This window comes from Notolabrus celidotus, chromosome 2 (genome assembly GCF_009762535.1).
Source record: "Notolabrus celidotus isolate fNotCel1 chromosome 2, fNotCel1.pri, whole genome shotgun sequence".
Taxonomy (NCBI): Eukaryota; Metazoa; Chordata; class Actinopteri; order Labriformes; family Labridae; genus Notolabrus; species Notolabrus celidotus.
Window position 1 is genome coordinate 37,207,555 of NC_048273.1, and position 124,604 is coordinate 37,332,158.

At 39.6% G+C, this 124,604-nt stretch overlaps 6 protein-coding genes across 9 annotated transcripts; 4 read left to right on the plus strand and 2 right to left on the minus strand.

Moving 5' to 3' along the window:
* The first annotated feature begins 14,943 nt into the window (after positions 1-14,943).
* Positions 14,944-26,260, plus strand: atp1b1a (ATPase Na+/K+ transporting subunit beta 1a). Of its 3 annotated transcripts, none has more exons than XM_034701263.1 (7): positions 14,944-15,335; positions 15,865-16,208; positions 20,315-20,443; positions 21,727-21,882; positions 22,118-22,302; positions 24,686-24,769; positions 24,901-26,260. In XM_034701263.1, exons 2-7 carry the CDS (start codon positions 16,115-16,117, stop codon positions 25,156-25,158), a joined length of 906 nt encoding a protein of 301 aa, XP_034557154.1. In that variant the 5' UTR covers positions 14,944-15,335; positions 15,865-16,114; the 3' UTR covers positions 25,159-26,260. The 3 variants fall into 3 exon arrangements, with proteins under 3 accessions (XP_034557154.1, XP_034557137.1, XP_034557145.1); XM_034701246.1 differs by lacking the exon at positions 14,944-15,335 and adding an exon at positions 15,566-15,685; XM_034701254.1 differs by lacking the exon at positions 14,944-15,335 and adding an exon at positions 15,592-15,693.
* On the minus strand, positions 26,191-78,167 carry nme7 (NME/NM23 family member 7). Its single transcript, XM_034701237.1, has 12 exons — positions 78,037-78,167; positions 73,605-73,706; positions 70,096-70,262; positions 68,368-68,478; positions 66,838-66,888; positions 66,427-66,634; positions 66,204-66,309; positions 56,004-56,068; positions 55,412-55,480; positions 55,077-55,178; positions 26,875-26,982; positions 26,191-26,332 (listed from the first exon to the last, which is right to left on the minus strand). Exons 1-12 carry the CDS (start codon positions 78,046-78,048, stop codon positions 26,300-26,302), a joined length of 1,134 nt encoding a protein of 377 aa, XP_034557128.1. The 5' UTR covers positions 78,049-78,167; the 3' UTR covers positions 26,191-26,299.
* Positions 78,168-78,814: 647 nt separating this feature from the next.
* On the plus strand, positions 78,815-89,034 carry zgc:172121 (uncharacterized protein LOC337599 homolog). The gene is made up of 8 exons (XM_034710363.1): positions 78,815-79,086; positions 82,470-82,537; positions 84,613-84,785; positions 84,882-84,985; positions 85,204-85,365; positions 85,442-85,647; positions 88,576-88,655; positions 88,732-89,034. Exons 1-8 carry the CDS (start codon positions 78,982-78,984, stop codon positions 88,818-88,820), a joined length of 987 nt encoding a protein of 328 aa, XP_034566254.1. The 5' UTR covers positions 78,815-78,981; the 3' UTR covers positions 88,821-89,034.
* Positions 89,035-92,079: 3,045 nt separating this feature from the next.
* Positions 92,080-112,091, minus strand: LOC117831590 (basic immunoglobulin-like variable motif-containing protein). The gene is made up of 11 exons (XM_034710351.1): positions 111,737-112,091; positions 101,677-102,233; positions 99,795-99,924; positions 99,605-99,700; positions 99,420-99,524; positions 99,236-99,330; positions 97,744-97,876; positions 97,280-97,363; positions 97,099-97,195; positions 96,701-97,001; positions 92,080-92,811 (listed from the first exon to the last, which is right to left on the minus strand). The coding sequence occupies exons 2-10, from the start codon at positions 102,161-102,163 to the stop codon at positions 96,705-96,707; spliced, it is 1,524 nt and encodes a 507-aa protein (XP_034566242.1). The 5' UTR covers positions 102,164-102,233; positions 111,737-112,091; the 3' UTR covers positions 92,080-92,811; positions 96,701-96,704.
* On the plus strand, positions 105,465-114,304 carry si:ch211-201h21.5 (uncharacterized protein LOC555526 homolog). 2 transcript variants are annotated; one of them, XM_034710375.1, is made up of 7 exons: positions 105,465-105,656; positions 105,760-105,874; positions 109,280-109,468; positions 111,230-111,412; positions 111,795-111,906; positions 111,977-112,113; positions 113,502-114,304. In XM_034710375.1, exons 3-7 carry the CDS (start codon positions 109,286-109,288, stop codon positions 113,865-113,867), a joined length of 981 nt encoding a protein of 326 aa, XP_034566266.1. In that variant the 5' UTR covers positions 105,465-105,656; positions 105,760-105,874; positions 109,280-109,285; the 3' UTR covers positions 113,868-114,304. The 2 variants fall into 2 exon arrangements, with proteins under 2 accessions (XP_034566266.1, XP_034566273.1); XM_034710382.1 differs by lacking the exons at positions 105,465-105,656; positions 105,760-105,874 and adding an exon at positions 106,164-106,272.
* An 8,871-nt stretch (positions 114,305-123,175) lies between these two features.
* Positions 123,176-124,270, plus strand: LOC117826523 (myosin-2 heavy chain-like). The gene is made up of 2 exons (XM_034702639.1): positions 123,176-123,192; positions 123,233-124,270. Exon 2 carries the CDS (start codon positions 123,276-123,278, stop codon positions 124,146-124,148), a length of 873 nt encoding a protein of 290 aa, XP_034558530.1. The 5' UTR covers positions 123,176-123,192; positions 123,233-123,275; the 3' UTR covers positions 124,149-124,270.
* The last annotated feature ends 334 nt before the right edge of the window (positions 124,271-124,604 follow it).

Genomic DNA, 124,604 nt, shown 5'->3' on the forward strand with positions numbered 1-124,604 from the left:
TTGTTTACTAATTGTGATTCTAAACGATCATCAGATCCAACATTTACTCTCTTACAGGGATTCATCGTGCTCTTGAATTTGTATTACACTTGTTAACTTATGAGACTTTACTAACCAGGCTACCAATCCTCCACTCAAAGAACAACCTTCAGGCTGAACTACACAAGTCTTTATAATGTTTGTTGTACTATTATTAGAGTCTAAAGACGTCTGTCCTTCACAAGATTCAACATTTAGGAGAATCTTCATCTTTCACCTTCTTGACATCGTCACGGTGAGTGACGGCTGGCCTCAGTCATGAGGGGTAAACTTGCTTTACAGATAAGTGGTAATGTCTGTTGTAACAAATATTGATATTTAATCACTAATCCCTGAATATAAGATGGATTGAAGTGTTGAAGGTAGTTAGCCTAGGTTACCAACAGAACCTAGGCAGATAATGTTTCTGTGCATTTCACATTGCAGGCAAAGTTTTACAGGGGCGTGAATATCCCGCCTTGAAACTGCATTCACAGTTAAACCTCTGCAAATGATCCAGAACGCAGCAGCACGTCTGGTCTTCAACCAGCCTAAGACAGCTCATGTCACTCCCCTGCTCATTTCGCTACACTGGCTTCCAGTTGCAGCTCGCATCAGATACAAAACTCTAATCATGACTTACAAAGCAGTCACCAAAACCGCTCCAGTTTACCTGGAACCCCTCATACAGGTCTACTGCCCTTCTCGCCCGCTATGCTCAGCCTCTGAAAAGCGCCTAGTGCTTCCAGCACACAAGGCCTCAAAATCAAAATCCCTAGCTGGACTCTTCTCTTCTGTTGCTCCTAAATGGTGGAATGAATTGGTCAACTCCATTCGATCTGCAGAGTCCCTCTCTACTTTCAAAAGACAGCTAAAGACCCAGCTCTTTAGGAAGCACTATGCACTTAGCTAGACTGTTCTCCACTGTTGTCCCCAGTGGCAGATCATGTCGTCCAGCTACAGTTGACTCACACTTTCCTGCTCTACTCTGGGAATCTGTGTTCAGCTCTTGAGTGACCCAGCACTTGGTACTTTGGTCATTATTGTGGTGATGTTAATTGTTGATGATGATAATGGAAGGTCTTAAATTGTTTGGTTGCTTCATTGTAGATGTTCCTTATTTTGAAAAAAATTAATAAAAATGTATCCTTACTTATTTTTGTGCATTGCCTTTACACTGCTTGGCAGTACCTGCACCCAAATGGACTTGAAGCTCTTTGTTACTCTTACTGATCTTGTTTCCTCTTGTCTAGATCTTTGCTTGTGTTGTTCTTGTTCTCGTATGTACATCGCTTTGGATAAAAGCGTCTGCTAAATGACATTGTAACATTGTAACATTGTAACAAATGGCAGTATGTAAGTGTCGCCTTAGAGGAGGTAATGTCGCCTTCAAATAGAACTCATAAAGTCATGAGGTTGTGTTGTTGTGTCGAGTACAGTAAAGGCTTGGCGTTCAAGATTTAAATAATTAACACCGTTGTGAGACAGTGGCAACATGTACGCCATGTTACATGATGAATTTAAGCTAACATTAGGAAAAGATGTGACCGCTAAAAATATCTAAATGTGAATAAAACTGGATTCCATGGGCTTCACCTTTTATGAAAACATCACTAGGCTCTTCTCATAAAGTCGGTTAACACCGGCACCATAACAGAGGCAGGGGAAGGAAGGTGGGGGTGTGTAGCATCAAAGCCGGCAGGGCAAAACAGCGCTGTGTGTATGTGCATGTCTGTCTTTGTGTGTGAGTGGAGTTTCCACCGTTTGCCTCTTGAGCTTCCAAAATGCCATTAAGTGATGTGAAATCAGGCACTGAGACACCAATACTATGTAGTTGTGGGGTGCAATGTGTAAGAACAAAGGTGTAGTGGTGCCTGGAATTTGTCATGGTGCTGGTGCAGAGTTGCAGTGTGGAAGAGACTAATGTCAAGCTTCATTCCTCATCCACAATCTCAAGATTAATGTCCTGTCTGCAACTTTCTACAAAAGTCTGATTGTGGGTTCACAAATCCAAGCACACCATCTCGCTCCCAGAAGTCCCAGCCTCAAGTAGACTTGTGACCTCAGCACTAAATGATCTGTGTTCTCTGTGTGCCCGTTAAAAAGCCATCAGCTGTTGTCTGATGATAAAATGCTTCTGGAAGCCAACTTTTCCAGAAGATCTGTTGTATCTGGAGGAAAAGGAAAAACATGACTTCTGTGTTCACTGTGCTGCAGACGGGCTTGTTCGTTGAACTGAGATTTATAAAAAGGGTTTGTTGAGTATTCTGTTTCCTGTATTGTACAATTAACTGCTGTCTCTAATTTACTGGGATATCTCTACAAACGGGCTGAGCATCTGTAATCGAATCTGCAGCAGAGAGGAGTGTGATCATAAATCATACAGTGGAGTGGAAAATGTGCTAAGTGACACTGACTCTGCTAATGCTGTATTGTTTTTCAGCCCCTGATGTGATTCAAATGAGCGTGACAAGAATCAGACCGCAGAGGCTTTTTCACTCATCACTTTATTTACTCTCCTTTACATCATGTTAGCTCCACAAGGCCATAGTAGGTCATTAAAACCAGAGTACCACTGAGTATCGTAAAATACGGAGTATCATTGCTCCTGATGATCCCCAGTTTAATTTTAACTCTCACGGCCTGTGACCTTTTAGAAATCCTGCTCATTCTGGTTCAATTACAAACTCTTTTTCCGTTCCCAAATTACACACCCACACACTGCACAATCATTTCTTCACTGTGTCTGCAGAACTGGGTCAGTGAGTGCTGACAAACACTGAGTTATGGAGCTGCATGTTAACATAGTTACTACACTACAGCTGCTGAAGGTGAGTCTTACCAGGGCTGCACAATGGCTGCAAATGTATTGTTATTGCAATATCAGCAGTGCACAACGAACACATCAGAGCAGCCTGAATTTAATGTGGTTCTCAGGAAATTATCGAATGTATACAATCAATACTTTCTCACTCAACATATGTACATATAATGACTTTAATGGAGCCATTGATATACTGTAATGGCCATGCTTTTACACCCCTTTGCAAAACAGTGCTCTTTGCATGTGTGTGAGGGACATGTCAGAAACATGGTGTTGTGTAAAGCCCAAAGAATGCCAAAAAACTATGAGTTAAAGCGAATGTGTGTGACTGGTCTAATTCTGCGTTGTGTTGTATAATTATGATGCTGTGACACCAAGATTCTGCACCTCCGTTTTATTTTGGCACAAAAGACAAACAGACCTCCATGTGAGGCACAGCCTGCTCCAGCTCCTACACAGACAAAACCACAGTATCACATCCCATGCACGTAAATAAGCACAGCCTTGCAAGCACGTAAGCTAGCTCTCTAAACATTTAAAAAATAAAAGTCTTTTTATTTGAATTAACTCAGATTACCAAAAGATAGTAAAACCATCCATCTTCCTCCGCTTATCCGGGTTGCGGGGGCAGCAGTCTCAGCAGGGAAACCCAGACACACCTCTCCCCGGCCACTTCCACCAGCTCTTCTGGGAGGATACTGAGGCGTTCCCAGGCCAGCTGAGAGATATAATCTCCCCAGTGTGTCCTGGGCCTTCCCCGTGGCCTCCTCCCAGACGGACACGCCCGAAACACCTCTCCAGGGAGACGTCCGGGAGGCATCCTGACCAGATGCCCAAACCACCTCATCAGACTCCTCTAGATGCGGAGGAGCAGTGGCTCTACTTTGGGCCTCTCCCGGATGTCTGAGCTCCTGACCCTCTCTCGAAGGCTGAGCCCAGACACTCTGTGGAGAAAGCTCATTTCGGCCGCTTGTGTTCGTGATCTTATTCTTTCGGTCACTACCCACAGCTCGTGACCATAGGTGAGGGCTGGAACGTAGATTGACCGGTAAATTGAGAGCTTTGCCTTCTGGCTCAGCTCTCTCTTTTCACCGGCAGCCTAGTGTCTGTAGTTTGGGGTATGGACACATCCGCCTCCAGTGGTGACTTTTGGTCTTAACTTAAGCACATGACAAGGTTTATTTACTTAACGCCCCGATCTGTCTGTCAATCTCGCACTCCTTCTTCCCCTCATTCGTGAACAAGACCCAGAGATACTTAAACTCCTCCGCTTAGGGTAAAGACTCTCTTCACACTCAGCTGCAAACCGTCCCATTGCAAGCTGGAGGTCACTGTTCCATGAAGCCAATAGGACCACATCATCTGGATTCCCATTGCCACTTGGCTGCGCCTACAATTTCTGTCCATAAAAGTTCTGAACAGAACCGGTGACAAAGGGCAGTCTTGGCGGAGTCCAAACCTAACTGGAAACAAATTGGATTTACTGCCAGCAATGCAAACCAAACTCTGGCTCCAACAATACAGAGACTGAATGGCCTGTAGCAACAGGCCATCCACTCCATATTCCCGGAGCACCCCCCAAAGGATAGTAAAACACATAATGAAATTTTGGGGAACGAAAGTATACACAAAACAATTTAATAAATAATAAGATATTGATAATAACTTAGGCTAAACAATAGACACCCACTTCTACCACAGGAAAACATATAGAGGGGAGAGGGGAGGGGGCAAAACAAATATATAGATTAACCACAGAAGAAGAAATTCACAGGAAGGAGCGGCCGCACATCAACACACAACATTTACAAAGTTCCGAGATCCTACAAGTAGTTAAACGATTGACAGGTATTTATTGTGCATATGTATTGTGCAATTATATAAAGAAAGAGGTAACACTTTATATTAACTACACACTTTTAAGCATTAGTTAAGCATTAATTAAGCATTTATTAATACTTAACTCATCATCTGTAAAGCATTGTTCATACATTAATACTCATTTATATATCATGTACAAACACAGTTATAAATGTTTTATTATTCATGAATATGACTATCTATAATGTGTTAACTAACTCTTTGTTCATACTTTATAAATGATGGATTCACCAATTACAAATGAGCTATTATGGTCATTATAAACAAGTTATTAACACATTTACAGGTTATGATTCTAACATTTAGTAAGGGTTAGTGAACACCTTATTACATAACAAATTATGATTAATCAAGCTAATAAGGTGCTGCTGGTCTTAAATCTCATTAATGAATTCTTTGTAAAGCATAAAAAGTCCTCACTTTAGATCAGCTCACAAAACACAAAACCATAATTAATCATAATTTGCTATGTAATAAGGTGTTCACTAACCCTCACTAAATGTCAGAATCATAACCTGTAAATGTGTTTATAACTGGTTTATAATGATCATAATAGCTCATTTGTATTTGGTGAATCCATAATTTATAAAGTTTGAACAAAGAGTTAGTTAACACATTATAGAGAGTCATATTCATGAATAATAAAACATTTATAACTGTGTTTTTACATGATATATAAATGAGTATTAATGTATGAACAATGCTTTACAGATGATGAGTTAAGTATTAATTAATGCTTAACTAATGCTTAAAAGTGTGTAGTTAATACAAAGTGTTACCAAGAAAGGAACTGAAATACACAGGAACAACATCTGACCCTGTTACATATGCACTCTTTAATATCTGTTTATCTACCCCATGTTGTCTTATTAACATAACAGGGTTGAACAATGTTTTATTATATATCTTTATATATGTTTTCATTTTTTGGAAGCTTAGTGTCAGAGTCACCGGTAGAGGGAGGACCCCTGGACAGGATCGAACAAGAATGGATCTCCTGAAAAGTGCAAATGCAGTCACATTGACCAGTATCACTGGACGTCTGTGAGTAATCAAAGTTATCTCAGAATAACTGCACACCATATTGACACTGCAAGGACATCTGTTTTTCACAGAATAAGCACTCTGAAGCTGTCTCTTATGTCTGAGTCGTGGTTTCAGACCACACTAGTGCAGCAGTGTGGCATTTATTTTAAAAATACATTTAAAAGTCAATTTCATCCTGTTCATTTATTTCCCCAATGGCCTTAAAACTGTTTTTAAAATTAAAGTAACGAAAAATAATAACACAAAATAATAACTTCAAAGTTATCAAGTTGCTAAAGGGCAGATCTGTTTACCAATTATTGTTTTTAAACAAAGTTTATTTAGGAATTTTTCCAATACAACATTAATTGTTTACAGTGATGACATATACTGATTAATAGAAATCCCCCACCACCCCCAACCATGGTAACATTTAGAGGGAATACAACTTAGTATCAGAACATTATAAATAAATAAATAAATAAATAATAATAATAATAATAATAATAATAATAATAATAATAATAATAATAATAATAATAATAATAAAATCAATAATACAAAGAACAATAAATACATTTAAATAAATACATAAAATAAAATGTATAAAACAGTACACCATTATCTAGGGCATAAACAAGGACCGAAACACACAAAAGAGGGGAGCAGCACCATGAACCAAAGGGGCATCTCAAGGGTCCTTCCAGTTTGTTGTTTGTTTACCAATTTGATTGAAAATGTAGCCCTTCCTCTGGTCTTTATGCTAAGCTAAGCTAACATCCTGATGTTTTTATAATTAGTTTGGAGACCAGCAGGATGTCAGGGTAAACATTATATTTGTAACATGAGAGTTTGATGTGAGGCGGTTGGGTCACTCTATTAAAAGGAAACAGCAGAATGGAGATGTTACTGTCAGCACATTCAGACAGCCTCAACATTAACACTTCCTTATCACTCAATCACATGCCACCCAGCCAACCAATCAGAGTCCAGGATGAGCCAAGAACAAGAAGAAGAACAAGCTCCAGATAAAAAAAAAACAATCAATATGTCTTGGTCAAACCACATCAACTAACTTCAACAAACTTGTATGTAAATAGCTCACTATACAAATAATACCAACACATTTCAACCTTAACTAAAACACATGAAGTTACCCAAACTTTCCTGTCAAATCTGACATATCATCAAATTATGCTGAAACATGACAACTCTGTGTTCTAATCCCTCAACCACTAGCCTGGTGTTTTAGGAAAACTTCAATCAACAACTTTTTCTTTCAACCAACCTGGTTAAATATGCAAAATATGATTTACTATATTATATACAACAAATGTTTTGACCAATTACAGAATGGTTGCAACTATATAAGAGAGAAAGTACAGTGGAGCTGGATTGGAAAATAATGTGACGTGCAGTTTATTGATTTATCCATCTAAGTCAGACAACTGCTCTCCCATTTACGCTGCAGGGCACGCTCTCTATCTGCACGCACCACACCAAATATGGCTCACTTCCTGCTGTGCCCCGTCCCTCTGTGACGACTTTTGTGCACCCTCTGTGTTGTTAAAGCATACATTTTGCACAGAGAGGATCTTAGTTCTGATGATGATGATGATGATGATGATGATGATGATGATGATGATGATGATGATGATGATGTATCTCTGTGCCGAGAAGTTAGCGTCTCACGTTCTATTGGACTGTGCTGCACCAGCTTTCTCTAACGCCTTTATTTTTTAAGCTCCTTCAATACAGGGTACATTTCTGCGTGCACCTGAAAATGCTCCTCTTTGGTCAGTTCTTGGATGTTATTGAAACCAACAGTGTTCTGTTGAAGATCCTGCGCACAGTATGATGGCGTGGTATGGCCTGCTTATTCACCTGTGGCACAGCTTAAAGGGGAGGACTGCACACTGGGCGAGGGCTGATAAACACATGTAAAGGTCAAACCCTCCGGCCTCAGAGGGTCCATGTGTTGTTCGGGGACTTAAAAAGGAAAGGATGTGGAGAAGCCTCTCGGAATAATCCTTAAAATAAGAAACTTGCATCAACTTTTCCAGGCACAACCAAAACCATGAGGTGTGTCAAGACCGGTAACAAAGAGATGCTTGTGTGTGAATGCAGCACGGGAAAGGGGGAGAGTCAACCCGGGTCAATGAGGACAGAATTAGCCTTCTCCCTCTAAGTGTTGCTCCACGTAGGACAAACTTGAAACTGTTTTCAAACCGTCACTTTATTAGCATTTGCTTTATTTGAAGTTTCAATACCTCTATGGTTTAAATCAGCACGAGGTGTTCAACGGGTCTTTTGTTATCCTGAGACTGAGAGCAGTTTCAGTCAGGGCCAACATTTTCAGACTTTTTGATGATTGCCATCTTGTGTGTCAGCCAGACACGAACGCCACTCTGAACAGAAAGCCATTAGTTTCTGTTGGGTTTCTCTCACAGTGCAGATATTGTATTGGACAGCACGGCTCAAATTTACAGATATTCCCATCTTAGAAATCACAGCTCAATCAAAGACAAGCTCTTTCTCACACCTTACTCTCCAGGCAGCTGACGTTCAATCGTTCTCCTTTCTTTAAAGTAAAAAGGAGAGTGTAAGAAAGTGTTGATCAGAGCAAAGAAGGAAAAACATATATATATATATATATATATATATATATATATATATATATATCTGCTTGATTTACATTCCTGTCACAGTGAGAGATCACTGCAGATGACATCACATCCTCTATCTACTTTTATTAATTGTTTTTTTTACTAAACATTTAATTGTCTACGTCAGAAACGACATGTACATAAATATGAACAGGCATTTTTCAACACAGGAACACATGGCTGTTACCACAGGGTGTCCCCGCCTCCTGAAATCTGATTGGCCAACTGTTGGCCATCTGCCCAGTCCAATGGCAGAGCTTAGCTAAAATAAAATTATTGAGCTCTGTTGCAAAGGTCTGCCAGTCGTTCTTTATAGCAGTTTAAATAAAGAACAATTTCATGTAACTCCTGGAGATAAATCTTCATGTTGAGTCTTTAAATGAACCCTGGTAAAAATAGCTATTTGTTGCCACTCTGTGCCATAAATAAATAAATAAAGAATACATACACACAGGAATATAACACCTGTAGGATTGTGTTATGTTATTGAGACAAGGTAAAGTATATTTTTTTTAGCAGTTTTCATCAAAAAAGTAAATTAAAACTGCTTCACACAAAGCGTTAAAAACATGACAAATTGCAGAAAAACAATTAAAAAGGAGGAATTTGTTTAAAATCATTAAGGATATGTCCTGAGGATATGCTACATTCAAATTCATGCTAGTTTTCCATGACTACCAACCCTAGCTTTAAGTAAAGTACAAAAATAGTACATTTGTGAATTGACGCTAAATAAATAAAGTTTGATTGACATTAAAATCCAGGATAAGTTGTACTGGTATGTAAAACGCAGTCTATTTTCTGCAGCCTACCAGAGGGAAAAATGTTTAACTGTGTTCCTGCATGTAGGCTTCTACAGCATTCAGCAATGTGCAGTTTATATGCAGAAGTGTAGCTCTTTCTAGTTCCATCTCTTGCTAGCAACCTGTAGGGTTGTTGAGCTCAGCCTAGCGTCTGTAGTTTGTGGTATGGACACATCCACCTCCAGTGGTGACTTTTTGTCTTCACTTAAGCACATGACAAGGTTTATTTACTTAATAGTGTCGTGTCTTAACAGCCCGTGATGTGCAGATGTAGAATGAGCCTCGTGACACTGGCCAGCTTGAATAGTAATTCGATTTATTACAATCAAACAGCATCAGCATCAGTAACAAGCTTCGCGACTGCTTGGAGGACGACCGGGCCAGATGAAGTCGCCTCTCTTCTGTCTCCACGTTCTGACTTAAATACTATGAAGGTGCACTCAAATTAGAATGAGGGTGACCTCAGAACATGCACATATATGGACTCTTCAATACGAGTTTAACGTTAGCTGCTATTTGACTCCATTTCTGAAAACCTTGTTCTGACAATGGTCAAGTTGGTCAAAGATGCCAACTGTCAGAGTCAATTATATTTTTTGTCTAGGTCAAAGGTGATCTTTTTTAGGCCCTCCCTAGAGACTTCTGGGGCCATTCTACAATAACTCATTCTTGTGGGCCCCTGAAATTATTTTAAACAACACAGACTAGCAACATATACTTAATCTTATGTGGTTGAATATCAGATACTTCAATAGTATACCACCATTTCCCAAAATGCATGATAGTGACCTGATGGGGGACAAATGCTTGTCAAAAAATGGCGCTACTAGCATGGTCTGCCTCGCTTTGCGCACCGTCTTCTGGGTCAAGTACCGTGACGCAATAGAATACCTCTCTCTGCATTTTTAACTGGTCAACTGGTTAAACAGGACACAGCCCATTTCTAGATAGAAAATATTTTTCAAAGTGCAGCTTATACTCCAAATTTTATGGTGACTTAACCATTTTAAAATGATTTACTAAGTAACTTGTTAAAATGCAGCTTTAACAGGTGAGACTTCAGACTGGATTTAAAGAGAATTTTAATGGAAAATTAAATTTTCTGGGAGTTTGTTCCTATTGAATGGAGTGTAAAAACTAGACGCTGCTTCTTGAATAAAGATGACGAGTGGAAACAGAAAAGTAAATATAAGATATTCTGAAAAATCTGAATAGAATCTGTATTTGTATTAAATCTGAGTCATTAATCCATTAAAACATTAAACAACTCTGCATTAAGCTTTTACAGACAATTTTAGCTTCTTTGAGCTTGTTGTTTTGGATTTCCAAACTTTCAAATGTGTTATATCTAAACAAAGCATGCACCATTTCTAGCACAACACCAAAGAGTCCTTGACTAACATCACCTGCTCTGTAAAACAGCTGCTGGAAGTGTAGACAGGCTAATGTTTGCTGACAAACTGGTCACATTAATTTTATGGGGGGAAATATGTTGGTAGTGTGTTTATAAATAGAGCCAACTCAAACAACTAAATCTTTGTTGCAGCGATCACCAATGCCAACAGATTTACAGTGTCACAGCATACGCTTCATTATCTTCACTGTTTGGTGGAAAGTGGTCATAAAGCGGCAGCGGTCTCACCTCAGTCTGTTTCTGCTCTTTACTGTCGAAATATTAAAAACATGTTGAATATTATCATACAGTTTAAGTCTGGTATTTGTAAACAGTGAAATTCAATGAAGGGAACATTATCAACAACCAGCCATTTGCTGCTGTCTCTGTGTCCTAACTGATCTTAACTCATCTGTCAGACTCTACCTTGCATTTCATAATCCTATTAGAAAGAAGACAGTTTGCTCTGGTGAACCAGCGTCAGTGTAAAGTGTGAAAGCAGGAAATTACTATCCTACCTCTGAATACTAACCCAGCTAGCATTACGGCCTTGATCACTAGATCGCCAGAATCTACCTCTTTTCTTCTCCTTTTTTTGCACATTTCCATCAGGGGGAAGATGGGAAATAATCTCACAAGGATACTAGTCATGGTCTTGTAAATAGAGACCCTGCAGTGTTTCCAAAAACTTGAGCCTGTGAATAAAATGTCTTTGTATGTTGGAGGGTATCCGACCCATACAGCCGTGTCCTTTTTATCTTCCACATTATGGCAGGCATTATGGAAGAGAAAAGAGGGGGCATTACATGGCAGCCTTTGTGGAAGGTAATTCTCTTTCTCCATGAGCGTTTCTTCTGCTCCTATATTATACAGGCAGAAATGACCCCATCATGTCGATGATAAACAAGCAGCTATTTCCATTTATTGTACCTTCTCGCAGCTGTAAAAATCCTGCAAAATGGGACTTTTGAGGGAAATGTGGCCTGCTGTTGTTTTTCCCAGGAAAATGTGGCATGATTAACATAAATCCTTCTTTCTTCCTTTCTTTCTTATCAGGCCGAAGAAGATTGTTTTGAGCCGAGGTGTTTTTGCTCAGCCTCAGTATGTGTCCACCGTGCTGTCAAAGAGCCAGTCCAGGAGGCCATCCTCCCTCTGGCCAGCATGCATAGACACACTATTGTTGATGAGCTCAAGTCCAGCTCACTGACCACATTCCAGGTCCAGTCCACAACCTGTCTCAGAATGCTGCACCTCCTGGTAATCTTGGCAAACCCTTGATCTATGTAAACAGTGTGCTGCTATGTTATCACTGCAGAATCAATGGTCTCGCAAAGGAGTGTATTACATTATTTACTTAAAATGGTGTGAAAACAGACAAGCACATAGCACTGGCTGTAGCACTCAGGAAAGACCTGAATACTGATAACTCAGATGAAAGAAACAAGTTTGGTGTACACCATTTGGAAGTGCACCCATTTGAGAGTAAAAGAGGAATTTAGACCACAGGCTTTTGTGTAATTTAAGAGAATCTGGCTTGCATCCTATTTTTCTGAGCTTGAGTTCCATATATTTCACTAAAATGTCTGTCTTTTGTTACTAAAAAAAGAGCTATGACAGTAATTTGAATGTAATGTTTTTGCCTCACAGCATACATTAGTGCTCATGGTGACAGCTGGCACTTTCATATACTTCAGATAACAGATACTGTTGCTGTTCCTTCAGCAGCATGCATAAACATAGAACACTTCTTATGAGCTGGAGGACTTACACACATTTATTACATTTACGAGCATCATATCAATGCAAAACATGTGAGAAATAAAGGCTGCTGTGTTTTGAAAACAATATATTTATGTGACAGTATAAAGTAAAGTATTTAACAGCTACCCTGTTATGACATTGCACAATTCATGAGTAATCAATGACTCAGCTTTATACCTATTTTTCACTTCATAACTTTTGAGTTCTGAAAACTTTAAAATAAAAGCTGCAGGAAGATGATTAGCACTTACTAAGCCTGTGACTAACTGATATTATAATACTGTCAACATGGCAGCATATTTTGTTCTTTGTCTTCAATACACTTGAAGCAGCTTTACAGAATCACTTCTCCCTCATTGCCATGGATTGACTCGTCTTTGTGATAACAAGAATGGAAATTAGTATCTCACACTTTGATTTGTATCTTATGTGAAATAACGAATCTTATACAAGGTGAAATGTTCATTAATAAACATGGTCTGCAGTGGTAAGTACCTCATGTGTGTGCAACGGTGGAGTCATCCTCTGACTTCTCAGCACTCAGTGTCATCATTTCGTGACTCATGACCAAGTGACACTGAGCCAGAACACCAGACTGCATTTCATCCCTTGTCTTTGACTACTGAATATATGTACCGTTTATTAATCTATATTTATTAAACTACTGATTGTTTTAAAGCAAATACAAATGTTTTAATTATTCAAAAGGCCCAGGTTTTATAATGGAGCATCATAGCATTTCTGCTATGTAGATAATTGTTAAGTTTGTCTCAGAGTAAAACTTTGACTTAATGAAGTTACCACACAGTAAAATGTAAAGGGCATTAGTATTATCCCTGATAAGCTGTGTTAAAAAAATGTGATAGCACTCAACAACCACAACATTAGCCATATGTGTAGTGTTTATCAGAACATCAGAAGAAGCTATATGCCAATTAAATTAATGTTTTCTGTTTCTTTTTCCTTTGTCAACTGAGGTTACAAGGTCCATCTGTCTATTGGTGAAGTATGGAGAACACCAAAATGTAAAGATTTTGATGCTAGAAGTGCAAAACTCATTCTTTAACTACTAACATGAACATTTCCAAAATATGTGACATTCCTGTGTTATTTTTGTTCTTTTATTTTATAAAGTACACAACAGAAAGGCAACATTTAAACCTTCTTAGCTTGAATATTAAAGGACTAAACAAAAGATTATTGTTTAAAGTACTGACAGATAAATGACACAGATCATCCACTTCAGAACTTCTTTGTGGACCAGAGAAACAGCAGCAGTGGATGGCTCATCTCTGCGCTGCAGGACTGAGAGATACAGAAAGTCAATGATTTCTGCAGACATTAGGCTTCAGAACTCTCGAGCCAATGGGAGATGAGCTGATGACACCTGAATTACTACTCTATTCTATTCTATTCTATTCTATTCTATTCTATTCTAAAAAAAAAAATGAAATATGTTTCAAAAAAAGTTACAAGCCAAATGCAACACAACCCAAATAGTAGTATATAAATATACATATATATATATATAGATTTTTTTTAACTTTATTTTTCAAGTGTGTTACACCAATGTGACATACAACATGGCAATGCCCCTGTACACAACAATTACAACGTAAACCACCTAAAAAAATTTTTTAAAAAGTAACAAGACAGAAAATTTACAGAAAAACAGATTAAAGTTTTGTACCAACAATTATACACAAAAACAAGATCCTTAAACTTTTCATTATACTCTAGATAAAGAGATAAGTTCAAGAAAAAAAAGAAAACATGGGTACAAAAACTAATTAAAATGTATATGTAACTTAAAGCTGGGGTTGGTAGTCAGATTTAGATCCACTTTTTGTTATACTGGTTAAAATGATCTTTATGTCCTGACGGTAATCAATACATAATGTGTTCTTAAAATAGAGGTAAAAAAAAGCTGCTATCTACAGCCGGAGTAAACCTGGGAAAACACCAACCAATCCCTGCCATCAGGTGCCAAATGTTGAAACCAATCAAATCCCGTCCTGCCGTTCTGCCCGCCTCCTGTAGAGCGTACATTTCATGTTTGTTTGTGTTTTTAACTTTCACTATGAGAATGTTTTGGTGTTTTCTTACCGCTGAGTGAGACATGAGTTGGCGTAGTGCAAAACACAAACCATGTGCTGAGGACCGGTTTTGAATCAGTCATGATCATATGGTCGTGAATCAGCTGCGCTCGTGCATGTGAGCGGGGGCGTCGTTTTGGAGGAGCTCCAAGGAGAGGGGGGGAGGGGTTAGACGGAGTCCTGAGGAAATGCTACATTCAAATTCATGCTAGTTTTCCGTGACTACCAACCCAAGCTTTAAGTTCTGCCTCTGACATGGCATTTTTAGGATTTTGGGGTGGCCAAACAGATTTTAAGGGTGGTCATGGCCACCCCTGGCCACCTCCTGGGAACACCCCTGTATAGTTTAAATTGTGAGCTTATTTGCTTATTTTCAGCCTGTGAATTTTCTCCTTTTTAGTGTTTAAAAAGTTAAATACAATTATTTTAAACACTGCTACAGTGGATGTCAAAAGTGTGAAACACTTTTCTTTTTATGCTAGGCTAAAAAGACAGTCTTGGCACTTTTTTTTTAAGTTATATTTTTGGGGAATTTTTGCCTTTATTGGATAGGAAAGCTGGAGAGAGACAGGAAATATGGGGAGTAGAGAGTGGGGAAGACATGCAGGAAATGGTCAACCGGCTGGGAGTTGAGCCGGCTACCTCTGCAACGAGAACTGTAGCTTCTATACGAAGGGCGCTTAGACTGCTAGGACACCAGCGCCCCATAGTCTTGGCACTTTTGTGTTATCTTTTTAGCCTAGCATAAAAGGAATGCTAATTGAAAAAGAAAAGTATTTCACAGTTTCGACATCCATTGTAGCAGTGTTTAAAACAATTGTAGCAGTGTTTAAAACAATTGTATTTAACTTTTTAAAGGTCACACTGGTAAGTCTGCTAAATGACATTGTAATCTGTGTAGTGTACTGAATAAGCTAGGTTGTGTGCTAAAGGTTATTGGCACATGTAGTAAATCATAATCTGCATCTCTTAGGGGAGAATTAGCTCATCCACCTTTAAACTATACATCAATACAACACTTTAAGAAGGATCTGTGGTCGGTTTTCGCCCATTTTGTCAATAAATGACAACTTATTGAACATTTAAGTTGTGCTTTTCAACATTTTCAGAGAAAGGGGATGTAGACGACACTTGTTGCCATGGAGTCATTTAGACCGTAACTGTTCATTTAGAGCGTAACTGTTGAAGGGTTTCTCCAGAGGGACCCACACCTCTCTGTATGTCTGTATGTTCCTTAGTCTGTTAGCCTGTCTGTATGTTCCTTGGTCTGTTAGCCTGTCTGTATGTTCACTAGTCTGTTAGCCTGTCTGTATGTTCATTAGTCTGTTAGTCTGTATGTCTGTATGTCTGTATGTTCATTAGTCTGTAACCCCCCCTTCTCTTTCCTCTTACGCAGAAGGCAGCGGCTGGTTGTGATTTGTCGGCCGGGGCCCTCCTCCTCTTCGGGGGGTAACTGGTGACGGAGTCGGCGGGCGGAGCCGGTTTCCCTGAGAGATAAATTGTGTTCGGTACAATTGGTGGAGTCGGGTACGAAACTGTCCTTTCGCTTCTCCTGTGAGGGACAGTTCACAGCTACAGCTTCACCCAAACAAAAGCGTTAAAAACACCACAGATAAACCGAGGAAAGGGATTTAACCGGAGAGAACATGTCTGGAAATAAAGACAGTGACGGAGGATGGAGGACGTTTGTGTGGAACTCAGAGAAGAAGGAGTTTCTTGGACGAACAGGCAGCAGTTGGTGTAAGTACTGAACAATGTGCTCCTTTCCTCTTCACATGACTAACTAACACGGTTAAATACATAAAACACGACGGGTTAATGTTAATAATGTGGAATAATTTCATTAGAGTGGTCACGGTGAAGCTGAAAATGAGGAAACAGTCTCTGTGGAGATTTTTCTGTTTTTCGCTCTCATTTCCTGACTGTTACAAACAGCACCTGTTAGAGCTCTGCGTCGTGACTTCGCTCTTCAATGGAGGCTGTAATGTTAGAAGTTGGTCTTATAATCTGAATTAACTCATCTATTTCAAACAACAGCGGCTTATATCTCCGAGTTAGACTCATACACATGCTACAGGTCGAATTCAGTCCAAAGAAAGCTTATTATATAAAAGACAAAATCAATTAACTGGCACTATAATGGTTTTTCCACCCTTCTGTATCAGCAGCCACCGTTAACTCTCATTCTTCATGTTAAATCACCAGGAACACAAGGCACTGTGATTATTTAAGGCGTAGCCCCACATTGAGCCATTCATTAATAAACGTCCTTTATGAAAAGGTCACCCTGAAGGACAGTCTGTGGTGGGCCAGGACTTCACACTGGACCACTACATACTGGAAGTGGATTTCCCACCACCTCTTTTCAGTCACCGAGCTGTGTCAGAAAAATAAGAGGACGTTTTATTCCTCTCACTAATTACCTGCAGAGCTAATCCCAGGCTCATGGGAGAACATGGGGGCTTCAGGGAGGGTACCCAATGGTGGCATGGGCCCCCTTGGAATCAGCTTGGCCACCCTAAAATCTTTCACTCTGATTGGCTGAAATCTTGTTCTTCTGGTTTTATGCCAAAATCAACTATTTGCCTTGTGTAGCAACAGGCTGCAGATTTTCTACTGCTGTTTTTATCTCAAATTTATATTCAATAGAATTTACGGGACAGTCTGACCTTGTAAGAAAATAGACGTTAAACAATATAACATTAGATCGCACCATCTTATCGGTTGTAGATTTTGGCAGATATTGTCACTTTTTAGTATCTATTGATGCCAATATGATGCAGGTTATATCTCCTTATTAAATACACATCTTAAGACAGATGTGTAGGAGAGGAAACAATCCATCAACAAGTGCTGGCAATAAATTATTGGCATGTTTTCGAAATGTTGCCCCATCTTTAAATTCAAGTATCACTAACAGGGACTGACAGTTTTAAGAGTCCGTGAAGGATTGGGGTGAATAAGTGTTCTCTGTGTGTTAGTGTGCACACATACTCCCCCCTAGCACCCGGGTTGGGGCCCCCCAGAACAAAAAGCGTGGGCACGCCCCTGCTCGTGAATGAGCACAGACCTGGGTGTGCTCCACAACCCCAAGATTATAGGATCTAATCGTTTTACCAATACTTTAAGACGAGGGAATGTTCTCCTAATACGTCCAGCAGTGGATGCTGCTTTAATTGGATAAGTGGATGCTATTATACAGCTCCCTTTAAGCTCAGTAAACCTTTCTACTCTCCTCCCGTGTGCCGGGTTCGTCCTGCAGACACAACATGGTGCTGGGAGCAGATCACGACTCGCATGTCTCATGGGCCGCCCCTCTCTCCATCAAGGAGAAAGAAAGAGAGGAGACATTGGTCGGTTTTCCGGGGCCAGATTAAAGAGCTCATTCCTGAAAAGATTAACAAAAGCTGAAATGGGCTGAGGAAAGGGTGACTGAAAATCCCAGTCATGTCTGCATTAAAGCCAGTTTTTACTGAACTTGCAGCTACTTTGGGTGTAAATGTGTTTTACAGCATGTTAAGTGTAATAAAATAAAGTAGTAGGGTCAGTTTTGTAAGCATCTCCTACGTGCTTCCTGTTGCTCTCCGTCGTGAGGGAGTGATGTCGCACTAACTAAAGGAGAGCAACAGGTAGCCCCTCAGTGTAGAAACCATCCTCTCACTAACAAATGCTCCTTTATAATGAAACAGGGCGGTGTTTGAAAGGAAGCATTCGTCTTCACATCTTAAATATGAGACGAGGGAAATGTGGAGTTTGAGTTTCGGCGTGTGTCTGTGCTCGTCTGGTGTCAGTAAAAAAGTACCGCAGAGCCGCTTCAAGCTTCAACACAAACGTCAGGGAAGTGAGGAGACATCAGTGAGGTGTGAATGTGTGACGGCTCTTCACAACATGCTGCAGCAGTCTGGTGGGGGAGGTGCTCTTTCTCTCTCTCTCCCTCTCTCTCCCTCTCTCTCTCTCCATTCAAACTCTGCCTTTCACCAGCAGCAGGCCTGTCTCTGTGCTATTTACATTTCTGGGCAACAGTTGTCAGGACCTGGCATTTCTCTGGCTACGGAAACAGGCCAGAGTATTTACATCCCCCCTCTTGCACTCACACAATTTATGCTCACTCTTTCCTAGACATTGATTGTAATTAGACGTGTAGTCGCTCTTTTTAAGCTCTGTGGGGCCAAGAAATGTGGACACTTGAGTGGAAAGTCACAGGGACACAACAGACTCACAAAGGGGTGACATCCGCCTGAGAGAAAAACACAAACATGCACAGTTTGGTTCAGGTTGGGACATATTTAAATTTTCGGATGTCTTTAAAGAAATCACAGTAGCAGGATTGTAATCCTACACATCAGCGAGAGTGTCCGGCTTCAGCTCCCCTCTCAACAGGTGCATCGCACAGACGTGACATCTTTGCATAGCTGCTCATTAGGGGAAAAGTTGCCTAGTAACAAGTCTGTTTCAGAAAACTGTGTCCTCATACTTGAAGGCTGCGGTCCTTCACGTTTCACGGTGATGTCTGCATGGAACACACGTAGGGAGGCTGAAAACTCTCGGTATCAGAGCGACACAAGACGCAGGGATGGGCAGGCCAAGTGAGCTGCAGACTTCTCCTTCTGTAGTCTGTTAGAGGAGATAAGGCGCCAGGGTTGAACCTGTTATTAACTCGCCTAACTGGTTACTCCGCGGCTGATTTGGACATGCATGCAACTGGCAGCTTGGAGACATTTTGGGAAGGTGCCACAGCAACAGTGAATACATCAAGAGCGGGCGTACTGGCGAGGATAATGAGCTGGCGGTGTGTTCAGGGACCTGAAAATCAGAAACAGCGTGATGCCAGATGATAGAGGAAGAAGACAGCATCTCATAACGCACACAAAAACAATAATGAATATGAAAGAAGAAGAAGAAGAAGCTCTCCTCATCAATCCATAAAGATGTTTGTATGATCAATATTTGAAGAACTCGTAGGGGTGCATGATAATCAGAGGAGCTGCTTTAGAGTAAACACCAGGATGGAACTCGAACCCTGGAGTTCAGCTGTCATTCGAGCTTTCTTTGTGAGATGCAAATCAAAGTTTTTTTCCTCATGGTGTTCCTGGAGTATGAATACACTGATGTATAACGAGAGTCAGACCGGACCCGGGAGTCCACATTCAAGTTTTAAGAGGAAAGGAGGAGAACAAGTTATGCAAATCTGAAGTTTCTGTCCACATGTGCATGAATAAAAGCAAAGAGGGTCAGAGTGAAACCGCATTGTGAGTGTTTTCATGAGCAACCTGTTGGTAGTGAGTGACCACCGGGGCGGGTGGGCCAGCGGGGGAAGGGTCCGTGTGGGAGGAGGCTGCCTGGCTGACAGGAACCACCAGTGACTCATGCTGCTGAACTGTAACCGCGGCCCCCCTGCTGTTGCGTAATTGGAGTGAATTTCAAATTGGGTGGGAGAAGAAAAAACTGATGATTGTTGTAAAATGGCTTCCATGATGAGAAAACAAAAGAATCACAGTCTGTGGAGAGGATCTATTGAATGTAGTTTTCCTGGCTCCCGGGTGGTTTTCCATTCAGGTTCTGTCGTTAGAAGTGAACCGTCTGGAAATATAAGAGAGATAACATAACGCTCCAATCAGGAAGTGAGGAGTTCTGAGTGTTTCCCTTCATTTCCAAAGACCTCACCTTTTTATTTACTTATCAAAACATGTCAACAAGAACTCTGATCTTTGAACTGTTTAGTTTCTTTCTGCTCTCACTGATTTATTTATTGATCACTAAATGCAACTCTTTTCATTCTCCGTCTGATAAAGTGTGAACCCTGGATCTCTGATCTAAACTCTGATCTCCTTCTTCTCTCCCTGCAGTTAAGATCCTCTTGTTCTACGTGATATTCTACGGGTGCTTGGCTGGGATTTTCGTCGGGACCATTCAGGCGCTGCTGCTCACATTAAGCAACTACAAGCCCACCTATCAGGACAGAGTCGCCCCTCCAGGTAAACACACCCCTCTTCTTCTTCTGCTGCTGTAGGACTTGCTCATGCATTGATGTCTGTGTGTGTGTGTGTGTGTGTGTGTGTGTCTCATGTATTTGACTGTTGGGGTGTGCCTTTAAGCCGCGTCTCTCTGACCTTAGATAGGTTCAGCCATTTTGTCCTTCACTGCTCTGAGCCAGTCAATGTTTCCCCCCTCAGGCTCCAGGGGAACTGTTGTAGTAGCTCCCACTGTGTTTAAACTATGCACTGTGGATGTGTCACAGCCGACCTGTTTACATACACATGAATGTATGAATGTGTGGCAGCTACAGTTTGTAGGAAAAGAGAGATTTGTCTCAGCTCAGAGGCCTCTAAGCTGGTTCCAGTGGGAAAAAAATTCTAATCTTATGAAAGCATCAGACGGTGCCACGGTCACCCTGCCTGGGTTTCGAAATTTCCTGCAAAGCTTTGAGACGGCGCAGATTTGAAGTGCCTGGCCTCGTCTTGTTGTGCCAGTACTTGTTTGCACAGCACACGCTCTCTAGCCTCGGCGGTATTTTTAGCAGCTATTGTAAACGACCGGCTTGGCGTACACGGGTTACATTTAGCAGCCTGTTTTTCAGTCAGACGTCCACCACTGTGTACGATCAAACAGTCAGCCTGGCAAGAGGAAGAAGTGTGCAGCGCTTTGAGCTGAAGTGAGTTTCCAGTAGTGGCAAGATAAAGGAAGCAGGGAGTAGTTACATGTTTTTTTTTCAGAGCTGGAGCCCGCCTCTCACTCTGGGGCTAAAAGTTTCCATTGTGAGAGAGACACACGTGAGAGTGCATGGGTGGGGGCAGGGGGTTGGTTAACTTTCACAAGCCACCACTGAAATTCAAATGACTGCATGCTTCTTCTCTGTCGCTGGAGCACAAATGCCTCGAGTGTCGCTCAGAAGTACGGCACGGGTTAAACAGATCCAGCAGTGAGGCCGAGAAAAGGTTCATAAAATGTCATGTTTCCTTTTCGCGCCTCTTACCCACCTCACTCTCTTCATGCCACGCCTCACTGAGGCCTTGTGCACAACGTCTGTGGAAAATTACTGCTGTGAAGAGCTGACAGAGACCATCAGAGGAAATCCCCAAGACCCTACATTGTGTGTTGCCCTCAGATAATAGAACAGAGAAGAGATCACATGATGTTCAGAGCAGCCTCTGTCAGGCATTCCTCTTCACAACCGAAGAGCACATTTACATTTCTCCTTCAAATGTTAGTGCAGTGCTGGAAACACTGTTTTCCTAACAGCTCGTTTTGTGTTTTCCAGGTCTATCACACACCCCTCGCTCAGAAAAATCTGAAATAGCCTTCACTAAGTCCGACCCAAAGAGCTATGAGAAGTATATCTCCAGCATGAAGGCCTTCCTGGAGGTGTATAAGGATGAGAGGCAGACCGATCAGTCTAAATTTGAAGACTGTGGAGGCAAGTATCAGCCAATAATGCTCAGTGGATGATTTCAACAAGACAAAGGTTAAATAGTTTAATATCCTCTTACTGATCCCTGATGGATGTTAAACTGTTTAATCTTTGTCTTGTTGAAATCATTGACACTTTAAAGTTAGATTCTGAAATATCCCACTCCCCCTAATTTGGTGTCAATATCAGTGTATTCAGCCGTGTTTGAAGCTGTAATGTGTCCTCTTTGTGCCGCTCACAGGCTTTCCTCAGTCATACAGGGACCGTGGACTTCTGGAAAGCGAGCAGGGCCAGAGGAAAGCGTGCCGTTTCAGCAGCAAACTGCTGGAAGACTGCGCAGGGGACAACGATGAAACATACGGCTTCAAGGACGGGAAGCCTTGCATCATCGTCAAGCTCAACAGGATCGTCAACTACAGACCAAAGGTAGGTTTACTGCACGTTCACGACGTTCTAGCTCGTTATCGTCACACTCACACTGATAAAGGCACACTTATCAAACTCTTAAATGTAGTTAATGAAGCAGGCAGGTTCAAAACTTCAAGAAGGAAGGTGTCAGCAGGGACGATGGACATTCTTTGAAAAGGTTGACTTTGATATCTAATATTACTCATTGATCCAATCATAAATCATGAATCATGAACGGAACGATCCCTTTGTCTGATTTATTGAGTTCTAATAAAGGAGATACTGCCTCATAAAATAAGCAGCACAAAAACAACACAGATGTCTTAAACCAGCCTCTTTCAGAAGCTTACAGTGAAAGAAAACGATATGCCAACTTTCTTTGATAACTTGTGAAAATGTCAGATCTTTTCAGAGGCAAAAATGTCAAATATTTGCTGGTTCGAGCTTCTAAGATATAAAGATTTGCTGCTTGTTTCATCACAACATAAGAAGTCTCTGTGGTTGTGACTTCTGGTCAGAAGAAATGTCATTTTTAAGTCACTGTCGGCTCAAGGGAACTCCAAAGAGATCTTTTTTAACTACGATATGAGGGATAAATTAAGGGACTGAATAAAAATGCAGATAAATTGGTGCTGTGTAGATTTCTTCAGGTTTGATATCATTTGAAAGCAGCTAATGCACAATACATTCAGATTAACTATGGAGTCATTATTCAGCAACTTATACAACCATCAAATGCAAACTAAACCTCAAACTTAATAGGAAACTGAAAGTCATTTTAAACCTCACTGTGAATCAACATGATCAAGATAAGATATATTTTAATTTTAAACAGCTCTGATAGAAATATTAACTTCTGTACATCCAGTCAGTGTTGTTAGAGCTCGGTCTGTAGTCTGCGTCTCGTCTTGGCGGCAGCAGTGAGTGTCTGTAGGGACTTGGCTGGGAACTGAAGGGTCACCCGTTCCAGTCTCTTAGGAACAAAGTATGGGAGTTGGGACTAGGGTTGCAAAGGGGTGGAAAATTTCCGGTAAATTTCCGGAAAGTTTCCAGTAAATTTCCATTGGAAGTTAAGCTGAGGAATTTTGGAAAGATTCCAAATTGGAAACTTTCCATGGGAATTATGGGAATTAATGGGAATTTATGGGAATTGAGGGTAACCCAACCGATTCAAAAATTTACAGAAATGCAATCCCAACAAAGTCCCATTCAAAATGTTAAATGAAAAGAGCCGCTCTCCCTCCAACAAAGTCCCATTCAACATGCAGATAAAAAAGCATCTTCCCTCAAGCTTCTCAAGCCTAGCTTCTGCAGGATTCTAGAAATCATCTGTGCTTCATGTGATGGAGGAATGCACAGTGCATGTAGGGGGCGTGGTTTCAATAGCTCTGCAGTAAGCAGTGTGCTATGTGCATGGGATTGAGGAATAGCATAGATTCAACTGTACTTGATGAAATCTGGTTGTTTCAGTCAGGATTATGCTCAAATATATATTCCCCAACTATATTTAAGTTCCCTATTAAGAGCCAACCTTCAGTTTAGTACATTCCTGGTTTATTCACATTTATTCCAATAAATTCACGTTTATTCCCATGGAAAGTTTCCAACTTAGAAAATGTATGGAATTTTGCAACCCTAATTGGGACCATAGACATTATATATAATGGACAAATGGACAGCGTTGCTCCGCCTTTTCGCACTGTAAGGTTTTGAAGCCAAAATGTCCCGTTCCAGAACGCTGACCTCTTGTAAATTTTCTGCAGACAGTCTGCACAGTAGAGAATGTGTGTTTCCACGGTAACACCCTACAGCGTAGCGTCCCGAGGTCCTACGAAGTTTCTCTAACCCTCTAATAACTAACGAAGAAGAAACTTTTCAGAAAAAAGAGGCCTTGAACACGAAACAGTCAAATACTAACTACATATCACCACAGCATATGGATGTGAGAAAAATTCGTACCACGTGCATTTATTTTTTAAAGTTTGACTGCTCCCCCATTCAAATGAATGGGGAGATGGAGTTTTTGACCTATACTGCAGCCAGCCACCAGGGGGAGCAGGTTTTGTGGCAGCCTCACTTCGAGCCCAACAAGATGACGTCCATTTTATATACAGTCTATGGTTGGGACTGGCTGCTGGAGAGGTGACAGTTTACTCACAAGTCCCTTGAGCAAGGCATCACACTGTGACTGCTTGGGGCGCTGGTTCATGTGCAGCCCCCTCACTCTGACATCTCTGTATTAGTGCATGTTAATAGGATCGTGTGTGGAGCTCGTTCAACAACAGAGTGATAAATGTTGGATGTATCCTCTGCGCTGCAGGCTAGAAGCTCATGGCTACATGAAGTCTGCAGAAACCTAATGATGAAGTTGTTCATTAGTCTTTCTCTTTGTCTCTTTCAGGCTCCCTCCAACAATCAGTCACTTCCAGATGCTCTGCAGGGAAAAGTATCAAACAATCTGATCCCCATCCACTGCAAAAATAAGGTACGTTTGCCGAAAGAAAGCCTTGTCGAGTTTCTCATTTCATAACACCATTACACCATCTGATTTCTTCTGCGGTGTTAATGCTGAGTGAAGGTTGGGTTTTAATTTGCTTCCACCCGCTGTCTTTGCAGAGAGAGGAGGACGCAGAGAAGATTGGCGAGATCAAGTACTTTGGCATGGGCCCAGGCTTCCCTCTCCAGTACTACCCGTACTACGGCAAGCTGCTGCACCCTCAGTACCTGCAGCCTCTCGTGGCCATCCAGTTCACCAACCTCACCTTCAACGAGGAGCTCCGCATCGAGTGCAAAGTCTACGGAGCAAACATCCAGTACAGCGAGAAAGACCGCTACCAAGGACGCTTTGACGTTAAGTTCACTATCAAATCGTGACCTCAGCCGTGACGCGCACTACTCTTCATTTTGACACAAATCAAATGTAGAGAGAAATAAAAGAGTTCAGATAAACACCACTAGTCTTTGAACATTCATAATATACAGGACCTACACTTAATCTGTGTGCTTTACACTAGCTTTTTCTGTGTGTTTGTCAAGGGTTAGAATGTAAAATACAAGAGTAGCAATAGCAAATATTTATTCTACTGTACATGAAAATATTCCTTGAGCCATGGGATGTGTTCATCTATTACTGTAAAACTGCAATTCCACTACTGACGTGTAGCGAGCTGTGTTTCTGTCCCCAAAATACTTCATCCTGATGTGGTCTCTATATATTTTTGGAGTGTCCAGTGCTGTAGTCGAGTCCTGTTGTAACTTCTCCTGTCTTATGTCAGCTTTAGTGGTCCAAGGTGTGTGTGCTCCGTGTCTGTGTGCAGGTGTGTGTTACTTTATGTGAGTGCGTGGAGTGTGTGTTAATGTGCTACGACTAACTGAAATACTAGCATGGTACTCTGAACCTTTACGGCCCATGTTGAGTAAATGACTGCGCTCCATGGAACTTTTTGTTTTCTGTTTCTCTATCCGAGTTGTGGAAGGGTACATTCGTTCACCTTTTCTTTGTTGTTCACCGTAGCTGTAGGATTTGGTTTAATGGCATTTCTGTTTGATGCATCTGTTCATTCTTAACTCGTAGTGTAGAGCTTTGTGGGTCCAGCCTAGAGGACTGTCACCTCCATGGAAACAGTGGCAACTCAGTGCTTTCAAATCTGTTTGTGCTGGAGACATCACATGACGTGATGCTACTTACTATTGAATGTTTTAGCCATTTTCATGGTGGAAGAATTTTATATTTATGCAGTTGTACATTTTGTTTTCAAAGTTTAATGTAATGAATCCAATACCAAAGTCGCTGGTCAAAAAGAGTTAGAGAATATCAGAAGCAATGCAGTATCCCGTGTAATAAGATGTTTAGTTGGTGTGAAAAATACTTAATTCAATGTTGAAGATCAAAACACTTGTCAGGAGTCTGCTCTTGTCACTTTATTTAATCTGCATAAGGCTGAAACAATAAACAGAAACATGAGACAACTGTGAAGTCTTTGTGTGTGCAGCAACATCTTTTCTTTCTTTGCGTTCACCCGTCCAGAATCTTGAAGAAGTACTGCACCTGTGGACGAGAGATCAGTGGGAATCAGATCAAAGTATCTGCCTGTCCTCTCTGATTTCAGAAGAATGGCATTGTGAAAGTTCACAGTGTGAGTTCTCCTCAGCACAAGCCCTTTATTAGCCGCCGTGTCCCAGTCTTGGGAAAATGGCAGCTCAGTCAGTCACAGGCTAATGTTTAACAAGGAGCCATTTGTCCGGCCAACAGATCAGGAGTTTTCCTGAACAATGACGCTCGATGGGTCAGACCCACTCCCAGCAAAACAATGGTTTTGTTTCAAATTCCTCTGCCCTTCTTGTTCTCCTGAAAACCCAGTGTGAGCTAAGGTTTGCCTCGGCCCACGGAGCGGAGTCATGAGACTCGACTAAAGCCCCGGCTTCACAGAGTCGGGGGTTTTGTTCTTGGCTGAGTGTAAGGTGGTTATTTATGCATGGGGAGGAGGACAATGAGGAAACCTATTGGTAGGATCAGAGGAGACACACAGATGAATTCATGTGTTGTACGAACATGGAGGGAACAGTGTGTGAGTGGCGTGCAGCACCCACCTCCAGAACCCCGTCTTCAGGGAGGTCCGTACAGTGGACCGCGTTCTTCACTTTATCTTTGCCGTACAGAGCTCGCAGCGTGTTTGGACGGAGGTGCCGGGAAATCTCCTGTTGATTAAAAACATCTTATCATCTTTAAAGTCAGTATCATTAAAAAACAACATCAAACACACTCTGCCCCAAATCCTGAGTCCTGCCAGAAACTGAACATCCTGTTCTGTTGTGTTACTGAGACAAAGTGATTACGCTGCATTTGGACATGTGACAGTGAGGGAAGTGACACACTTTGCAAACTCTCATGAGTCACTGAGGGCTGGGATATTTGAACATTTCTTAATATTTACATGTCAGTTTAAGAAACATTATTGCATACACTCCTGCTTTAATCCTGCAACAGGTTCTGATACTTCTGCTGATGTTTCACTTCAAGGTTTCTAAGTTCAGATCAGATTGATGTTCGGCTTTAAAACAGAAAGAAGAACATTTTAAAGCTCCAGTGAGGAGTTTTTGACCGGTTATGAAACAGACTGAAGTTGATACTGATGCTTCTTTATAACTAACAAAGGCAACAAGATTCATAGTTTCTACTCAGGATGGGCATTTCAAGACAAAGTACTATCTGTTAATCACTGGCATCTATTCGCCGATTGTTCGTAATAATTAAGCGGGACAAGGTGCTGCCTGAAGCGGGTACTGGCAGCGTCTGACTCGACCCTGTATGACCTCTTTCAACTAACGTGAACCGGGTTGTGTTTCCGGGCTGGTGCTTGCGCTGGTTCAGAGCTGTTTGAACTCTCGAACCAACACGGCACCAGTTTGTTTTTCCGCCCACTTGAGCCCGTGGAAGAGGCACGTCATAACGTCTGATTTACGTGACCGCTTTTCCCAGCAGCACTAGCGCAAACTTTCCCTCACAACAAAAAACGATGGTGGACAACAGCAGCTTGTCTCCTCGGCCGACCTCTGCTTTGCCTTGGAATCCATTAGTCTCTTTTATTGTTTTGCTGCAGGACAATGGAGGAAACACGTTTGGTTTGTGTTTTTGATCACGGCAACCCCGCCCCCCACCCCTGACGTAAGCGGTTCGTGGTTCGCGGTTCTAGACCAGCAAAGAGTTGGAGCCGCTCCAGAACCGGTTTTCCTGGCAGGGAGCCGGTTCACTCGCAGTCGAAACACAAAAAAAAACGTTCTCAATTGAGCGCCGGCTTCCGAACCGGGCCTGAAAAGGGGTGTATGTTCACTTTTTACAGCCATGCTCAGTCTCCATTTCTGAATCTCACACCACTACACATGTATTTTCAGCAACTGCTAATGTTATTGACTTATTTTACTATTTAAAGCAGTTAGCATTCTTCTTCTTTAGTTATTTAATGCGTTTAACAAACAGCTTTAAGATGCTCTATAGCCACCGCCTGGCAGGAATACTGTATTACAACCAAGCACCCGTAAAAAACGATGAAAATAGTACTTTCAAAATTCAATGATATTCGCATTAACTCTTGGATTTTTAATAAGTGAACGAATATTCAAACAATCAAAAACCATGTCCCATCCCTAGTTTCTGTTTGGTAAATTTTAATGCCTGCAACTCCTGCAGGGGGGTAGGTGTCAGACCAGACCGCTGACGGCATGGTTTTCAGCTGCAAAGATGTACAATGAGTGACACATTTCATGGTTAAAAGAGAGCAGAATGAGGCTTTTGGGCACAGTGGCATGTACAGGGCAAGATAAACACAGTGTTAAGATGTGCATATTTGGCCACAGGGGGCGCCAAAACCAACACAAAGCTAAAGTTCGCTACAGCAGGTTTAAGAAACACTTTGCTTTTGAAGTGCAGAGGTCCACTGATCAGAGAAATAAAAACATTCATGATGAAAAGAAGAAATAAAAACATTCATGATTAAAAGAAGAAATAAAAACGTTCATGATTAAAAGAAGAAATAAAAACATTCAGGATTAAAAGAAGAAATAAAAACATTCATGATTAAAAGAAGAAATAAAAACATTCATGATTAAAAGAAGAAATAAAAACATTCATGATTAAAAGAAGAAATAAAAACATTCATGATTAAAAGAAGAAATAAAAACATTCATGATTAAAAGAAGAAATAAAAACATTCATGATTAAAAGAATAAAAACATTCATGATGAAAAGAAGAAATAAAAACATTCATGATTAAAAGAAGAAATAAAAACATTCATGATTAAAAGAAGAAATAAAAACATCCATGATTAAAAGAAGAAATAAAAACGTTCATGATTAAAAGAAGAAATAAAAACATTCATGATGAAAAGAAGAAATAAAAACATTCATGATGAAAAGAAGAAATAAAAACATTCATGATGAAAAGAAGAAATAAAAACATTCATGATTAAAAGAAGAAATAAAAACATTCATGATTAAAAGAAGAATTAAAAACATTCATGATTAAAAGAAGAAATAAAAACATTCATGATTAAAAGAAGAAATAAAAACATTCATGATTAAAAGAAGAAATAAAAACGTTCATGATTAAAAGAAGAAATAAAAACATTCATGATGAAAAGAAGAAATAAAAACATTCATGATTAAAAGAAGAAATAAAAACATTCATGATTAAAAGAAGAAATAAAAACATTCATGATTAAAAGAAGAAATAAAAACATTCATGATGAAAAGAAGAAATAAAAACATTCATGATGAAAAGAAGAAATAAAAACATTCATGATGAAAAGAAGAAATAAAAACATTCATGATTAAAAGAAGAAATAAAAACATTCATGATTAAAAGAAGAAATAAAAACATTCGTGATTAAAAGAAGAAATAAAAACATTCATTATGAAAAGAAGAAATAAAAACATTCATGATTAAAAGAAGAAATAAAAACATTCATGATGAAAAGAAGAAATAAAAACATTCATGATGAAAAGAAGAAATAAAAACATTCAGGATTAAAAGAAGAAATAAAAACATTCATGATGAAAAGAAGAAATAAAAACATTCATGATGAAAAGAAGAAATAAAAACATTCATGATTAAAAGAAGAAATAAAAACATTCATGATTAAAAGAAGAAATAAAAACATTCATGATTAAAAGAAGAAATAAAAACATTCATGATTAAAAGAAGAAATAAAAACATTCATGATTAAAAGAAGAAATAAAAACATTCATGATTAAAAGAAGAAATAAAAACATTCATGATTAAAAGAATAAAAACATTCATGATGAAAAGAAGAAATAAAAACATTCATGATTAAAAGAAGAAATAAAAACATTCATGATTAAAGAAGAAATAAAAACATCCATGATTAAAAGAAGAAATAAAAACGTTCATGATTAAAAGAAGAAATAAAAACATTCATGATGAAAAGAAGAAATAAAAACATTCATGATGAAAAGAAGAAATAAAAACATTCATGATGAAAAGAAGAAATAAAAACATTCATGATTAAAAGAAGAAATAAAAACATTCATGATTAAAAGAAGAATTAAAAACATTCATGATTAAAAGAAGAAATAAAAACATTCATGATTAAAAGAAGAAATAAAAACATTCATGATTAAAAGAAGAAATAAAAACGTTCATGATTAAAAGAAGAAATAAAAACATTCATGATGAAAAGAAGAAATAAAAACATTCATGATTAAAAGAAGAAATAAAAACATTCATGATTAAAAGAAGAAATAAAAACATTCATGATTAAAAGAAGAAATAAAAACATTCATGATTAAAAGAAGAAATAAAAACATTCATGATGAAAAGAAGAAATAAAAACATTCATGATGAAAAGAAGAAATAAAAACATTCATGATTAAAAGAAGAAATAAAAACATTCATGATTAAAAGAAGAAATAAAAACATTCATGATTAAAAGAAGAAATAAAAACATTCGTGATTAAAAGAAGAAATAAAAACATTCATTATGAAAAGAAGAAATAAAAACATTCATGATTAAAAGAAGAAATAAAAACATTCATGATGAAAAGAAGAAATAAAAACATTCATGATGAAAAGAAGAAATAAAAACATTCAGGATTAAAAGAAGAAATAAAAACGTTCATGATTAAAAGAAGAAATAAAACATTCATGATGAAAAGAAGAAATAAAAACATTCATGATTAAAAGAAGAAATAAAAACATTCATGATGAAAAGAAGAAATAAAAACATTCATGATTAAAAGAAGAAATAAAAACATTCATGATTAAAAGAAGAAATAAAAACATTCATGATGAAAAGAAGAAATAAAAACGTTCATGATTAAAAGAAGAAATAAAAACATTCATGATGAAAAGAAGAAATAAAAACATTCATGATTAAAAGAAGAAATAAAAACATTCAGGATTAAAAGAAGAAATAAAAACCTGTTAAGCTGTTAAGATGATCTCTGATATCTGTGGCAGCATGGTAGATAACATTCATGTCATGCTGTAGTTAATGGTGAGCATTCATACCTGAATATTTAGTCTTACACAATGTCCCTGCCTTGTATTTCCTCACCCCTCTGACTCAGACAATCAAACTTCTCCTTTCACGGCTCTTTTTTTCCAGGCAGCACTTTTTTCTTGAGTGTCTGTCTCTTTTTTTTTTTGTACACGTCAGACCCTCCCAAGGTCACCGCCGGGCTTCCTCGCCCTTTGCTGCCCGGTTCCTGCAGGAAATGTAAGCCTCCCACAGGGTCGGCCATCAGGGGAGGGGCATTCAGAAGTTACCTCATCAAGAGGACTTTAAAGTAACGTGCAAACACAACAGGACATGTGCCAGATCTTTTATTAAAATGTAGGATAACAAACAGTTTGGGTAGCAGGGATTTTTGTGCCCTTTTTAACTGTATCACAAGGCACAGTAACATAAGTCATCATCTCTATTTATCAGAGAATCAACAATACAACATGCGTTTGTTTAGTCTGATGTTTTCTGTCCAGCAGCAGGAAAACAATTACTATGACAACTTCTTTCTCCTCCGGTGGTTTACGAGAACGAAACATAAAAGACAGGAACAAGATTTCAAGGTCGTCAGCCAACCGAACATTCTCCCAAAGACGCATTGTCTTTAAAACAAAAGCCGCCTGGCAACAAGTCTCCTGGTTCAGACGAGACCACGACACAGTGTGCAGATAAACGGGACAGATACAGTATGTTAGAGTTTCAAGGATCTTGAAAACTTTGGATCACTTAGAGGGAACTTTTTTCAATCCTTTATAGAGAAAGATACTTTGAGAGTGTACACATCATTGAAGATCAGTGTATTCAAAATGAAATGAACTTTAGTGCGAGGTATTATGAATGTGCTCTCTCAAGCTTTTGTTTTTCTTATCTATCTGTATCTGAACTCGTGGAAACTGGCTGACTCAGAGTTCCTCATGCACCACATGTTTGACTGTGAGCCAACTACAGGTACATTTATGGTCAAGTTTCTTAAAGATACTGTCTTCAAATCCTCAAAACATAACACTCATTATTAGGTGAACTTATACTTCTACAAAAACTCTGATTAAAATGCTGGTTTTTAAAAAAGTGTCTCATCTTTATGCCGTTTGATTTCCTGCATTACATAACTTGCTCGATTATTAGCCCGTAGCAGCCGCTATAAACAGACAGAGTATCTTTATTTGGCGTTCATGTTGACATCAACTGGCAGCATTTTTCTCACCACTTAATCCCTCACATGCCAGGAATATTTGGTACATGACTTAAGAGCTAATGAGTTCCAGTCGGAGGCAGAATTACCGTATTATTTGGAGTAAAGATGCACCTGGAAGAACTTGAAGAAGCAAGCCCTGTTTTGCTGCCTGATGTTGTGGACCCACATGATGCAACAATTCACATTTATTTACTTTATGGAACATTACTGTTTGATGTGCATGCATGATTTTGATACATGAGGGGAGAGAAGTTGATAAAAAGTGGAGCTGCCAGCCAAAGCCGCACTGCTTTCTCTGCACAAAGCATGATGGGAAACCTGGAGGCCTGAGCATGCGGGATATATAGTGAGGAAGATGAGTCTAGCAGTGCCACATTAAAGGTGACATATCATGCAAAATTGACTTTTTAATGGTTCTTTACCTGAAATATGTGTCCCTGGCATGTCTACAAACCCCCCGAGAATGAAAAAAATCCATTCTGCCCCTGTTCTGATTTCTCCACCTTTCTGTAAATGTGTGTGAAACGAGCCGTTTCAGACTTCAGTGTTTTTGTTACGTAACAACAATATCCGGTCTGTCACGGAGTCAGAGCTCGGAGCTTGTTCAGTCCATAGACTGTATAAAATAATACTGAATCCCTCCTCCGTTTTTCATTACCTGCACAAATGTGTGCTAACAAGGAGCTTAGGAGGGAGGCATGCTAGTTGTAGGCTGTCTTAATAAACACAAAGGTCGGTTTGACTCCCCACGTCTGCAGATTTGAAGATCTAGTGGATGATTTTTATTTGTCATGGATAAGTGCTAGCGCTAATTAGCATAGCCACATAGCTATATGTTCATAGCTGTAGCTGTAGCTGTAGCTGTAGCTGTAGCTGTAGCTGTAGCTGTAGCTGTAGCTGTAGCTGTAGCTGTAGCTGTAGCTGTAGCTGTAGCTGTGTACCAAGACACACGTCGACATACTGACAAATAAAACAACAAGAAACACTAAATCTGTGACCAATCCTTCATAAAAGGTCCCGCTGCCTTTCTGGCAGAGGTCGGTTTTACTCCCCACGTCTGCAGATTTGAAGATCTAGTGGATGATTTTTATTTATCATGGATAAGTGCTAGCGCTAGTTAGCATAGCCACATAGCTACATGTTCGTAGCTGTGTACCAAGACACACGTCTACATACTGATAAATAAAACAACAAGAAACACTAAATCTATGACCAATCGTTCAGAAAGGTCCTGCTACAGGCGCCTCTCCGTCAGGATCAGATTCAGAGGGTTGAAGTAACGTGATCTCTGAGCAGCCGTGTATATTCAGCCAACATGTAAACATTAGATCAACGTGCTGGACAGCCGAGGCACATCCACTTCCGGAGGGGGCGTGGTCAGAGGGAAAACAGAGTGTTCTGATGAGGAATGAAGAAGAGGACTTTTCAGGCATGCCAAAATCTGATTTCAAAGTGTTTTTTTGAGCATAAACTTTAAAGACATGTTTTGGGGACCTCTTAGACCAATATATATTGATGAAAAAAGCATGATATGTCACCTTTAAAACAGCTTTTCTTCCTCATTAGACCTAATCAAACAATGGGGGTACAATGTTTGGTTAATAAATGTTGTGGTGTGCTGCTTTGATTGAGAAGATTCCTCAATTTAAGACAATAAATGATCAGCAAAGGTGGGAACAGTGCGAGGTAAAGCTAATGTACTCACGCACAGAACGTCTGTATTCACAACTATACACCTCTTCTGACCTCATCTAATGTACAGGTAGCTAACAGGATAGCATGAACAGATGGTACAGGCTTCACAGCTGCACAGAAACTGCACGTTGTGGATTCTGTTGAAAGCAGTAGAAGCTTTCACCCTGGAGTTTCAACCTTCCTCCTTCTGGGACACCCTGAATGACCGTCCATACCTCATATACCAGCGCAACTGTTATCTGTAACCTACTTTATATAAACTTTCACCTTTCTATATTTCACGTGTGATTAATTCTTGATTCTGTACGAAGCAAAAGTTTGGCCATGTGTAACACAGTAGTGGTAGTTATGGTAGAGGCCCTAATAAAACAATAAAAGACTTTATTTTTACAATAAAGCCGATATGAAGTGAAAACATTTGTTAGCTTCAGCTAGCTTTTCCTCTTACAACCATGAACTGTAGAGATAAACAAATGAACCTTGACGAAACCAATAACATTACAGTCAGGTAACAAGGAGTACAAGGCTAGTGGTTCAGGTCTTGGTGACTGGACAGGTGTGTAATAAATAACAAGAGGACTTAGAGGGCATTTATGAAATGCTAGAAATGTTTTTATTTTAGCTTCATTTGGGACGTGTTCATACAAGACAGAAGTAGTTAGAGTTTTCAGAAATAACACATACTGTATGTCCATGTATGGAAAGCCTGTTTGTTGCTGAACAGGCGTTAAAGCTCCAATGAGGAACTTTTAAATGTTGTTTTTGGCACCCCCTGTGGACAAAGTGCAGATCTTATCCTGCACATACACTGCCAGTCAAAAGTTTGTTCACACCTTCTCATTCAATGGTTTTTATTTATTTTAATTATTTTCAACATTGTAGATTAATACTGAAGACATCAAAACTATGAAATAATCTGGTTTTACCATAATCTGGATTACAACAGTAGTCAAATAGGGCTATCCATTGTGTACTAACCCTACCTCTGAACAACACAACTGATGGTCTCAAACACATTAAGAAGGCAAGTCATTCTACAAATGAACTCTTGACAAGGCTCATGTTAATTAGAAACCATTCCAGGAGACCACTTCATGAAGCAGACTGAGAGAATACCAAGAGTGTGCAAAGCTGTCATGAAGGAAAAAGGGGGCTACTTTACAGAATCTAAAATATAAAACAGATTCTGCTTTGTTTAACACTTTTTTGTTCATTTAATAATTCCATATATGTTCTTTCATAGTTTTGATGTCTTCAGTATTAATCTACAGTGTTTACAATCATTAACATAAATACAAACCCTTGAATGAGAAGGTGTTTCCAAACTTTGGACTGGTAGTGTACATCTCTTAATTGGTCTAACACTTTGTATCAGGACTTAAAACTTCAGTTATGCTCTGTTTCAAATTGGCCAAAGTTATTATGTCAGTCAGTTTGTGATCATGGTAACATTCCTGCTATAAATCAACATGTTAGCGTTGTGATTGTGAGGGTGTTAGTCGTCCTGCACAATATGAGAAACATACTATATCACATAAAGTAGGATAAATACAAATTTCAGCGTGCATATTAGCTTTTACTCACAGTTCTTACATCAACCTGTCTTAATATTTGACATGATATCTGTGTTTGTAACATGTTTGCCCTGAATCCAAAATAAATCCCAAATGTTAATTTCTCCACCTTGAAATTTGCAGCAAAGCTTGATCTTCATGTGACTGCATCACACTGGAGTGAAAGCATGAATTACATACTCAGGCCTCCATCCAGTGTGCAAATATGCCGAGTCAGAGAATGAAGAAATATTTTTATTCATAGCAATAAACTCAGAGTTTTGCAATGTGTTTGCTGCGAGTGCTCATTTTGCAACAACAATGACATTGCGGTTCCTGACATTGCAGAGTCTTACAGTCCTACATGTTAGCTTGCAGGAAAAATCTAAGCACGGCCCTCCAGAGAAGTTACTGATGGAGCACAGAAGAGACTCTTTTGTTTGAATTCACTGTAGGCAGCTGATGTGTCATTATCGTGTTTGGCCCTCAGAGGTCAAACAGTTCATCGAACCAGATGTTCAGTCATAGATCTTATCTCCCGTCCTGTCCAGCTGCTCGGTACATTTATGTTCACAAAGACCGAGCAGGAAGTTTGAAGTGTTTTGGTCCAGCTCATTAGAATAATTGGGAGCACAGATTTGATTGTAACAGAACAAAAACAAACGACAGCAGGACTCTGAAAATGGCCGGCCAGCCGTGACATGATCTCTTTCAGTGGGATGCGTAACAACCAAGCGGCAATCGAGAATCCGCTTGAGGCTGGTGGCAGAAACATCCGGAAACCACATACACACCCATTCAAAGAAGACGATCTTTACAGCAGAAATAAACATGTTTACAGCCTGGTTCAAAAAACAGCTTGGCCCTATGAAGCTAATCTCTCTATCAGCACACACTGTACGGGGGTGAATTTCTTTCTAACGCGACAGTTCAGAAGATATTAAAATTATGAGTTTTTGCCCAAATAAGGACATGACTGACTTGACTCCCAAGTGAGAACACATAGCTGTTGGCTAGGAGGCTCAAACCCCGTCTCTTTACCTCACACTATGGGTGCATCTCAAAGCTCTAAACTGCAGCCTTCTCGCTCCTCGGCCGAACAGGAAGTACTTACTGACGAGCCATTTTAACTTTTAACTAAAGCTCTAAACACTGCTGGAGGAGAGTTTAATAAGAGAGAAAAGACAGACCTTAAAACAGTCACTAAGGGTGCCCTGAAACAGACCTTAAAACAGTCACTAAGGGTGCCCTGAAACAGACCTTAAAACAGTCACTAAGGGTGCCCTGAAACAGACCTTAAAACAGTCACTAAGGGTGCCCTGAAACAGACCTTAAAGCAGTCACTAAGGGTGCCCTGAAACAGACCTTAAAACAGTCACTAAGGGTGCCCTGAAACAGACCTTAAAACAGTCACTAAGGGTGCCCTGAAACAGACCATAAAACAGTCACTAAGGGTGCCCTGAAACAGACCATAATACAGTCACTAAGGGTGCCCTGAAACAGACCTTAAAACAGTCACTAAGGGTGCCCTGAAACAGACCTTAAAACAGTCACTAAGGGTGCCCTGAAACAGACCTTAAAACAGTCACTAAGGGTGCCCTGAAACAGACTTTAAAACAGTCACTAAGGGTGCCCTGAAACAGACCTTAAAACAGTCACTAAGGGTGCCCTGAAACAGACTTTAAAACAGACACTAAGGGTGCCCTGAAACAGACTTTAAAACAGTCACTAAGGGTGCTCTGAAACAGACCTTAAAACAGTCACTAAGGGTGCCCTGAAACAGACTTTAAAACAGTCACTAAGGGTGCCCTGAAACAGACCTTAAAACAGTCACTAAGGGTGCCCTGAAACAGACCTTAAAGCAGTCACTAAGGGTGCCCTGAAACAGACCTTAAAACAGTCACTAAGGGTGCCCTGAAACAGACCTTAAAACAGTCACTAAGGGTGCCCTGAAACAGACCATAAAACAGTCACTAAGGGTGCCCTGAAACAGACCATAATACAGTCACTAAGGGTGCCCTGAAACAGACCTTAAAACAGTCACTAAGGGTGCCCTGAAACAGACCTTAAAACAGTCACTAAGGGTGCCCTGAAACAGACCTTAAAACAGTCACTAAGGGTGCCCTGAAACAGACCTTAAAACAGTCACTAAGGGTGCCCTGAAACAGACCTTAAAACAGTCACTAAGGGTGCCCTGAAACAGACTTTAAAACAGACACTAAGGGTGCCCTGAAACAGACTTTAAAACAGTCACTAAGGGTGCTCTGAAACAGACCTTAAAACAGTCACTAAGGGTGCCCTGAAACAGACTTTAAAACAGTCACTAAGGGTGCCCTGAAACAGACCTTAAAACAGTCACTAAGGGTGCCCTGAAACAGACTTTAAAACAGTCACTAAGGGTGCCCCGAAACAGACTTTAAAACAGTCACTAAGGGTGCCCTGAAACATACCTTAAAACAGTCACTAAGGGTGCCCTGAAACAGACATTAAAACAGTCACTAAGGGTGCCCTGAAAAAGACCTTAAAACAGTCACTAAGGGTTCCCTGAAACAGACATTAAATCAGTCACTTAGGGTGCTCTGAAACAGACCTTAAAACAGTCACTAAGGGTGCCCTGAAACAGACCTTAAAACAGTCACTAAGGGTGCCCTGAAACAGACCTTAAAACAGTCACTAAGGGTGCCCTGAAACAGACAATAAAGCAGTCACTAAGGGTGCCCTGAAACAGACCTTAAAACAGTCACTAAGGGTGCCCTGAAACAGACCTTAAAACAGTCACTAAGGGTGCCCTGAAACAGACCTTAAAACAGTCACTAAGGGTGCCCTGAAACAGACCTTAAAACAGTCACTAAGGGTGCTCTGAAACAGACCTTAAAACAGTCACTAAGGGTGCTCTGAAACAGACCTTAAAACAGTCACTAAGGGTGCTCTGAAACAGACCTTAAAACAGTCACTAAGGGTGCCCTGAAACAGACCTTAAAACAGTCACTAAGGGTGCCCTGAAACAGACCTTAAAACAGTCACTAAGGGTGCCCTGAAACAGACTTTAAAACAGTCACTAAGGGTGCCCTGAAACAGACCTTAAAACAGTCACTAAGGGTGCCCTGAAACAGACTTTAAAACAGACACTAAGGGTGCCCTGAAACAGACTTTAAAACAGTCACTAAGGGTGCTCTGAAACAGACCTTAAAACAGTCACTAAGGGTGCCCTGAAACAGACTTTAAAACAGTCACTAAGGGTGCCCTGAAACAGACCTTAAAACAGTCACTAAGGGTGCCCTGAAACAGACCTTAAAGCAGTCACTAAGGGTGCCCTGAAACAGACCTTAAAACAGTCACTAAGGGTGCCCTGAAACAGACCTTAAAACAGTCACTAAGGGTGCCCTGAAACAGACCATAAAACAGTCACTAAGGGTGCCCTGAAACAGACCATAATACAGTCACTAAGGGTGCCCTGAAACAGACCTTAAAACAGTCACTAAGGGTGCCCTGAAACAGACCTTAAAACAGTCACTAAGGGTGCCCTGAAACAGACCTTAAAACAGTCACTAAGGGTGCCCTGAAACAGACTTTAAAACAGTCACTAAGGGTGCCCTGAAACAGACCTTAAAACAGTCACTAAGGGTGCCCTGAAACAGACTTTAAAACAGACACTTAGGGTGCCCTGAAACAGACTTTAAAACAGTCACTAAGGGTGCTCTGAAACAGACCTTAAAACAGTCACTAAGGGTGCCCTGAAACAGACTTTAAAACAGTCACTAAGGGTGCCCTGAAACAGACCTTAAAACAGTCACTAAGGGTGCCCTGAAACAGACTTTAAAACAGTCACTAAGGGTGCCCCGAAACAGACTTTAAAACAGTCACTAAGGGTGCCCTGAAACATACCTTAAAACAGTCACTAAGGGTGCCCTGAAACAGACTTTAAAACAGTCACTAAGGGTGCCCTGAAAAAGACCTTAAAACAGTCACTAAGGGTGCCCTGAAACAGACTTTAAATCAGTCACTTAGGGTGCTCTGAAACAGACCTTAAAACAGTCACTAAGGGTGCCCTGAAACAGACCTTAAAACAGTCACTAAGGGTGCCCTGAAACAGACCTTAAAACAGTCACTAAGGGTGCCCTGAAACAGACAATAAAGCAGTCACTAAGGGTGCCCTGAAACAGACCTTAAAACAGTCACTAAGGGTGCCCTGAAACAGACCTTAAAACAGTCACTAAGGGTGCCCTGAAACAGACCTTAAAACAGTCACTAAGGGTGCCCTGAAACAGACCTTAAAACAGTCACTAAGGGTGCTCTGAAACAGACCTTAAAACAGTCACTAAGGGTGCTCTGAAACAGACCTTAAAACAGTCACTAAGGGTGCTCTGAAACAGACCTTAAAACAGTCACTAAGGGTGCCCTGAAACAGACCTTAAAACAGTCACTAAGGGTGCCCTGAAACAGATCATAAACACACGTTGGTTTCTAAACAGTCTGTATGATGAGCTGAGATTAAAGTGTTTGATGTGAATTTTAAAAACAAAATACTGAACGCAAAATCATAAATTCAATATAACAGAGGATGGATTCTGTTATATCTGATTGTTTTTGTCAGATTCACTGTCTAACTAAATAGAGTAATAGAGTCTAATATCATAGATAGAATATATATTAATGATCAGTTATTTCTCCTGTTAGTTTCCCTGTTTGTTCTGGTTTTCTTCATGAAGAGAAGTCTGACAGTAAAGTTTGTCTGTTAGTAAAAACACTTGTTATATTTCCTGTCAGGTTAATAAAGTTTCATACGAGGCTGTTCATTAATGAGCACAGGGTTTGAAAAGAGTTGCATGGTTTCTATTTTCCCTTAAAGTAATAAATTATTTAATAATGAGGCATTTTACTGATGAATCGATCCGTGATGCTTCAGGACAGAATAAACAGAGAGCTGATTCTCTTCTTCTGCAGGTGTGTGTTAAACAGGTAAACACAGAGACAGAGCTCTGTCACTGTTTATATTGATCAGAGTTATTACAGTGAACATGTGTGTTAAACAGGTGTGTGTTAAACATGTAAACACAGAGACAGAGCTCTGTTACTGTTTATATTTATCAGAGTTATTACAGTGAACATGTGTGTTAAACAGGTGTGTGTTAAACAGGTAAACACAGAGACAGAGCTCTGTTACTGTTTATATTTATCAGAGTTATTACAGTGAACATGTGTGTTAAACAGGTGTGTGTTAAACAGGTAAACACAGAGACAGAGCTCTGTCACTGTTTATATTTATCAGAGTTATTACAGTGAACATGTGTGCAGACACAAACAGCTGTTAAAGCCGTCATCACAAACTGACGTTGCTTCACGTGACGCTCCGAAGGAGGACGTCTCATTTCTCTAAATACAAATCTCCTCTCTCCTCTGATTTCATTTCCTCGCATCTCTGGTGGGCGGGACTAAGACGCGAGGAAGAGACGCAAGGAAGAGACGCGAGGATGGACGTTTAGAGCTTTGAGAAGCACCCTTAGCGTGGTTGAGTTCAGCATTACCAATATGGCTGCCACCGCCGATTGGCTTCAAAACAGCTCTCAGGAACAGATGGGTGACCTCATGGATACTACGTCCAGTACTTATACAGTCTATAGTAACAACCCTGTGGAGCAGGTTTGTGTCTCATTAAGCTAAATTGAGAAGTGGGTACAAAATGGCCGACAGCAGGCAGTTGTCTGTGGGTCTCGTGCTGCATGGGACCGAGGCCAGAGATAGCAGAGAGTGAAATTAGGGGAAGATTAAGTTTGTGATGAAAGAATTCTTTGCTCTCTGTAACTGCATTAGTTACCCGTGAGTGACCTGCCGTCTGAGTTTAATTTGATTTTAATGAGGCCCACAGTGTGCCTTGCTGATGTTCCTGTAATGAGAGTTTGGCTCCTGGGGAAGGTAACGGCCGGGGCACAGTGACCTGCTGGTAACGTGACCGTCCAGGAATCAAAAAGTCTCACGTCTGGTCCTTCATGCATCACTGATCATCCAAATGCTCAGGAGGGAGAAAGTGAAGTGGGTCAGACTGCCGAGGAGATTTCTTTTGTTCTAATTTTAAAGGAATAAGTTCACTTTCTCTCTCCAGAGTTTAGTGAAAACAAACAAACAAACAAACAAATATCCTCTGAGACAATAAAATGTCTTTTGGTTTGTATTTTAAAGCTCCTGTGAGGATTCTTTAACTGGTTATGAAGTCAAATGAAATCAATACTGGTTCCTCTTTATGACCGACAAAAGCAAACAAGGCAACCAGCAACAAGTTTGACAGTTTCTATGCGTAACTTTTCATACCTGATACTGCTGAGAGGGGGGAGGTGTCTGACCTTGAGGTCATATTGAAGAAAGAGATTATTTACAAAGTGTAACACATCAAGAATGCAGGATACAAGTTGTTTGCCAGGAAATACTATCCTGAGAGATCGGGACAAGATCAGAAAAGTGATGAGATGCTGTCCCCTGTTGCCAACATGGGGACAGAAAATATGACACCGATCTTAGCATCGCTTAACTACAAGCTGCAGAAAGAGACATTTTTGTCATGTCAAAAATGGATCAATAATAATATGCATGTGTGAATTACAGTTAAATTTATGTAAATACACAAGTTCTTGTCTGGTGACATGAGTTATCATAATAGAGTGGCACGACTAGAGAGAGGTTTTTTGGGGTTTTTTTTTATTTTATTTTGTTTTTGCAGAATTATTCCAGTACAACCAATACAGTGTAATAGTTAACAGTCTCTTTCTGTTTTTAATAAACACACACAACTGCCCTCCCACCACCCCACTCCCCAATCCCAAAGCAAAAGGATTCTTTTCCGGGCAACCAGGGACACAAATGCTATCACATTGTTTTGTGTTTTTGTAGCAGCTAAATCAAGCGGGACTCTGCCAAAGATGGCTATATGAGGAGATGGCTGAATCTTTAGGCCCAGGATGTCAGAAATTGGTAAAAAAGAAGGCTTTCCAATACTCACATAGTTCGGGACATGTCCAAAACATGTGGGTAAGGTTGCAAGGAGTTTGGGAGCATCTACTGCACTCCTCTTCTGTCTTATCTGGGTAGAACTTAGAGAGTTTGTCTTTGCTATAATGGAGCCTATAAAATACTTTAAATTGAATAAGAGATAGCCTAGCACAGCTTGATGATTTGTTAATTACTTTCAGAGCCTTCTCTCAAAATTCATTAGTTATGGTAATTTGCAGTTCTGATTCCCAACTAGTTTTAATGTTGGTTAGAATGGATTCATCAGAGGGAGTCAGGAGGTCATAGAAAAAAGAGACATGTCCCCTAGGGAGGGATTTAACTTTAAGGGCATTGTCTATCCCACAGGGAGGCGGAATACGGGGGAAGGCTAACGTATGAGTTGAGTCAAGTCAAGTCAAGTCAACTTTATTTATATAGCACATTTAAAACAACCAGTGTTGGCCAAAGTGCTTTACAAGGTAAAAAGTAAAAATTACATGAAGACAACAATAAACAACAACATAACAGGATATTAATGTCCTCTTCACAAGGAGAAGGCCAAAGAGAAGAGATGGGTCTTCAACAAAGATTTAAAACATTCAACAGTTGGGGCCGATCTTAATTGGAGTGGCAAGCCATTCCAGAGCTGGAGGGATGCTGCTGCAAAGGCTCGGTCTCCCCGGGTTTTAAGGCGACTTTTAGACACATCCAGGAGCAGCTGGTTTGTTGACCTCAGTGCTCGGGTTGGGTTGTGAGCATGGAGAAGATCAGCCAAGTAGGATGGTGCCAATCCATTTAGGGCCTTGTACGTTAAAAGTGCAACTTTAAAATCAATCCTGTGACGGACTGGGAGCCAGTGGAGAGCACGCAGCACAGGTGTGATGTGCTCCCTCTTTTTCCTGCCAGTCAGGAGGCGAGCTGCCGCATTTTGTACAAGCTGCAGGCGCTGAATAGACGCCATGTCTAAGCCGACATACAAAGAATTACAATAATCAAGCCTAGCCATAATAAAGGCATGTACAACTCTCTCTAGGTCCTTAGGAGGGAGATATGCCTTCACCTTCGCTATGAGTCTCAGCTGGAAGAAGCTGGACTGAACCACAGAAGAGATTTGTTTCCTAAATTTGAAGGCACTGTCAAAATGAACTCCAAGGCTCTTTACAGAGGAGTGAATATTTGCTGCGAGAGGGCCGAGAGTGCTCCCATCGAACTGTTGGGGCTGTCCAAATACAATGACCTCAGTCTTTTCCTCGTTAAGGTGCAGAAAATTTAGGCTCAGCCATAACTTTACATCTTTCAAACAGTTGAATAAGGACTGCAGGGATCCATTCCTCTTTGAGCTGAACGGCATATAAATTTGCACATCATCAGCATAACAATGAAAGTTGAGCTCAACTGTTCAAAGCTAGCAAACGGACCATCTCTGTACAAGTCACCCAAACAACAGAGGCCTCTCTTCTCCACAGCAGCAAATCGAGGGTCAGTCTTTGCTGGTATGAATAAGTGGTTGCTACATAGGAGAGTTGACCGTGGGAGGAGAAGCCACCCGAAATGTCGTCGGATTTGTGTCCAAATCTTTAGTGTGGATATGATAACACGACTGGAGAGAGTTATGTGTATGAGTTTGCGATGTGTTCAATGCTCTACTTGCTTCATTCACTTATTCGTAAGAGTTGATGATCTGAAGATCTGATCTTCAGCGAATGTGTGCCACGATGGCTGATCAGCATTGAGATCCTCAGGTGACGTATGACTGAACAGACCTGCGGAAGGTCTTTATCAGGAAAATGTTGGACAAATTGATTCTATGTGTGAGCGGCTTCTTAAAACTCTGTGACACTACCTGTTTTATGGGAACAGGAATAAACAGGAGGTCGCTTTGAGGAAAGTGAGTGAGGAGGTCAGATTATCTGGTAAGTTGTGAAGACCTTTGTCTGTCACTTGATGCCAGCTATCGGTTGAGCTAGGAAGTTAGCAATGTAGTCAAGCTCAACCTTGTTTGATGACACAGAGTGGATTGGCAAGATCTGCATCTTTTGGTACTCACGTAAATGGAGCGAGCTATTCGTGCAAAGTGAGTGGGTACATTATTTTATTCATTTGTGGTGTAAACACAACATTCAACATTTAAAATTCCAGTCAAAAGTTTGGAAACACCTTCTCATTCAAGGGTTTGTATTTATTGTAATGATTGTAAACACTGTAGATTAATACTGAAGACATCAAAACTATGAAAGAACATATATGGAATTATTGAATGAACAAAAAAGTGTTAAACAAATCAGAATCTGTTTTATATTTTAGATTCTGTAAAGTAGCCCCCTTTTTCCTTCATGACAGCTTTGCACACTCTTGGTATTCTCTCAGTCTGCTTCATGAAGTGGTCTCCTGGAATGGTTTCTAATTAACATGAGCCTTGTCAAGAGGTCATTTGTAGAATGACTTGCCTTCTTAATGTGTTTGAGACCATCAGTTGTGTTGTTCAGAGGTAGGGTTAGTACACAATGGATAGCCCTATTTGACTACTGTTGTAATCCAGATTATGGTAAAACCAGATTATTTCATAGTTTTGATGTCTTCAGTATTAATCTACAATGTTGAAAATACTGAAAATAAGTAAAAACCATTGAATGAGAAGGTGTGTCCATACTTTTGACTGGCAGTGTATGTGCAGGATAAGATCTGCACTTTGTCCACAGGGGGCGCCAAAAAAGACATTTAAAAGTTCCTCACAGGAGCTTTAACGTCTGTGCAACAACAAACAGGCTTTCCATACATGGACATACAGTATGTGTTATTTCTGAAAACTCTAACTACTTCTGTCTTGTATGAACACGTCCCAAATGAAGCTAAAATAAAAACATGTCTAGCATTTCTTTTGGAGGGGCTTACCATGTATAAATGCCCTCTAAGTCCTCTTGTTATTTATTACACACCTGTCCAGTGACCAAGGCCTGAACCACTAGCCTTGTACTCCTTGTTACCTGACTGTAATGTTATTGGTTTCATCAAGGTTCATTCTTTTATCTCTACGGTTCATGGTTGTAAGAGGAAAAGCAAGCTGAAGCTAACAAATGTTTTCACTTCATAACGGCTTTATTGTAAAAATAAAGTCTTTTATTGTTTTATTAGGGCCTCTTCCATAACTACCACTACTGTGTGTTACACATGGTCTTTCATTCTTACTGCACATAAAGATAAGAAGATAAGGACAGAGGAATCTTTGCCAGCCACTGACTTATGGAGGATATGAAGAAATGTATACATTTAAAACTAAACAACAAACTTTAACAGCACCTCAACAATTGTGCTCTGAGGGTAAATCCAGCTGCATTTCTCTCCAATGAGATGTGTCTTTTGACAGTACTACAGTGAACTAAATTTAACTCTGTGGCCACCTGGGACAGCTGATATCTTTCTCGACAAAAGCATTACACAGACGGGTCAGAAATCAATAAGAGGAGCGTATTTTTAACCGGCATGATGCAGGGAGAGTGTCTTAGCCTCGTGTAACAGGACGCTCTGGCCTGTTTGATCTTCTCTTCCACTCATCTTCTATTTTAAGACAAAGTGAGGCGACACAGCATGTTATGACCGCCACACACTGCTGATGGTGGGGGGCGACGGTGATTTATTGGGCTGCTGATTTAAAGGGGAAGTGTTTACTCCGGCTATGAAACCTCAAGGTGTTACTATTTCAATCCTTTATTCAGACTTTGTCCAAATGAGTCTTTAATTTCACTCACCAAACTAAAAAAGTCTAAGGTTTGTTTTCTTTCTGACCCTGCCTCTTAATGCACGTTCAAAGGAAACAGACAGTTTCCAAAGAGGACACAGTGTGCCTCACCAAAAGCCTGCAGCTGCATTTTTGGAGCCACCGTGGTCACTACCAGAGGAAAAATGGCAACAAGTCTCCAGTCTGGGGATTTTTAGCCCTCTAAGTGAGACCCAGCAGTTTAACAGTAACATTATGAGACTCTGTTTCCAGGCTCTGAATACTCTGAAGACATTAATAGCACTGAGCTGTTTGAGTTGTTGATATATATTCATGTTTGAATGTGGTTTATTGCAGCACTGCAAGTTTCTGACCAGCTAGTTTGATTACAACGCAGGAAGGATGGTTGTAAACAGACATGAGGCAGCGTATCAAATCTCTGTCTAACCACAAAGGGACACTTATTCTGAATCCACTGTAAACATGTCCACAAAACTCCTCTTAAAATTTGTTTCCCAAAAGTTTTTATCCAGAAATGTGATGTTTATCAAAAGTTGGTCAGGATAATCACCAAAACATGCTGTTCACACGCTCTGTTTACCGGCTGCCTGTGTCCGTTTAAGGATTGGGCTTCAGACGAGGAGATAAATAGCACGCTGATGAGTTTATTGTTAGTCCTGGTTAGACATTTAAGATAAAGAGGGATTAGACTGATGTCTGAAGTTAGGACATAAATCTGTACAAGACAAGATCAGCAAAGAAATAAATCGTCCTGCTTGGCCACAGGGGGCGCCAAAGCCAATGCAACACTGAAGTGTCTTACAGGAGCTTTAATTTAGGATGAGTAGAGCTGAAAACTTGCCTCCCTGGCTAACATTAGCACAGAGAGAGAGAGAGAGAGAGAGAGAGAGAGAGAGAGAGAGAGAGAGAGAGAGAGAGAGAGAGAGAGAGAAGATCAAACCTAACTGGTTGTATATAAAATGTAAATGTTTGAAGTGTTTGCTGTATGTTTTTGTTGATTGTTACTGTTCTGATTTTTGTTTTTTATCTGTAAAACACTTTGAATTGCTCTCTGTATGAACGGTGCTTTATAAATAAACTTGCCTTGCCTAAACATACATGTTGGCTGATGCATAGACTGTATGAATAATGGACGTAATATCCGTGACATCACCCATCTGTTCCTGAGCACTGTTTTGAAGCCACTTGTCTGCAGCAGCCATATTGGAAATGCTGAACTCAACCAGGCATAGTGTGATGTAAAGAGGCGGGGTTTGAGCCTCCTAGCCAACAGCTATGTGTTCCCGTCCAGGATTCAAGTCAGTCATGTCCTTATTTGGACAAAAACTCGTAATCTTAATATCTTCTGAACCGTCACGTTAGGAAAAAATTCACCCCGCAGTTCACAGTCTGTGCTGATAGAGAGATTAGCTACTTAGAGCCAAGCTGTTTTTTGAACCAGGCTGTAAACATGTTTATTTCTGCTGTTAAGATTGTCTTCTTTGAATTGGTGTGTATGTGGTTTCCGGTGTTTCTGCAGCCAGCCTCAAGCGAATTCTCAATGAATTGCAGTTTATAACACTTCTGTAAGGGCTTCATATTTTGAGACCGGAGGTTGCTGCTTGGGCTGATGATCATTTTTTATTTTTCCTTCCTTTAGGGAAAGGACAGGAACATAGTGGTAAGTTATAGTCGATGTGCAGGAAGGAAAACTTTGTCCTCTTAACCTAACCAAACAACACACTGCCAGAGAGCCTGGCGCTATGAACACTGGTTTGGTCACAGCGACCAATCAGCAAAGGCTTAAATTAAAATCTCTATCAGCTCCACAATCTGCAGTCCTTTGAGGACTAAACAGACTGTAAGGTATGTTGTTGAAGACATGCTGCCCATATCAAGTACTGGTTTGGCGTAGTGGTGAAAGTGGATGCCCCATGTACAGAGGCCACAGCTGTAGCAGTCGCTGGTTTTGACTCCTAGCTACAATCCTTTGCTGCATGCCTTCCCCTGCTCTCTACTCTCCATATTTACAGGTACTACTCGGAAAATTAGAATATCCTGAAAAAGTGCATGCATTTCTGAAACTCAACTTTAAAGGTGAAATGTACATATTATATAGACAAACAGTATGCAAATCAATATATTTCAAGCTTTTATTTGTTTTGATTTTGCTGATTAGGACTTGCAGCTTCAGACAAGACATACTTTTTAAAGGCTCAGGACCCTTTTGCAGGTGTTTTGGATTACTCACCTGATTAGTGTGTGACACTTTGAGCCTACAATACTAAAGCTTTTCACAGTATTCAAATTTTCTGAGTTTTTGAATTTGAGGTTTTAATAAGCTGTAAATCATAATCAGCAAAATTACAACAAAGAAATGCTTGAGATATCTCACTTTGCATGTAATGAGTCTATAAAATGTATTGGTTTCACCTTTTATGTTGAATTGCCTGAATAAAACAACTTTTACACAATATTCTAATTTTCCGAGTAGTACCTGTACTGTCTCAAAAAAAGCATGCTTCATTTGCTGCAAACATTACTCACTGCAGACCTGTGAAATGTTCTAAGTTCTCCTCTATATAAAGAATAAATTATAATTCATTGAAATGAATACCCTTACATCAAAAGAGTATCAAGGATTTGAATGGATGTGTGATAAATCATATGACACTGTCAGAGGGCAGAGAGTACAAAGGCTGTCGGTGGTCAGGACCGGCCGCTGTGTGTGTGTCCACTCTGATATCAGGACACGTCACGAGACACAGCACAATCTCATGACTGAGAGAGAGCAATGTGTGGCAGCTGAGGGTGCAGGGGTGTGAATGCATGAGGATGCTTTATGGACAGATATACGACGCCTAGTTAGGAGTCCAAAGTGTGTAATATGATTAAGAGTGTTTGAAGTCACTTAATCCTGCTGTGCAGTCATGTGTTTATACACACAGACCTGTGTTGTTTATGGATTAGTCTGCAGTCCACTGGAATTAATCAATATCCTCCTTTCTGCACAAATAAGTGGCCTTTAACTATTAATAGACACTCTGACCTCTTCCTACAGTCTGACCTCGCTGTATCCACTCTGACGTTTGGAATGTCTAAACACTGTACGTCTGACAACAAAATGTACTGTACTTTGATACTCAGCAGAACAATGCAACACTGACACACACACACACACACGCACACACTTTCTGTGAACTTATCAGCAACTCTCAAACACGCCGACCTATCTAACATTTCATTCTTTGATGTTTTACTACAGCTGTGACTTTTTATTTATCTCAAGTATCAAATGGCTGCACTGTACAGAAGGGCGGGGTGCTGCTGTTATTAGTCAGACGGCACCGAGGTCAGCCTGAGGTCAGGGGAGAGACGAAACTGTTTGACCTCCAGTTCAGTCAGTGAAGCCAGAAGCAATCAAAGAGGTCGCAGAGACTCTGATGGACGAACACGCCAATAACAAAAGATAATGGCTTCAAGAGAAAAGCTCTAACAGAGAAAGACTCTGCTTTATGGAGCAGAAATGTCTAAAAGTCTAAAGATGTGAGAAAAAAAATGTAAATATATTGATAAACACAGAGAGTGAGTGAAATCCAACTTTCTGTAAGAGTGTCAGATTTTTCATTTTAGAATTGAGTTGAATCTTTGAAAGTGAAGCACAATTTTCAGTTTCTAGTACCACAGATACAAAATATAAATCAGAGGAGGGTTTAACAACTAAGTTCTATTTTAAAGAATGCAGTTTAACTTTTCCATTTTTTATGTAAACTTCCCTTAAAGAGGCAGTATCATGCTCATGTTCGGGCTTTTATTGTCCCTCTGATCTCTCCCTGTCGTAGCTTTACATGATTTACAGCTCAACACCATCTTTAACTGATCTCAGACTGGTGTTTTTAAAATCCCTTAATTCAGCTACTGTCTCTTTAAATCCCTCATCCCTGCACTCCAGAACCCAGCACTTCAGAAGCCTCCCCCACTGTTGCCATTCTAACAAATTGTGCTTCCCTATTTCTTAATATTTGTTTCTAAAATATGAAAAAGGACAATACCGCAGCCCTTAACCCAAAGCATCTCAGGTTAAGGTACATAAATAAAAGGAGAATATAAGCATAGATAAATATGAATGTGTTATACTATATGTAGATAAACTGTGTACTATTTAACTGTTTTGTAGTAATTAACTGTGTATATAGATAAACTGAATTATATTGTATAATTATATATACATACATTGTATTGATTTATAAAAAATATAATGTAGTGTAATCAATGAAAATATATATTATTATAATTATTGTATTTGGGTTTTTTTTTTACTCTGCTTTGGCACTGTTCATGCCAATGAAGCAATCTGAACATTCACATTAAAACAAATGAGGATAAAAGTTATCATATGTTTCCTCTCACTCAAAAAACATATACTAAAACAAGTGATAAATACTCTTTATGTATTAAAAAAAATGGTCCTCTGTGTGACCATAAACCTTTGGAAACCTCAGAAGAACTCCTGACAGCTGAATTGATTTTGTAGTAGCATCTAAGCTTACTCTACAATCCACCCTGAAGTTATTTGATTGATAAGTCTGCAGGTTTATAAGTCCAGATAGAACCATGATTTGTGATATACGTTATTATTATTTTTTTCTTTAAAGCATTAAAGTATTGTACCTATATCTATTACTTTTGTTTTACTTTTATGTATTTATTTATTTTCTAATTATTTATATTTATGCATTGAACTTCATTTATTTTTTTGAATTATTTTGAAGATTAGTAAAAAATTTTATTGTATATATTTATGCGTTTTGTTTTAACATTTCTCTTTTGAACTATGGACTTTAAATGTATTTATTTATTTTTCTTTAAAGTTTATTGTATCTTTTTCTATTTTTTTTATATCATTACGATTTTTATGACTTAATTTTTTTATAAGTAACATTTTTTTAGATTTAAATTTAAATGTATATGTATATTTGTATATATTTATGCATTTTCAATTTTCAATTCAGAAACATAAACTACTAGATAGAGAAAAATAACAAATATAGATTCATAAATAGATAATAAATAAATAGAAATGAAGGCTTTGTCCCAGGCTTAAATAAACTCATCGGTCTGTTATCTAGTCTCCCTCACAGTAATTTAAATATCTGTGTGTTCGAAAATATATGGTAAATCAGATTTTTTACTCTTTATCTATCTCATTTTCTTTAAAATTCCTGGCCCTAAAGTTCTTCCATATAAAGCAGCGGAAACTATAAAATATTATGACTTTCTAGGGTACATTTACTCCTGTATAAACTGATGGAACTATGGTATGACACTAAATTACCTGTTAGTTATAACCAGTAGTTGACACATAAAAGCAGATCAGTAAAAGTCCTTGTGTTCTGTTTGCAGTCTGTGTCTTTGCACATAAAGAGGAGCTAAGGCTTTAAGATTAATTAAAGAAAGAATCAATACTGTTTAGATTATTTAGAGCTGTTTCATAAACAGCACTCGGTGTCTTTTCTGTAATTTTTTTCTGTACGTGTTATGAATCAAACTGGAGGCAGATCTGGAGAAGGGAAATAATGAAACGACAGGGGGAGGTTGGTGGGGCTTAATTATTTTGGCGTCACTGAGCAGTGTTGGTGTGTCATGTGACCTGGAAATCATTAGCCAATTAACTAACCCCTTTTCCTGCTCTGTGGCTGCGAAGTCAGGGACACGTTGGCAGAATGGATTACAAAAAAAGGCGTTAGTAACAGAAAAAAAGGCGTTAGTAACAGAAAATGCTGAAGTATGTTTTCAAAGACTCTCAGCTGAATCATGAATGATGGGTGAAGTGGTATTATTGTGCAGCTCTGAAGTCCCTCATTTTTATGTTAACCAAACAGTGATTAGATTTCACATCACGCTCCAACTAAGCCCTGCAGCACTGGTTCCATAGCACCCATGTCTCACACACACACACACACACACACACACACACACACACACACACACACACACACACACACACACACACACACACACACACACACACACACACACACACTCAGGTTTATTTCATTGGCGTACTCTTATCTAATCACATAAGTCACAAACTCTTGTTAGTGTACACTAACAGTTAAAACAATATTGTCCAGTCCATCCTGAGTTTATGTCATCAAATTTAGGATTCTTTTAACACGACAGGTGTGATTCACTGTTTATGTGAGTTGAACCAATCAGAGCTTAGAGACAAATATTGAGGTCAATTCGTTTCAAAACACGGGGCTCTTCATTCCTCCGGCTTCAAGCTGCAAAGTTTAATGACTTCTCACTCACAGATGGATCCCAGACTGAGATCACATCGTAAAACCTCAACTCAGGAGGTTTATGTAGGTAACACACAAGTCCGAGAGCATGCTGCAAAACCTGCTGCACTGGCTCTACGTCCACACAGAGCTTCAAACATGCTGCTGCCTCTACGGACCAAAAAACCCAACCAACTCCAGGACTGAAATCTTAAATTCAGAGAGTAAGAACATTTTATCTTCTCCAAACATCATCCCCTACTCTCTGGGTGTCAGCTCCTTCTGCATATGTAGTTGTATAGTATCGTATTGCATCGTGTTGTGTAGCATCGTGTTGTGTAGCATCGTGTTGTGTAGCATCATGTTGTGTAGCATCGTGTTGTGTAGCATCGTGTTGTGTAGCATCGTGTTGTGTAGCATCATGTTGTGTAGCATCGTGTTGTGTAGTATCATGTTGTGTAGTATCATGATTTGTCGTGTAGTATCGTGTCGTGTAGTATCATGTTGTGTAGTATCGTGTCGTGTAGTATCATGTTGTGCAGTATCCTGTTGTGCAGTATCCCGTTGTGTAGTATCCTGTTGTGTAGTACCATGTTGTGCAGTATCCTGTTGTGTAGTATCATGTTGTGTAGTATTGTGGCGTGTAGTATCATGTTGTGTAGTATCATGTTTTGTCGTGTAGTATCGTGTCGTGAAGTATCTTGTTGTGTAGTATCTTGTTGTGTAGTATCCTGTTGTGTAGTATCTTGTTGTGTAGTATCTTGTTGTGTAGTATCATGTTGTGCAGTATCGTGTTGTGTAGTATCCTGTTGTTTAGTATCATGTTGTGCAGTATCCTGTTGTGTAGTATCATGTTGTGCAGTATCCTGTCGTGTAGTATCCTGTTGTGAAGGATCATGTTGTGCAGTATCCTGTTGTGTAGTATCATGTTGTGCAGTATCCTGTTGTGTAGTATCATGTCGTGTAGTATCCTGTTGTGTAGTATCATGTTTTGTCTTGTAGTATCGTGTCGTGTAGTATCGTGTTGTGTAGTATCTTGTTGTGTAGTATCATGTTGTGCAGTATCCTGTTGTGTAGTATCCTGTTGTGTAGTATCATGTTGTGCAGTATCCTGCTGTGTAGTATCCTGTTGTGTAGTATCATGTTGTGCAGTATCCTGCTGTGTAGTATCATGTTGTGCAGTATCTTGTTGTGTAGTATCATGTTGTGCAGTATCCTGTTGTGTAGTATCCTGTTGTGTAGTATCATGTTGTGCAGTATCCTGCTGTGTAGTATCATGTTGTGCAGTATCCTGTTGTGTAGTATCATGTTGTGCAGTATCCTGTTGTGTAGTATCCTGTTGTGTAGTATCGTTTCGTATAGTTTCTTGTCGTGCAGTATCCTGTTGTGTAGTATCATGTTGTATAGTGTCCTGTTGTGTAGTATCATGTTGTGTAGTGTCCTGTTGTGTAGTATCATGTTGTGTAGTGTCCTGTTGCGTAGTATCGTTTCGTATAGTTTCTTGTCGTGCAGTATCCTGTTGTGTAGTATCATGTTGTATAGTGTCCTGTTGTGTAGTATCATGTTGTGTAGTGTCCTGTTGTGTAGTATCATGTTGTGTAGTGTCCTGTTGCGTAGTATCGTTTCGTATAGTTTCTTGTCGTGCAGTATCCTGTTGTGTAGTGTCGTGTCGTGTAGTATCTTGTTGTGCAGTATCCTGTTGTGTAGTATCCTGTTGTGTTGTATCATGTCGTGTAGTATCCTGTCGTGTTGTATCTTGTTGTGTAGTATCCTGTTGTGTTGTATAGTATTGGAACCTGTCATATTGTGACCTGTCATGTCGCTTCTTGTCTTGTTGTATTAATTTGGCTGTTTTATAAACATAAGCTTTATGTATTTAATTACAAACTGTTCTTTTTACTCTTTAAATTGTATTGTTATTATTTTTACATACATGCTTTTACTTCTTTTCTGCTTGCCATGTCCTATTGTTGTATCAGATGTGTTTTATTTATTTATTTATTTTAGACCCCTTGAGCCACCAACAAGCTAGAAACTGCTCCTCCTGGGGTCCACATAACTCTTCCTGTGTTCCTGTGTGGTCTTATACCCTTACTGAAAAAACTATAAGTCCCAATAAACTGAATGCTCATTATGACCTTGTCAAAAGGAGAAGTTATTGTTTGGTTGATTTATCAGATCATCTCTACTGTAAAAGAAAATATAGCAGGGGGACAATGGATGGATCATCATTTGCTGATGATGATGTGTTGATTTTCCATCAAATTAACATTCTGTATTGTTCTTCTTTGGCAGGCTTTGATTACTGAATATATTTTTGGAATAAAATATCTTATAACGTGACTCACCGGATCTGCAGGTCCACAGAAGTCTCTGAACGACTTTGGTGTGTCAGTGCCATGGATCTCCAGAACCATACAGGGTCCAGAACACAGCTCGGTCACCATGTTCTGCGGGAAGAGATGAAACACAAGAACTATAATATACTACAACTAACCTCCTGACACGTGGTGAGATTCTGACACGTGGTGAGATTCTGACACGTGGTGAGATTCTGACACTTTTCTCAATCTTCAGGAAAGATAAGAGAGGGTTTATGTTTTTATCATGTAAAGTAACAGCTTGCAGAGCATTGATGCAGGCACTTGCTATGATGGCAAAACAACGTAGTGTTTATACTCACAGGATACTCTGTGACAACACCTTTGTAAACTTCATAGAACTCTTCTGCATTTGCCCGGTCGACATTGAACTGTGAAAAGGACACATCAGAAATTAAAAAAACAGGCGCATCATGAAATAATGATAACAGAACAGGATAGGACTTTTGATCATAACCATAAAAATGAAAAACTAATGGAAGAGTTTTAAGGATTTGGGAAACATAACTGAACAAAGGCATGAACAGCTCACATGCACACCCTCTGTTCATAAACGAACAACACTCAGCGTGTGGTTTCACTGATTAATCCCTATTGATTGTTTTTGCCCTACTACCCAGAATGCACATCTCGTGTGGTAAAACAAATGGCTCGTAAGAGGTCACTGTCTGCAGCTGTGACGCTGACTTTACATATGAGGTCAGATTGGATTAGAGTAGATCAATACAGGGCACATATTGGTTACACAGTAGAGTAAAGAGATATAGTATATGGTTACATGAGCACATAAGTCATATGCATGATTCAAGTTAGCAAAGTAAAGAGTACATCTTCTATTGAAGTTCTTTAAATGTGTGGTGGATTCACAAAGACAAAGAAACTGCAAAGTGTTACCATCTGAAGGGCGGAGATCTCAAATCCAGCTGCAGATATGGAGTTCAGGATCTTTCCGGTCAGACCTGTGAACATATCAGCGTTGTCATATCTAACAGATTCTCCAGCTGAGAAACAGATCCACCTTTAAGATTGCAGAAATGATGTTTTTGAGACTAGTAATGATTTTAGAGAAGGACAATCCAGTTTTGTCTGAAGTGGTCGTCAATAATGGAGATGTCTGACCTGGAAAACCTTCAAATGTCCTCAAAAAGGCTGCTTTCATCTACAAATCACATTAATCAATAACATGTTAGACTAATGAAATAGATTACAGAACATAACAGGGGTAGCACTATCAGACACTGGTATCCACATCCGAATGATTCACTGATTTATCAACTAGTTTTAATCTGAATGGAGCCTTAATCTACAAAATGAACATGAAGATGTCTGAGACTGTTGACTCTTTAGTAAGACGTTTACTAAGGTAACAAATAGTTTCTCATCTAGCCTTACATGATTGGTCTAAGCAAACATTGGAGTCTCCCCCTGCTGGACATTAGGGATCTAGGTGTCAGGTGTAAAAACTCGTGCTTTGGCTCCATTTTTAAACCAAGAGGTAATGTCTGTTTCTTATTCAGTAAGTCTGCTCTCAAAACAACATTTTTAAACAGTTTTTGGGTGCACCACCATTTGCTCATCCAGCTGCATTACATACTTTTCCCTTACTCATTCCCCCTCTGCCTGTTGACACTGTGGCAAAAACATTAGTATGGTCTCAGGCTGGACTTGAGAGTGGGGAAATAATGACAGTTACAGCCAAATTCCACCAGATCCGTGTACGGTCAGTCTCTGATCCGTCACGGCACTGGAGTTGAGAGGTATCAAGCGGCAACCTCCGGTCTCAAAATATGAAGCCCATGCGGAAGTGTTAGAAACTGCAATTCATCGAGTATCCGCTTGAGACTGGCTGCAGAAACACCAGAAACCACATACACACCCATTCAAAGCTCATTCCTCTATCTGCACACACTGTACGGGGGATGAACTTTTTTCTAACGTGACGGTTCAGAAGATATTAAGATTACGAGTTTTTGCCCAAATAAGGACATGACTGACTTGACTGACAGGCGGGAACACATAGCTGTTGGCTAGGAGGCTCAAACTCCGCCTTTTTACGTCACACTTTTTTGGTTGAGTTCAGTATTTCCAATATGGCTGCCGCCACCGATTGGCTTCAAAACAGCGCTCAGGAACAGATGGGTGACGTCACGGATACTACGTCCATTATTTATACAGTCTATGGTTTCTATTCTAGTCAATGTTTTAACTCTTCCTGAATCTCCTCTGTTGCGTTCCAGCTGGGTCTCTGATCCGGCAGGTCGGAGTCCTCCGGATCAGATACACAAGACTTCTATTTTAGCCGGATGCCGGAGCACGACGCATCAATCTCAACAGAGCAGATGGAGCGGGACAGGAAGTCAGGTTTTCACCAAAACAAAATGAAAACATCCGGTTAATTTTCAGAATAAAACACTCTGTTATCACCAGATCGTATTTCACTTAACTACAACAACAAACCGTCATGATGAGCGGAGCCAGGCCTGGAGTCAACAGGTCAGAGGTTTTCAGAGGACCAGAAAGACAACATGGATGAGGAGAGGAGGAGGAGAATCCTTGATTCAGTGATTACTGCGGGAAATCCTTGGTCAGTGTCTAGTCTTTGTTCCTTCAGTATGAGCTTTATAAGCTTAGTGAGTCATATATTGACACATATCAGGACAGATATACACTTGGCACCACATGGTAGAGTAATATTATCGAACTATCTATCCCTCAACGTGGTTTTAACCAGATAACTTCATTAGCAGGAGTCAAATGATCAAAATAGCATCATAAGTCATATGGTTATTGGCCGTCCTCCTCATCAGAAATGCTATCATTTGTTACAACAACCTCTGATTGCAGCATCTCCTTGAACGAGAGAACTCTGAGATTGTCTTACACATGTCCCGTCTATTAGAGGAGAGGAGGAGACATTATTTTGGTCCACACAATCGACACTTCAGAGAGCGAGATACAGAGCTGCACCTCCTGTCACTGCGGCCGTACATTACTGTGGAAATGGTAGAGCCACAGTGACGAAGGTGCACGGTGACAGTGAAGGTCAGACTGCTGCAGACACACGTAATTGAAAGAGGGCGCCAGTCTCTTAATCTCACTCTGCCATCCTGATAAAAAGTAGCCCGTCGTGTACTCGCCAGGCAGGATCCTGCTGCTGTACATTCTCTGTGTATTCTAAATGCTGGTGTGGGAGAAGGTGTGGTTCACTGTGTGGTTCACTGTGTGCTTCACTGTGTTCTTCAGCATGTGATGGTGATTCTGCCTCTCAATTGTCTAATCTTTCAGTCTCAGATCGGTCTGTGCATTAGGTAAGTAACCACCTCCAGAGTCCTCTGTGACCTCCCCAGGCAGCCGTCTGCCTCGGATAGGTACGCGCTCAACACAGCTCCCAAAAGCAGCTGGTGCTGTTGCTAGGAGATCCTATTCTGGGTGCCTGGCAACAGAAGCTTCTCTATTCCAGTCATGTCTGAGCGTTTCCAGTCGCTACGTCCTTTGTCATGTCTGTGATTGGCTGTGAGCTGAACACGTAGCTGCAGCGTAATCAGGCATCATACATGATCCTCTATGGAAATCAAAGGCAGCACTGGACACGCTGACTTTCCAGTTCAGGCTCAGTCAGCCAAACCCTTCAGACTGGGATGCTATTTATAGCTCAGACAGAGGGTCCCCCCTCACGGCTGCAGGTACATGTTTTGTTGTCTCATTAAAACAGAGGCAGAGCTGTAATTTAAGCAGCTTTTGACCCCTCACACTATGCTAATTCACACCCTCATAATCAGGCATGAAGCTGAAAATGTACAGAGACAGACTCGTTCTTCTTGCTCTGATTTTAGATTTAACCTTTGAAGTTTGTTGTAGGACTTTGTACAAGAACGAGGACTGAAAATGAACCAAGTCTGGCAGATGTGTGCCTTGAAGATGCATAAATCTCCTCTAGCTGTTCACAGAGGGTACTGAAGACAAATCACAGCTGGTTCAAGCTACTACAGAATCCAGTTTGATTGGAAGGACTTTGATGATAGATTTGAAATGGTCGATCATCTGTTTACAACACGGGGTTGTCAGTGACATCTTTTAAATCTCTTCTTTAAAAACCCATTTTTACAGACTTGCTTTAATGTGACTTCATCCTTCTAACTGCTTTCACTTCTATTTTATTATCATTTTTAGTTTTTATCAAACTAATTCATTCTTTTATATTTTATTTGACTAGTTATTGTTTTAATTTATTTGTATTTTTTTTCATTGATTATTTTAAAATTCTTAATTGATCCTTTTTAACTTTTTCTAATTTTCCCGATGTGATGTTGTCCTCTCATTCTGAAAACCTATTTTATTGTCTCTATAATGCTTTTATTTATTTACCCATTTTTATCTACTTTATTTATTTATTCTTATTTATCCTTGATTATTTTAACCCACTTTAAATTAAAATTTTAATGTAATTTTTAATATATTTCTAATTTTCCTTTTCTTTTCTGTTTTATCATATTTGTCATTTTAATTGTGTTCTTTTATGCCTGTCTGAATGTCTCCAATGCTTTTAATGTTTTAATGTAAAGCACATTGAGTTGCCCTCGTGTATGAAATGCGCTATACAAATAAAGCTGCCTTGCCTTGCCTTGCCTTACCTTGAAAAACCTATTAAACAATGATTTACTGGTCTATTGTCACACCACTTCATTCTGTTTAGTTTACATGTATTCTTTTTAACCTCACTTTGTATTCTGCATTCTTTAAATTCCCCCTTCCTGTCTGTCAAAAGGTTTACTTTATCTGAACCATGCTTTGTTTGTCAAAGCACTTTGTAAACATTTGTTTTTAAAGGTACAATACAAATAGTCATTATTATTATTATTATTACAATTTTAATATCTGTGTTAATGAAGTTATCATTAAAAACTGTTATATTGTGGACAGTGTGGCTGTGCATAACTCAGACTCTCAGACATTTTAAACAACACTAAACAGGGTCATATGTTATCTTATGCAGGAGGAAGTAACTAATTACTTCCAACAATCATGTTACTGTAACTTTTCAAATCATTCCCTTACTTGTATTTCAGTCATTTCTGGGTGAAGTACTGAACTTCTCTATATTTCACACTGCATCTGTCGTCAAGCAAACAGGACCTGAGCTCTCTAACTGCTGGCTGATTGGCTGATGTCTACCACCTGACAGTCAGTTACACTAACCTGTAGTGGGAGGGAGGATCAAGTATGTCCGTGCTGGGATCACAGCAGGAAACACTTTAGTAAAACTGGGAATATATTCATAGATTTGTCCTCTTCGGGTCAAGAGCTCATCAGCAGAACACGTCCTTTACAAAACAAGCGCCACAGTGAAACAGGATGCGAGCTATACAACCTGATTCCCACCAGAATGAGACAATTTACAGCCTCCATACAGCCGGCCCTGACTCCAGGGCAGAGGGAGCATCTGCAAAATGCAACTCCAATTCACCCTGGATAGGTGTCACGTCAACAAAATCCCCTCACACATTTATGGTCTCCTTTTGGTCATACTCTGATAATTAGCTTAGGGAAATATGCTTTTATACATCTATAAATCATGACCCCACACCCCAGGGTTAAAAGTAAGTAATACATTTCAGATTAAGTACTTTAACTGGATCACATTTACAGACGGGCAAGCAGCAACCTCTGGTCTTCAAATATGATGCCCGTGCAGAAGTATTAAAAGCTGCAGTTCATCGAGTGTCCACTTGAGGCTGGCTGCAGAAACACCAGAAACCACATACACATCCATTCAAAGAAGACGATCTTTACAGCAGAAATGAACATGTTTACAGCCTGGTACAAAAAACAGTTTAGGTCTGAATAGCTCATTTCTCTATCTGAAAGGGAGTTGAATTTTTTCACAACTCTGTATTTTGGAAGATATTAAACTTACGAGTTTTGCCCAAATAAGGACGTGGCTGACTTGATTGACAGGCGGGAACACTGTAGCTGTTAGCAAAAAAGGCTAAAGGCCCACCTCTTTAGCATGATTGGCTTCAAAACAGCGCTCAGGAACAGATGGGTGACATCACGGATACTACGTGCTTTTTTTACACAGTCTATGCAGTGGGGTAGTTTTACTTCTGTATCTGTACTTTCACATGAGTAGAATAATTAAGCACTCTCCCATCCCTGATCTTATGATACTGTCAGAAAGGTGGTGTGATGTGATAATTATCTAATTGTAAGAAAATTGTGTTTGCACCCATTACCACATGAACAAGACCTGCCACAACGTGAATCCTGCATGAGATCTGAATAAAAGAAAATTAATAATGACTTACGTATTACAGAAATGCAGTCTAGATTTAAATCCATCACAGTCTCACTTGAATAAATCATATTGATTGTAATGACACTTCCTGAATATTTGAATCAAAAAAATAAATTTAAATTGGGTTTCAGTCAATCTTGCTATAACATTTTGCAATTACATTTTTTCAGAATTAACTTGGTTTCCTTCTTTCCTCTCACTGCTTTTTGTCCCATAGTTTAATATTTAATGTGTTTTTTCATTTGTCAAGCAATTTGGGCGGCATCGATGCATGAAAGGTGTAATGTGAATAATGTGTTCATTAAATGTGCCGCCTGTTCATTTTAAGCAGTGTGATAAAATCTGCATCTTTCAGCAAAATGTGTTTAATGTTTAAAAAAAAATATGAGCAAAGTTAAGATAGAAGTAGTCATCAGAATTGAGTGCAGAATTATAATACTGCATACTAAAGGTGTACTGATATTTATTTCACCCCCAGGAAAGCACTGTCTGCTTCAACTAGACCAGAGTCTAGTTGAAGCAGGAGCACAGAGAGGTGTGTGGGCTGGTTTTGTACGGTCACGAAAACTCAGATATGGCCTTCAGTGGAAATGTTACAATATTTATTTTACCTTGATAGTAAAATAAGAAGTAGAGTGATGTAAAACAAACAAGCTGTGTGAGTCAACGAGCAGAAAGTTACAGCCTGTCTAAAGACAGTGAAAAACTTCATGAGACACAAGTTAAAAAGACACAAGAGAAATGAGGCACTTCAAAAACTCCCAGCTCTTCTACTCTACATTAATAACCAGCAGAAGTTAAAACATATATAACCTTGCACAGATGTTTTGGAGGAATTTCATTCGGCACCTGATTGTGAGTCCAAAAGTTGCACAAGTTTGCCCTACGGCAAATCAAAACATGCCCAAACTACCAAGGCTTTTTTTTAATGGGTCCTCTCTCATGGAGCATTCTCACGACAGAAACTTCAACTTGTTGCAGCAGGAAAGGCTCACGTGTCGCTCCAGAAACAACATCCAGGGTGGCTTCATTTCATTAAGGTGTGGTGAAAAAAACATAAAAGAAAGCAGTGTGCACAAACCCAGGGTCCTGGCACACCTTCCTTTCATACAGGTATTATGAATGTTATTTTGGCATGTGAAAACGTCTTGATGAGAAGAGCAGGAGCGAAATAACCTCTCACTCATTTATTACAAATATTAATGGCTTCATTTTAGCTGAGTCCTTTACTTAATGTGTGTTGCTTCATTTATCAAACACAGCCAGCAAGACTCACTCAATCAAAATATCATCTCAGCCCACACTGTTTATTCAGATTATTCTGTTTGTTGAAATATGAGAGGAGTCCGTTACGTTATATAAGGCAATGATGTTGAATAAGCACTGTGAGGCGTACACAGAGCCGTTCAAGACCTCTGTGCTTCACTTTGGGGTCTTTTTTCACCCTCGCATAACCACCCATTCACTATACATCATCCCTTTCTCAGCAAAAACTTTGCTTCATCACACTGCGACTATGAGCCATCATGAATCTCAATCATGAGGCGAAAAGATCTCATTTGAAGAAGTCCAAGAACGACTGCACCAAAAAGATGTATTAATGATTTACTCCTTCAAGAAACACACATTTTTGTTTTATTTTATTAATAACACCTTTTTTATTTTGTATTATTATTATTATTATTATTATTATTATTATTATTATTATTATTATTATTGTTATCATTATTGTTATTACTATTAATTACTATTAATTACTATTATTATTATTACTACTATTATTATTATTATTTATTGTTATCATTATTGCTATTACTATGAATTACTATTATTATTATTACTATTATTATTATCATTATTGTTATTATTATTATTATTGTTACTATTATTATTTTTACTATTATCATTATTATTATTTATTGTTATCATTATTGCTATTACTATCAATTACTATTATTATTATTATTGTTATCATTATTGTTCTTACTTTTAGTTACTATAATTATTATTATTATTATTACTATTATTATTATTATTATTGTTATTATTATTATTATTGTTATTATTATTATTATTATCGTTATTATTACTTCATATCATACAAAATATATAAAATTGTTTTCGTTTCTCATTAATACATATATGTGTATTCATGTATATATGTGTAAAATTAATTTGTTTATTTTTTATATTTTTGGTATTGCAGCAAATTTAGGTATAATTTTTGTTGTAATTGTGATAATAGTGATAATTATTGTTATTATCATTAAGTTTCTGTTTGTTTGTTTTTGTATAAATTATTTATTTATTTATTTTTATTTTCTTGTTATTATTTAATAATTTTATTGTCTTATTTTTATCGTTATATGACATTGTCAATTACAAGTGTTCAACACAATTGTCAAACTCTGTCAAAAAGTTCTAACAAAGAAAGTTCATTTAAAAAAAAGCAACACAAACATTAGGGCTTTGTGACAACACATAATTATTTAACTGCAGCATATTACACTAAGTATAAATATTAAATGTAGTACATAGGAACAAAAGTATGAAGACAGGCTTTTTAAGACCAAAACTACAAGTATCAGCGAGGTGTAGAGGTGCTTTGAAAGTCACCAGATGTCACTGTGTTTGCTGGGTTATCATATTATTCATTACATTATTATTAATTTATTTAAAGCTGTAGTTTGTAGGATAGGGGTAAAAAAAAACCTGCACTTTGTGCTGTATTTCACAAAAAAGTCATAACACTGATCAACAGCTGTCAATAAATGAGGTATTCTGAGATTATGGCGAGATCTCTGTATTTTCCTATGCCTCTGTATCCAGCAATCTATAAATTCCAATCGCTCCCGTCAGCTCTGACCAATCACAGCCAATCTCCTGATTTTACCTCTTACATTGTCCTGATTGAGCGTGCACTACAATCTGTTTGTGGGCGGGGCTTACAGGAGCAGAGAGAGGAGGAGGGGTGTAGTGAGAGGGAAATCTGGTGTGGAGGGATATTGTGTTGACATTCGAAGTCTCTCCCTGAACTGATGTTTATTCCAGGACTACCAACAGCAGCTTTAAAGGGACAGAACGTAGTAACCAGCATAGCATATGCCAGAGTCAGCCATAGGGCTAATTTTCATTTGCAGTCCCCGGCAGGTTAAAACAGAATTCATAAGTAAAGATATCATAAAGACTTCAGCCGTACATCACGATGTCTTACTTGATTTATAACCTCTGCAGAAATATTCCTTCATGGTATGAGTTTATGGTCTCAACCGGGAGTTTTTTGTCTTAGTGCTCAACCTAAACTTTCCATCCTGTAAAGAGTATAATGTGGGGGCGCCGTTGGCCTAGCAGTCTAAGTGCACCCCCCATGTACAGAGGCTATAGCCCTAGTCACAGAGGTCGCTGGTTCGATTCCAGCCTCAATCATTTCCTGCATGTCCTCCACCGCTCTCTGCTCCCCACATTTCCTGTCTCCATCCAATAAAGGTGAAAATGCCCAAAAATACGACTTTAAAATTAAAAAAAGAAAAAAAAAGAGTAAACTGTGCTGAGGAAGGAGTGAGTGACTTTAACAAGTTGTGACACAACGATTTGTCAACCAGGATAGAGATGGAACAACCAGTGTCCACCATTTTCCCTGTATTGCCTTTTATGTTTTTCTTTTGTTGATTTTGTAAAGCACCTTGTGACCTCTGTTCGTGAGAGGTGCTCTATAAATAAATCTTACTTACTTACTTACTTTTGACCACATATGGGCTACGATGAGACTAAGATGTCCTCTGACAAAATACCAAAGTTAAGGCCTCAAGTATGACTTCAAGAAAACAGGTGCCATCAGAGTGACTATGGACACTGGTCTCAACGTTAACCGGACCTAAAGCTGATGTATGCAATCATCTCAGTTTAGGATGTTAGCGTGATAGGATTAAACAAGCAGTAAAGATGAATTTGATTTATAGAGGGACCACGGTGTTCCTGTTCGTCCCGACGAGCAGCGTTCGGTCTTATTTGTCCAGAACAACCAGTGCAGGTCTCTCCTCAGTCAACAACAGTCTGTGTGCGTACAGCTCTGTCCAGAGAATTTCACATTTCACAGGTCAGAGCTCTGGAGGCATGCTCCATGAAGAGGGATCAGAGCAGGGATTTGGAAAAACCCAAAGCCACATTTGGTAACCATGTTGTGCCTCCATGTGACACAAACACATCAACAGCCAAGAGCGAGGAGGAGAAACAATTACACTGATATAATCTGAGCAACTGCATCACTTATGAGTCTATCAACACAGAGTAAAGGACTCGCATATTTCAGACTGGAGATCTCACAAATACAGGGTTTCTGAGACCAACGCCAGGATCAATTTGAGAGGGATAAAATTCACCCATCACTACTATGACGGATGATAAAATGAATTTTGAGCTAGGATGAAAGTAGTGCTTTTTCATGTTTATTTTGCAGTGATTTTCTACAAATATGGCTCTGCTAAGATACACAGGAGGCTTCTTTCTAAAACAAATACACATTTTCAAGAGTTTTGTCATTGGGAACTGTGACAATTTACAAGGTATAAAAGAAAAAGTCCTGAAAGTGTTGCTGGTGGGCGCTCTGCTGGACAAACTATGGGATGACACCAAATTGAAGTCACCGCAGACATTGCTTTCTGCATTTAATGCTCTTTAAAAAGACACCTTTGACAATCAAATGCATGTACAATAAGCCCATAAAGGCAAGCTACAAATCTGCAGTCAGCTCAGATGAATAAATGTCATATGCGTCGGTATAAACAGGTGTATGTACCTACCTTCTGATATGGCGTGAGGCTTTATGATGCAGCATGTGCAGTCTGTGTAGAGGGCTGTATTTGATGGACCGTGGCCAATCGTGGAAGGGAAAAAAAATTCGAGCTCCTGAAACAAACAGAAGAAAACACTTTATTACTCAGGATGGTTTCATGAATGGAAAGCATCGACTGTAAGAGTACATGTGAACATGAATGAGCTTCCAGACGAGCTTCATATTCTTACTCTAGCCGCTGCAGCAACTGTGTCTGAGCCGTGGCCAACATTTTTGACGCCATCTGTTCCAAACTGGGCACGGACACTCTGCGGCGCCTCCTTCCGTGCCACAGCGGAGTCTGCAGGTCCCAGGAGCCTCCTCCAGATAGACATGGCCTCATCACCCACCAGCTCCATGGCAACCACAGGGCCTGAGGACACAAACTGCACCAGGTTGCTGCAAAATAGAGCAGAGGCAGAGTAAGTCATCCATGTGTGTTGAGATCTCACCAGCAGCAGGCCAGCTGTGTTGAATATGTTCAAATGTCACCACAATGTCATTATGCACAGGTTTCTCTTAATGATGGGGGCCAGGTATCAGAACAGCAGTCTGCTGGCTCACAGCTGCACAAACCTGGTAAATCATTCACAGACACTCACTTAAAGATCGGCTTTGACTGATGTTCTGCATAAAAGTCTGCCGCTTGGCTCCTGTAAGAAAACCACAAAGCATGAAGTTAATGAGTGGCTAAATGATCTCAGGTATGACATGTGAACACCGTGTCCTAAACTACTCACAAGAACATTTACAGCAGCCTGTTAGCTCTCTGCTGTTCACCTCATGAGGAGCATTACTAGGTATTAAATATTAGTTTCTAATTAGTCTGAAAATGAGGCTGGAGTTTTGAAATAAAATATCGTGGTACAAAAACAAAAAAGGATTTCTGTTTCCTGATTGGTCCGTGAGTTTCAATTCAGATGCAGCCCAAAGTGCTTCACAAAAGAACAGAGAGACAGAAAACAACAGCAAGAGGTAGAAGTGGAAAGGGAAGTAATACAAAATACTTAAAAAATAAAATCATGGCGATCAAATCAGTAAAGTAAAATCAGAGAAGTATCAGAAAAAAAAAATAAAAAAAAACAATGGCTGTTTTGGCATTGTGATGTCAATCTCTCGTCTGACTCTTACTCTGAATAAATAAAAATTTCAAATAAGTAAAGACATAAATAAAATATTACAAAAATATAAAAATGTATGACTTAAAGGCTTAAATTTGACTAATTTCAGACCAACTTAATAAAGAAAACTCCCTCTACATACCTCCCAAAGCACATAATAAGCACATTAGAAGTCAGGGACAGAAATACAGTATATACTGAGAACAAGAAAACTCTCAAAACAATACAATTACATCTAAAAGGCACTTAAAAGAGAAAGAGACAACACGCTATAAAGAGTCTTGGTTCTGTTTCCATGTTTTTGAGGTGGAAGAGGCCTTATTGTGTAATTGTCTTCATGTGGCTGTTTAGGTCAGAGTCAATAATGAAACCAAGATTTCTGCACTGACTTCAGTACTTTCGTGTTATAGATTCAGGTTGGTTGAAGTTGTAGGAAAAGACAATGACTTCAGTATTTTATGTGTTCAGTAGAAGACAACTCTCTTGAATTCACTCACTTATTTGTTCAAAAAGACTTTGTTTTTGCTTTGTGGGGCTTGTGATCTAAAGTGAGTACTTCTAAAATCCTAACTTAATACTTGACATGATCTGTCTCAAGCTTTTAAATAATAGATAATACTAGTAAAATAAATGTCATGGTCTGACATAAAAAATAAACTTCATTAAGTTGAATTGTGATAACGTTATCAGCAAAGTATGACTAACATCAAGTCTTAAAGATAAAAAGCTTCTCTGCTCCCTGCTGTATCTGAGGCTGATACAGGCGTGATAATATAACTGCAGGATGAATGAGCACCTGATACACCCGTTAATTAAATGCCAAGCCTGTCTGCCACTCTGCCACTCTGTATGCCATATGTTCTCAACGTGTGTGAGGGAAAACAGAGTCATCCATCTGTTATTGTGAGCAAAACTGGCACCAAACTGCCTGCGACTCCTTCTCTGACAAGAGTTTGTCTGATAGAACAGAACGCAGTGACTCACGACATCATCGGGGGGCTTTGAACCTACCACGTGAGCTTTGTCATTTTGGCTTTGGTCACAATCAGGTTGGAGGAGTATATCGACTCAAGGATGTCTCCGATCTTGGTCACTACATCTGGTTTTATCAAGGCGAGGGTTCTGCAAACATGGAGAGACAAATTTAGAAACTGATCAAGTCTGACATGTGAGGTATAAGAGGCAACTCGCCAGGATCAGAGAGTATAACAGGAACACTTTAAGTAATGAGCACTGCCGATCAAGTGGGGTCCGCTATATTTCACAAACTGTCCAAAGAGCTTTACAGAGAAACTAAACTGAGCTTTTACACAGCAAATAAAATGATTGAATTACAGAGAACTTTCTCAGTTTTGACATCATTTAGCATCAGTAAGATCTGGGACAACAAGTTTTTAATCTCCTGGACACAGAGGGTGTAAAGACTGAGGGCAGAGGTATTTTAATGTCTTCTCTAATAGGGCTAGGCGATAATTCAATAACGATAATTATCGCAACATAATTTTTCTCGATGTATATATAAAACATTTTTGATAAAAATTTGATATAAATAAACATTTAATTACACCCTCGGCCACTTAAAATGGAGCGGGCGCTTATGAACCTTAAATGCTAGTTGCCGCCCAACATCAGACTGAAGAAGAGGCATTGAACAGCCAATCATGTTGGGGCGTGAGAGGTAGGCGGGGCTTAAAGATGTTTGGAGCTGAATGTAAACACAGCTGAAACGAGTGACAGCGACACTGAAGAAAACTCAAAACATAGCCGCTCAAAGCAGAGTCGTTAGTCTGACACTTTGTCGACTCTGCGTTAACTATTAACTTAATACACTTCATTAAATATACGTTCAGGATGTGGGTAAAGGAAGAGCACAGAGACAACTTCTGCTGTTCATTTAAACACGTTTAATGTCCACCGTGACCGTAGGACAACTGAACACTGAATAACCGTGACGCATTGACTGCACTATGAGAAACAACTTCACTCTGCCTGTAACCCTTAGTAATCTTACATGGTTGTGCACAACTCAAAACAACACTCTACTAAACTGATACATAATTTAACATATTTATGTTGTAAATGTAAATCAAACTGTGGCTCAATCTGAGAAATATATAAGTATCTACAAACTAAAACTTCACAAAAATCTCACCTAACATTAAAGACCTGCTTCCTGTTAGCATCGTCAGAAATTATGGATTCAATAAGTTTATCAGAAAACTAAATCCAGATACAAACTAACAAACTGTCTGTTTTCTCCAACTTGAATTCAGGACCAAAAATCTGCACTTAAATTTTAATGAAATAATGATTTGATATTTATTGTGATAATTATCATATCGACTGATATGAAATATTTTATTGTGATACCATCATTTTCAATATCGCCCAGCCCTATTCTGTAATGTTCAGGCTGCTTGTTTTACCTCTGTATGTGATGGGCAGAAATTCACAAAATAGTACCTTATTAAGATTGTTGATGTCTTAGTAATAATGTATTAATCTCTAAGTATGTAACACAATTTTAACTGTTTCATGTAAAAAATAAATAGAAAAAAAGGAACAACTGGAAGATGTAACTCTTTCTTTTCTTAATTATCTATCATAAATGTTAGGTAAAAGAATCTAATCCCTTCATTGAACACGCTGGAAAAGCAAAAGATCAACTGAAACATGACTTCACTGATTTTCGTATTATCAAAACAGACTAGTCCTTACACTCTCAACAAACTAAGGTACCTTTCTTTTTTGCTGCCGAGTTTGTTCGCCGTGTACTGATCTCCGTAGTCAATCAGATTCAGCTGTCGTGAGAACACATTCACCCGATTCCCAACGAACAGATCCTCTGAATGAAGGTTGTCGTATTTGGTTCTTCTTAAAAATATTCGCTGGTTTTTCACGTCAAACTGCAAAAAACAAAAAAAACAGAGACATGATGGTAGTTTTAAAAAATCAAGTAGAGTTATTTTAAGCAGATCATGATTACTACAAAAAATAGCTCAAAGAAAATATAAGTGTTGAAAAGCTGAGACGGCTTTCTTTTCAATTAATCGTACGGTAGCATGAGAATGATCTAAAAAAAAAAAAAAGCATTTTTCTAATGTATCTAATGTATTGTGTTGTGTTCTTTGCAGCATGTTTTTCTAATGTGTTGTGTTGTGGTCTTTGTAGCATGTTTTTCTACTGTGTTGTGTTGTGGTCTTTGCAGCATGTTTTTCTAATGTGTTGTGTTGTGGTCTTTGCAGCATGTTTATCTAATGTGTTGTGTTGTGGTCTTTGCAGCATGTTTTTCTAATGTGTTGTGTTGTGGTCTTTGCAGCATGTTTTTCTAATGTGTTGTGTGGTGGTCTTTGCAGCATGTTTATCTAATGTGTTGTGTGGTGGTCTTTGCAGCATGTTTTTCTAATGTGTTGTGTTGTGGTCTTTGCATCATGTTTTTCTAATGTGTTGTGTTGTGGTCTTTGCAGCATGTTTTTCTAATGTGTTGTGTTGTGGTCTTTGCAGCATGTTTTCTAATGTGTTGTGTTGTGGTCTTTGCAGCATGTTTATCTAATGTGTTTTGTTGTGGTCTTTGCAGCATGTTTATCTAATGTGTTGTGTTGTGGTCTTTGCAGCATGTTTTTCTAATGTGTTGTTATGTGGTCTTTGCAGCATGTTTTTCTAATGTGTTGTGTTGTGGTCTTTGCAGCATGTTTTTCTAATGTGTTGTGTTGTGGTCTTTGCAGCATGTTTATCTAATGTATTGTGTTGTGGTCTTTGCAGCATGTTTTTCTAATGTGTTGTGTTGTGGTCTTTGCAGCATGTATTTTCTAATGTGTTGTGTGGTGGTCTTTGCAGCATGTTTTTCTAATGTGTTGTGTTGTGGTCTTTGCAGCATGTTTTTCTAATGTGTTGTGTTATGGTCTTTGCAGCATGTTTATCTAATGTGTTGTGTTGTGGTCTTTGCAGCATGTTTATCTAATGTGTTGTGTTGTGGTCTTTGCAGCATGTTTTTCTAATGTGTTGTGTTGTGGTCTTTGCAGCATGTATTTTCTAATGTGTTGTGTGGTGGTCTTTGCAGCATGTTTTTCTAATGTGTTGTGTTGTGGTCTTTGCAGCATGTTTTTCTAATGTGTTGTGTTATGGTCTTTGCAGCATGTTTATCTAATGTGTTGTGTTGTGGTCTTTGCAGCATGTTTATCTAATGTGTTGTGTTGTGGTCTTCACAGTACGTTTTTCTAATGTGTTGTGTTGTGGTCTTTGCAGCATGTTTTTCTAATGTGTTGTGTTATGGTCTTTGCAGCATGTTTATCTAATGTGTTGTGTTGTGGTCTTTGCAGCATGTTTTTCTAATGTGTTGTGTTGTGGTCTTTTCAGCATGTTTTTCTAATGAGTTGTGTTGTGGTCTTTGCAGCATGTTTTTCTAATGTGTTGTGTTGTGGTCTTTGCAGCATGTTTTTCTAATGTGTTGTGTTGTGGTCTTTGCAGCATGTTTTTCTAATGTGTTGTGTTGTGGTCTTTGCAGCATGTTTTTCTAATGTGTTGTGTTGTGGTCTTTTCAGCATGTTTTTCTAATGTGTTGTGTTGTGGTCTTTGCAGCATGTTTTTCTAATGTGTTGTGTTGTGGTCTTTGCAGCATGTTTTTCTAATGTGTTGTGTTGTGGTCTTTGCAGCATGTTTTTCTAATGTGTTGTGTTGTGGTCTTTGCAGCATGTTTTTCTAATGTGTTGTGTTGTGGTCTTTGCAGCATGTTTTTCTAATGTGTTGTGTTGTGGTCTTTTCAGCATGTTTTTCTAATGAGTTGTGTTGTGGTCTTTGCAGCATGTTTTTCTAATGTGTTGTGTTGTGGTCTCTGCAGCATGTTTTTCTAATGTGTTGTGTTGTGGTCTTTGCAGCATGTTTTTCTAATGTGTTGTGTTGTGGTCTTTGCAGCATGTTTTTCTAATGTGTTGTGTTGTGGTCTTTGCAGCATGTTTTTCTAATGTGTTGTGTTGTGGTCTTTGCAGGATGTTTTTCTAATGTGTTGTGTTGTGGTCTTTGCAGCATGTTTTTCTAATGTGTTGTGTTGTGGTCTTTGCAGCATGTTTTTCTAATGTGTTGTGTTGTGGTCTTTGCAGCATGTTTATCTAATGTGTTGTGTTGTGGTCTTTGCATCATGTTTTTCTAATGTGTTGTGTTGTGGTCTTTGCAGGATGTTTTTCTAATGTGTTGTGATGTGGTCTTTGCATCATGTTTTTCTAATGTGTTGTGTTGTGGTCTTTGCAGCATGTTTTTCTAATGTGTTTTGTTGTGGTCCTTGCAGCATGTTTATCTAATGTGTTGTGTTGTGGTCTTTGCAGCATGTTTTTCTAATGTGTTGTGTTGTGGTCTTTGCAGCATGTTTTTCTAATGTGTTGTGTTGTGGTCTTTGCAGCATGTTTATCTAATGTGTTGTGTTGTGGTCTTTGCAGCATGTTTTTCTAATGTGTAGTGTTGTGGTCTTTGCAGCCCGTTTTTCTAATGTGTTGTGTTGTGGTCTTTGCAGCATGTTTTTCTAATGTGTTGTGTTGTGGTCTTTGCAGCATGCTTTTCTAATGTGTTGTGTTGTGGTCTTTGCAGCATGTTTATCTAATGTGTTGTGTTGTGGTCTTTGCAGCATGTTTTTCTAATGTGTTGTGTTGTGGTCTTTGTAGCATGTTTTTCTAATGTGTTGTGTTGTGGTCTTTGCAGCATGTTTTTCTAATGTGTTGTGTTGTGGTCTTTGCAGCATGTTTTTCTAATGTGTTGTGTTGTGGTCTTTGCAGCATGTTTTTCTAATGTGTTGTGTTTAGGCCTTTGCAGCATGTTTTTCTAATGTGTTGTGTTGTGGTCTTTGCAGCATGCTTTTCTAATGTGTTGTGTTGTGGTCTTTGCAGCATGCTTTTCTAATGTGTTGTGTTGTGGTCTTTGCAGCATGTTTTTCTAATGTGTTGTGTTGTGGTCTTTGTAGCATGTTTTTCTAATGTGTTGTGTTGTGGTCTTTGCAGCATGTTTTTCTAATGTGTTGTGTTGTGGTCTTTGCATCATGTTTTTCTAATGTGTTGTGTTGTGGTTTTTGCAGCTCGTTTTCTAAATGCTGCACATTTGTTGTCAAATTGATGAAGCTTGTGTTTTGTCTTTTTGAATGTTTTCTCAAGTTGCAGTGACGTGAGCTCTCAGGGCCACTGTACTTTTGACATGAAAATATGAAAATATCATAAACATTGTGCCCCAGAGGTCTCCAAGTCTAGACAGGAGAAGTAAATTCTTACCATTTCCACTGAGCCATCTTTGGGGTAGTAGAACAGTTGGTAGCGCCTCAGGAGAGAAGCAGTGGGGTCGTACCACTCAGTAAGAAAGGCAAAGCGATCCTCCTGATAAAGGAAGCAGATCATTCAGACTTTTAATGAGCTGGAGGCATAAAATGAACCTGTACTGAGCTTTAAATGATCATACAGGAATCATTATGACACTTATTACTATAAAGCTGTAATAGTGAAACATTTAATGGTTTATCGAGGGGTAAAATATAAATACTTAAGCTGTAACTACAGTTGCAAGTTTGAGTTCAATTTCAGTGGCAAGAAATTGGTGTAAGACTGAATCTCCTCATGTACAATAATGGTTAGAAATCATAAGAGAGAGATGTACTGTGGAGGAAATCCCTTATTGACTTAGAGAGAGAATATGTTTAGTGCTAAGTGGAACGAATGGTGGAATTATGATACAGTGTGAAATCATAAGTGATACATAAACTTCAAGATACTGAATCTAAATAATTTCCTCTAAAAATAATAAATAATTGACTCCTATTATTCTAATTATTATTTTTAAAATCATTTTGATTTATTAATTAAAGTGTTTTATGTTTGTGTATGTATTTATTTATTATTATTAATTTATTTTCTATTCTTTTTTTTTTCCTTTATCCCTTCTTTAAAATTGACCCCTATTATTCTAATTATTATTTGTAATATTATTTTGATTTATTAATTTAACTTTTTATTTATTTAAACATGTTGTATGTATTTTTCATTTTCATTCATTCCTTTTTTTTAACTTTATCCCTTCTTTAAAATGTCATCTCCTATATTCTAATTATTATTTATAAAATTATTTTGATTGTTAATTTAACTTTTAATTTTTATTATTTTATTATTATCTTATTAGTATTTATTAATTGATATCATTTATTATTATTATTATTTATTTATTTTGTATTAATTTTCTTTAACTTTCAGACTATGGACTGGACATTTGTATGCATGAGATCTGCCTCAGAGTCAGATTTTTTTTGTTTTTTTGTCTATTTTTTTTACATCAGTTATTTTCTTTCATTTTTGAAAACTCCCAAAAACAGTCTGGAGGCATGTGCAAATTCCAGACTCAGTAACACTGTTTGTGCTGACAGCAGTCATGCATGAGTTTTCACAGACGAGGCCAAAAACAGACTCAATTATCTCACTGAAATGCTACATTAATTTCTATCAACATCATGACTACTCTTGTTTTGGGAGGCCTCAGTGACACATAATTGGTAGAGAGTGGTTGTAAGTTATCCCAGAAACGAGAAAGACACATGATCTTAAATCTACACGTGAGATTTAGTGGTATTCATTTGTTCAGACATAAAGGATTAGCAGATAACAGACATGGACCACCAATGAATGCAGGTCATTTCCTCCTGTTAATTGTCACTTTGGTTTTGATTTAGTCACATCACCTGGAGCTGGGACGCTGATTCATCCGGACTGTCTTGATGCTTCTGTGTGACCTTTTCTGTGTCTTCAGGGTGTGATTTTCAGGTTTCTAACACACCCTCACGCATGCTTTTATGTTTCCTGATCCTTCTGATTTAATTGATTTAAACAGGTGAATAGAGGACTTCAGTCTGACCTTGGTGTGCATAGGTTTGTCTCTTTAAAGAACAAAATGTCCCACATGTTCCCTCCTCTGCTGCCCATTGTTACTTTGAAAAAAAGTGCAGCCCATGTGACCCTGACTTGCAAAAACATTAACCTCTGTCTCCTGCTCTACCAGACTACAAGGCACACTTATAGATCACATCGATATTTGTGGATGTAATAATCTATAGACAGACTGTAGGCGATTTCACCGGCGCACAGATTCAAAAATATTGGAGACTATTTTAATAATTAATCTCTTTTAGGTTCCTCATTACATCAGGAGACTCAATATTTATGGACAGAAAGGTCTCTTGCTTGGGGCACTAAAGCAGAACAGGTGCTGACTGAGGTTTCTTTCTCTGCAGAAACATGTTGTCTTCACCTCTTGACAGGTGATGACTTTATTTACAGGTAATGTTGCAAGATGCATGCATAAGCGATCATCTGTCAAAGCCTGGAGTGGCCACAGGTTCTTTAAACACCTTCACTGTTTGTGAAGATGCAGAAATTCAACTTCTCATCACCTTTTCACCACATTACACCAGATCCCAATCCAAAACAACTATACTAAGACTGGTGTAATCTGAACTAGATTATCAAAGAAAGTCTATGGACTCTTTAAACACAGTCTAAGTTATGTGGATCTGGATCAGGACCCGGCCTGATGAGGTCTTAAGGTGAATAAAGCAGTAAAATCACCTTTTTCTGTATTTTCACGAATAAATAAAGGTTTCAGAAATCTAAAAGTGTGTTTTAAAGAGTCTGTAATCCATCTAGGATAATCTAGTCCAGGTTTGGGGAAGTCTAAGTATCATGAGTCTAGATCAGGACCTGGTCTAAGGTGGCCTTGATAGAAAAAAATGAATGAAATCACCATTTTCTGTATCATGCAAATGAAATCAAGGTTTCAGAAATCGGAAACTGTGTTTTAAAGATAATCTAACCTCTCTAGGATAATCTAGTCCAGAACTGACAAGTCTAGGTATGGTGGTTTAGGATCAGGACCTGGTCTAAAACAGTCTAGATAGAAGAAAAAAAAATCACCCTTTTCCAAAGAACACAATTAACAAACTGCAGTTAATACAAAATGCAGCAGCTAGAGTTTTAACGAGGACCAGAAGGAGAGCACACATTACGCCTATTTTAAAATCTTTACATTGACTGCCTGTTGCTTTTCGTATTGATTTTAAAATTATTTTACTAGATTTTAAGGCACTGCATGGCCTTGCACCAGACTACATCTCAGAGATGCTTTTAGTATATAAACCAGGTAGGTCTCTCAGATCCTCCGGCTCCTCTCTTTTAGCTGTTCCTAAGAGCAGAACTAAAACATTTGGTGACGCTGCTTTCAGCCACTACGCTCCCAAACTATGGAACAGCCTGCCGGAGGATCTGAGAGGAGCTGATGGAGATATTGAGACTTTTAAACGTAAACTAAAAACGTATTTATTCAGTCTGGCTTTTATGTAGGGTTTAACAATTTTATTACCTACTTTTTACTATAATATTGATTTAAATGTTGCTTTATTATTTTAGTAATTTTAACTGTTATCTTATTCTATTTTTATGTATTTATTCATTCATTTATTTAATTTTATTTATCTACTCAGTTTTATTGATATTTTTCAGCCTTAGTTTTATTTTTCAACTCTTATCCTTACCTTTTAAATCTATTTATTTTAACTATTTTTATTTCTTAATTTTGATGCTTTAACTTATTTTAATTACACATATTTTATTTTGGTGTGCATTGGTCTCTATTTTATTTTATTTTTATGTTGTTCTTATTTCTAATTTGTATTTTTATTAGTTTTATTATTATCATTATTATTATCTTCCACTAAAATGTCTTAGCATTGTTTCATTTCTGCTTCTTTCTTGTTTTCAATCACTGTAAAGCACTTTGGGTTGCATTTTATTTGTATGAAAGGTGCTATATAAATAAAGCTTGATTGATTGATTGATTGATTGATTGATTGATTGATTGATTGATTGATTGATTGATTGATTCTGCATTTTCACAAATGAATAAAGATTCCAGATTCTCAAACTGTGTTTTAAAGAGTCTGTAATCCTTCTAGGATAAGTAGTCTGATCTGGATCTGGAAAAGGACCTGGCTTGATGTGGTCTGGAGATGAATAAAGCAGTGACATCACCCTTTTCTGCATTTTCACAAAAAAATTAAGGTTTCTGAAATCTGAAAATGTGTTTTAAAGATTATGCTGCCTCTCTAGGTTAAGCTAGTCCAGTTCTGACAAGTCTAGGTATGGTGGTTTAGGATCAGGACGTGGTCTAATGTAGTCTAGATAGAAAAAAATACTATAAAATCAGCCTTTTCTACATTTTCACAAATACTGTAGGTTTCAGAAATCTGTTTTAAAGAGTCTGCAACCCCCCTTGGTTAATAATAGTCCAGATCTGAGAGCTCTAGGTCTAGTGGGTCTGGATCAGGACCTTGTTTCCACAACCTTCTCCACAACATCCGCATCGGAAGCAGTGAATAAGATGCTAACTTCAGGGTCGCCTCATGCAGCCAGTTCTCACACTGGATAATAACTGAGCTGCATACTATTGTTGTAAATCAATTATTTAAATGCCCAACACTTGTATTTAATTTAATACCAGAGTTAATCAGATAACTTTGCTGCTAACTGCTAACATGTGTTAGCTGTGAGACCGTTAGCAAACAGTTAGCCGTTAGCTCCGTTTAGGCCTTTTATATCAATGCTGCTGAATTTCTCACAGACGAAACGTGCTTTCAAATCATTGTTAGTAATTAGAGACATTTTAACTTACCATTTTCGACATTATGATGAAGTCTACGTGTGCATTAAACTCTTTTCAGCTAGCTAACGTTAGCTATCCCGAGCTACCCGCGTTGCTATAGTAACTGTAGTGACAAGCGGAGATGCGTTCAGGGTCCGCACGTTCACCAAACAACTTACAGGGTGTCCAACTCATTTCAGTTCAGGGGCCACATACAGCCCGAGCTGATCTGAAGTGGGCCAGACCAGTAAAATCATAACATAATAACCTATAAATAACAACAACTCTAAATGTTTCCCTTTGTTTTAGTGCAAAAAAGTAAAAGTACATTCTGAAAATGTTCACATTTAATGAACTATCTTTCTTCAAAAACAGCTGTTGTAATTTTTGCCATAATGATTCTCATAGTGGGGCAGAATATTTAACTCTTTAAGCCCTGAAACCTGATGCCAACACACCAAACACACAGGTTACCCATTCACCTGACACAGAGTGTAATGTTTACATCAAAAGAACAGAGAGATTATAATAATGAAGAAGGTAAAGTTGATTATTGTGGACCCCTCAGTTCCAGCATGAACAGTTAGCTTACTGGACAGTGTTGTATTCAGGGGTGTAGCGACAGTGTTAGTAGTTAGTGGATCATCTTATAGTGACACTACCATAGGACACTACTGAAGGGTTGCACCAAATGCAGCATATCATTGAGTGTTGCCATTGCCAATGTGCCATCTAGTGGTGGTCATATATTATTGTGTCTGTCGATATTCACAAATCCGAACGACATTAAACGCAGCATTTGAACTCTGTGTGACCCGGAAAAACAACAGTCTGAGCACAAGAAGCAGTCCTGTAGTTTAATCAGTTGGCGTCTGATGTTTTAAAGTCAGGCGACGTTAAGAACTCCACTTCCTCCTTTTTTAAATGTGATAGTTTGGATTTTATTTTAGTACCTTGTCATTCGACTTCTCTTCCATGTCTTCCTCCAGTCGCCTGAGACAGTACCTGCATGATGAAGGACCTTTAATCCTGGATGGGGGACTTGCAACTGAACTAGAAGCGCAAGGAATCCATTTACAGGTAAAACATAAAAAGACTGGTTTTAAAGATACAGCACTGCAGTGACTTAGGCCTCTGTTACATTAAAACATCAATATTTCTCATTTGAATCATTAATCTTCAAGCAGGATGTACCTCGTAACTTCATATTTACACACATTTAGCAGTTATTTAACTATCTTTTTTGCAGTATTATATATTTTATATGCATATTGAATTAACCTGCATATTAAACATGTGATAAGCTTCATATATGTAGTGTTCATGCTTTTTCTTCGGGAATACATTCTAATAACACATGGCTATTACTGTTTAACATGCATAATGAACTTGTCTTTGTGGATTGATTTGAGGGCCTGAATCTGCCTTGGAAGTATTGGCTATGAATCCTGCAGCTGCACAGAAAAGCTGAGTCATTTTCACCCTGTAGTGAAAGTCATCTAACCTGTAGGCCCCACATACATTGATGAAGAACATGATTGCAGCTTATTAGAGAAAATACATTATAATGACTTTTGATAATGTCATGAGATGAACTATAAGAATGGCAGTGTTAGAAGAGAAATTAGATATTATTATTTATAGATACTCTAATAGGTACATTAAGTCAATAATAAAGTAAGAGGTTTTTAGATAATGTCTCAAAAAAATGAATCATTTTATTAAAATACCTTGGTCACTATCATCTCTCATTGTACTTTGGCATTTTTATCTGATTTTAGTTACACTTTGCATTTTAATGTTGAATATGTTAGGTTTATACTCTTTGGTTGTATAATTTAGGGGTTGACCGATATTGTTTTTTCATGGCCGATAACGATACTGATCATTAGTGGTTCATGAGACTGATAACTGATATTTGGAACCAGTGTGGATTTATAGTAATAACAAACTCTGAGTCAAAATGTAAAATTTGGAAACTCTGTTTTAAATAAACAAATCTTAATATCTTTTTCTATCGATAAAGAAATTAGCTTCGTAGAGCCAAGCTGTTTTTTGAACCAGGCTGTAAACATGTTTATTTCTGCTGTAAAGATCGTCTTCTTTGAATGGGTGTGTATGTGGTTTCTGGTGTTTCTGCAGCCAGCCTCAAGTGGATTCTCGATGAATTGCACTTTATAACACTTCCGCATGGGCTTCATAGTTTGAGACCGGAAGTTGCTGCTTGGTTAAAACAGACCCAGAGGAGAAGACACACCGACAGCAGAGCCAAAGTAGCGCACTTTTTGATTAATTTATTTGATCTGTGATCTGTTAAATGAAATGCCTCTGCAGTACCTGGGTGTTCACCTGAACAACAAACTGGACTGGTCAGACAACTGAAATGCACTGTACAAGAAGGGACAAAGCAGACTCTTTCTGCTCAGGAGACTCAGGTCTTTTGGTGTGGAGGGGGCTCTTCTGAAGTTCTTCTGTGACTCTGTGGTGGCATCAGCCATCTTCTTTGGAGAGGTCTGCTGGGGAAGTAGCATCTCTGCTGTTGACAGGAAGAAGCTGAACAGACTGGTGAAGAAGGCCAGCTCTGTCCTGGGCTGACCACTGGACCCTGTGGAGGTGGTGGCTGACAGGAGGATGATAGCAAAGCTATCTTCTCTGATGGACAACACGTCACACCCCCTCCAGGAGACCATAACTACACTAAAGAGCTTGTTAAGTGACAAATTTCTTCAACGGCGGTGTCTCACAGAGAGATACCGCAGGTCTTTACTTCCTGCAGTGGTCAGACTATATAACCAATAACATATATATATATATATATATATATATATATATATATATATATATGTGTGTGTGTGATTTTAAGATATGCTTATTTTTTATCTTTTTAATTTTGATTTTAATTTTAATTGCTAATAACTTTTTAAGAATTGTTAATGTATAGGCTCTTGTTTGCTTTATATATTTCTTTTGCACTTTGTCTCCTCTGTTACTGTAACACTTGAATATCCCCGTGTGGGACGAGTAAAGGAATCTCTTATCTTATCTTATCTTAGATAATTAACCAACTATCAAACAAGGCCAATGCCGATAATCAGTCGACCTCAAGTATAAGTCAGTAGCTTAGTAACTACAACAGCATAATTATAGCACCTAAAAACGCCACAAGGTGGTGCAACATACTCATTGACCCTTTCTTACTCTGGTACACATCATAAGATAAGATAAGATATTACTTTATTACTTTATTGATACCCCGGGGGGGAAATTCAGTTGTTACAGCAACCCAGACATAAGTACAATCAAGTAAGAAGTTTCAATTAGTACAAAATAAAATAAAAATAAAACAAAATAACATAAAATAAAAAATAAAAATAAGTTAAAAAAAATAGATAAATAAAGCTAGAGTACAATTTAGATATATACAATGTTACAAATGGGATTTAAATTAAATAGCAGTAATTACAGGCAGTATTAAAAAATGTTTCAGTAGTGACAGGTTGACATGGTGTGATTATGGTTGGTAATGACAAATTAAGCAATAAATAGAAAGAATATTTGTATGTAATATGACCATGGGTTGTAGTTACAATAGTAATGCAATATAACAAAATATAATATAGCAAGATAATTATATAATACAGTATATTATACATTATAATGCCAGCAGCAGTCAAGAGAGAGTTCAGGATGAGATGATGGAGTGTGACAGACAGAGCAGGGATGTTATGGATCTGTTCATGGGGGGGGGTGTCAGTGGTCAGCATGGTGCAGTCTGTGGCAGTCTGTGGCCTCCGTTACTGTTCAACAGTCTGATGACGGTGGGCACAAAGGAGCGCCTGAAGCGTTCAGTCTTGCACCGTGGTGGAATGATGCGCTGACTGAACGAGCTCCCCATCAGCCACAGCTCATCATGGAGAGGGGGAGAGGGGTTGTCCAGGATGGCTCGCAGTTTGTTCATCAACCTCCTCTCAGCCACTGACTCCAGGCTGTCCAGTTCTAGGCCAACAACAGAGCCGGCCTTCTTTACCAGCTTGTTGAGCTTGCTGGCCTCACCCGTCTTGATACCTCCACCCCAGCACGCCACAGCAAAGAAGAGAGCACTGGCCACCACAGACTGATAGAAGGTCTTCAGAAGCCTGCTGCAGACACTGAAGGACCATCATGAATCACTTACCCCAAATGTTTCTGACCTCAGTCAAGTATTCTTTTTTGCTGTAGACTTACTGCAAATTAGGGAAAGACGATATTATCGGCATAATATCTGTATCGAATGGTAAGGCTTAAAAAGTTGATGATCATTATCAGCAGATATGAAAATTGCAGCTGATATGGGGACAGATTAATCATGCACACGTGATGACTGCTCACACACGCCAACAACAAGCTACGACAAGTGTCAGAAACAGACTGTGTGCAGCATCCTCACACAAAGACTGACATGTCTGTGTTTGTGACACATGTAGGGAGATCCTTTGTGGAGTGCGAGGCTCCTGCACACGAATCCCCAGGCCATAAGAGATGCTCATTACAGGTAAGGTTCATGTAAACGCTCCCTGTATGCTCGAGTTGGCTGGTCTGCATTGTCTACCTGTAGTCTACATTACTGGCATGTCCTTGTTTATAAGGTGATTCTTAACTTGCTTCCCTTGTATTCATGTGATTTTATTCATTTAACAAATACTGGAAGCTCCAGTCTCTGTGACCCAGTCACAACTTGTTTTTGCTTTCGGTCCACAGAGTGCATCTTGAAATAAAGAGTTTTAGATCCTCTGCTCCTGCAGCCTGGAACCTGCTGCAGGAGAGCCTGGGTTTGAGGGAGCTTGTCTCTTTAAATGTTTTCAAAGCTTATACAACACTTTGGCCAACTGTGGTTGTTTTTTAAATGTGCTCTATAAATAAAGTTTGACTTGACTTGACTCAAAAGCAGACTGAAGGCATTTGAGGAAGATGCATCAGTTTGCAGAAGCTTTGACTGATGACTTTTGTTCTGAAATCCATGATATGTAATTATGTTTTAGAATTCTGTGTTTGTCTGTAACTTTGTTGGAAGGAGCTGATGCTGATCTCGGCCAGGACACACTTGTAAAAGAGATTCTTAATCTCAATGTGGTCTTCATGGTTAAATACATATAAATTAAAATAAATAAATAAATACATTTACAGAGCTGTAAAGATAAATTGATTACCTGATTAATGAGAATTTATCTGCAACTTTAAGAAATTATTTGTATGTTCCTTTCAACTGAAAATGATAATTATGTACTGGTGCATCAACATCAAAAGAAATGATCTTTTTGTGCTTATAGATTATTGATCAGATTTAAAGGTGACATATCATGCAAAATTGACTTTTTAATGGTTCTTTACCTGAAATATGTTTCCCTGGCATGTCTACAAACCCCCCGAGAATGAAAACAATCCATTCTGCCCGTTCTGATTTCTACACCTTTCTGTAAATGCGTGTGAAACGAGCCGTTTCAGACTTCAGTGTTTTTGTTACGTAACAACAATATCCGGTCTGTCACGGAGTCAGAGCTCGGAGCTTGTTCAGCCCATAGACTGTATAAAAAACAACTCAACCCCTCCTCTGTTTTTCATTCCCTGCACACGTGTGCTAACAAGGAGCTTAGGAGGGAGGCATGCTAGTTGTAGGCTGTATTTATAAATACAAAGGTCGGTTTTACTCCCCACGTCTGCAGATTTGAAGATCTAGTGGATGATTTTTATTTGTCATGGAAAAGTGCTAGCGCTAATTAGCTGTAGCTGTAGCTGTAGCTGTAGCTCTAGCTGTAGCTCTAGCTGTAGCTCTAGCTGTAGCTCTCTAGCTGACACACGTCGACACACTGACAAGTAAAACAACAAGAAACACTAAATCTGTGACCAATCCTTCAGAAAGGTCCTGCTGTCTTTCTGGTAGAGGTCGGTTTTACTCCCCACGTCTGCAGATTTGAAGATCTAGTGGATGATTTTTATTTATCATGGATAAGTGCTAGCGCTAGTTAGCATAGCCACATAGCTACATGTTCGTAGCTGTGTACCAAGACACACGTCTACATACTAATAAATAAAACAACAAGAAACACAAAATCTGTGACCAATGGTTCAGAAAGGTCCTGCTGCAGGCGCCTCTCCGTCAGGATCAGATTCTGGATCAGATTCAGAGGGTTGAAGTAACGTGATCTCTGAGCAGCCGTGCGTATTCAGCCATCATGTAAACATTAGATCAACGTGCCGGAGAGCCGAGGGCACATCCACTTCCTGAGGGGGCGTGGTCAGAGGGAAAACAGAGTGTTCTGAGGAGGGCTGAAGAAGAGGGATTTTCAGGCATGCCAAAATCTGATTTCAAAGTGTTTTTTTGAGCATAAACTTTAAAGACATGTTTTGGGGACCACTTAGACCAATATATTGTGATGAAAAAAGTGTGATATGTCCCCTTTAAAGACTACATTTATTAACTTCCAGCTCTGCTTTGAGATATTATGATGAACATTTTTAGAGGGTTTCTTTTGTTTGTTTGTTTGTTTTCCACTGACCAAAGCTCTAATGGTATCTGTTAAATATTCATAAAGAAGAGTAGAAATAATCCTGACTGTGATTTATGTTCAGGTATCTCCTCAGTGGCGCCGATGTTGTCACAACAGCCACATACCAGGCGAGTGTCACAGGATTCATCGATCACCTGAACGTAACGTCTGAACATGCCAGAGAGCTGCTGATGTCTGGAGTTCAACTCGCCAAAGAGATGACGGACAGATTCGTCTCTGAAAGATGTTCAACAGGTACAAAATGAGGCAGTCTTTAATATACATGAAGCTTTATAAACTTTGTTAACTATGACGTGGTTAACATTGAGTTTTGTTTATTAATCACTGAAGGGCAGATGCGTCCGCTGGTGGCAGGCTCTGTTGGACCGTACGGAGCCTTTCTGCACAACGGATCAGAGTACACAGGGGCTTATGCAGAGAAGATGAGTATTGAGGTAAGGTGAGCTAATGTATGGAGGCCCTGAGCGGACATTCACCCAGACATTTAATTAGCTCTGTCTTGCTGTGAGTGAACTTCAGTTACTTTTATCTCAGGATAATAAAGCTGGTTTTCTTGTGATAGCGGGATCATTTTCTGGTGATATGCTGGTCATGTGAGAGGCCAGATCCCAACATGTCATGCTTCCTTTTTATCTTCTCCCTTCTCTCCAAGGATCTTAAAGGTTGGCATCGGCCTCAGGTGGAGTGTTTAGCAGCAGCAGGAGCTGATCTTGTCGCCTTCGAGACGATCCCGAGCATCAAAGAGGCGGAGGCCGTGGTGGAGCTGCTTAGAGAGTTTCCAAACTGTGACGCCTGGCTCTCCTTCTCTTGTAAGGTAAACATCACTGACGTGCAGCATCCACAGATTTGATCTCTACTTTATTGAATGATTATGTCTCTCTGTTTGTCAGGATGGGAAGCATATTTCAGACGGCAGCCGGTTCACTGACGCGGTGCAGATCGCTAACAGATCCACTCAGCTGGTGGCTGTGGGAGTGAACTGCTGCCCACCGGAGCTGGTGGAGCCGCTACTGGACTCTGCCGGGTCTCTGCTGAGCCCTGACCTGAGCTGGGTGGTTTATCCCAACAGTGGAGAGGACTGGAACACACAGCAGGGGTGAGACCATTCATAGTTAACATTTAATCACCATTAAAAGGACGACCAAAGACGGCTGAATAAAAGTGCTCTGTTGTTTAAAGAGTCATTAATCTGTCTCTTTATCTAAATGCTCCTCTGGTCCAGCTGGTGTCCACATGTTGGGTTTTATATGAGGTTTCTAACTACAATTACAGCCCACCACCCATCATGCATTATACATTTCAGCTGTTAGGTTGAAATGGAGTGCTTGAATTGTACTTTACAAAATAAACAGAGGAAGAAACTTTGATGATCTTGGACTGTACATCTGTAGTTTTTGTTTCCTGACATGCAATCTTCATATGCTTCTTTTAAAAGCCAAATATATCACTCATTGTGAATATTTGATGGGGAAAATCAGCACAAGAGACAGTCTTTAAATTAATTGCTGTATTGAAACCGTCAGTCTTCTTGCTGATGGTCTTGTCAGCTCTTGTAGGTCATTAAAGGTGACATATGCAAAATTGACTTTTTAATGGTTCTCTACCTGAAATATGTTTCCCTGGCATGTCTGCAAACCCCCCGAGAATGAAAAAAATCCATTCTGCCCCTGTTCTGATTTCTCCACCTTTCTGTAAATGTGTGCTGAAACCAGCCGTTTCAGTTTTCAGTGTTTTTGTTACGTAACAACAATATCCGGTCTGTCGCGGAGTCAGAGCTCGGAGCTTGTTCAGCCCATAGACTGTATAAAATAATACTGAATCCCTCACCCGTTTTTCATTACCTGCACAAATGTGTGCTAACAAGGAGCTTAGGAGGGAGGCATGCTAGTTGTAGTCTGTCTTAATAAACACAGAGGTCGGTTTTACTCCACACGTCTGCAGATTTGAAGATCTAGTGGATGATTTTTATTTGTCATGGATAAGTGCTAGCGCTAGTTAGCATAGCCACATAGCTACATCTTCATAGCTGTAGCTGTAGCTGTGTACCAAGACACACGTCTACATACTGACAAATAAAACAACAAGAAACACTAAATCTATGACCAATCCTTCAGAAAGGTCCTGCTACAGGCGCCTCTCCGTCAGGATCAGATTCTGGATCAGATTCAGAGGGTTGAAGTAACGTGATCTCTGAGCAGCCGTGTATATTCAGCCAACATGTAAACATTAGATCAACGTGCTGGAGAGCCGAGGCACATCCACTTCCAGAGGGGGCGTGGTCAGAGAGAAAACAGAGTGTTCTGATGAGGACTGAAGAAGAGGGTTTTTCAGGCAGACCAAAATCTGATTTCAAAGTGTTTTTTTGAGCATAAACTTTAAAGACATGTTTTGGGGACCTCTTAGACCAATATATATTGATGAAAAAAGCGTGATATGTCACCTTTAAATTAGTATTGGTATTTATTTCAGTCTCTGTCATAACAAATTCAAAAGTCCTCACAAGAGCTTAAGTAAGAAATATCAGGTTCACAGTTTTTAAAATGTGTGTATGCTTTATCTGATCTGAACTATGCCATATTTTATTTTATGATTGGGTGTAATGCTTTTATTTCTTCTAGATAATATTGTTGCAACAGGCTTTTAAACAGTGTAACTCACAAATCCATCAATCGACGTCAGTTGGTACAAAATTCAGCAGCAAGACTTTTAACCAAAACCAAGAAGAGAGAGCACATTACTCCTGTTTTATGACCTTACACTGGCTGCCTATTGCTTTTAGAAGAGATTTTGAAGGTGACATATCATGTTTTTTCATCAATATATATTGGTCTAAGAGGTCCCCAAAACATGTCTTTAAAGTTTATGCTCAAAAAAACACTTTGAAATCAGATTTTGGTCTGCCTGAAAAACCCTCTTCTTCAGTCCTCCTCAGAACACTCTGTTTTCCCTCTGACCATGCCCCCTCAGGAAGTGGATGTGCCTCGGCTCTCCAGCACGTTGATCTAATGTTTACATGTTGGCTGAATATACACGGCTGCTCAGAGATCGCGTTACTTCAACCCTCTGAATCTGATCCAGAATCTGATCCTGACGGAGAGGCGCCTGCAGCAGGACCTTTCTGAAGGATTGGTCACAGATTTAGTGTTTGATCAGATTTGTCAGTATGTTGACATGTGTCTTGGTACACAGCTACAGCTACGAACATGTAGCTATGTGGCTATGCTAACTAGCGCTAGCACTTATCCATGACAAATAAAAATCATCCACTAGATCTTCAAATCTGCAGACGTGGGGAGTAAAACCGACCTTTGTGTTTATTAAGACAGCCTACAACTAGCATGCCTCCCTCCTAAGCTCCTTGTTAGCACACGTGTGCAGGGAATGAAAAAAGGAGGAGGGGTTGAGTTGTATTTTATACAGTCTATGGGCTGAACAAGCTCTGAGCTCTGACTCCGTGACAGACCGGATATTGTTGTTACGTAACAAAAACACAGAAGTCTGAAACGGCTCGTTTCACACACATTTACAGAAAGGTGGAGAAATCAGAACAGGGGCAGAATGGATTTTTTTCATTCTCGGGGGGTTTGTAGACATGCCAGGGAAACATATTTCAGGTAGAGAACCATTAAAAAGTCCATTTTGCATGATATGTCACCTTTAAGGTTTTACTTATAAAGCACTTCACGGCCTGGCCCCTGAATATATCTGTGATTTGCTGTCACCCTACCAGCCGGGCGCAGCCTCAGATCCTCAGGCATGAACCTCCTGCTGCATCAGTATCTTCTTCATCACAGCTGAAAACATATTTTTATCGTTTTATCATGCTACATTTATTTCTGATTTACTTTTAATATTGTTTTTCTTTCATTAACTCATTGTTTTGATTTGTTTTACTGATTTAAAAATTTTTTTTTGTTTTAATTGCTTTTAGTAGTTTCTCTTTTATTCAGCTGTTCCTCTTAAACCTTTAATAATAATGGTAACATAATATGTTCAATTATTTTGTTTTCTATTTCATAAAAAGGTGGCTCACATCGGAGAAAAGGTCAGCAACGATACCTAAACTTGGTCACACATGGAGGAAGCAAGGTGCAGCTTTGATAGGTGAGGAGATCTGTTCCACTTTATTGTTTCCTCTTTCTTCTGTCCGCTCTCTGATGATCTCTCCTTCGTCCTTCAGGTGGTTGCTGTCGAATTGGTCCCGCTCACATAGCCGAGTTAAGACAGGAGCTGAAGGGAAGCTGCATGTCTGCAAAGCGACTGGACTGAAAGTGAAACTGTGATGGATGTCAAAGAAAGACGTCTGTCCCAAGAGTTTATAAAAAATCTTAATTTATTGTAAAATTAAATAAATAAACCACTACATCAAATCACAGACATGACAAGTATGTTGCGTCAAAGACAAATGGCACCACGAAGGTGTTTGAAGAACAAAGTGTGGCTGAATATAAAGATGGAAATAAACCATGCAGGCTTCAACTTCCTCAGGTTTCACATGTGGATTGATTTCCAGGGATTGAATGCAGACTGTATAAAAAGAGGGACGGCATTACAGCTCCCTAAAAGTGAAGGCAAACATTTTGGAGACTGGCTGCAGTATAGGTTATTAAGCCTGCCTCCTCCATGGTAACAGACGGGACGTGGGTCAAACTTTAAAATCAAATACATGTTTCTCAAACATGGTGTCTGTCATTAGAGTTGTTATCGTGCTGATTTATGACCAAGTGTTTATTTTTCTGAGAAGTTTCCCTCAGCTATTTGATGCTATAGAATACGCTAAGATGACAGCTCTGTTGCTGTGCTGTGTACACTGGATTAGCATACTAAAGTGAGATCGGCAAAGGGAGATGTTCCAAACTCTTAACACAAGAGCCATCAAACTTCCATAACCGTGAGTGTCAGCTTAAAACCGATGCCAAGAATCTGCTGTGCTGTGGTGATTGTGACTCGTGATCTTTGCTAATTTGTCTGAAAGTGAAATGTTTGTTTTGGTAAGCACGGGGGATGGGACGTCCATATCACACCCCACCAGCCGATCTCTTCTCTACTAAAGCTGGGTGTTTCCAAGCAGCAACCTCTGGCTGCGCGAATTGAAGCCTATGCAGAAGAGTTAAAAACTGCAGTTCCTTGAGTGTCCACTTGAGGCTGGCTCCAGAAGTACCGGAAACTACATACACACCAATTAAAAAAAGCCGATCTTTACAGCAGAAATAAACATGTTTACAGCCTGGTACAAAAAAAAGAGTGTAGTCTGGATAGATCATTTCTCTCTCGGCACACACTGTACGAGGTGATTTTTTTCCTAACGCTGCAATTTGGAAGATATTGAGATTACGAGTCTTCCAATGAGAGGCACAGCTGACTTGATTGACAGGCGGGAACACTGTAGCTGTTGGCGAGGAGGCTCAAAGCCCGCCTCTTTACCTCACACTAGCTTGACAGATGTTATGTTGAGTTCAACATTTCCAATATGTCTCCCTCCAATGATTGGCTTCCAAACAGCGCTTCAGAAACAGATGGGTGACGTCACAGAGAGAAAGTTAATTTTATACAGTCTATGGGTGTTTCTCACAGCCTCACAATATGAAGGAGGCCATGAAATTAAACTAAATGCGATATGTATCCACTACAGATAACAACCATGTCCTTCACAGAATCTCCTACAACAGCTCTTCCTTACTGTCATGAATAACAGCAAATGTTAAGTTTCAAGGATCCTACCCACGTTAAAGGGTTTACATGAGTGTCAAACGGACTAAGTGTCATAAACTGACATCACATTACTTGTGTGTATTTTAGCTGTTACCTGAGATGAATCATCATTTTTAAATTGTATGGATTAGTAATATTTTTAGTGTTATACAGTAATGTTGTGGTAAATATTAGCATAGTTTTAAGGGGAAAAAAGACAATAGTATTGAGGTTTCCTGACATAAGCATGAGTTACCCGTTCTTTCAAGCAATTATAAAATAAAACATGACCTGAGTGCTGACGGTACACTTATTTAATAATACATGACTAGAAATTATGGGATATGAGGGCTTTGAAACAAGGATGAGCATCTGTTAACATAGCTCTACTCAAACTAGCAAACAATATTTATTTTTCTTTGGTGTAATGCTAACTTAAAGTCATATCACTGAGGAATATAAATGAGATGCAAGTAGGAAATCACCACGAACAGCCTACAACCTCTGAGGTCATCAGGTACTGGTCTGCTTTCAGTCCCAAGAGTCAGAACGAAACATGGTGAAGCAGCGTTTAGTCATTATGCACCACATATCTGGAACACACTCCCTGAAAGCTGCAGGTCTGCTCCAACTCTCACCTCTTTTAAATCAAAGACTAAGACTTTTTTATTTGCCACTGCCTTCCTATCTTAGCTCATTTTAACTCCCTTTAAATTAAAAATGTAATGTAATTTTTAATATATTTCTAATGTTCCTTTTCTTTTCTGTTTTATCATTTTAATTGTGTTCTTTTATGCCTGTCTGAATGTCTCCAATGCTTTTAATGTGTTAATGTAAAGCACATTGAGTTGCCCTCGTGTATGAAATGCGCTATACAAATAAAGCTGCCTTGCCTTGCCTTACAAAGAACCTAGTATTAAAACCACAGTTTTCTCACCATCCTCTGCCCTTGAGGAAGAATTTAATCCTGTAAATCCATTTTCAAATAGTCAGAAGTGTAAAATTTGGCGCAACAGAATTCAGTCATAGTTCTACCGCCAGTACTTTCAAAGTGTTTATTTTCACCCAATAGGGGGCGGGGTCACATTTGAAAGCAGGAAGTGTTGTTTGACTGCTCTCATCCATGGCAACAGTGGAGGAGACATCTAGAGAGGAATCAGAAGACAATGGGCTCACAGGAGGAGGGGGACCTTAAAGCTGGGGTTGGGAGTCAGATTTAGATCCACTTTTTGTTATACTGGTTAAAATGATCTTTATGTCCTGATGGTAATCAATACATAATGTGTTCTTAAAAAAGAGGTAAAAAAGCTGCTATCTACAGCTGGAGTAAACCTGGGAAAACACCAACCAATCCCTGCCATCAGGAGCCAAATGATGAAACCAATCAAATCCCGTCCTGCCGTTCTGCCCGCCTCCTGCAAAGCGTACATTTCCCCGGCGTGCACTCCCCGTCTCCTGCCTCTGCTTCCCCTGACTCTACTGACTGCCCCTCTCGCTCGACCTCGGGCCTGTCCCCTCTGACCTGATGAGGTGCTTTGCTCAGGACTGTAGTCCGGATCAGAGTCTAAAAAGCTCTCACCACGGGGGCTCTGACAAGCAAAAGAATTAATGACATTTAGTAAGTCCTACAGAAGATCTAGATGTATTATATGTGTTATAGCTTTTCTCCTGATATCATGTCACCACTACAACTGGATAATGCTAGCATGACAGCTGTGAGTACTAACAGCAGCCATGTTTGTTTGTGTTTTTAACTTTCACTATGAGAATATTTTGGTGTTTTCTTACCGCTGAGTGAGACATGAGTTGACGTAGTGCAAAACACAAACCATGTGCTGAGGACCGGTTTTGAATCAGTCACCATCTAAGGTCGTGAGCAGGGGCGTCAATTGGAGGGGTGGGGGGTTAGACGGCGTCCTGAGGAAATGCTACATTCAAATCCGTGCTAGTTTCCGTGACTACCGTGATTACCAACCCTAGCTTTAAAGAGACAGTGTCTAAAATGAAGCTGTTCAGTCAGAAGCTGAAACGAGGCTTTCAAAGACACCAGTCAGAGATAAATAGTTATTGAGCTGTAAGTCATGTAAAGCTACTACAGAGGGATCAGAGGGACGATACAACGTCTGAATATGAGCATAATACGCCCTCTTCCTGTTGTCTCTATTATTAATTTACAAAATGTCGCAGCAAGGATTTTGGCTTCGCTTTTGTACGATAGGAGTAGGTGGAGATGCATTGTCCATCTTTACATACAGTCAGTAGGATTGAATGTTTACACCTTCCCCTCTGTACAGCTCCGGTCTTTAAAAAAACTAGGATCATCGTCTACGTAACAGTCTCACAGCAGGTTTCACAAAGCACAACTAAAATGTCAGCTGCTTTCACAAAACACTTAATCTGGACGGAGTTTCCACTGAACTGAACGGACCACTGGACGTCAGGAGCAACAACTCACCTGTACAAGGTAACATGGAGGTTGGTCATGTTTGAACAGATTATACAGCACGTGTTTTCCTAAACAGCACTAAGTGAATGAAGTGTGCACTGGTACAGGATCACTGTAGTGAGTCTAAAACATAAAGAGGAGAAGTGTGTGATGAGTAGAAGTAGAATGAGATTGAAATAATCCTGTAGTGTTGATCTAATCTCCTTTTCCTTATTAAACAGAGGGACGGACAAAATTACAGGAACAACTTACAATACAGCTGCCATGAGGATAACACCTCACAGGCTTATCTGAGTGGAAGGTTAGCATTCAGCTTATCCTCCAATCTCACTTTGTGGTACACACTCCTGGTTACTAGACTATCACACGGCCCAAAAACAAAATAAAACATTAAGAGTTTCTTAATTTGGGTGCAAGTCTGTTAATATTCTGTTTTTCTAACATCAACAAATCCCATGAAACACCATAAAAAAGCAAGAAACAGTCCTTTTAATCATTATCTTTGGATTCAAGGCTTGTTCCTCTGTGCTACAGACCTTCATTCAGGCCCTGGTTACACAGAAACATTTTCACTAGCAGAGGGTAAACTCTTGTTTATTGTGGTCATTCATTTACGAGGAAAAGCCATGACTGAAAACAAAAACTTTTATAAACAGGTTCCAGAGTGGAACTTTCGTGCAAACAAGCAGTACACGAATCCTTTGTTAATGGTGACATCACAACCCCATTCACATATTGAAGGCAGTAACGTCCCCAGTTGAACAGCCATGCAGGAGTAGGAGGAATGGATTTCATACGAATGTTTGCCATGTAAATAAGGACTTCAACAAATCATTATGCCAATGTTAATTGCTCAACAAATCATTACAATAGTGACATGCTTTGGTAGACTTTAGACCAAGGCCCTTTTAATACAGGAAAGACTCCATTAAAACAGAAAAGTCTTTACTTTGAGGTTTTTTTTAATTCCTGTCCATGTGACAACACGAAAATTACTGAAAAAAAAGAGTATGCATGACAGACTGTTAATAGAAACATCACCGAAGAATACAACACGCCTGTGCATAAAGCCATACACTTGAAAACAGTCAACTCTGGTTGTTTTTGAAACCGCCTACTATCCTAGCTGTATGTTTTGATTTGGTCAAAATTCAGTATGTAGTATGTGAACAAGAACAAAATCTGCAGTATGCCAAAACTAGTCAGATGTTGTACTGATTCAGAAAAAATTCCTCAGTATGCATCAGACCAGTCTCCTTCGCAAACATAGGGATGACCCCGTTTTTTCCTATATGTGACGAAGGGAACTCAGTTTTTAGGTGCTGTGAAAAATATTAAATTCCATATAAACCACTTCCTAACTTTTTAAATCATACGTGATGCTAAAGAAGCAGTTTCTCTATCAGCTTGGTCCTTGTTTACTCCTGCATTACGAAACCGTATATCCAGTGACGCCTGACCCAGCATCCTGCAAAACCGATCCAACAGAACAGTCAGAATACAAACTAAATTAAAAGGCATAGGTAGTATGTACAAGCGGTTTTGCAAACTGCCTCTGTCTGGAGAAGTTTTAAGAAACTCTGTAGAGTCAGCAGCACAAACACAGCTCGGTGGTCCACTATGATTATCATCTAGGGGTGACCCCAAATAGTCGAATATTGGACGATTCGTTCTAACGAGCCTTAGTCGACTGCCAATCTCATAGTTGAATATATGCATATGAAACGTGGATCATTCCATTCAAACCATGGGGGTGCTCAATGTCTAATTTAACATTATTTTCCTGTTTCCCGTAAAAATAGTGTCTCATTTAGCCTATTTTGATATAAATATAGACTTATTCAATGTAATTCTGAGAACAGCTCTTGAAGTGTTAAATCTCCTCAAAGTGGTAATTAAATCTCCCCTGGTAATTAAAGGTGGACTCTCCCATTTAAGGCTGATTTATACTTCTGCGTCGCCCCTACGCAGCAGGGGCTGACGCGGACATGAGCCCCACATACTTGTGCGTCGATGTGTCTGTGTCGTGCAGCAATTCTCCTCCGAAACGCTTGAGGGCAGTGTGGTCTCTCTGATAGCCGGCCGCCTGCTTCTGGTCTCTGTTTACTTTTCCACAGAGATTCAGAGCGTGTTCTGTTAATCTACAGCTGATACATGTTGCTGTTTATCATACAGACATGATTACATGAAGAATAGAGAGGAGGAGATGAAATACACGGCCGATGTGTGGCCGATGTCCGGGATCCCGGAAGTGCTGTGAATGCGGGAAAGACAAAGCCATCGAGCGGACCAATCACAGAGCTTGCGGTCCGCGTCGGCTCTACGCGTAGTTACATTTTGGAGGAGTTGCACGTCAGCTACGTGCGTAGGCCTCTGCGTAGGTACGGGAGCTACGCGGACCTACGGCGTAGGCTACGCCGTCGATTCGACGCAGAAGTATAAATCAGCCTTTAGCGGGGACCTGTGGAGCAGACGTACCTCAGCTGGTCTTTAAATCTTTCTACGTTCATGGTAGCTCAAAATGTCTGGAAATAAAACTTCAGTTGATCCTAAAAACTAGTGATGAAGATGAGGAGCAGCTTCATGAAGAGGGCTGTGAGATCAAGGATTACCGGACCACACAAAAACTGTACGGGGCCAAAAGAACGAGCAGGAATACCCAAAGCTGTCTGAAGCCTCAAAAACAATCCACAGCATCCCATCCACCTCCACATCATCAGAGAGGATATTCTCAAAGACAGGATTTACAGTCAACAAAGACAGGAGCGCACTTCTGCCCGTACACACGATGGTTTTCCTCGTGTACAGTTTGAAAAGACTCACGCGGACAAAGAGGCGATGAAAGACTGTTTTAAAAGGTTCTGTTAAGAGATTTAAAAACCCTTTAGCTGGTTCAGGTTTGATTTTGAACATTCTACAAATGTTTAGCCTTAAGTTGGACAAACAACCCTCCACAGTGCTGCTCTCCTCTGTGTGAACACTGTTTAAATATCTCCTGATTCCTTATTCTATAGTGGAGCGTTGTTCCATGTTTAACGGATGGTGGTCTTATTTGAGTTTTCTCTCCTTCATCACCTCGTTGTTTTTGTAATATAGATTTAAAAAATCTAAGTTTTATGCTTATAATATTCTGTTGTCCCTTTTGCTTTAAGCTATGAGTCTCTTAATTGTAAAGGGTTATGTGTAATATTGTCATGTGGTCACCATCATGCAGACTTTGGGTCAATAAGGAAAAACAACAAACATTCCACTATTCCTCGACTATGGGCAAAATCTGATGAATCAAATTCAACTAAGCAAATCCTTAGTCGGGCTCACACCTATTATCATCATCCTCCTACTCCTGCATGGATATTTGATTGGGAATGTAACACCCGTCAGTATGGGAATGGGGCCATTACCTCACCGATTTCAGAGGATACGTGCATTGCCTGTTTACACACAGACTGTTTACTGTCACCCAAAATACTGTTTCTGTGTAAATGAACGTCCAAAACCCAACAATAGTTAACAGTTTTCTCATGAAAATGTTTCCGTGTGAACAGCCACTTAATGTTGCCACCATACACCCTCCTGTCAACAACCTAGATAATGTATATTAATCCTACACTAAACTTATCCCAGAGAAAGGTGCAATTTACAGTCGCCTGAGTAACATTTTCTAAATCTACATACTCTATTGTTTTGGGAAATGATTTCGCCTTTTTTAAATGGCTATATTGTTTTATAACCACTGTGAATTGCGTAGCTCCATCATTTCACTTCATTGTCCAAGCTTAAAGTGTCATTTCTCCACAGCTAAAGAAAGCTGTCATCAGTGAAAAATCTATAAAAACTCTCTGTACACCATCTACTCAGCACCGTGCACCAGACGGACACAGATGTGGGATTTGTTGGTGGTGAAATTTGGAATATAAGCAGACTTTTCTTTGATAAATGTACCTCTGAGCAGCTGTATTGTACTGTAGTATGTCATTTAACCCCCCCGCAGTATATCCCTCTGCCGTTAAACCTGTTCAGTCCATGTTGTCTTCCTCCAGGTCGCTCTCAGGTGAGCTCCTCTGTCTGTACTCTGCCGTGTTGGACTGACGTTTCCAGCTGCTGTCTTTCTGACTCCCCATACTGTGCGAGCGTCCCAGGTTGGCCAGACGCTTCGATGAGATCCTGTCCTCTGATTCGTCGGAGGCGTGGGCTCGCTCTGTGCCCGAGTGGTGGTAGTCATGCCGCAGGTTCTCCAGGTTCAGAGCCCAGGGGCCGAGCTTCTGCCAGTTCACCCTCTGGAAGGCCATGATGCAGTGCAGGTTACCTCCCACCTGTGAGCCCATGGTAACATCACTTAAGTCAACGTTTGACTCAGAAACACAAACTTCATAAACTCATTTGAAACCAGACAGAAATGAGAAGGGGGACCTTTTTGGTTTTGCGCCGTTGAATGCCCCTCTCTGTGTGACGGATGTCCAGGTAGTCTGGATTCTGCGTGTTCAGGTCCGTCACAATGTCCATCCACCTAAAAATCAGAGGCTTCATGAAAAACAGCTCGTCTGGAACATGTGATTGAGTTTCAAACCGACTGAACGGATGCAGATCTTACTTTTTACAGTGGATAGCTGGATGTTTCCGACTGGGTTCACCAATCAGGATCCAATACTCCATTTCATTCGTGGGTAAGGGACCCCTTCACATAAAAGAGAGGGACTTTTAAGGAATGAAATCAGTCAAGTTTTAAGCCAATAAACAGGAAAATGATCGTCATGAAATGTACGTTTTGTCATTCTTCTGATTCAACTAAAATTTTGGTAATTTGGGAACCCCCATTTCATAACAAACAACACAACCCTGGACCGACAAACAAAAAACACCTGCAATGTTTTTGGAATAGTTCAGCTTTAACAAAGAGCAATGTTGCCTCATAACTTGGGATACTAAATCCTAATATTGACTCAATCAGTTATTTCACAACATCATAGATGTTATACCGTCACAATTTCTAAATATCTGAGTTAACCGTGAGGAACAAACCATCAGCTCAGTGTCCATATCAGCGATGTGACCCACCTGTAAGCCTTCGCTGCTTTGAGCGGCGTAGCCTCGAAGCCCAGTGGGCAGAAGTAATGATTCTGACAGTGGTAAATGTAGGCCATGGACTCATCCTTCAGCCCCTGTGTCAGCTTCATGAGCGCTCCTTCAGCTGAAGACATTTGACAGGTTATCACTTCTGTTTCTTTGTAAGCAGACATACATCTCACAGTGGGCCAAGCTGCCTTCCTCTACCTTAGTGACGGCTTACTCTCAGTCTGGACAACATTTCTACAGCACTGCTTCTGTGTGGCCCGTCTTTCTACACTGAGTTTTCCTTCATAACTACCATAAAGAAGAGTTTTTGTTTTCTTATAAGCTCTTTTTTTTATTAAAGGTGACATATCACGCTTTTTTCATCAATATATATTGGTCTAAGAGGTCCCCAAAACATGTCTTTAAAGTTTATGCTCAAAAAAACACTTTGAAATCAGATTTTGGCATGCCTGAAAAACCCTCTTCTTCAGCCCTGCTCAGAACAGTCTGTTTTCTCTCTGACCACGCCCCCTCAGGAAGTGGATGTGCCTCGGCTCTCCAGCACTTTGATCCAATGTTTACATGCTGGCTGAATATACACACTGCTTACAGACTGCGCTACTTCAACCCTCTGAATCTGATCCAGAATCTGATCCTGACGGAGAGGCGCCTTCAGCAGGACCTTTCTGAACCATTGGTCACAGATTTAGTGTTTCTTGTTGTTTTATTTGTCAGTATGTCGACGTGTGTCTTGGTACACAGCTACCAACATGTAGCTATGTGGCTATGCTAACTAGCGCTAGCACTTTTCCATGATAAATACAAATCATCCACTAGATCTTCAAATCTGCAGACGTGGGGAGTAAAACCGACCTTTGTGTTTATTAAGACAGCCTACAACTAGCATGCCTCCCTCCTAAGCTCCTTGTTAGCACACATGTGTGCAGGGAATGAAAAACAGAGGAGGAGTTGAGTTGTATTTTATACAGTCTATGGGCTGAACAAGCTACAAGCTCTGACTCCGTGACAGACCGGATATTGTTGTGACGTAACAAAAGCACGGAAGTCTGAAACGGCTGGTTTCACACACATTTACAGAAAGGTGGAGAAATCAGAACAGGGGCAGAATGGATATTTTCGGGGGGTTTGTAGACATGCCAGGGACACACATGTCAGGTAGAGAACTTTAAATTAAAAAGTCGATTTTGCATGATATGTCACCTTTAAGTTAGGAGAGGGATTTGAAACAAAGCTTCAAGTTAACACATTATATTCACATTTTTCTTGTCTGTCATACTCCACAGATATAATCATTGCTTCTGCAGAAACTTTGTAGAGATCCTTACACAATCTGTATTTCAGAGAACTGCAGATATTCATCTGAAACACAGGACAGCTGCTTTGCTTGCTCAAACTTTGAGGCTTCTCTTACGGCTCTGCTATAAGCCTTGACAGATTTCCCAACACAGAGAGTGTCCAGACACCTTGATCTCACCTGTCTCTCCTGCTGTCTTGTGTTTCCCGTGAGGTTTGTACAGGATGTAGGAGCAGCCTCGCACTCTGAAATTGTCATTGATTTGTCTGAACCACCTGGAAGAAAGAAAAAAAGTGCTTTAATTACTGACTGCGTGCAATTTCCAGAGATGACGGGGTGATTCAAAAAAGATACATTTGTTTACCGCATCAGAGTCGCATTGCCGGTGAAAGGACCAAACTTGATTTCTTCAAAAGGCGGCTGAAAACCCAGAATGTGCAGAGCCTCCTCCTGAGAGATGGGAGGAAGGCTAACAGAAACACACACTCACTTAGCGTCTCAGCAGCTGTTTATTTACTTGATGTTAAGATGACATTGGCTGCTGCTCACCTCCCTGCACCCAGAGTGCTGTAGAGGTAATTCCAACACGACACCAAAGAGGAGATTCCACATGAGGTCTTGTACTGTGGCCGGCTGATGCAGTACCTGAGGGTGTAGAAACACTTAATCAGCTCTCCTTCAGCTTCATCGGAATCTGGTTTACTTTGTTTCTATTTTCAGGCCTTTAATGTAACATTACCATCTCCTGAGGTCAAGCACTTTTCTCTGTTTGATCTCCTCCAGTGAGTCATGCGGAGAGGCGTCCTGCAGATTTCGGCTGATCCTGTCTGAGGACTTCATCTTCTTTGTCATACTTTTCTTTACATTGCCTAAAAAAACGCATCAGTACAGGATCAAAACATTTAACTGTATTTCAGGCTTCCTTCAGGATTACACTCAGACTGGAGTCTAATTTAGGGACTTTACCTGAGGTTTTTCCGACCACTCTGCACATCAGAGTACAAAGGGCTAACATTTTATCACGCAGGGAGATTACTTAAAACATTTTTTATCTGTATGAGATCAAAATCATCTGCACTCAAGAACCAGTCGATTACTCCATCTCACTCTGCCCCTGTTGATGCATCGATTGAGGTGCAACATGCATGTTGACTCTAATACTGCTGTTTCAAATGTGATCTGTAGCTGGTTGCTGCTCATGTCATTCAGCATTATCTTTGTTTAGGATTGGTGTAAATAAGCAGCAACCTACAGAGTTAAAAAAAAATGAACCTGGGGCACAGTTGGCATAGCGGTCTAAGAGGGCGCCCCATGTACAGAGGCTGTAGTCCTCGCCGCAGAGGTCGCAAATTCGATTCCGGCCTCGACCATTTGCTGCATGTCATCCCCCACTCTCTGCTCCCCACATTTCCTGTCTCCCTTCAGCTGTCCGGTCCATTAAAGGCGATAATGCACCAAAAAAAAAAAACTGCAGTTCCCCAAGTGTCCACTTGAGGCTGGCCCCAAAAGCCAAGGAAATCCCATTAGGTCCCATGTCAAAGTGGCCCACATTTTTACCATGCTTACAGCCTGGTTCAAAAACAGTTTGGAGTATGTAGTTCATTTATTTGTTTGTACAGGCTTTAAGGAGTCTGAATTATGTATTGACCATAGACTGTAAATAAAAATGGACAGCGTTGCTCCGCGTCTTCCTGTTGTAAGGTTCTGAAGCCAAAAAACCCCGCTCCAGGGCGCCGCCATTGTGCAGCCAGAGTGCGAAGCCACAGAATTTCTGTGTTGCCATGGTAATGTCTGTGTTGCCACGGCAACGAGCTCCGCCCTACAGCTTAGAGTCAGAAGATCCTATGGAGTTTCTCTCTACAGCAGCTGTCAATCAAAGCAAACCCGGAAGTAAAACCCCGTTTTTTAAACTCGAATAACTAACGAGAAAGAAACTTTTCAGAAAAAAGAGGCCTTGAACACAAAACAGTCAAATACTAACTACATATCACCGCAGCATATGGATGTGAGAAACATTCATACCATGTGTATTTATTTTTTAAAGTTTGACTGCAGCCCCACTCAGAGACAGAGTTTTTGACCTATACTGCATCCAGCCACCAGGGGGCAGGCGCTTTGCTGGAATCTTCCCTTCCAGGCAGTTGCACCCCTGGTATTTATGAATCTGTTGCATCATTAGGGGCGTGGCTTATTTAACTAACAGGTGGTTGCATTGTAGCTGTTTGCCTGATGGCTAAATGCCCGCCTCACCTCCAACTCTTTGCCGATTTCTAGCCTGATCAAAAGTAAGACTGAGTCTGTTTTTTCAACATAATGTCTCTTCAGGAACCAAAGAATGTTGTCACAGAGACTAATGTCATGTTGTATACAGTGTGTTGTTGAAAAGCAGGAAGTTAGTAACATGACCTGCCCATGCTCTGATCAGCAGTTGTGACAATGTTACGTCTGTTGAAACACTTCAAAGCAAGACATGTATTACTCAGGCGTCTTTACAAAACACACTACTGATTTTTACTAAACTCAGATACAACCAGAAAGAAGAGAACTAGAAGGAAGCAGGGCCACACACTGCTGTATGTGTGAGTGTGTGAGTGTGTGAGTGTGTGAGTGTGTTCTCTTACTTGTTCTTGTTTTCCTCATGAGAACGGCATTGAAGTCTGTGGTATCAATCTCCCAGGCCAGAATGGGCTTAGTGATTCCAGATGACACCTCCATCATGTCACAGTCTCCGTCTGATCCCACATGGGCCCCTCCAGGCTGGCCGAGGCTGAAGTCAACCGAGGGTTTGGTCTTCAGTAGTGATGGGCCGTCACCCTGCTTGTTGGAGACCAGGTCCCTGGATGTGTTTGGAGGCCGGTACACAGAAGCAGCCTGGTTGAGAAGAGCATAATCGGAGCAGACCGTGTAGAACTTCTCTCTGGAGTGTGTGACCGGGCAAGTCCATGGAAGATGGAGTTCAGCACTGGAAGCCCGTCTGACTTGGGCAGCATCCCGGGCAAGGGAGTTCATCAGACCGTGTTCCTCCACTCCATCCGTGGGCCTTTGCAGCCCTGACGGTTCTGCTGGCCCAGGGAGGTTTACTCCTTGACCCTCTGATGTATTAGGCATTGAATGGCCACTCAGTGTGATGGATGATGAATTATCTCAGGCTGACTGTGATGTTGAAGTGATTGATGCTCTGTGGAACAAAGGACATGCATTATAAGAAACACTACACAAAGAGATGTGAAAGGAAGATTTGAGGGGTGGTATGGGCCCCCATTGGACCCCAATATCCTAAATTATGATTGGCTATGTGCCTGGTCAGAGGTAGGACTTAAATTGAAACCAACTATTTCAACTGTGTTGATCCAAGCACAACCTTCAGTTTTGAAACATGAAGCTGGTGCAGAAGTGCCAAAACCTGCAGTTCCTCAAGTGTCTGGCTGCAAATGCCAAAGAAGACCTCATGGAGGGGCATTTCCAATAGTGAAGCAGTCATTGTTGGGCTTGGTAGTGTAGGCATAGGCAGATGCAGGATGTGGGGACCCATTGACCCTGAAATCTGATAGTTTTATTCCAGTAGTGTATCATAGTAAGCAACAATCAACCTCATCTCTTGGACACCTCACAACATCACAACAAAAAGTCTTGCCAAGTGATTTTTCTTTCTGCCGTGCAATGATTCATCAACATGGCCAACTAATCTGATGACATAATGACTCACTGCATTTTAAATGTTGATGAGGCATTGGTGAGTTTGTTGCATATTTTCATGCTGTGTGTAGACCAAGCGGCAACCTGCGGTCTTAAAATATGAAGCGCTAGAAACACCGGAAACCACTGAACACACATTTAAAGAATCCGATCTTTACAGCAGAAATAAACATGTTCACAGCCTGGTACAAATACAGTTTAGGTCTGAAGAGCTAATTTCTCTATCGGCACACACTGTATGGGGGTGAAATTTTTTATAACTTAGTATTTTCAAAGATATTAAACTGTATAAAATATGGACGTAGTATCCGTGACCTCACCCATCTGTTTCTGAAGAGCTGTTTTGAGGATGCCATATAACTGCTGTTGAGCAAGTGTGATGTAAAGAGGCGGGCCTTGGGCCTCCTAGCCAACAGCTACAGTGTTCCTGCCTGTCAATCAAGTCAGCTGTGCCTCTCATTGGAAGACTCAAAATCTTAATATCTTCAAAATTGCAGCGTTAGATAAAAATTCATCCCCTGTACAGTGTGTGCCGATGGAGACATGTGCTATCCAGACTACACTTGTTTTTTTAACCCGCTGTAAACATGTTTATTTCTCCTGTGAAGATCATCTTCTTTGAATTGGTGTGTATGTGGTTTCCGGTACTTCCTGATCCTCAAGCGGATCCTCGATGAACTGCAGTTTTTAGCACTTCAATGGACTCATACTTTTAGACCGGAGGTTGACAGGCGGGCACCCTGTAGCTGTTAGCGAAAAGGCTGAAGGCCCGCCTCTTTACCCCACACTAGCTCTGACAGAGTTAGGTTGAGTTCAGTATTTCCAATATGGCACCCGCTGACGATTGGCTTCAAATTAGATGGGTGACGTCATGAGTACTAAGTCACATTTTTTTATACAGTCTACGGTGTCAACATAACTTTTAAGGAGTTTGATTGCTGAGGAGCGGGACATCTCACATCTTTACTCTTCTAAATGTAACACATGCAAAACATCAAACAGGACACAACAGGTGAACAATGCAACACCATTGCAAAGTATAATTTATTAAGTCTGGCAGCATTTGATGAAACGCTGCAAAGAAAGGAGCTGCATGTAAGATCAGTAACCACTTGAATTTCAGGGGAGCGCGTCAGGAATGCACAAGTGTTAGAAGAGACATTCAACTCATCTTCTTCTTCTTCCTCTCCTACCACCATAATGGCAACATTTTCTAACTTCCTTTTGTAGTCCTTAAAGGCCCTGTGAGTTTTGAACTGGCTGAGAAACAGACTGAAAATGATACTGATGCCTCTTTATGACCTTCAATAGCAAACAAGACCATCAGCAACAACACTGACACCTTCTCTGTTGACATTTTTAATGCCTGAAACTGCCCTGAGGGGGTAGGTGTCAGACCAGATGATGGACATCTTGCTTCAGAAACAGACTTTATTTGACTGTTTTCATGGAAAATAATCACATAGCCTGTTAAGTTGATTGTTAAAAGACAACAGGCTGAGGCTTTTGTTGAAAACACTACTTTTGCATGTTTAGGACAAGAGATAAGAGGTATCACTTTGTCCACAAGGGGGGCGCCAGAATCGATACAAAACAAAAGTTCCTCACAGCAGCTTTAATGTACTGACCTTAAAATATTTATATGTTGCAGATGATATAACTTTATTTATATATAGGGTTGCAAAATTCCGTGAATTTTCAAAGTTGGAAACTTTCCATGGGAATTAACAGGATTTTATGGGAATAAAGGTGAATAAACCAGGAAGTTACTAAAGTGAAGGTTGGCTCTTAATAGGGTACTTAAATATAGTTGGGAATATATATTTTATCATAATCCTGACTAAAACAACCAGATTTCATGCAAGTACAGTTGAATATCTATGCTATACCTCAACCACATGCACATAGCACACTGCTTACTGCAGGGCTATTGAGACCACGCCTCCTACATGCACTGTGCATTCCTCCATCACATGCACACAGGATTTCTAGAATCCTGCAGAGGCTAGGCTTGAGGAGCTTGAGGGAAGATGCTTTTTTATTTGCATGTTGATTGGGACTTTGTTGGAGGGAGAGCAGCTCTTTTCATTTAACATTTTGAATGGGACTTTGTTGGGATTGCATTTTTGTTCATTTTTCAATGGGTTGGGTTGGGGGGATGAGTAATATTTAACTCAACATTGTTCATTAAAATATTTAACACTTGATAAAGTTCTATATAGCATCTTTAAAAACAAATGTTTACAACCTGCTTTCACAGACACAGGAGATGACAGAATAACCATTGAGCCACACAGAGAGGAATGCCACCCTTACATGGAGTCAGTGCCCCCTATCAAAGAGGTCTGGGCACACCCCTGCTGCCACCCTGACCCACATTAAAATACCTGTTCGCATAAACTATCTTTCTCCCCTGTGTTGGAAGTCTGAACAATGAATGACATTGTTCAGTCTTAAATCAACAATAGAGAGTACAATAAAGATTACCTCTAGCCAATAACAAGTCACCTATTATCACAACAGAACACAATATCTTTTATTACTCAGTTAGCTGTGGGCTGCTTGGACATTAATGAACATTTCACCTGTGCAGTGCGTGTAGGGAGGATGAGCTGCAGCCTTCACTGTTGTATTGTAGTTAGCAAATGCAAACACGCCCAGCTGTCCCGTTATCTTGTTAATCATACCTGGTGCTGGATCTTGGAGCCAAAAAGGGCTGGAGAAGCAACACACTAACCACACAGGACTGAACTCCTATGCATCATGGCTTGGGACCGTATACATTAAAGGATTGCACAGCTGAGACGTCGCTTTCTATCCTTTCTGTACTCTATTACACTTCCTGTGCAGCTTGGCCGGAACGTACCATTACAGGTGGCAACCGGGGGTGTTCAAAATAATAAAGGTAGATACACATATAAAGCTGGGATCAAATGCGGATATAACTTTGCCTCTTCATACCCTTCATGTTTGTTTCTATTCTATAGTAATTTGGAATGTCTAAACAGGTTAAAATTCGTGGAGCTTACAACCCGTGTGGGTGGACAGTGGACTGATCCAACATTTCAACCAATCACAGGAGTGACAGCAGGGACTGTACGGTGTGAACTTCACAGACTCGAGGTAAGAGTGTTCTCTAAATCTTCTTTTAAAGGTAACTATATTAACAAGCGACACTTAATGAACACTAGTATATAAAACAGCTCGGACAAGTTACTATAGTGACGTTCAAACAGTAAAATGGCGGACACACAAATTATAAATCATTAATACAAAACTGCGCAACTTTATTATTACAGCTGAAAGAGTTTTTCAGATCAACTCGACAAAGCAGATGTTTTTTTTATATACTGACAATGACACTCTTTGCATTCTTCTCCTGTTACCATATTAACTTCAAAACAAACCACAGGCCAACATACTGGCTGCAGGTTATTGGGGGGCAGGGAGAAGTGGTGCTGCTCTGTACGAGTGTTACCCGAAGAAGAGGTCTTCTGCAACATCTTGGAGCCATCTTTAAAGTTGGGTTTAACTTTCAGTTTGAGTCACAGCATTGCTTTCTAACTGTGATATGTTAATGATAGGGAAAGTTGCTAGAAACTGTTTGTGCTGCCTGTAAAAGAAGCTTAAAAACAAATGTAATGGCATCTAAAAAAATGTGGCAACCAACCAGAGCCTGACTTGCAGTGTGAGAATCCACATGCAGCTAAGACAAACACAAAGCCAATTGCAAAACAAAAAACAGACTATGTTGCCAAGAGGTCGATGAAAGGGACCTCCTTCTGACATTTTTACCTGATAGCTGTCCTGGGTGAATAATGCAATGGAACATGACTTTAAATATTAAAAAATCATTTGGAAAATGCAAATTCAATGTGTTCAACAATTCAACAAGGGCAAAAATGTTTTAATAATGATAAAACCTCAAACTCCATTGGGACATTATTTGGACCAATAGCACACCAACTCATTCATTATAAGTTTGTCCATATATACTATTCAACAGCATACAGATGCTTCCAGATGAAGCTTATAGATCAGGGGTGTCCAAACTTTTTCCCAAGAGGGCCACATTTGATGTTGTCAGAATGCCTCAGGGCCAGTGGCTCCTACTGAGACTTAGTAATCATAAAAGTTATATATGAAATCTCTATTTAATAACAGTTATTTTAATTTTTTTCTCAATAAATCAGTAACTAGGTAGTCCTCAGTTCTCCACAAGCCATGTAAACATTAGCAAACTTTATCTTCTTCTGGAGGAAAATGTTTTTCATGTGGGTCAGGCAATGTGGGAAAAATATTGTATCATTATCTTTCTATGGCAGGATCACGATCTGGATTTCATCACACTTCTTTTTCATGTTGTTTTTAAGACTTGTCTGACCAGCAGACAACATCCAAAGAACTAAAGAATTATTTTCTTGCGTTTTGAACAATTTTGATGAACCAAATTTTGCCTTTTCTGCACAATTTCATAATTTGGATTTTTTTCTTGTGTCTTCTTTTGTGTCTTCTGAACTTTAAGTGTTCATCAAGAACATTTTCACATCATAAAAACATTAATATGAAAACCTGTCAACTTTAAGTTTTCTTGTGTTTCTTCTGTATTGCCTTCTTGCAGAATCCCCAGTGCTTTGGCTTTATACAAGTTGTCCATATGAAGCTTTTTGAGATGTTTCTGGATTAACTTTAGTTTTGTTTGTGTGCTAGAAAGAAACTGCAAATGTACAGATGATTCAGAGTGTGATTCATTTCTGTGCTATAAATAAAACATTTTAAGATGGAAGCTTGGGGCCACAAATAAATGGACCTTGGGCCGCGACTGGCCCCCAGGCCGTACTTTGGAAACCTAGTTATAGATGGTCCAAACTGTTCTAAATGTAACTTAGATACTGTTGGCATGTATGTCATTGTCTTTTGGGAATGTCCTAATCTTTCGCCTAAGGTAGCAAAGTGTTTTGAAAGTATTTTAAAATCTCCAATTTCTAAACAACCATCCTTACTTTTATGTAATGATAACTCTGCTCTCAGAGTTACAACCAGATTGGCCTTGAGGAACATCATGTTTGCAGGTTCCACTGCTGCTAAGGGGAACATAATACACTCCTGGTTTTCTACTGAACCTCCATCTGTAAAACAATGGTTTATCTACTTCAGAGATATCACTCTTATAGAAAGATCATTGGCTGTAATTCATAAGGCACGAGCATCTACTGTTGAGGCTTGGGATCTCCTTATTGCTTCTCTTTTAAATCCAATTCAATCCAACACTACCAGTCACAAGTTTGGAAACACCTTCTCATTCAAGGGTTTGTATTTATTGTAATGATTGTAAACACTGTAGATTAATACTGAAGACATCAAAACTATGAAAGAACATATATGGAATTATTGAATGAACAAAAAAGTGTTAAACAAAGCAGAATCTGTTTTATATTTTAGATTCTGTAAAGTAGCCCCCTTTTTCCTTCATGACAGTTTTGCACACTCTTGGTATTCTCTCAGTCTGCTTCATGAAGTGGTCTCCTGGAATGGTTTCTAATGAACATGAGCCTTGTCAAGAGTTCATTTGTAGAATGACTTGCCTTCTTAATGTGTTTGAGACCATCAGTTGTGTTGTTCAGAGGTAGGGTTAGTACACAATGGATAGCCCTATTTGACTACTGTTGTAATCCAGATTATGGCAAAACCAGATTATTTCATAGTTTTGATGTCTTCAGTATTAATCTACAATGTTGAAAATAATTAAAATAAATAAAAACCATTGAATGAGAAAGTGTGTCCAAACTTTTGACTAGTAGTGTATTTATATATTATATATTATATATAGAATGAGAAACCTACACACATGAGCTATCCTATCACTCCCCCCCTCTTTTTATTTATTAGTTTATTTGTATTTTATTTGTTTGTTTATTTTCATTTTATGTATTAGTTTATTTGTTTGTTTATTTTCATTTTATGTATTAGTTTATTTGTTTGTTTATTTTCATTGTATTCATTTGTTTATTTGTATTTTATTTGTTTGTTTATTTTCATTGTATTTATTTGTTTATTTGTATTTTATTTGTTTTTTCAAATGTATGGATGAATCTGTGGCCTTGTGTCACCCCCCTTTAATTTACTTGTTCATTCTCTGTCATTATATTTAATTTTATATTATTTCTGTAGCCTTGGTGATATGTAAATAGTTTGTGTTGGATGCTGATGTCATCTGATGTGAAAAAAAATAATACAAAATTTATCACAAAAGAAAATCAAGAAAACATCCATAACTATTAGAAAATCAAACACATATATATGTTAGTCTATCATCTTTTTAAAATGGAAAAAAAGAATTTAAACTACATTTCTCATAAAATAAGCACAACTACCATGATAGGAAGTAACTTTAATGACTATATTAATTTCTACAAAGTTGTATCACATTACCTTTTCAGTTTTTTAGGTTGTAAATAAGTAAAGACATTTTTATCATATCTATGTTTTTGTAATTTATACTGAGATTTTTAAATGTCCCCTTAACAGTCAGCCATGGAGAAGAAGCAGGTGATCATCGACACAGACTGCGGCATAGACGATGCTCAGGCCATAATGATGGCTCTGGCAGCACCAAACATCCAGGTCGTGGGCATCACCTGTGTGTTTGGGAACGCAGCGCTGGACTACGTGTGTCAGAACGTCTTGAGGGTGCTCTCCGTCTGCGAGCGTGAAGGGGTACGTTTTCTGAAACTTCATATGCATAAATGTACGGTTGCTTGAAGAGTTTCAATTGAGCACTGAAGAAATATTAGTTTTTGTGAGGTTTAGAGTTGCACTACCGTTCAAAAGTTTGGGGTCACCCAGACAATTTTGTGTTTTCCATGAAAACTCACACTTTTATTTATCAAGTGAGTACAAAATGAATAGAAAATATAGTCAAGACATTGAGAATGTTAGAAATAATGATTTTTAGTTGAAATAATAATTTTGTCCTTCAAACGTTGCTTTCATCAAAGAATTCTCCCTTTGCAGCAATTACAGCATTGCAGACCTTTGGCATTCTAGCTGTTAATTTGTTGAGGGAATCTGAAGAAATTTCATCCCACGCTTCCTGAAGCACCTCCCACAAGTTGGATTTGCTTGATGGGCACTTCTTGCGTACCATACAATCAAGCTGCTCCCACAACAGCTCAATGGGGTTGAGATCTGGTGACTGCGCTGTCCACTCCATTACAGACAGAATACCAGCTGCCTGCTTCTTCCCTAAATAGTTCTTGTATAATCTGGAGGTGTGCTTTGGGTCATTGTCCTGTTGTAGGAGGAAATTGGCTCCAATCAAGCACTGTCCACAGGGTATGGCATGGCGTTGCAAAATTGAGTGATAGCCTTCATTATTCAAAATCCCTTTTATCTTGTACAAATCTCCCACTTTACCAGCACCAAAGCAGCCCCAGACCATCACATTACCTCCACCATGCTTAACAGATGGTGTCAGACACTCTTCCAGCATCTTTTCACTTGTTCTGCATCTCACTAATCTTCTTCTGTGTGATCCGTCTGTCCATAACACTTTTTTCCAATCTTCCTCTGTCCAATGTCTGTGTTCTTTTGCCCATATAAATCTTTTCCTTTTATTGGCCAGTCTCAGATATGGCTTTTTCTTTTCCACACTGCCTAGAAGGCCAGCATCCCGGAGTCACCTCTTCACTGTAGACGTTGACACTGGCGTTTTGCAGGTACTATTTAATGAAGCTGCCAGTTCAGGACCTGTGAGGCGTCTATTTCTCAAACTAGAGACTCTACTGTACTTGTCTTCTTGTTCAGTTGTGCACCGGGGCCTCTCACTTCTCTTTCTACTCTGGTTAGAGCCTGTTTGTGCTGTTCTCTGAAGGGAGTAGCACACATCGTTGTAGGAAATGTTCAGTTTCTTTGCAATTTCTCGCATGGAATAGCCTTCATTTCTAAGAACAAGAATAGACTGTGGAGTTTCATATGAAAGTTCCCTTTTTCTGGCCATTCTGAGAGTATAATCGAACCCACAAATGTGATGCTCCAGATACTGTACTAGCTCAAAGAAAGGCCAGTTTTACAGCTTCTCTAACCAGCAAAACCGTTTTGAGCTGTGCTAACGTAACTGCACAAGGGTTTTCAAGATGTTTCTAATCATCCATTAGCTTTCTAACGCGATTAGCAAACACAATGTACCATTAGAACACTGGAGTGATGGTTGCTGGAAATGAGCCTCTATACACCTATGTAGATATTCCATTAAATACCAAACGTTTGCAGCTAGAATAGTCATTTACAGCATTAACAATGTATAGAGTGTATTTCTGATTAATTTAATGTTATCTTCATTGAAAAAAACTGCTTTTCTTTCAAAAATAAGGACATTTCTAAGTGACCCCAAACTTTTGAACGGTAGTGTATACCTGAGTATTAGTATTTAAAGCCAATCTAAGAACAATCTAAACACTGCTAAACGTCTGCCTGCAGATTCCAGTGTTTCGAGGTTCCAGTGGTCCTCTCATCGGAGCGGGCAGCTCACCCACCGACCACTTTGGCACTGATGGACTTGGAGATGTGATTAAAGACAAAGTCCCACAGTGGGAGGAGAAAATCCAGAGAGAGCACGCCGTCAATGCCATGATCAGGCTGGTGACTGAAAACCAGAAGCAGGTGAGGATCTCCTCAGTCGGCTGTGGCTCAGTGGGCAGAGTCGGTCGTTTATCAATCGGAAGGTTGATAGTTCGATCCCAGCTCCGGCAGTCACATGCCGAAGTGTCCTTGAGCAAGACACTGAACTCCAAATTGCTCCCTCTGTTGTTCAGAGGAACGAACAAATGAGATTAGCTAACAGTAGCACTGTTGGTTCCTCACTGTAGCAGCCTCTACCATCAGTGAGTGAATGAGTATGAATGGGTGAATGTGACAAGTAGTGTAAAAGTGCTTTGAGTGGTCAGAAAGACTAGAAAAGTGCTATATAAGTACAAGTCCATTTACCATTCAGTGTTTCATCTTTGATATGAAGCTGCTCTCTGCTATAACACGCTCTCCACAGGTCTCCTTGGTGGCCCTCGGCCCGCTCACAAACCTGGCGTTGGCTGTCAGACTGGATCCAAGTTTTCCTCAAAAACTGAAAGATCTGTACATCATGGGAGGAAATATGGAAGGTAAATAAAAACACATGCATTTCAGTTTTGGAGACATTTAGGCTCTTTTAACTTGATTTTGTCTCTGTAGGAAAAGGAAACATGACGTTATGTGCAGAGTTCAACTTCGTCATGGATCCAGAGTCTGCTTACATTGTTCTTGAAGAGTTTCTCTGCACGACATACATTGCATCATGGGAATACGCCTGCAGAAACCCACTCACATGGGTAAGATGTGTGTTTGTGATAATCCACATTACCCTGTTTCTTAATATTTTGATTGGGGGGGGGCGTTTCAGGGACAGTAATCATAGCATGCAAACACAATGGTCAGTCTAACAGTGAATAGTGTTCCATCAAACCAACAGAAAAGTACATATAATAAAATATAACTAGGTGATGCAAATGTTTCCCCCAAAATGTTTATGACGTTTTCTCAGATGTTTTAAAAACTCTATTTTAGTAATGTAAGATTTTCCATACCATTACACTTTATAGGATCTTTAATGTAATGAAGTTAACAAGTACTTTCACGAGGGCATGTGTTCATTGCATTATTTGCACTGGTAACACCAACAACTTCAAATTCAGAGTTCATGTCACTGGCACTTAGACCCAATCTCAATGTCCACACTCACATTCACTGACTGAAGTCTGTGAGGGCTTAGGGCTGCTTCACTGTCAAATCTTCAATATTGTCTCAGACTTTTTGAGCGCTTTACGCCCCCTTTCTGTGAGTGGGCATTTTTGCAGACTTAGCGTAAGGGAATTACCCAGAGTTCATAGCATTCCGACGTGAAACACGTAAGCTAGCGAGCATGGAAGGGTAAACGAACGCCATAAAAAGAAATTTAAAAAATGAGACGGTAAACAAGAAGCAGGAAGCTGCAACCATTGTAGGTGTTTTAAAAAAGTTTGCTTGTAAGTATAAATATAGAACACAGCGTTAATCAACCTAAATCTATTTATCTTCACAAGTGTATTTTACAGTATAATTTATAGTTATCATATCTTTTACATTCTGTGGTTAAGCAGTCTATATGACAAGAGACTGGATCACATGGCAATCAGTCAGTCGTCCCTTAAAGCTGCTGTTGGTAGTCGTGATATAAACATCAGTTCTGAGAGAGATTTCCAATGTCAACGCTACCCCTCCCCTCTCTGCTGTCGTAACCCTGCCCACAAAAGATAGTTGTGAGCGTTCTATGAGGAAGTAGAGGCTTCCCAGCCAATCAGGGCGACGTAGTGGGGCCTCCGCTCAGCCAATCAGGACAGGGGGTTGAGTACCGATGGGTATTATGACCTTTTTTCCAGACCCAGCAGAAAAAAAAGTACAGTTTTTACACCACTCCTACCAACAGCAGCTTTAAGCGCCTTGAATTTAAAGAAAAGTAAAATGTGTTAAATACAATCCCTTATATCGCTATGGTGAGCTACATGACGTCATGCAGGTTACGTGAGAGTCGCAAAGTGCTGTCCCATTCCCAGTTTCACAGTTTTGAGCCCCTCCAGCCTCCTGTCCTCAATCACTTAAAGATGATGTCAATTAAGTCAAGAAGGGAGACCCTATGGTTTGATCTCTACAACTGATTTTATTGATGTCCCTTGTTGTGCAGGAGTTCTTTGAAGAGTTGATCAACCAGGACACACCTGCTGCAGCCTTTATGAAGAAGATCACATCTCAATGCTTCGCGTACTCCAGAGAGTTCATGGTGAATAAGAGAGACGTGTACTTCGGACCTGGCTTCGTCTCTTACGATGCGTATGCGATGTCGGCGTGTATTGATAGCAGCGTGGTCACAGAGAAGATTGAGTGTCCCGTTCGTGTGGAGCTGCAGGGTTCCATGTGTCGGGGCATGATGGCACTGGATCGCACAAATCAGCTGAAGAAAAGCCACAGTGTGTTTGTTTTGGCTAAATGTGATGTTGCAAAGTTTGGTCAGTTACTCATGATGTCTTTAAGACAGCCATGTAAGAAGTAACCACAGAACACAACATGTTATCTGAGATCAGATTGTCTTTGAATGAAGTGAACAAAAGAGAATTTATCTGAAATCATTTCTTATATTTCTGACAAATGAAGTGCATGTCATGATTGATCCCCTGTGCACAAACATGTGCTGCCTGTCAGGAGTCAGCAGGGGGCAGCAGCTGCATACGGTCCATGTTTTTATATGTGTACGTTTATTAACCCACAGTTTTATTTTATAAACCTACAATCAATGCATAACAGGAAAAAGATGTGGTGGGTACAGTGAGGATGTTACTCAGTATATGTGGAGATTCAAAGTAGTCGTTATAATTAAAGCAGGATAATATCATTGAATTAAACTAGGAGTTCAAACACAGGAAATGTATCTTTGTATACCTGTATTTGATTGTTTTCATGTAATTAAATTCTATTCATTCCCTTCCTAAATGTCTGTATCTTTCTTTTAGCATTTAAATATTAATCAATTATTATCTTATAATTTAAACCAATCCGATGTGAGGTGTTTTGTCCAAATTGAATGTAATGGACTTGAAAACATACCATAGATACAAAATGCAACTTAAGATTATACTGAATTGATCCCTGGGGGTGAATTACTGTTGCAGCACATACATACATACATAAATAAAAAAAAAATAATGCAACAGTAATTCTTAGACACAAAGAGAGAGGATACACAGGTCCTATTAACAAGTCTTCATTTAAAAAAAACATTACATTATTGGTGAGGTGCAGCATATTGGCAAATTCTGCTCCACCACATCGATATTTATTTTTTTACCCATTAGTCTCTCACAGCGCTGACAGAAATATATAAAATGTATTTAACCCTGTACAGCCTGAACCATCAAATAATTGTCAGAAAATTCTAATTCCTTGAAAATTGAGTGTTTATTGGACCTTCTGACAAAAATAAATAAAAAAATAAATAGCAGTTTTCATGAGTTTTAATTTGTATCATATTTGTTACATCAGGCATTTTGGTGTACATTTTTTGCTCAAAGTTTCTTATCTTTTAAAAAAAAACTAAAACAATATTTTTAGCCTGTCGAACTTTGAGTTTCCTTCAAAGTTTCCAAAAGTAATTTCAAACGTCATGCATATTTTATAGCAAAAAAACTAATTTATTGTATATTTTTTCTCAGAGTTGTTCAATTTTTAGTGGAAATCAATGATCAAAAGACAATAATTTACTAGGGAGCCATAGCAACATTCAACCAGTCATCAATCATCATGATACAGCAGGTTGCGTATATAAAAATACAATATACGTTATAAATATCTCCATTTCTCCTCTAAATATACCTCATTATGTCATTTAAACATGTTCTTAAATTATAAAAAGACTGTATATGTTGCTTTATGGAATCATAATGTATGAAACTTAATAAATTATGATTGACAGATCTGCAAAAAAAAACCTGCTGTATTAATTTTGATCCACATTTTCAACATGATTTGACTATAAATTAAGTTATAAAATATTAATTAGTTTTACATTGCATCAATCCAGTAACTATTCCTCTTAAAGTTTCAGATACAATTTGAAAGTTTCTTTCCAAACTTTTTTTTAAATTGGTAAAAATATCCCTGAAAAACCTCGAGTGGGTCTCTGATCCACAGCTGACATTTTGGATGTCTCAAGTGACGTCCTTCTGGTGCATGAATCACTCACACCTGGTGGATGGAGCTGTTCAATTTGGACAGGCAGCAGAGGGCAGCAGCTACAATCAATGTACTGTACAACATGAACAAGATGTGGTGAGTACAGCGAGGATGTTACTCAGTATTTCTGGTACTTCTGGTGCATGAATTTATCACACCTGGTGGATTATCCGTGCACTGCATGTATCTGATCGTATCATCAGGTTTTTTTAAGATGATGTAGAGGTCTCAGAAACTGTTGTATCAAATATATGATACGCTTGGTGTTATAGGGTTAAAAAAGTAAAATCCCTCTAAACGCAGCTCTGTGGTGGACTATTGTGCAGATGACAATACAGCATGTAACTCTGAAAAAAGTCACAGTAATTGTAGTAATCGCCTGCTGAGACTTGAGGTCAAAGACACACTTGATCCTCTGCAGTTTGCATACAAAGAACACATTGGAGTGGATGATGCAGTCCTCTACATGGTCCACCGTGCCCTCTCTCATCTGGAAGAACCTGGCACTTATGTGAGAATTATGTTCTTTGATTTTTAAAGCACATTTAACTCCATCCAGGCCATCATACTCAGAGACAAGCTCAAAGAGATAGGAGTGGACCATAGACTGTATAAAATATGGACGTAGTATCCGTGACGTCACCCATCTGTTCTTGAGAGCTGTTTTGAAGCCAATCGACGGCAGCAGCCATATTGGAAATGAGGAACTCAACTAGGCAGAGTGTGACGTAGTGTGAGCCTCCTAGCCAACAGCTATGTGTTCCCGACCAGGAGTCATGACAGTCATGTCCTTATTTGGACAAAAACTTGAAATCTTAATATCTTCTGAACCGTCACGTTATAAAAAAATTCACCCCCGTACAGTGTGTGCCGATAGAGAAATTAGCTTCATAGAGCCAAGCTGTTTTTTGAACCAGGCTGTAAACATGTTTATTAATGCTGCAAAGATCGTCTTTTTCCCATTCATATCTATGTGGTTTCTGGCGTTTCTGCAGCCAGCCTCAAGCGGATTCTCAAAGTATTGCAGTTTATAACACTTCTGCATGGGCTTCATCGTTTGAGACCCGAGGTTGCCGCTTGGAGTGGACCAATCCTTTGTCTCCTGGATCACAGATTATCTCACAGAAAGGCCACAGTTTGTCAGGTTGGGGAATTGTGTCTCTGGGACAGTAATGAGCAGCATGGGGGCTCCACAAGGGACTGTTCTGGCCCAAGCGGCACCCTCCGGTCTAAAAATATGAGTCAATGCAGAAGTGTTAAAAACTGCAGTTCATCGAGGATCCACTTGAGGCTGGCTCCGGAAGTACCGGAAGTCACATACACATGAATGGGAAAAAGCTGATTTTTACAGCAGAAATAAACATGTTTACAGTCTGGTAAAAAAAAGACCAGTGTAGTCTGGATAGCTTAGTTCTCGATCAGCTCACACTGTGAGGGGGGTGAATTTTTTTCATAAGTGGTAATTTGGAAGATATTGAGATTACTAGTCTTCCAATGAGAGGCTCAGCTGCCTGTGGGAACACTGCAGCTGTTGGCTAGGAGGCTCAAAGCCCGCCTCTTTACGTCAAACTGGCTCCACAGAAGCAATATGGCTGCCGCCGCCGATTTGCCTCAAAACAACTCTTCAGAAACAGATGGGTGACTTCACAGATACTACGTCCATATTTTATACAGTCTATGGTCTGTGCCTGCAGTGTAGTGACTGGCGGAGTAATTAAATACTTGTCCATGTACTGACCTGCTCTACCCATCCACTGGGTGGCAATAAAGCACACTAATGACCTTGTTCATTTAAGACAACAGAATTAATTTGGGGCGTGAGAGGTGTATGTGACAAGACGTAGGCATACAACAGCGATGGGTAAATATTCAAAAAGGAAAAATGAAAACTCCACTCTGGGCCCTGGATGAAATTCTAACCCGGATGAAGAGCTAATATGTGTGGTTGAAAAGAAAGTTTTAATAAGAAAAACTACAACAGTGACTGCGAGAGCTCTCAAAGCTAGCTACTTAGGAGCTGAACTCATAGCCAAATCAAAAAGCCACACACTGTGGCAGAGACATTAATACTACCAGCAAAAGCTTTTGTAAATAAGATGCTTCGCCCTGACACAGTTAAAGAAGTAGCCAAAGTCCCTCTCTCAGATAAATAGATTCATATATTGAGAGACTAAATGTGTCATTTTGTAAAACTTTTGGTTGGTGGTGTGACTCAGGATTTTTTTAATATATGAAATGTGCCTTGGCTCAAAAAAGGTTGAAAAACACTGCCATAGACATCTGCAGTGAGGTGCTGCAGATGTTTTATCAGTCTGTGGTGGCAAGTGTGTTCTTCTATGCTGCAGTCTGCTGGGGAAGCAGTATGAAACACAAGGATGCGAGGCGACTGGACAAACTAGTGAGAAGAGCCGGCACTGTGATTGGAACCAGGTTGGACTCACTGGAGGCTGTGGTGGAGAGATGCACACAGAAGAAGCTAGAGGTCATTCTAAATTACACAGATCATCCACTTGTTAGCCTCAGTTCTTTTGTTGACAGCTCGAGAATGAAATACAGAGAATTTGTTCGGGTCTCAGAAAACATTTATTGTGGTCACAGGTAAGGAAGTACAGCGCTGGTTTCAAAATGACAGAGCTCATGCAGGAAATCAGCAAAATGAGCCCTGAGTCCAGGATATGATAATCTGATATAGAGTATCATCTTCAGAGGTGTTCAGTGGGGTGTCAATATGCAGCCGTCTCCTATTGGCCCTAATTTATAACACGTATGTATCAAATGATACACTTGTCTTCCAGACAAACCATCTATTCACTATTGTTCATTAGGACTATGATGTGTGTGTGTGTGTGTGTGTGTGTGTGTGTGTGTGTGTGTGTGTGTGTATTGTTTCTCGGCCTGCAGCTGTCCTTGAAGCAGAGCTGATAACCACAAGTTTCTCCCTCTTTTATCAGCTGACGGTAACACTGTGCTCTCAGCTGACCTCCTCACAGTAAACATTGAGGTGACATAATACGATGAGGCCTTTACTGACCATAATATCTCTATAAAGTATAATTCTAGAGGCTATAAGATATTAACAAATTAGTCAAATTAAGTCCAATCATCACACACTTCACAACTTCTTTGTGGACCAGAGAAACAGCAGCAGTGGAAGGCTCATCTCTCTGCACTGCAGGACTGAGAGATACAGAAGATCATTCATCCCTGCAGACATTAGGCTTCAGAACTCTCTAGCCAAAGGGAGATGAGCTGACAGAAACCTGGATTACTTGTTTTATGTGATTTTGACATTTGCCAGATCCCTGAATTTCCCCCTTCAGGGATTAATAAAGTACATTCTATAACAAAAGAATTTCCCCCAATGGGAGATCAAATAAAGTATATTATCTTATTCTAATTTACCTTTGTCAATTGCTCCATTTACTTTACACATCCACTAAATCCCACCTTCCTGTATTGTGATTGGCTAGTACTCGTCATAGGTTGTTTGCAATCACGTGACGTGTGGAATTCAAATGGGGGTTACAATGTTACAATGTTACAATGTCATTTAGCAGACGCTTTTATCCAAAGCGACGTACATACGAGAACAAGAACAACACAAGCAAAGATCTAGACAAGAGGAAACAAGATCAGTAAGAGTAACAAAGAGCTTCAAGTCCATTTGGGTGCAGGTACTGCCAAGCAGTGTAAAGGCAATGCACAAAAGTAAATAAGGAATTTTGTATATTTTTTTCTTAATAAAATAAGGAACATCTACAATGAAGCAACCAAACCATTTAAGACCTTCCATTATCATCATCAACAATTAACATCACCACAATAATGACCAAAGTACCAAGTGCTGGGTCACTCAAGAGCTGAACACAGATTCCCAGAGTAGAGCAGGACAGTGTGAGTCAATTGTAGCTGGACGACATGATCTGCCACTGGGGACAACAGTGGAGAACAGTCTAGCTAAGTGCATAGTGCTTCCTAAAAAGAGGGGTCAGGAAGTAAATTTCAGAATGGATGCAACCGTGGAAAGCCTGTGCTGTGCTGCTCTAGACACCGTAATAAGACAGAGATACCCACAACAAAGTTCTGGATTATGTCTGAAGAGATCCTCCTCTCATGAGGACTTCCTATTTTTTAACTGACCCAAGCTTATTTCTGAATGTGTCTGCCGTCGACATCACTAACTACCTCTTCCTCCAGACTTCATATTACACCACCGAGCAAATGAAGGTATTCAAAAGCCTCCAGGCTCACCATTGATGTGAGTGGTTGGTTACATGACCTGGGTATCAAGGGGCTCAACAACAATTGTGGTTAGGTTTTCTCCAGGGTGAGTATTTTTCAATTGATTTCCATATGAATCGTCCTCCAAGCCACGATGCTCTCAACACTAACGTCTGTTTACTTACTGCAGGCAGGGCCGGCCCGGGGCACAGGCTGTATAGGCAAATGCTAGGGGCGCCAGTCATCCATAGGGGGCACCGCTAAATGAGTGGGGAAGAAAATTTGAAGATAATAGGAAATACAATATCGTTTTATCTCATTTAATTTTGGATTAAATTGCAGAATGATGCCAGTAAACATTTAAAAGCGTGTGATTCACTTTTGGTTTTTAAAAATAATAGAATGCAAAGCAGTTTTTGAAGTCTGTAAGTGTTCATGATTTACCTGGTTTTGTTTTGTTGTTGTTTTCTTCACACTTTGGAAGCTGGTAGCTTAATTAGATAGAAAATGTAGGCTAGACTTAAATAAACATTTTGCCTCTGCCTTTTCAGTCCTCACTTCATACATTACTGTTGCTTTGTTTAAAGTGTCTGCACTGTGTAAATGATTGTGTTATATAATGACTGAATAAAATATACTAACATTAGTTGTGTCCATTTTTCACTTCACACTGCTCTGCACTTTACCATAACTTCTTTGCACATTGGTACATTATGTAAGCTATATATACTGTCGCCTGTACATTTGTTTTTTTTTTAGAATTGTCTTTCTTTTTTACAATTCTTATAATTTAAGTGTCTGTTTCTTGTATTCAATGCTGCTCATACGTGCCTTAAATTGCCCCCCGGGGACAAAGTTATTTTTATTGAATTGATTGAATCCATTATGCATTTTGAAATTGTATTATTATTTTCCTGCTAAATATCAGTGTTATTACCATTTTATTAATGTTCTTTTAGAGGTCATTTTTATTCTAAATCATAGGAACCCTGTAAAACATAAAGCTGGATGTCAGTTGTCTTTAAGTGTATATGTGATGTGGTTGTTGGAGTTGGTTATAGTACAAGGGGCACCGGTTAAAATCTTGCTTTGGGCACCAAGTCGGTTAGGGCCGGTGTTGTGCCGACAAACGCCTGCACACCGAGAACTGAATGCACCTTGTGGAACGTGCACCGCTCATAGTGGAGTGGTCCACAGCAATGTCCAGTTTAAAACCCATACAATTCATATTAGTGGGGCTAAACAGTGATGAGTAATGACCCGGAAGTAAAGTGCATATCTTTTTGTGTCTTTATGTTGAATAGATCTTGCAGAATAAGCCTTTCATCAGCCTAAACGTTTGACTGAAATGTGATCTCCTCTTCAATGTGGAAAACTCTAAACTTTGATGGATAGATTGAATTGAATTTTGCTACTAGAGTGTTCTTTGGCATTTGAGCCGACTGTATCATTGAGCATAATCAACACAGAGAAAAACAACAAACAAGTGCAAATAAAATCCAGATGTTCATTTTAAAAATTGCAGTGTGGACATTGTTTGTTTTGATGATGTTTTAATGATGAATGTGTTTTTTATTCCCTGTAAGTTGACCTTGGGTGAATTGAAAGGCGCCTCCAAATAAAATGTATTATTATTATTATTATTGTTGTTGTTGTTGTTGTTGTTGTTGTTGTTGTTGTTGTTATTATCATATTGTTGGGCAGCCTGTGTCGTGTATTATCCAGACATATTCAGCTATAGAGACAAAAACAACTCATATATTTGTAAATGATGAATCCACACAAACTTTGTGGATGGATGTATATTTCTGCAAAACTGATTTGTCTGCCGAAATTTGCATCCTCCTGTTATTCATTTACAGAGACAATAACAACTCGTATATTGGTAAATAATGAATCCACACAGTCCAAAATATGAGCTGGCACTAGAGGGTGACTCTACCAAAGATCAGACACTAACTTTGTTGCTGAAATATGCATCCACCCATAAAGGTAGTGTCTGATCTTTTGTAGAGTCACCCTCTAGTGCCAGCTCATATTTTGGACTGTGTGGATTCATTATTTACAAATATATGAGTTGTTATTGTCTCTATTGCTGAATATTTCTGGATAATACAGAATGCCCAACAATATAATAATAATAATAATAATAATAATAATAATAATAATAATAATAATACATTTTATTTGGAGGCGCCTTTCAATTCACCCAAGGTCAACTTACAGGGAATAAAAAAACATTCATCATTAAAACATCATCAAAACAAACAATGTCCACACTGCAATTTTTAAAATGAACATCTGGATTTTATTTGCACTTGTTTGTTGTTTTTCTCTGTGTTGATTATGCTCAATGATACAGTCGGCTCAAATGCCACAGAACACTCTAGTAGCACAATTAAATTCAATCTATCCATCAAAGTTTAGAGTTTTCCACATTGAAGAGGAGATCACATTTCAGTCAAACGTTTAGGCTGATGAAAGGCTTATTCTGCAAGATCTATTCAACATAAAGACACAAAAAGATATGCACTTTATTTTTTGGGTCATTGCTCATCACTGTTTACCCCCACAAATAAGAATTGTATGGGTTTTAAACATGGTTTTAAACTGTACATTGCTGTAGACCGCTCCACTATGAGCGGTGCGCATTCCCGCGAGGTGCATGCAGTTCTCGGTGTGCAGGCGTTTCTCGGCACAACACCGGCTCTGGCCGCAGGTTAACCACTCTAAACGGTCCAGTCAATGGGAGTTTGCAGCAAGTAAAAGAAACAAAACTTAACTCAGCTCTCTGGCTAACATTACCAGTTACTATTTATTGTTTGTAGGTAAGTAATGGTTAAAAACTCCAGCAGAACAAAGATGGGAAAAACGTAACAATACAAAGTATGGTAGGAGTTAGTGACTTAAACATAAGAGATATATACAGCATACATACATTACTGTAGCTCCCCCTAGACACAGTGGTCACCACCAGGTCACCACACACACAGGGAACATCCGACTCTGCTCCTCCGGACCATAAACAAAGGTTTGATATCCACTGTTTCCTCCGTTTTGGGAGAGTGTTTTGCATGTCCCCCCTTATGAACCACGACCATTGGGACACGATAAACACTTGTCGTCTCTCCGTTTGATCGGTTAGGGAAAACGTAAAAAAACGCAAACCTTAGGCATTTTTCTTCTGTTTATGTTTCTGCGCCGACTGCTGCAAATCACTTCCGGACCCCCATCTGCTTTTCGCGCCATTGCCAAGCAACGGAAATGACGTCATAGAGCAGCTCCCCAAAATGAGGCGTGTCAAAAGATTTCATTCTATAACTCCTTTATTGCATCATAGATCAAAGGAACCCAAACTGTGTAAATGCATCAAACCAAGTACCAGGACTTCACCAGCAGGAGACTGTCAACACAGAGACACCTAGACTCACAGACACACCTAGACTCACACAGAGACACATAGACTCACACAGAGACACATAGACTCACAGAGACACACACAGTATTTGAAATGGAAACTATTGTGGAAAATCAAACATACCTGTGCACAGCTGGGCCAGGGACAAACATCTCACAGGATCTAGTATCAAGTGTGCAGAAGTCTGAAGTTCTAGCTGTGACACAGCCACAGGTCGGTAGGAAATGCAAGCAGAAGCTTAAACACCTCAACACCAACACCAGCAGAGACCTCGAGGAGCCACTGTGGGAATCAGGGCTGACTGGCAGACAGATCCCTCAAAGGGAGCCTGTCACACCATCACAGCAGGACCCCAAGACCAAGGCTAGGAATCCATCACAGTCTTTCTATCAAATGACTGGGGCGAAGATGGTGGAAGTGTCTAAGGTGGACTTGATGAGTGACAAAGACGAGCTGACCATCACGTTAGAGAGAGAGCAGGCCGCTCTGAGAGCTGAGGCAGAGCGTCTAAAAGAAAGGACTGAGATTGTCAAAGCCGAGGGGCCTTTGGAAGACATAGTGAGAGAGATCAGATTAAAGAGACTCCAACTGGATTTAATTGACGCAGAGTGTAGAGAAGAAGAGGTTCTTCTCAAAGTCAGTCAGCTGGAGGACGCTCTGGAAAAGGAAAAGGAGAATCAGAAGGAAGCTCAGAAATCCCTGGCCCAAGAGAAGGAAGAAAACACCAGACTTGTGGCGGCACTGACCCAGGCAGAGGAAGACCTGAAGAGGGAAACACTGCAGTGGCAGGAGGAGAGTACTGGTCTACTGCAGTCTATCCAAGATCATAAACAGGCCCTCCGACAAAACACAGTTGAAGAAGACATGATGAGGAGAATGGAGTGTCTCACACAGCAGTTGGCAATGCTTGGGAAGAAAACCAAGAAACCTTCTCTGATGACAAGATTCTTCAATCTCTTCAAATAACAAAGCCCCACCTTTGTGGGTTTCCTCCGGGTGCTCCGGTTTCATCCCACAGTCCAAAGACATGCGTGTTAATGTTTTATAAGACAAAAAACTCAAATAAATGTCAAAAAATACAACACAAATTTAAAAATGTGAGTTTCTATGTTTGTCACGACAAAAATTGAATTTCTTCATTAAAAAAAGGTAACAATGTCAGTGTTATAGCCAGTGGTGAACAAAGTACACGTCTTCATTACTAAAGTCAAAGTATAGATCCTCCAGGTCAAATATTACTCCAATACAAGGGAAAGTTGCTCTGTCAAAGTATTACTTGAGTTAAAGTACTTGCTTTTAAAAAATACTGAAGTATTCAAAGTACTTCTTGAAATATCTCAAAACGTTGTATTTTCACAATACATAAATGCAGTCAAGACTACATAGGAGTACATTCTGTTTCATTATGTTTAGAAACCATTT

Excerpts from the sequence above, each read along its gene's own strand:
- atp1b1a (XM_034701263.1), top strand. The coding sequence starts at position 16,115 with ATGTCTGGAAATAAAGACAGTGACGGAGGATGGAGGACGTTTGTGTGG. Across the intron at positions 16,209-20,314 it reads ACGAACAGGCAGCAGTTGGT|TTAAGATCCTCTTGTTCTAC; the intron begins GTAAGTACTGAA and ends CTCTCCCTGCAG. Across the intron at positions 20,444-21,726 it reads GGACAGAGTCGCCCCTCCAG|GTCTATCACACACCCCTCGC; the intron begins GTAAACACACCC and ends TGTGTTTTCCAG.
- nme7 (XM_034701237.1), bottom strand. Across the intron at positions 66,310-66,426 it reads CAGTTGCTGCAGCGGCTAGA|GAGCTCGAATTTTTTTTCCC; the intron begins GTAAGAATATGA and ends TGTTTGTTTCAG. Across the intron at positions 55,481-56,003 it reads AGATCTCCGCCCTTCAGATG|TTCAATGTCGACCGGGCAAA; the intron begins GTAACACTTTGC and ends TCCTTTTCACAG.
- zgc:172121 (XM_034710363.1), top strand. The coding sequence starts at position 78,982 with ATGTCTTCCTCCAGTCGCCTGAGACAGTACCTGCATGATGAAGGACCT. Across the intron at positions 79,087-82,469 it reads CGCAAGGAATCCATTTACAG|GGAGATCCTTTGTGGAGTGC; the intron begins GTAAAACATAAA and ends TGACACATGTAG. Across the intron at positions 84,986-85,203 it reads CAGAGAAGATGAGTATTGAG|GATCTTAAAGGTTGGCATCG; the intron begins GTAAGGTGAGCT and ends CTTCTCTCCAAG.
- LOC117831590 (XM_034710351.1), bottom strand. The coding sequence starts at position 102,163 with ATGCCTAATACATCAGAGGGTCAAGGAGTAAACCTCCCTGGGCCAGCA. Across the intron at positions 99,925-101,676 it reads CATGAGGAAAACAAGAACAA|GCAATGTAAAGAAAAGTATG; the intron begins GTAAGAGAACAC and ends GCGTTTTTTTAG. Across the intron at positions 97,877-99,235 it reads CAAGACAGCAGGAGAGACAG|CTGAAGGAGCGCTCATGAAG; the intron begins GTGAGATCAAGG and ends AAATGTCTTCAG.
- si:ch211-201h21.5 (XM_034710375.1), top strand. The coding sequence starts at position 109,286 with ATGGAGAAGAAGCAGGTGATCATCGACACAGACTGCGGCATAGACGAT. Across the intron at positions 111,907-111,976 it reads CATGGGAGGAAATATGGAAG|GAAAAGGAAACATGACGTTA; the intron begins GTAAATAAAAAC and ends TTGTCTCTGTAG. Across the intron at positions 112,114-113,501 it reads GCAGAAACCCACTCACATGG|GAGTTCTTTGAAGAGTTGAT; the intron begins GTAAGATGTGTG and ends CTTGTTGTGCAG.
- LOC117826523 (XM_034702639.1), top strand. The coding sequence starts at position 123,276 with ATGGAAACTATTGTGGAAAATCAAACATACCTGTGCACAGCTGGGCCA.